Genomic DNA, 144,179 nt, shown 5'->3' with positions numbered 1-144,179 from the left:
TCTCACGAACAGCCATGCAGTTACCCACACCGCTGATTTTTCGGAAGAGTCTCCGATATGGTTTTGGTCTGGATCAACCAGAAATCTTCTAAATTATTTTCAGGAGTGGTTGGGGTGTTATCACAGGCTGAGGGATGCTACCAAACAGCAGCTTGCATGCACTCACAGTGCTTTGGAGAGAGCAGAAATTATGGGCAGGGGCTGCTCTGTGCTGGTTGGCTTCAGTGCTGGAATGTGGTCCCAGCATCTTTAATTGAGTTGTGGTGGGGCAGGGCAGAAAGCACTATCATGTAACACCACTAACTTACTTAATTTTAAAAAGTAGCATGCTTACTGAGATGTTTCCTGTAGGGAGTTATATCTAAATTGTTGTTTCCCAAATAAGCAAGGAGGTAAAAAAAATGCTGCATTACAGTGGTCATACTCATCAGGCAGCCACAGCACTGGAGAGAGACTGTGTAGATCCCACCTGAACTGGCAAGAACAGGCCAGCTCCCATGGGCACCACCGCAGGAAACTCAGACTAAACTCAGACTAGATTTAAAAGCGAACACAGTGGCTGGCGGCCCCGGCCGCTTCGCCCCACCGCTCTCAGCCCCAGAGGGCTCTGACAGGACCGGGCACCTCTGAGAAGGAAAAGAAGGGCACAAGGTGCGGGCGAGCTGCAGCGGGAAAGTAACGTCATACAAGAAAGAGAAAGGGAGGGATTTTGAGGAGCACGGAAGGAGCAGGAGTTTTCCCTCCCAGTTGAGAAGCTGCTGGATCAGGCCCTAAGTGTCCTCCAGAAGGAGACGCAAACCAGCTGGCAGGCCTGATGGAGCTCAGGAGCAAAGCCAGCCGTCCCCTAACATCAGTGCTTGAGCACCTTGTTATGCTCTAACTTTCCTAATTTTCAATACGCAATTATTTCACCACTGAAATGGAAGGACTAAATGCAAAAAAAAAAAACCAACAACAAACAACCAAAATTGAAGGCTATAATTTTCCAGCTAGTAGGAATACATCGTGTCTCCAGCGTGAAAAGTGCCCGTCTGGTGCAAAACGCCTTGGTTTATATTTAAACCAGCCGTGGTATTTAGTGACATCTAGGGACTATCTCCGAGTATTACATTTTCTGAAAACTACATGTATCTCCATGTGTCTCCGAACAGCAACCGGAGGTTTGAACTCTAAACCATTACTTCCAGCCGCGATGGTAAATACTGAAGTCTGCGGATAGACATTTCCATCTTTACAGTGTCTGAGAAATGCAGTAGGTCATGCTCTGTGGAAATAGATAAATGCTGAGGCACTATTTTAGATTTTAAATGAGACATTTTGAGTTACTTAAATATTGCAGGTTTTGACCAGAATAGAAAATTTTTGCCATAACTCTGTTTACACCCTTTTTCTCCCATGAAACTACATGCCATTCACCATTTGTGGTTTATTTTCAAGAAAGTGCCATGATAGTCTTAGAGCATTCTGACAAAGGCTGCACTGGCAATTTTTTCATTGGGATGAACATAAAAATAAATCACTTCTCATAAAATGCTAAAACTCTCTGGCTGATGAATTTTTTTATTTTTTTTTCCTAAAGCTAAAACTGCTACCAGAATTTGGAACTGCACAGGCATGCTGTTGGGCTAAAAATTCATGTCCAAGTATTTGCTTACGGTGCATCCCTGTGGAGAGTTGCTATTGCCTTACCTTTCAGTTCAGAAACCAAGAGTGCTAAACGTAATGGTCTTGAGACATTACATTTACATTTATTCCTGTAGTAAATAATAGCTGTTATTTATTTTGTTATATGAATTAAATGTTACTAACTTGGAAACCGTTGCCACGTTAGATACTGCTGGTGCAAGATCGTAAGGACTAATCAGTATTCAATCTATATTAAACCTACACAACAGTTATTTTAAAATTCACAGTATTTTTAAGAGTGGCAGTCTGTTTCTATGGGCAAAATAAAGACCAGTAACCCTTAGATTTAAGCCCAGTGCTACTGATGACTTTGCTACATGACTGCGAGGGTGTCATTGAGCCTTTTTTTGCCTAACGCTGCTCTCATCGACACCGGTGTCAGGAAGCAGGAGCCAGCCAAGTGCAGCTCAGAGGAGAACAGGACGGCTAACTGCTCAAATCCCGCAGTCCTGCAAGCTGGAGCAGCATGTCCCTGGGGGGGTGTCGGTGGTGGCGTCTCACCCGCGGTGGCCAGGCAGCCCCCGCGAGCTGTGTCCCAGTATGGCTGCGTGCGATGGGCCAGCCTCCGGCCGGTTTGCCCTGGGCTGTGCTCGCCCCTCCGCAAGGCACCGTGGGCGGGGGGAGACTTATTTACTCAATACAGAGTAAATATAGGGGGGGTGCAGGCAGAGTGTGGTTGATCGCACTTTAGAGTACCTGAGTTATGAAATAACTTAAAGCATTATTGGTTAAGAAGCAAGATTCTTGTTGATGCATTTCTCATTTGCGTGTGTTCAACAACTGTAAGTGAATAAACGTCGGTTTCCTCTTAACCACCATTTCTCCTCTTTCAGTCCACTTTGGAGAGTTGGGGAAGCTGCTTTTAATTCAGTTTTGAGTCCCCTGCCTTTGGTATTTCTAGGCGTCAGCCACTTGGGAAGCAACTGCTGAGCTGGAGGACCAGGTCTGACCCTCACATAACCTATCGTACCGCACCGCCGGCTCCTCCTGACGGCACGGGAGGAGTGACATTGGGTAATTCAGAGCAAGAGGGAAGGGCTGGCACCATTCTGCCTACCCTGAGCGGTGGGGGGCTCCCGGGGGGTCCCAGCTCTGCTTGTCACGGGTGTGCAGCAGCAGCAGGGCACGGGCAGCACAGTGTCGGGGGCCGACAGACCATGGCGGGGGCCGACGTGAACAGGGCAAGGTATGTCCCCCCAAACTAGAATCATAGAATCATGGAATCATAGAATGGTTTAGGTTGGAAAAGACCTTTAAGATCATCAAGTCCGACCGTCGACCCAACACTACCATGCCCACGAAACCACGTCCTGAAACTAGAACACTTCTACTAAAAGTCCTGAACAGCAAGATGAGCCGTAGTGGCATCGCGGGACCTTGCACTGTCACAGTAGTTGTGTTGCCAGCACCTGCAATCCCCGGTAACTGTACCAGGGGCTGTTCCTGCTAGGAAGCCTACTAGTTAAATAGAATGAAGGGCAAGAAGAGGCACAAAAGGATTTGTAGTCTGAGGTCCCAGAGTAGGCTCTACATAAGAGCACTAGAGCCCATATCTATCCCCCTTCCTAAATTTAGTGAGGGATGTCAGAGCATTTCAGCGGTTCTCAGCTATCTCAGCTGTGGAAGAGTCTCCTCCGAAACATGATTTGGATATGTAGTGGGCAGCCTTTCCTCTGGCTATTGAAGGAGCTCAGCTGGGATGATGTGTAACTCTGGTACCTTGATCTCCAAAGAAATGGCTTGAATTTTGACCTACATCTCTGGTGTGGCAATCTCAGTAACCAGCTCTGCTGACAGTTCATTTCTCAGTAAGAGATTATGTACCGAGGAGTGGTGGAGGGTGACATGCTTACTTCTTTATTTGCTTTATTTTTAAACTCAGATGTGTTTTTTGAATGTTGCCTGTAACACTACACTGCTGGGAGTGATCCCAGTGCCTTTCATTCCTTGAAGTTTTCGGGTCCCGTGGTTACTCTGCTGGTCTCTGGAAAACATTTACTGCACATGCTTATGACCGGGGAGCCATTCATGGCATTACAAACATATTGCTGCTTAAATAACCCCTCTCCACTTTGAATTTCATGTTGCACACCTTCAGAGGGATAGCCCGGCACACCGGGCGGACCACGGCGATGCTGCCCGCTCCTGGACCGCTCAGCTGCTGGACGGCTCAGCTACGCAGCACTTCCACCACGGGTCCAGGCGGCTCCGCACCCCTTTTGTTCTCCTGCTGCCCCCCTGACAGCCCCACCAAGAGAGCGGCTGCGTCACGCCGGCCCCGGCTCCGCACGGACGCGGCTCCCGTCCCTTCCCGAGCAAAGCAGCCCGTGCCCGGTTGACCTTGGACGGAGGCGGAGAGGGCGTGAGGCTGCCGGCACCGGTCCACGTCCCCTTGCCCTGCTGTTGGGCGGCCACTTGAGGTTCCAGTTCTTCTCCCTTCTGCCATCTGCTTCATATAGGCTTTTCTCATGTTAATTACTGACCTACTTATTTGCTTATGAATAGGTTAAATTACGTTTCTCCCTGGAGAAATCAAGTGCTCCCAATCTGAGGTTCCTTCAGAGAGAAACCTGTGCCCAGGCTCGACAGAAATAATTGCCTTTGCCCCAGCGTAATGACAAAGAGATAAGCAATCTCCGCGGCCCAGCGGTTTAGTGAATCTATCTTCTCTTCCTAACGGCTGGATTAGAGGCTTTGTGCTCCCAGGCTCTGGAATAGTTTCCATCTCTCAGAGAATACAAATAATTGCTAAGAACAAACCATGCTATCACAGTTGTCATATATTTCTTGGTTGAGTTATCAGCAATAACTTATCTATTATCCAAGGTTTATTGTTTTGGCACCTTTGGGAAACATACGTGAAGCACAATGAATATAAATCACGTTGCCTTTTGACAGTATTTTAAGATTTATGGAGAAACTAAAGAGAAAACAGAACCATTTTGTGTGTGGAAAGGATGGGAAAATTATTGATTCAAAAAACACTTATAATGGTCTTGGTCTGGTAAGACAATGTGAGCGTAAGTTTAACTTCAGATCCATGGAATAATGCCAGCGACTTGAAAATAGTACGGGATTTTTAAGCGGCTTCACTGAAGTCAGTGGGGGGCAGGGAGGGAAGTGGTTTTGATTTCCAAAGTCACAGGTAGACTGACAGAGAATGCTTTTGAAAAGCCTGCCTGCAATTCGTATTGTTCATAATAAGTTAACAGTCACAAGGAAGTATTTTCTATTTGGTTTTCAAGGAAAAATGTTTGCCACCAGAACAGAGGGAACAGCTAAACTACAGGGAAGCCTGATTACACCCATGAATCTGTGTTTGACCCAGAGACCCTGAAGCTATAACGCCACTGTCATTTTCCCTGAAAAATGGGGTTTTTTCAGCCTCTTTTGTACAGGCTCTTTATTTCCTCCCGAGTCCTGTAATACACCTCTAATCATTAAGGTGATTCCCAGAGCATGGAAGTGAGTGACCTAATTCCTTATAAACTTTATTCAACCCACCTGAGTCCTAGGCAAAGATTGCAGCTTTGAATCAGATGGAAGATACCTTGTGGCAGAAGTAGCTGCTTCTGTCGCCCCAGCACAACAAGGACAAGGTGGTGGTCACTCCGGCCCCCGGCCGCCCGCCCGGCTGAAGGCATTGCTCTCATGACATCCATCTCTGATGGCAGCACAGATCTGCGCCCTGAAAAAGGCACGTCTTATCCTTACGGTGTTGCTTCCAGTAAGATGTCACCTAGAATACCATGTTGGTGCATTTTGATGAATTAAAATTTGATTCCAACTGAAAAATGCCATTGTGATAAAACCTGGATAGTTTGAAAGAAATTAAATTGATCTGGGTTGGATTACTGCTTCATTTGAGCAAAAGTGTTTTTAAAAAAAATATGCCAGTATTAGTATTTCCACCTCCAAATTAGTAAATATATTAGGCTGGCCATAAACTTTCATCAGCCCATATTTTAGAGGTCAGCCACTGAACCAAGTTATTCATTATGCACATAGACATAATTCTTAGTATCTAAAATAGTGACAAAGTAGTTAGAATTAAAAAAAAAAGAAGCAAAATTAAGAGAGCTTGATTAGGAAATTCCTAGAAAAACTAAATCAGAAGAAACAAATGTCTTAACCAGGTGATTATCACAGAAAAACGTAGTGAAAAATGACAAGTCCAAAAGTGAGAAAGGATACAAATTGTGAAAAATATCTGTATTAACAGATAGCAGGCATGAAGGATTCTTGTGCTAATAAAGCTTTAAACGAATATACTTCTATTTTCTGTCCTCTTCAAAAATACTGATGATCAGCAACAGAAAAAGTGACATTATGGATTTCCGACTGAACATGCACAGAAGCACATGCATTACCAAGATGGGACATCAAGTCCCAGGATAACAACTTGTCCAAAGGCTTTTGTGCTGCATGAAACCAGCAGTTCAGAAACACAAGACCAATGCTCCTTTGAAAAGAGATGATGATTGATGGTTCATTTAATGCACTATGCGACCAGATCTTTGATCATCAGTGACAGAAGGTGCAAAAGTTTTCATTGCCTATAAAGGACAGTCTTAAACATCAAACATCACTTTGCCTACTCAGTGGCAGTTCTGTTTACAAGATTATTCCCATTATTTCCACTATTTTATAATTCTTAGGTATTATAGGAACTAACATCTCGGCTTATCTAAGCTCCCTTTCTCACAGAAGATTGGACCAGATGATCTTTCAAGGTCTCTTCCAACCCAGGCTGTTCTGTGATTCTATGATTCTATGAAAACATTGTTTATTCATTTTTTTCTTATACTTTAAGAGGTCCAGTTTATATGTACTATTAAAATAATGAAATTCCTCAAACAAATGAAAAGATCCTGGTTGTGTGGCAGTCTGCAAACCTCTACACAGGTGAAACAAAGAAGCAGCGCTTGGGATAAATAACCCTTCTTCGGGTCTGAGGTGGAAGAAGCAAATCTGAAGTTAAGAAAGGTCAAGAACAGATTGAGAAAGGCTGAGAACAGAGGACAACTGCTCTGAGTTTAATTTAATTATTTCAATGAATTAGACAATTTGAACAAAAAGAAGTAGAGTGGTAGAGGATTTTTGAAGAGGACAGATGATATGGTCATTTGTCCCAGGGGAATAAAAAGAGAGAAAGACACTTGTGGAAGAGAAAGCTTAATAGGAAGAAGTTTTTCTATTGTCTATAAAACAAATGGAATTATGAATTTTAATTTTCAAGTTCAGCTTTTGAAGGGAAACGGAGCTGAGAGCTCAAAGTCGAAGCGTCTGCTTTATGAAAAATATTCTCACACTGCTAACCTGATGTTTATGTACATTAGTGAGGGTGTGTTCACAGCTTGGTGTCCTCATAGCAGCATTCTCTACTTCATAGCTGGATGAAGCAGATCACATTCAGAAAAGGACCAGTGAACTGACTGTACATTTCTTTAGCTCTGTTGGCAAGGAACACTTACTGTGATGGCTGCAGAGTGGTGTTGACTGGTTTTAGCACTTAACAGGCATCACCTGGCATATCAGAAGATAGCATCTCTTCCTACAGAACTTGCCTTTCCTCTTTCTTCAGACTGCTAGGGCAGTAACAATATGAAAAAAAAACCAAAATGAGAATAAGATATTTAGTGTTTTATCTTAAAGAGAGCAAAGCCCAATATTTTCAGATACGACAACCAACTTTTGGTCCTTCTGCCTCACACAGGCAAAATGAAATGTAATTTCACCTGTGTAGACTTCTTTAGCTTTTGGCATAGTTACACCAGACTGTGGGAGCTTTCTGACCTGCTTTACAGCTTGATAGGCAGTTACAGGACTTTCTCCTCATGCACAAGTTACATTGTTAGCAGCAGAAACAGCCCAGCTGGGAAACTTGCTCTAAGAGGCTGCCACACTTTGCTGGTGGTCACTAAAGCTCAGAAAGATGCTTCAGGGGTGGTACAGTGGGGAAAAAACTGCTTATTGCCCTGCGCGATACCTTCTGAAAAATGTCTCGGCTGTTTAGATCAAACTGACAGTCTTGTCTACTGGAATCCTTTCTGCACTGAAGTCAGAGGTAGGCATTAATATTTGAACGGTGCCTGTGTTTGTTAAGTGCCTGTCATAGTCAGCCCCTACATCTTAAACTGAAGTCATTAGATAATTCAACCCACACAGAGTGCTCACATCTAGCTCCAGCCGTATGTGCTCCCTGCACCTCAGCTCCTTCCTGTATAGAGAGCTCGGGTACGTGTAGCAAAGCTGCAGTGGCTGACACCCACCGATGTTACACTACACCTTGTTTCTGTCCCAGAGGGTTTGTTACAGGTGCCATGTCGTGCCATCTCCAACCACTCAATCCCTTCTTTTCTTCCCCCAAGCCACCGGGACCTTGGAAAAAAGAAAACGGATCACATTAGGCTGCCTTTGCCAGGTGTTGTCAGCACCATCAGCATCTCACTGTGTCGTCAAGGAATTGCGAAGGGGATACAGGAGGAGCCAGGATCTGTCCTTACAAGTTTGGTTTGTTTTCAGAGAATACGGTAATTAAGGTAATCAAAAAGCAAACCTTAATCTAAGACAACCCCATGCACCGTCTCATTGTTTTAGGGGAAAAAATGTATTTGTAACCCTTTTCATCAATAATTGTAGCTATAACTACTGCACAGCTATTCACTAAACCCCACAAAATCTCTGCGTCCCATAGAGACTGGGGGCCTGTTTCAATAACCAAATCTTTCTCTTTTTCCACTAAATAGCATGAGGGACCTATGACAAATTTGAGATAAATGAAAACGAGGATATAGAAGACAATTAGACTTTTCTTATATTTAAGAAAAAAGAGTTTCTCAGAGGGGAAAAACCCCAACCAAACATAAGTAGCATTGTTTCAGGGTAGGCTGTGCACTTGTGTCACAAACACTGCCTGTTTGCTTGTTAATCTTATCAGAAAATCCTCCTTGTGATGCAAACACCATAGTTTTTAAGTAGTTGAAGCCTTTTATTTACCTACGCCCACACCACACATTTTTTTCAGTCTTTTTTGCACCTCTACTTCCATTAAACTGTGGTCTCAATTAATTCTCCTTAATTTTAGGCTATCAACTGAATTAAGAACCTAATGGCTTGAGAGGCTGTGAGGCCACTAAAACTGCCCTCTAGACATGTCCATTTCCCTGTGAGGCCGTGGAGGGGACTCGGATGCCTCAGACACAAGACCAAGCAAAGCTGGCTGACTCTGGTTTAGTGTTGAAGTTACAGGGGAGGAAGGGATAGGGGTTGGGGTTTTTTTCCCTCTTGTACAACAAAACCTTTCCTTTGAGACTCTTGATTAACTCTGTAGTTGATAGCAGACGGTGTTTTCCTTCTTTAGACAATTAAAGGAAACAGTTTCACCTTCTAGTGGAAGGTGTCCCTGCCCATGGCAGGGGGGTTGGAACTAGATGATCTTTAAGGTCCCTTCCAACCCAAACCGTTCCATGATTCTATGATGATTCATGTGGCCGCAGAGGAAAAACTGATAGGTAACTATTTGTTTTCCTTCATTACCTCTCTAAAATATGGACTCCTGATCCCTGCTGGAAAGGAACAGGGAGGAAGGGGGGAAATTTAAGTGGACAGGGAATTCTAAAGACTTTTTATGTTCATTGTAACTTGACTCTCTTCAGATTAAAAAAAAAGAGCTGGTAAGGCTACAATCTCGTGTTGAACGTGTCTGCATTCCAGCCTGCAAACTTGCAACCTTGATTCAGGCTATGAATCAGATTGAGAAAGCTGATGTTCACATAACTAAACATTCTCCAAGCCAAATGCCATCTGTGGCTGCTGCCTGCCTCAGCTTGCTGTGCTGGAGGGGATATTCATAGCACTGACCCCAGGAGGGGCTTGGGGGGAAGATACTCCCCAGCAGCTGAGGAATAGCAATAAGAGAATTTCATGGCATGAAATGCCATGTTGGTGCCTCAGCCCTCTGAAAGGGGGGAATGACGGGGAATTTCTGTAATATTGGGTCCATTACCTTCTTTCTCTGTGGCCTGCATTTCCTCCCACTTATAAAAATGATCTGAGAATGGAATAGCAGTAGAGCATTACCATAGCTCGCCTTCTGGGATGGGAAGATTTGGGTCTCCTTGCCCAGAATGTCTGGGTGCATGTAAGCAGTGCCTACAGTGCCCTCTGCACTCAGGAGCTCTTGGCAAAGCATCACCAGAAATACGTGGGCTTCAAGCATGTGATACCAGCTCTCAGACGTGGTGCTGATGCTTTGCTGCTCCTCTGTGTCTGTTCCTGCGTACTCCCAAGTGTCCGGATGCTCTTTGTTCACATTCCTTGCTCTTGTCGAGGATGCAGGATGCAGGAACTCAGGGTGCAGCTGAATGCCTGAGCTATGCTTTAAACAGAGGTCATTTGAGTTAGAGCTAGGTAAATAAACTGGCTGAGGCTGCTAACACGTGCTTTAAATGTTTGTTTATTTACCGCATTCCAGTGGTGTGGCTTACACACTATCAAATCTACTTTTGTCAAACGCAGGAAGAAAAGAAAACCATTCTCTGCACCAAGAGTCTGGAAGCCAAGTTTCTGTCTGGAATGATCTTGAGGGGCTGATTTATAGACATCCAGAAATACAGGTTTATAAAGAAGAGGCAGGGTGTCCCAACACCATACATAAAAGTGGGGTTTGCTACACTGCCTTAAAAAACAGAAACACAACACAAACCAAAATCCTCTAGAAGATGTTAATAATAAGTTTTTAGTCTGTTTCCTTTGAAGTAGTTCTTTTCCTTAAATGAAAAGGAGTGAGGGACTTCCAGTATCTTATCAGGTATCAGGCTTACCTGTCTGAAAACTATTTTCATAAAACTTGTGTTAGGGTTTACATATCCGTACAAGTGTAACTATTTTTCTCCCAAAAGCGCAATCTTTGGGTAGCAATCACACACAATTCCATGAGATGCTGTACGTGGACATAAATTCGGAATTTAATTTTCCCATGTTGAGAACCTTCTACTCCTAAAATGAAGTGGCTCATCCCTTTTCAATGGGAAGATTTGATAGAAAATGGAGAGAGCTGACTTACGGATATGAACATTACCTTATACAAGATGGCAGACAGTCTTAAATAGTGCACCACAGTTCAGCTGGAGGGATCAGATGATCCCAGAACACTGAGAGAACTGGCACACGGAGCTGGAAGTCTGGTAGAAACCGTTATAAATACACCCATCACACTGACTATGGTAGTTTTGACTAGAGAATAATAAACTTACTAGCTATATTTAATGAAAGAAAAACACAAACTAGGCATCTACTGATCCATTTGTCAGTATTCATGATTATAGAACAAGTTTGAAGAAAAGCATAAGTAAAGACATGGAAGAAATGCAACAATACTTACCAAATATGGATTATGCAAGGCTTATCTGGCAGCTTTTGTGATAAGCTATTCCTGGGTAAGGGTGATGAACCAGAGCCAAACTATCTGGACTTGTCTAAACCACTTGCTGTAGCCTTTGATCATGTCCTACATGAGAACTGAACTGGGATGGAGAAGATGAGGAAAATGGAAAGTGATCATCAGGACGGAAATACTTGATAGGGAGAAAGTGAGGTGTTGCTTCGAGCGGGTATCTATGGAGCTGAAAAGGGCTTTTTTTGACAGAGATTGGTCATGAGATGGGGCTGATTTAATATTTTAATTGGTGGTCTTGCCAGACAAAATGGATACCTACAAACTTTGCTAAAAAAGCAGAACACCGAGAAGCATTACAAGCACAGAGTGGGGTCAAGTTCTGGACAATCTTGAGACCTGAATTTATAGACTAGGGTGAGAGTGAACAGCGCAGAGGGGAAGTTAGAGCACCAGGGGACTATGAATTAGCTTCAGAAGTAATGTCTTTTAAAGAATAAGCAGTGGAAGGTCCCCAGTGTTCTGATGACAAAGTATATACTGACTTTAAAGTCCAAAGGCGTGTTTTCTTTCTTGCCAAACTGTTCTCAAAAATGTCGTTTCGCTGAATGAGCTTGGATTTCATGATACATTTACCCGCTATTCTGCCTTCCTTCTTCAGCAGTATATTTTTCTGTTTCTCAGTTTCTGAGTGTTTTGAAGCTATTCTTATGACTATCACTGGGAAGGAAAATGAAAACCATAAAGAAATAAGAGGAAGAGCTTTTGTGTTGCCAGATAGTAGCAAAAATGAGTAACCTGCTCACCGAATTTTCCTTTGCCTTTTGGCAGGATTATGCAAAAGGCAGAAGAGAAGGACTTTTTTAAGAGGTAAGGCAGATGTTTGCAAGAAGAGGTAGCTCCTACACAGGGTGTCAGACAGCTCGACAGGGTCGTGCATATTCACTGATGCACTAAAAGAAAACCTCGACATGTATCAGTAGTAGAGTTACCGAAGGATAAGGCCGCCAATGAGCATGGCTGCATACATTCAACTTGCGCATGGGCTTTTCGCAGCTTGTGCGGGGTGAGATTGAGGCGGGGGGGGATGATCTTGCCACATGGTCCAGCTCTCGTGTAACACAGCTCCTGGACCTCACTTGTGGGAAAGCTAGATTTTGGGGGTACCCACAGGCAGTCAGGAGGATTACACTAATCAGTGCAGGTGCAGGGGACAAGGTCCGAGCAGCTTATTGAAGAACATGCTTGGGAAGAATCAAGGGGGTGTGTTTTCTTCTGGTGAGGATTTTTTAAGGGCAACCTGCCAAGCATTTCAGCAGCTAATTATATCGGGAGTTTATTTTTTGAAGTGTTTATAAGTGATCCAAAAAGAGGGAGGTTTGATTCTTCCACTTGACATGTGCCAAACATAATTGGAATGATCACACACTGGTCAATCTGTGAACAAATTGGATTTGCAATTTTGGCAATCACCCGGCTTTTGAAAGGCCCTCTGGAAATCAGGACGGTTTGTTTCATGCAACGCTGACAGTTTGCGCACAAAAAAAGAATAGAAAAATAAGCACTTTCTTGCTAGACAAATAAGATCTAGGATGAAATCTTACTCTTTTGAAGTTGATGGCAAAATTCCCATTGGCCATGATTTCACCCCAAATCTCTCAGCAGTGAACCTAGTAGTTCCTAGTAGATCTGCAGAAAAAACACTACGAAAAGTAATCTGATAAAGTTACCTTTTCTCCTTGCAAACATTCCCAACTGTAAATACTGTGTATGATCAAGCCGACACTGTCCTACCTGTAAAAATCCCATCATTTATAGAGATTAGGAAGCAAGGGAAGTAACTGCTTTCTTTGGGTCAATAACATAATGGCAGGGAAAGCTCTAAAAGTGCTTAAAACGAAGGCTGAGGACTTTTTCAGTCCTATCTTCAATATTCTTTTCTTGTCCATCTAGTCCCTTAACTTTATCAACCTGTCATTCTGAAAGAGTGGCTCAAGGTCAGTTGTTTCTAGTAATTTCTTTGCTTGTACTCCTTGTGTACTCTTCTGAATTGTTTTCATCCTTCCTGTTTTCAAAGTCTGTGGGGCTTACTTTTTAAAAACCTAGAAAGAGAAATGGGAAATAAGTAACAATTTCTTGCTCTGAATTTTGCCATTTCATCTGTTCTCTCTATTACTCTTTTAATTTTTTATTTCATTTTATTTTAGGACTTCCCCAATATTTTAATTAGAGATGAAAAAACTACAAGACTAGAAAAATCTATTTTTTAATTTTTAGAATTACTTCATTTAGGCCCTAATTCAGCAAAGAAACTTAATTCCCTGTTAAATTTAAGCATTTATTAAAGTCCAGTGTGACTTAAGCACGTTAAATGTATTTCTCAAGAGAAATGGAATATATCTATATATCTTTCACTTATGCAGCATCAGACTGTGCATTTTAGATTGCCACTGCCACTATCCAGTAACATTCACTCTAGGCTTTCCTACTATCAGCTCGGCTCTTTTGACGTCAGTGGGAGCAAGATATATTTCTTTAGTTATTTCTCTCTGTGTCGGGTGTTAGTTGTTAGAACTCAGGATGAAATCCAAACTTCAAGAGAGGTTATTGACTCGTAAACCCTTCTCATTGATACATATTTGCATTTGTGACAAAGAGCAAAAACTCAACAATTACTTAGTCTTCCTGTAAAATGTCATTTATACATGGTATGTTCAAAATCAAAGAAAAGTTACAAGAGTTTGTTCAAAGAAAAGAAAAGGAATCCAAACCAAAACACACTGTTGTAAATGCAATGTATGAATACAGACACGAGGACGCAAGATTCCTTTCTAATTCAGGCTTTCAGTTTCAATGATCGTAAGTTTTTGTCAATGCAACAGTGGATAAAAAAATGCTTTCAAAACTGTTTATTAACCCAACTGGCTAGCAAGAAGCTCTATCTATCAAAAGCCAATTTAGCTCTTGCTCTGCACTCGCTGCCACAAAGTTTAGACTGTCTGAGAGCAAGACTCCCACTGAAATGAACTGAGCCATCAGAATTCTGCATTTTTGAATGGCAGCCAAACTCTACTCAAAATTTGCTTCTTTCATGAAGACTTTATCCCTTCTGTATATTATTTCCTTGGTAAATTTTATTCCATGATGTGAAGTACAGATACTCAGTTAATGACCAGGTAAACATAAAAATTTAAAAGCATATTAAAATTTATGGAGCTCATACTAATGTTAACATTTTAACATCACATAAATTTGCAGAAAGGACTATTAGGTCATGTAAATAAATGAATTGTGTCAATTTTCTGTAGTTACAGAATTACCTGAGATGTCAAGATATTCTTTGTGCTTCACTTTCCCAAAAAATATCTGGGTAGCTAGCTGTGGCCCCTGTAATCATAGTAGTGATGTGCCACAGAAGTATCTAAGAAGAAAAGTAACAATAACTGTCTTTTTCCCTCTCTCGCCTGTGTGCTAAATTTTGTATCGAGCTTAAAAGCGTATTTTTCTTTCATTCTGCAAGGAACTGAGTTGATATACCAGTAGCAAAGGGGTGGGGTGGGGAGGAATTCCAGGACAGTGAATGTGAAGAAATCAGTTTTTTACTTAGTTCTGGCGGGTTTTGGAAATCACACATGTTAAGGATAGATGTGCGAAGGCCAAAAGGAGAACTGCTCCATTGAGATTTGCACGGTCCATTGCTTACACGTTTGCTCACAGCTGAATGCTTTCTACTTACTGCTCATGCCATTATCGCTGTAAACTCACCCTGACCAGCGCTTGGGGCGGCTATTAATAATCCACAGGAGGGAAAGTTTTGCTATCAAAAATTACAAACAGCTTTGCTTGAGACATCAGTTTTCTTGAGCGGGCTTCCACGTTTTAACCGTATTTCTGGCTTCACAGAACACTTCACAGATTTCTGTGTAATCCTTGCGGCGGGGTGGGGGTGGGGCGGGGCTTGCTGATGTTTGTGTTGTGCCAGGTTTATGCTTTTGGCTTTATGGGAAGAGGATAAGGACAAATAAAAGGATGTTTAATATCATTGGGAACTCGATACAACAACAGACATCTCTTCCATTTATCCTTAATTTATGGGAGCAAATGGACTGTTCAGTTCTTCTGCTATCTTCCTCCTAGAGCCTTAAACACAACTCCCAAAATAAAATGAGGCTGACAAACCAACCACAAAACATTTGGCTGAATTAATTGGTGGTGCAACTCTTCTGATACAATCCTTTTTCACTCTTTCTATTCTACAGCTTCTTCCCAAGTTCATGCCTTCCCTTCCTATCTTGCCCAACCTCTCCTTTTCTCATAAATTCCAGTGTTGTCTGGCAGTGCTATTGCAGCTCCTCTTTACTGAAGCAGACTGATAAGACCACGTTAGCCAGTTAGATACTTATTTATCCTCTCTATTTATCTGGAATCACAAGATCTTCTTCCAGGAGTGACACAACCCTTGCTCCTTTCCCTTTGTCCCACACGACTTGGGCTTTGACTCTTCCTGCTCCATGTGCATGAGGAAACTGGTATCTGGGCAGTAGTGTCTTGTATTTCTCACAAAAAGTTATCAAAAAGCCTTGATCACCTTCTCATATTGTCCCAATGATATTAATTTAATTTAGAACATTTAAAGTATTAGGAAAAAAAAAAAACCACAAAGATAAGAGGATGGTAAACATGAGTACTCTTGAGATAATATAGAGCCCACCACCGTGCTTGCTGACATTGATGGTACCTTTTAACCTGTGATTTGCCTGGGGCTGTGACGGCTGTAACTCTATGGATGTTGACACATTAGTCAACACCTCTGTAAATTAAATGCCCTTTTCTTTACCCCAAACACTCCAAATATCTTCAGTGAGGCAGCTCATTTCTTAAAAGAAGAATGTCCTTAGGCATTCAATATAAAACTCTTTAAAGTTAATTCCTAATGAGATTTCAAGAGCAATTGGATCAAACCTTTTTAGCATATAAGCTATTTTAATCTAGTTTCCTATGGGTTTTTTTTGTTTGTTTGTTTGGGGTTTTTTGCATTTTGGCATTTACTAACGGACTTATAGGATCGTGATGGAAAAGCAGCAAAAAGGAGCCTTTTCTTTCTTGCATTCTTTTTTTTTTTGCAATGAGAACCTCCTATTCTGTATTCATCATTCATGTGATACTTCTACTTTCCACAGATGTTTCAAGTTAGATAGGATATGTAGCATCTGTATACTCCCACCAGCAAACAGGCAGCACCCAAACTTGCCAAACTAGAAGGTGCATTTGCTTGGCCTAGACTCCTGTTGGCTTTGGACCTAGTAAGCACAAACTATGGCCATTTTTAGCATCTCTAAGCCAGACCTATTTGCTGTCTGTTTGCTTTAGGGTAAGCCAGGCAGGTGCTCAGGCGACAGTGCCTTTCTAAACAAAATGGGCATGTACGCAACAGAACCTTGCACAGACTTCTACTCCGCTGCGAAGGAGAGCTGCTGCCTTCACCGCTCTTCCCCCACCGTGTTCCCACAGTACAGATGCTTATTTTAAACTTTCTTTTTTCCTTTCCCACGTCCTTGCTTCTTTTTGATAACATACATATAATTGTGAAAATATAAAGGGGCCAGAGGTTTGCTATTGGAGTGATGGATGCCCAGGATAGCCAGGGTTTACCCAAGATGGCAAGTCTTCTTTAGCATACAGCTTTGATTACTTTGTGGGCGCGTAGCAATATTACAACTAATTTGCTTTCACTTTCTTTAATATCATGGAGACCACAGGGAGCTCAGCATGTTACCGTGCTGTCCCCTAAAATAAGTAACTAGTCCAAAATGACTGCACATAAGCAGTAAGCTGAACAGTGCTGACAAGGTACCAACATGGACAATCTAACAGGAGTGCTGCGGTAATACACTTCCATCTTTCAAGCATGCCTGTGTTCAGTTCCTCTCACAAAGTAGTCCCTGAAGTGTTTTAAACTCAGGATGTTCCTCACGTTGCTGGGTGGACACAGCTGCCCAGCTTTTCTCTCTCTGCCTGCTGCTTTGCCGTTGTCCCAGCCTGGCAGCCCGGTCCTTGATCAGTTCTGTTTGCAAAACCAGGTGTGACCCAAACTTCATCTTCTGGTTTAAGGAGATGATGCTTTATCTCATGCCACTACCTCTGATGTGAAAGCTGCATATAACACCTGAATTGAGGAGTATAAAAGACAAGGTTGACAGACTTTGAGAACAACCTTACCTGCGTCTGCCCAGAGAAGACGTAATTTTAACAGGGGTTACTTACATTTCTACACTGACCCTAGAAAATCACTTTATTCTTACTTAAAGGGAGAATTTTTCTGTGCCAGTTCGCTCCTTGGCCTCCTTGCTGAGTACACTAACCTGGAAGTTTGTTTCATCTATGGGGACAAAATATACTTCTTATAATAGAAAGCAACATCATTTGGTTTGATTCTGTTCTGGATTCATGGGGTAACATCGGTGAAGGAATTACACCCAGGCACTCAAAATCAGGCCTACATCATATCTGCACCCTGAGTTATATTTGGCAATGTAAAAGTATTTTGAAAGTCATGGGAAGTGAGCAGACCTTGAAAAAATATGGATACTCCAAATGTTGATATCATTGCTGTAAACTTTTTCATTGCTCTGGTATTTGGAGTACTCTACACTGTTTAATTTGGGCTATTAACATTCCAAATGAAAGTAGCAAGAACTCCACCATAAGTTTATCTTTCTTTGACTAATCTTAACATGCACCCAAATCTCTGTCTAGCCTTCCAAGAACCACATGGTACGGTTATATTTCAGAAGCACATTATCTACGCTGTCTGCTTTAGCCATTTTACTGACACTGCCTAAGTGGCTCCCCTGGAAGCACTTACCTCTCTCCAGTGACTATGTAGGGAGTTCGCTCTTCTAATTTTTCTCTTCTGAATCAGAGCAAAATTAGATCTTACAGTAGACTAACCCAAACGATGCCAATACGTCCACCAGTGTCAAGTTAGAGTTTTGATCCTTTAAATCCTATTCATGCAAGTAAATCAGTGGTGCTGCTTGTGGAGTGGAAGAGCAGCGAAGCTATGTTATTAAAGGTCACGGGACCAGGGCTTCAGAATATCTATGGCTTTTTCTCCACTCAGCCTTAAAATTCCCATGCCCAGCCCCCTCCCTCCATTGCTGTATTTTAGCCAATTTCTAAGTAATATTCCCAGCACAATATAATCCTGAACTTCAAAGCAGGCTCTTATTTTTTTACAGATGTAGTAAAAGCACAGTTATGAAAATAAACATCAGCTAACAATATAATAATGATGGAAAGGGCAAGACACAATATAATCCAATCAAAGAGGTTCAGTCCAGCATTACTTCTTCACCAAATACTACATATAGATACACAAACACGCAGAGGCACTCATACAAACTGCTGCACAGAACCTACCCTTAGCTTACCCAGTCCCTCCACTTTATTACCTACTGATGCAGTAAAGCCTTTTGGCAATAATTTATTAAATGCAATGGTTACTTATAAAAAGATACTGAAGAACAGGATTTGAAAGAATCTTCTTTCTCTGCAACCACAGTTTCAGCTGGCTTCAGTGTATTTTCCTTTAACATTCAAATCTGACTCATCAGTGCAGAGGGGAAAGTTTGCATTTTCTTTGCTACAGACAATTACTAGACTGTTGTACTGTTAGTGCAAGAAAAATAGTGCCAGGTGAAGAAAAAAGGAAGGAAAGGACTATAATTTTAAACCACACATTTACAGCTTTCTGTATCTCTGATGCACACGTTCTCCTGCAGGGATTTCAGTCCCTTTTTATTTCAGTAGTTAAGATTCTTTGGTCTGAAAGGCCGTGAAATGCATAAACACAAACCTAACAGCAATATGTATGAAAATTACTGAAACACTGTAGGATGACAAAAATACTGGGAACAGCAGAAGAAAAGTGTCAGGGGGCTGGAACACATGAAACACACTTGAAGAAAATTTTATTTTTTCCTGATTTTTATTGAAATTATGCATCAACAGTTTTTTCACGTTTTTGGGAAAAAAACAGTAAATCTAAACAGTTTTGACTTTAAAGAGTTTAAAAAATGGACAATTCTTGTGAAAGGGAGGATTTTGTGGAAAATTCCGTTCTGTTGAAAAAATGACTTTTGTCAAAACCAAAAACCACAGCTGTGATTCAAAGAATCGGAGAAGACCACACACCAAGACGAGCACGTTCCCTTTTCAGGACCCAGAAACTGGGACACTGGCCTCCATACACTGCCCAAGACTTAGGCAAGGATAGTCCCTTGCTGTCATCGTTTCAGTTATGGAGGCCTGCACATGGTATGCAGATAGCTCTATGTCTGAGGTGGAGCTCCAGCAAAATGCAATGCAGGGAAAAAAAATTGTGGATGGTTAGCTGAAGTGCTTATAGCGTGCTGAATTTGTAATTGTACAGTCTTTATTCTGAGGGAACTGAAATTCACAAGCTGGAAAAAATAGATTTGGATAAACACCAATTAACACATTCACTTTTCCCACATAAACAGTGGAAATTCATACAAACATATGTTGACTCGTTTTGCAAAGCATAGATACCATTGCCATCCTTGTGTGTGCGATACTTCAGTTAAGGTTATCTTGTTCCAGTACTAAGTCCCACAATAGATTCCTCGCAGTCTTCTTATTCATATTTGGCCATCATTTCAGCGGTACTTGGGCAGGTTTCATCTCGTTTCAGTAAAGGCTAGTTGTTTTGTATCTCATGAAGCATGTATGGGACAAAGGCAGCTTCCTTGCACTCACAGTATCTGCTGATCTCACCTGCTGAACTAAAGAATTGTTTAAAATATATTGTCATCTGGATTAAAGTTAATTTTGACACAAAAGAAAAAAATGCAATAGACCTGTACTATTTTAGGCATATCTAATTCATTGATCTTATTAGGAGTTGGCCATCGAGTTCCTTTTAGCAGTAGAAAGTAGGGGGATGCTGTGGTGGTCCAAACCACTCCATTTCGCGACAAATACACACGGTATTATTTTACGCAGTTATGCAAATGGAGAGGTTTTGTAGTGAGAAAAAGATAAAGACAACTATAGACAACTTAAGAGAGTTAAGTACAAGTGCTAGATTTAAAAGGGAAGATGCTGTTTCAGGATGCCAGCCATGTTATACAGCTGTTTTTCCAAGAGAGGAACGCAAGAGTCGAAGGGACCATCCAAAATCCCTCGGGGAAAGAAAGGTGAAGTGAATACTTGGTGGCTGCCCGAGAGGAAATGGGGAGCACACTGAAAGAGGGGGGAAAGGAAAAAGAAAAAATGTAGCTAGGCAATCTGACAAGCACAAAGGCAACACTACACAGACTTTGCAGAACATACAAGCAGAGAATAAAGATTCAGGTAAGAGAGAGGAATAAAGATTTCTTGACTTTTTAATGCTTTCCTGCGTGTATCTCTGAATGAGTAAGAGACTGTTTGAAGAAAGCCAATTCCGCATCACTGGTCATAGGTTCTTAGATGAAGGGGTATTTTTTGCAGTGTCAAATACAGCTGAGTTTATCTTGTCGTGCCATCTGGAAGCAAAGAAGTGCAATCATGGGATTCAGTTTAAGATTAAAAGAACTGTGATGATATTCCTGGCTACAAAAGGATGAGAGTGCAGATTCACCCTGGAGCCCTGACAATTTTCAAAAGCTTGCCACCATTTTCATTTATCACATTAAAACGTACATTGTTTCCTTAGACTTTCAGGTTTCAGGTCATACTCCAGAGGAAGAATTCCCTTTTTCTTCCTTATTCCAAAAATTACTAAGGGATGTAACATATCTTCAGGAGCCAAGGCACCAGGAGGGATTAACCACATTGTTAATGCTTTCAGTTGACTCTACTTACCTTTCACTGCACCATGTAAGTAAGTACAAATGCACGTTGCAAACGATGACTCTATCATGGAAGGCAGAATCTATATTCAGTTCGTCAGGCACAAAGAAAATCCCTGCATAGGAACAAGACATATTTGTGGTTCAGTAAAGCGTGAAGTTCTCTAGTTTTTGAGCAGCGCACAGGACAATTACAGAAAGGAAGTATAGACCCCTGATGACACATTTCCAGGAGGAAATGTGAAAAAGGTCTTGAGGAGAACCTGAAAATTTTATTTTCGTCCAGGAAATCAGTTGGAAAAGTCTTCAACAATTTTTGAAATAAACTTTGATGTGTTCCACTGCCCAAAATCATGTTTCCACCGAAGCCGATGGCAATGCTCCTGCAGATTTCAGTGGCTATAAAATCAAGAGGTGACTGTTGATACAGAAGATAGTGCTACAGAATTCATTTTGTGCTTGGAGACGTCAGACTAGATTTATTAAAATGTTTTAATTGCTCAGCTGCCATTGGACTAAGTAGAGGCAGGCAGTGTAGTCATAGTCTTCTGTAATATCTGAATCAGATTAGAGGACTTAAATCTTAGAGCCATTGTATAAGTCCCTATGATCAACTAATACTTCAGATCACTTAAACTGATCATGTTCATATTTTTAATTGAAGGAGTAGCCTCAAATGTACAATGATTTTTTCATCCAAGGTTATATGTTTGTTATCTATTGGTATCTATTTTCTTGGTTTAGCTTTTGCTACCTGCAGAAAACTTTGAAGAACAAACACAGCCAATCTATGGAAATAATGCATTTATTTAGACATGTCAGAATTTTAAGGCTTATTACTCTGCTAATTCCATTAACCTTTACTTATCTCCTACTCTACATTTTTCAGACACCTATTCTGGTTTTCATGGCAGCTTATAAAATACTTTCATTAAAATAGAGAAAGGAACTCTCCATCTATCATAGAGGTGTATGACTTTCTCTAAAAAATACAGCCTAGGCTTTGCTAGGGAAGAAGGACTTTTTATCTTTGTGACAGAAATCCCAGCTGACAGCCCTGTTTATGCTACAGAAAATAATGACTGCTGACAGTCTCAAGGACCACCCGGTGGGTTATTTACATTTGAAACATTTGAAATCAACTCTGTTTAGATAATGTTTCAGTTTTGCATCTGGCTTGCCTGCACATGTTGCTTGTACGCTGTATTAAAGTAAGTACATCTCATTGGAACTGTAATCAATAATGTCCAAGTTTCATACTGTCAGCCAGGATCTATTAACGTGAAACTGCTGAGTTTCATGTTAAACATTTTGTTCATTTGGATTTTGGAGCCCAGTTGTTAACAGAAAACTCTTCATGTTTAAGAAAACTGGCACTTTTAAAATGTAAGTGAATAACATTTAGGCTTTTTATTCTGACATCACCCTCAGGAGAAGAATATAAATATAATTTTTTAATATTATGTGAAAGAAAGATATTCCAGGCTACCTGAGTTCCCTTAGGTTTGGTATGTTAGATATCATCAACAATTAATATTGTTAAATTAAGAGTCGTAGATTAAGATAATCCATTTAGCAACTTACAATTTGAACAATTTTAAGAGATAACAACTTTTCATGAGATCTGTATTTTCTTCAGTTCAGGAAGTTCTCTTTTCAGCTCACTATTTTCCATCTCTTTCTTTTGCCAAGAATATTTCTAAACTGATCAAAAGAAGAATAACTTGAAGGGTGTTGTATTAATCTAAAACAATCCTCTGAATATGAAGTTAGATAGATACATATTTTTATCCAGCATCTGTCTTAGTACCAAAAAAGGCAATGATGAAATAAGCAGATAGCTTGAGTGTGTCAAAACTAGCAACTAAGATTAATATCCTGTATTAATGCTCATTACCAAAGTAGATATGAACTTATAGTGCTGTTAATTATATCTTTCCCTTTCTTAGATTTTCCATTCTTCATTCACAGTGGCAGTGATCCATAGTTTCAGTTCATGTTCCAGTTTGGAAACTTTTGTTAATAGGATTTGAAATTGTGTCTCCTTGCTTAATTTAGTGGGTCACAGAGAAAAAATAATACTTATTTCTGCAATGCAAGTATAAAGCATTTATATCCAGAGATCACCCTGAAGGATTGCCAACAAAATGCCATTAGGAAGACAGTTTCAAGGAACAAGTTAATCTCTACTACAGGCTCCAGAAAGCACTCTAGAAGGCATTTCATGTAAGTTATCTCTCTCGACTGACTGCTTCAGAAAAACAGATATCTAACTTGGGACAACTTCTAAACCTACCCGAACAGGTACCTGAAAGTAGGTGGCACAAATCTAGGCATATTTTCAAAAATAAAAATGCCCTTTGGATGATACGTTGGTTGGTGCTGAATATCCTTCCCCTTCACTTTTTTTTGTTTTCTTAACATTTATTAGCAGTGCAGCAATGAGTGCTACTCTACAGAAGGGGACCTTTGAGTATCAGAAGAAAAAGCCTTGCTACAAGAGGAAAATTCTTGACATCATGAAATACTCTAACTTAGGCTAAGGTAATGTTCCAAACCTTGAGAAGGCAAAACAAGGAAATGGCTATAGGATTTTACTTTTTATATAGCAAATTCTTTTTTATGCTATCCAAAGAGCAGTTGTCATCAGGAATCTTCAAAAAGAAAGTCTGTTTCCTTTGGCTGCCAGGTTCGTGACCAGACTCCAAGGGTTCTGTAGGAAAACATGCTGGCAGCCTGCACAGGAATCTGCAAAGAAGGTCAGGGCTGCTTCAGGGCTTCAGTCATAATTGGCTTCAAACATGTGAGATGTATGGGATGGCTTCTTAAATGACAGAAGTAACTGACTGGAAGAACACACAGGTGGTAATACAGGAAAAAAAATACTTAGCATGGACCGATGCAAAGTCAGTATCCTTTCTGCTAGGAATGTGAGCTACTGGAAAGCTACACTGAGAGCATGTATTGCTTGAGAGTGTGATGGCCATGGAGAAAATACTGATTGGATTGTTTTCAGAGGCATATAAATACATCGATAATCTCTGTCTCACACTGTAATTTGATCAGCAGCCTGGCTCCTAGTAAAGTCAGCAGAGTAATGTAGATTTTAAGTAAATGTAGTACCATTTAATGTTTAAAGTCTACCTCAAAGCTACCAAAAGAATCCCACTGATGCAAAATCAGCTGGAACAGGCCCAAGCATTTTCAGCATTGCCAGAAGGAAACAAGGGGTTAGTCTGAAAAGCATGAAATCAGATATGCAGAAGAAGTGATCCACAACACATCAAATACAACCTTCGGCTGCGAAATCTTAAAGCAGCTTGTCCCGGTTCGCATTTGTAAGAATCTGATGGCTGACAAGAAACCAATTAGACTAAGAGACTGATGTTTTGAATTTCTGCCTTAACTGTGGCCTTAATTTTGACATCAAATATGACAGAAGGAAATTGGGAACATTAAAATACAAGACACACTGAAGGGAATACCAGGCTGAGAGCAAGTAATAGCCTGAGACAGATTTTAAAAGGTAATGGGCAGATCTAGTTTCCACAAAAAATGACCACCACAGAATCTATAACTCAAATTAAAACCAGTACTTTAACAGACATCACCTCTGCTTAAAAAAAGTTCATTTTGGCCCAAATTTCTGCAGTTGATAAAATCTTACAGAATGGCACCTATTTAAGTGACTTGATACTTCAGTAATCAAAAATGTCTCCCAAGCAGCTGGAACTGTCAATCTGTGACAATACTTTTGCATCCAGGTGCTTTATTTATTTCCCTCAACAGCATTATCTAAATTTATTGTGAGGCAAAACTCACATCTAATTGCGTGAAAATTAGAGTCTAAACCAATTTAAAACCCTTGGAGAAAAAGAATTGACTAACATTTGCATTTGGAAAATAAAATTAAAATGTCTGAAAGCATAAAAGGCACTGCAAATATTGTGAAAACAGGATGTTCAGAAACTCAGAATGCTAGTAATGTTTGTTGTGAGACCATATATCTGATCTGACAGAACAACAACTTTCATTTACAGGAATGATGTGAGAATTTAGGCTCCCAAAGCCAGTTAACTAGTCTCTTCTTCCCTCCCTCCCCGACTAACTAACTATTTGGTACAGTGGTTAGCATTATTTAGATGTTTAGAAGGAGGCCACAGGAAGGTTAGGTTTAATTGCCCTGGACACTGTCAAACCTAGTCCTTGAGCATTCAGCAAGTCAGATAGTAAAAGGCCATGCATAGCACGGGAACAGTACAAGACTGGAGAAGGATACACAGGTGGAAAAGAAGAAGAGAGGAGGGGAAATTCTTTGCCTCAAAATTTCTTAAGCAATAAAATTACTTTAACTATGATTATTGCTTTTGTGAATGGAATTAATTGTATCCAAGTAGTTTATGGAAACTCTTCATATACTTAAAATGATCTTCAGGCTCATATTACCACTACAGACAATGTTCTCAGGTTCAACAAGCAAGCAGCTCCTGGTTCTTCAGCTAGGCAGGTCTTCCCTGTGGTAGACGGCTATGTTTAGCTCCTCTAGGCACTGCCCGGCTTGCTTTCTCTGCCTCGTACACACTTTTGTATAAAACAAATTCTCAAGCTGAAGGCTAGAAATATGCATAGGGGTGCTAGGAATATTTGCTTTTTCCATAATGTTAAACGGAACGTGAACTTTGCCAGGAAAAAGGTTCAAGAACCATCGAAGAGTACTCCAAAGTCGGTACTACCTGTAAGCTTTATAAAGGCAGAGGCAAAGGCTTAGCAATGCAGATGGCAGAATTCTTCTGCAGTCTACAGTTACTGGAATTTCTATTTCTACTGTTAAAAAAAAAAATGTAGGTAAAGAATTACAGAATGGATTGCAGATATAGAAGAACACGTGGATATCAATCTAGCATAAGGGTTAGCATGCATTAGTTCATACACTCCTGACATTTAAGGAACTATTTGCACTTAATTTTAGATGAAATTAACTAAAACCTTTTCCAGAGAATGAAGCTTGCTATTTCTTTTTATTTATTTTTCTTACATTAGTTATGGCATGGGAAAAGCCCAAAAGGTTTTCTTTGCAATATTTCTAATTCAATTAAGATCAAGAACCAATTAAAAACTCACAAATGCTTTCCCACGAACTTTTAGACTGAAGTGTTGGATAAATTTAGATTCTCAATACAACCTAATTTGATTTCAAAATGTTCTGGCCAAGGTTTTTAGAAACAGATGCCTATAGGTAGGATGTTGCATCTATATTTAGATAACACAGAAGAAAGGTCTACATTTCAAAAGTTCTTTGCATCTAAGTACCCACAATAAATCAACATAAAAAGCTGCAGTTCAGCTCCCTTTAGATCAGACAATTCTTTTAAAGATCTACTGCAAAGGCTACGTAAATGACTAGTTTTGGCTTCCTTATGATCCTGTAGGCATAAGCTATGTATAGAATTAGTAGAAATGTACGCAATATGGATTTAAGACCATAAAGTCTGAGACAGTTTGTAAAAACCTGGTTTCAAAATTTGTGCAAGCATGATTAGAGCTAATGTAGAAATTTATTGAGCTTTTAAAGGAGAAACTCAGTCATTTTTCAAGGAGATGCCAGTACTCAATCCTGAGGAATTTCCGCCTGCCATCCTACTCCCAATTTATTAAGGCAAACAGAACAGAACATCGAGGAAGATGTTCAGTTGGACTGAGCTGGTCCTTACCCAAACATGGATCCAAAATAACCACCCAGTGAGTGTATGTGTGTGTGTATGCACACAGACAGAAAGACTGAAACAGAACAGTTAATCAGGAAAGACCGGCCTGAGATATTTTTGTGGAAGGTTCAATAAATGGGAATGTTTGGCCTGATATGAGAACGGAGAGTGGGATTACGTGTCTCCTTGTTGCTGAAGAACTGGAGATATTAACCACGATGGAAATTTACACCTACACCTAACAGAAATATTTTTTGTCAGCAATGGCCTGCAAGGAAAAAAAGAACGGAGGAAAATGTCAGATCAAAAGTTTTGCAGTTATACTTGTTACCAAAGTTATTTTTAAAATTACAAGTTAAAGTTAAATTACTAGTAAATTAACATATTTTTGCAAAACAGATATTACAAAGAATAGAATCTGAACACACTCTAGTTATGGTTTTGGTCACGTACTTAAAAGTATTGCAAACAAACATAAATGGACAAAATTATGTAAGCTGTCAAAGAGATGTTAGGAATAAACTGAATAAGGTTTACAAAACATTTTAAAATTTCTGAAAGCATAGATACCATTTTAAATAGTCAATTAAAGCAGATGCATTAATTAAAATGGATGTAGAAGAAATATCTGTTGAGAACAGTTGTACACTGTTTCTATCTTAACAACTAGTTGATGAAATGCCTGTAAGAGAGAAAAAACCCCTTCTTTTTCAGTTTTTCCCTCTGCATTTTGTATCTTTGGCTGGTATCAGGATAAAATAAGTACTTTATTTTTTAAGCTAATCTTAATGCTTTAAAGACAAACTTTAAAATGTACCATCCTCTCCCATTACCAAAAGCTGAATACTTTTCTTACTTACGTAATTTGTTGACAGATGGTTGCCTAAATACTCTGAATATCAAAAATTTTGGAAGCATGGAACTGTCAGATATTATTGTTTCACCACTACTAACATGAATTAAAACTTGGTGCATTTAATAATTATGGTTTTTTTTCTGAGTTTTTTCAATGGATTCTCCTGGCAAAACTAACAGACTCTGTAGTCAGCCAATGTAAATTATGCTAAATACCAACATAAACCAGGTATTAAGTCTTTTGAAGTTTTATTCTCTGGAAAGGGCAGATTTGAAGAAAATAAGCTGTCATATGACTTGAACCCACATAAAACACAGAAGAAGGAGAGTGAGTCTTGATCCAAAAGCCGACGAGGAGATTGTATGCACTAGGATCTTCCTGTGAGTTGAACTCTTGCTGGACAGACTTGGTAGATAGTCTTGTTACCATCATTATATATTCTCCAGTAAGGTTTTATTGTGGAAAAATAGAATTTTCTTGATGACAGTGGATTGGACAGTGAACAGTCTCACGAGGAAAAACTTGCACGCACTGAACAAACTCAAGACCGGCAGAGAAGCTACATCACCTTAACATGCCTAAGGCTCCTGAAGTGCCTTCCTACAGGTGATAGAGGGAGTTTAGGAGCTAATTCAAACTCAGGTTTGAAATTATGGCTGGGGGGAAAATACAGCTTAGGAGACTATGGAAACTGTTAAAAGAGGAACAAGACTAACTTCCCTTTATCCTTCTCCAGTGGTAAGCAATGAAAGCTATCACAAATGGATATAGATGGTAAGGCTTTAATCATGGTAGACTTACCTCAAAAAAACCTTGTTTAGTCCTCTGAACTATTACGAGGAAAATCTTTGAGTCCACTAGAAACCAAGACACAAATTCATGTTGAGGGTGAGAAAAAACTAAGTTTTCATTCTTTCTGTCCTTCAACTGTGACATTTATGCAAGCATCTCAGTTTCAGAAAGGATGAACAGATACAGATAGCAGGGAAGATGCATCCAAATGCTTGTAGCAGACAAATCATTTGATATTTTATAAAAGGCCAGAGTTGGTGAAAACTTTCTTGCAAACCTGCCATCAGTATGTGTAAATGTGTCAGTGAATACACACCAGCTAGACATGTCAGAAGGAAGATTTTTTGTAGCACACCTTGCAATACTGATCTGCCGGTCCAGTGACCCATCAGTAATCACATCCTGAGAAAAATGCTTAGAGGTACAACAGAAAAAATTATTTCTGGGCACCATGAAATTCAAAATTTGAAGCCTATAATATCGTAAGCCATAAGATTTCCTCCAGGAAAGAATTCTACTTTGACAATTTAGGATGGTGAAACACTTAAAGTTAAGATGAATTATGATTAAGTTACCTGATGATGTTGAACACAGAGCATACAGTCCTACTAACCTTCGGGAATTACCTTGCTCATAGCCTACGAAGACTGACAGGAAGTCGGGCTGCCATATACAAAATATAGTCACAAAATAAATATGGAAAGTACCTGTATTTTATACAGAGAAATTACTATTGTCTGATTAACTGCGCTTCAGGAATAAAAATAGTTGGTTTATATGCTGAAGATCACTGCTTATAAAAGCAAGATGATGAATTGAACCTGCTCAACACCACAGCAGAAGTACTTTGCCCGTAATCTCTGTACCTTTTATTAAGTATCCCCTTGAGGGAACTCCATGGCTCCGTAACTCATTTTTTCTCTTCTAGTACAGATACCTCCTGATTTGGTCCTACAGACATATATCCTCCATTGAAAACCAGATGCTAGGCACCTCATAACTGGTCTACAAACACATTTAATACTTTGTGCTAGAGGCACCGTCTTCTTCAGTATCTTCTCTTTCTTCTGGATCTGGGTGAGGCATCCTGTAGTGAAGGAACACATACATGGACTTTCTTTCATGGAAAAGCTCTCTTACCAGAACATAAGTGTCTCTTGGGTGATTCTGTTTATCTCTAGGTTTTTGTTCCTAGACCTACTGCAGAGAACCTGCTATATAACTACCTGTTCCTTACAGATCTCTTAGTTTACCAAATCATGCAGACTGCCTTTTACTGTAAACCATTTTTACTGTTTTTACAAAACCACTTTTGGAATTAGCCTAAGCCCACTGACATGGGTTGATCCAGCCCATGTCAAAGGCATGTAGAATCAGGCCGTAGAGTTCTGTAATGCTTCAAGAAGGTTTGTTTTTTGACAACCAATGGCTTTTCTTTCATTAGGCTAATCCACTGAATCTTCTCTTTCCTGTATTATATTTAGATGAAGAAAGAAATGTTCCAGGTATGAGATACGCTTCCCATTTAATATTTCCCCCTGAAAATGCAGCTTGGATTTAGTAATTAATCAGTGCTATCCTGCAGAGTCTACAGACTATCATGAACACTTAGATTAGACAACTCTCATTTTTCCCCGAACTCAGCTAAGGCAATCCAAGAAACTGAATTTACATAAACAATAAAAAGATTTTAATGTGCAAGTTCATAAATTCTGACAGTTTCATGGAAGAAGACACTTGAGATGAGTTAAGAAGTTTTAATGACCCTACACAAAGGCAACTACACTGGCTGAAAAAGCAGCCAGCATTCTGGAAATGACTAATGAAGTACCACAGCACAATTCTGCTAGTGGATGCTTCAGCTTGTACTGCATAATTAACATGCAGCAACAGGGTATAATAAATGCAGGAGTGGTTCTTTGTGAATATGTGGAATATCTAGATGCTGGGTCTATGATATTATTATTAATCTTGTTTACTAAGTTTTGATATTGGATGATTCAGTGTTTTCTTGCTTAATAAGCAATAGATGCAGTCCATCTATCTGAAAGATAGGTAAACACAGAATTTGCTTTCTCACCTCAAACTGGCAGATGCTACAACAGTCCTTCTAAAGGCATATAACATATAAGGCATATAACATATGCCATATAGCATATAAGGCATGTTAGATGCCTTGATCAAGAATCTAAAGGCATATAACAACACTTCCACTGCAGCTGTGTAAGATTATGTAACTCTTTCCAACTGTTTGGAAAATACTTTCTAAAAAAATACCTGCAAGCAGTACGGATCCATTTGGTGATGGCATCTATCTGAAGACAGATGCCATACATCTGTCTTGCCTATTAGGCAAAGCATATGAAGGATTTTCATTGAAAGGTAGCAAACGCATTTGACTATGGTTTCAGTCTCTTCTGTCTTATTTTGAGTTTGTTTATCAAAAACATGTGGCCCAGGCTGAAAGAAATCCAGAAACTTTTGCCAATAAGTGGAATGGAATTATTTTCTTATGATGGTAAGTCTTCCTCTATACTAGGCTTAACCTTGCCATTCAGATGGGATAACTTAAAGCTAAACAGCACTTGATAGATTAGTAGATCATAACAGCAGACCAACTGCAACTTGGTTGCTGGAAAGATCGCACATACTAATTTTCCATCTGATACTCTCGGCACTGTTGGAAGAAACAAAGACTTAACAAAATACATTTTCAAGTGGGGAAAAGCTGAGACTGAAGAAGCATAATTATCATCTTGGCATTAACTCCATGTAAGAGGAAAATTTAGCATATCCAGCAATGAGAAGGAAACTAAACTGGTTCTCAAAAACTCCAACACTCATTCTCACCTCTGCTCTGATTTGTCACATCAACTTTCAAGTTGTAAAATGAAGTTGATTTACAAAAATACTCAAAATTAAGTTGAAATCTGAGAATAATAGTGCTATACATTACTACTATATATATGCCACAGAAATATTTTCCCTATCTTACTGTTAATAATTTACTCTATTTACGCTGTAATTTACTCTATGTTGCTCTTTCCTTACAGATTAAACATTAAAAAAATCTTAAATGGGAAGAAGCAGGAAGAGTTGTGCAAGCTCACTTGTGAACCAGGCAGAGATTTCTCTATCTTGCTTTCCATTTGTGGAACAAGTTCCTATAGGAATCAAGGGATATCATAAGCCTATATATTTTCTGGGAGGGACTATTCATGCATTTTATTAAACAAACTTTCAGAAGTGCTTAAATTCTTCAAAGATGAGAGCAACATAAGACAAACTATCAGAGAAGCTGAACTGAGTTGTTTAAAAAAAAGGTCTTTGTATGCCTAACAAGGACAAACATTGGGGACCAGACCTAAAGTAGTTACTAACAAAAATTGTAATGCCTGAAGTGATTTTTAAAACTAAGTATAAAGGTAATTTCTTCTGCCATACCTGCAAAAAAAATCTGTGTTTAGTAAAAGTAAAGAACTCCAACTCAGAGATGGTTTGAAGCAAATTTGAGAGCATTTATTATAGAAAGAGACCATAAATTATAATTTAATAGAAATCAGTATTTTTTCAGCATGCTTACTTTTAAATTGTAATTTTTCCCTCATGTAAAAAATAAATCCATATAGCAAGACAGAACTGAAACTAGACACAAACTGGAGTACTTTTTATGTTGCAAACTGCTCAAAAATAATACTTCATTGCCTACTGTTTATTTAAGAAATAAGTTTAGGGGAAAGTTAATTTAATGTATTTCAATTTTGTGTTAGAATAGTCTTGATCAAGAATCTCATTTTACTAAAATGTGAAAAGTTAAAATATATTTTTCAGTGTAAATATATTACTGCTTCAACATTTTCTCCTATACAAATTTAGTTGTTACTTATGGCAACATAATTGGCCGGAAAGATGCCAGTTTGTCCTCCTATTCTTCCTTCCCACCAGTCAAACTGGGAATCTGTTTTGGTTGTGACTGTGATTTTGTCTCCAGCTTTAAAAGTCAAGTCACCTGGCTGTTGTCCTTCGAATGAATAAAGTGCTGTCACTTCTACTGGATTACTCCAAGAGTTACCTGAAGTGAAAGAAATCAAATAAAAAGGAAATTACCGAACTGCACATACAGTAAGTCCTTAAATACAATATTCTTAAATGACAGTAGAAAACAGTGACAAAGACACCAAAATAATTTATCTGAGCATATAAAACACTGACAAAAAAACCCCTCCATACACAAAATAAAGATCAGCAACTATTTCTATATGCCTCATACGGTCAAACAGAGACAGTGTTGACACTTTTTTAGCCAATATCTCAATGTTTATGACTATTGAACTTCCAATCCAAGCGAATAACTTCAGTTTGCTAATAATTATGTTTGCTCTCAATTCCTTTAACTGTCTGAACTATACAAGGTAGTTGCATTTGTTTAATGTTGATTTAGAAAACAGTTAAATCTCTCACATGAATGCACCTAAAAGTGAAAAATGGAAGATGCAATGGAAGACTAGTTAAGAGGAAATAATGAAGACGTTTACACAGTCAGGTGGAGAGATTTCAGGGTGTATTGCTCATATGGACATGATGGCTGCACAAATGCTCAAGCATGCAAGATTAAAGGCTTTTAGCATTAGCTGCACCTGCTTGCTGCCAAAACTGTTGCAAAAGGGGAAACCCAAGCTCTTTGTAGTCTACGCACTGCAAGTACAGAGCTAGAAAGGATGGTCAGAGAAGCACTGATACAACTTTTTTTTTGGCAGTCTGTTGTCAGCAACTGATACCCACAGAACTTTTCTTCTAGTTGCTTTTATCACTTCAAAAGCAAGAGGAAAACTCCTCTTCCCCCAAGCCTCCCAAATACAAACTGTAGCCAAAACAGGACAGACAGAGAAGAATAATGAACTACAAATGTATGCATAAACAGCATAGAATTTTTCCCCAGCATCTGTCAATATATATCTTCATTCCATAGGCCAGTTCTTTCCCTTCATGATCTGTATTTGTAGCAATCATCAAAGATTAATACAAAATTATTTGGCCATGAGCTGGGAGAGTGTTGGTTGCAGAGAAGTCAAATGCTGTCTTCCTTGATCACACAGTCTCTCTCCCCTGACATCTATATTCATGATCTGAAGTCACACACCACTATTTCTTTTGATGTGAAAACAAAACCAGACAAGAATACCCATGTTTATCAGGTCCTCATCTCCACCAGTTACTCCTACCAAAAAAAGGCAGCAATACAACTTTTCTAAATACCTTTTTTTACTTTCACACTTGAAACCCTGACAGACTGAGTATTCAGCAATTACGTGATCTTTCTCCAAGAATTCAAGCATTTGATGCAGTCAGAATGATATGCTGTGTTCCCATACAAAGTGTGATTTGAAGCTAGATATTTTGATTGAGGATATCACAGCAAAACCCACAAAAATAAGAGACACTTGAACTTTTTACTCCTAGTTTTAATAGAATAACAGTAAGAAAATACTGTAGCTCAGGACTCTTTAGGTGCTAAGGCATGAATGCAGTTATGACTCAGTTGCATATAAAAAGGAAGAGGGGGTGTGTTTTACCCGTGCCACATTCTGGTAGCACGCATGGGTGCATTTTATGTTACGATGAAGACTACAAATTCTTATACTTTGAGTTCTTAACCATATGTGTTTCCATCACCTAAATGTTCAAATGGATAATCACTCAAGGAGAATTAGAGTTACTATGTATTTATAACTGTCCAAACTATGTTAATATACTTGGAAAAATTAGATAATTGACAGCACAAAAGAAGAGACTGAAAGTGTTGAAAGTGATGGTGAAAGCTTCTTTTCATTACATTCAAGAAGAACGTACACAGAAGAACTGTCACCACCACTTTAATATGCTGGACTTGTAGCAAAGGCAGCAAGTAATAGTTACCTCCTCCATGGCCAAACTTGCGTTAAGAGTAAGACTATAATTCCTCTTACAGAAAACTATTGAGTATACTGAAATTGGCTCAGTAAAAGTAGGAAGAAAACCAAAGGGAATCTAGACACAAATTAAAGCATGAAAAGGTGAAACAAAAGAAGTGCGTGTGAGATATTAAAGTGTAGGAGTGCATTCAATGCACCACAATCATGCCTCCAATAATTGTTTGCTCTGTCATATGAACAAGATTGTTTCATGCATTTCCCTTCCCACTTTTTGCCCCCGTGCATGTGTAACTTTCCAAACACACAGAAACCGCAAAGCACTACAGCTGATTATGAACACTGAGTTCTGTGTCCCTGCCCCATGTGCTACCTGCTATAATTTAAAAGCATTTTCCAGCTTTATTCATCAGCTATTTCATAACAACTCCTACTTAATTCTCCCTAGCAGCTCTTTCCCATACTATAGTTTCATTTTATTTCTCACAAAAATTCTAATCTCTGTCCTTTAATTCTGTATTTTTGTAGCATAAAACAGATAAAATGTGTATTTATTGCCTCCAGATTGCAGCATCCCATGCCTCATATTTATTTGGATCATCCTAGCAAATAGGTATCTTAAAAGAATACGCTGTTATGAAATCTACCACATATTATAAGGGGGAGCTATTTCAAATTCTTGTTTCCCGATTTCAGTTTTACATAAAAGGGTTTTAAATAAAATTGTTATAGTTAACATGAAGATGGCTGAATGCATATATTGAAACCACATTTGCAGCTCACACAAGATGGTGCTACAGTGCTACATACAGCATATGATACTGAAATAATTGAGATTTATGAGTATGCACACTGGAATAAAAACAAATTACACCGTGGAAAATCCTTAATTAATGGTATCTGAATACACACAGCACACTTCTACAAACACAGTGGTCACAACAGAAATATAGAAATTTTGGCTGAAGATCAATTAGTGCAGCAGCCAGCATACATATTTAATGCTCTAGCATACATGGGTATGGCGTATGCTTGGTAACAAACTGCTCTGACCACAACATCCTTTCATTTTTATTCATCTTTACATGCCATAATGACTTGAACTTTTTGCTAAGGACTACTGCTATGGATTAAGGACTCAATGAGGTATAAACTAGAATGAATTTATGGCCTCTTGGGTGCGCTGCAGTACCAGCCCCAGAGTGAATGAGAAAGTGATAAAACTATCTTTAATTACAGCACATTTACTGCAGAATGAAAGCATTCTTTAGAAAATTGCTATAGAACAGATACAGTGGCTACATTTCTATTAATGGCTGAAGAGTGCCAGAGCCTTTCTTTGACTTTGAGGCCAACTGGCATAGACTGGCGACATATATACTAGTAAACACTCACCATCCAGAGAGGAGAGCCACAGCCAAACTACCTACTGGTTTCTATACTGGAATAACTCCTAAACCGCATCTATGGATTAATTATCTGGGAAAGTGCTAGGTGAGATTAACACCAAGGAACTTTCTAGAAACTCAATCACATAGGTAACTGAGTTATAGCGCTTGGGCCCATGCCTTCACACTGTTTAATTTACTAGCACAGGTAGCCAACGTATAAAATGTCAGTAAACCCATAGGCTGATTCTAAGACCGGTTTTTAGAGAAGAAAAGGCATTTTACATCATTTTGGGTTCGGCTTATTATGCTTTCAAAAACTAAATCTGAGTTGGAAGACAGAATAGTACAGTCCAGCTGTGGGTCCCAAATTTAATTTTACTGGCATAGATGTGTATATCGCCTAGCCACTGAATGTCTGATGCTAAAGAGCTTGCAGAAGAATTATATAAAAACTGTGAAGTGCTGGTTTTGGCCATTGACACAGCAATAAAACTGAAATAAGTTTCATGCGCTTGAGGTTAGTGGTGAGATTGCTAAAAATCCACTTTGCAAAATTTGCTAATTGTCAGCAATTAAAGAGCTAGGATCATTTTGTGGGTCACGTGTGCACCTATATGGTAGATACTATAAGTGAACTAACAGAAACTATTACTGCTGGTTTGGGGTTCATCTAAACCATATTAAAAAGCTTGTGAAAAAGGACCCTGTGACTCAATTGTCACTGCCAACGAGCCATCTGATCAAGGGTACTGATGACTGACAGGGTAATCCTGTTGTTAACTGCCCATATATTATGCACTTTCAGCTAAATCTCTACTTTGGTAAATGGACTGTGGGTCTGGCTTCTTTTGAAGTTGAAAGGTTACAACATTGCTTCTATTGGGTTGCAACATACCATATGAAAATGTGATTGTCTAGGTAGATATATTTTTCCTTGAAACTGAATAGTCTCTCTATCTTAGTAAATTTTTTTTGTGCAACCTTTAGAATGCATGGCTATAGTTTTTGTTATTTAAAAAGCAATCTGAATGAGCAACACATTTAACATACAAACTTCTACTTTCTCTGTATTTTGTAAAGAAGTAGAGAGAAGTGACTGGAACTATCACACAAAATGTTAAAAAGTCAGATGAGTCTCCAGCATCAGAGAGGACAGAAGTTGTATAGTGCTGGCATAAAAGCCCCACCAAAAAGCGTCATCTTACAGAAAAGCTGTAATAGAGTTCTCATTGTTTAAACAGAGACCTAGAAAACTAAGCAACCACATGAATCTTGTTTGTACAGCAGAAGTAAGAGAAAACCAACAAACAGACCAAACGATGGAAAACAACTAATGGATCTAGGCAGATGCAAACATCTATGCTTTCAAAAACAAATATATCAAATATCAAAAAGGTTTATTATCACTAGTACAGTGTTCAGAGGTACTGAAAGCCTTGGGTATTGCTCGTAGGTTTAGGATGAGAGCTGTAACTGACAGTAAACAGACAGAAATCTTAGTTCTTTATCTGTTATGGGACACTGGGCTTTTCTTTGGAAAGGATTAGTATTGAGTTTATAATTAAGAGTTCAGGAAAGAATCCAAAGTAGGCTGAAGAACTAGGTTAATTACTGGGTCTTGCAAATCTCTGAGTAAAAAATGATAGTTGGTGCCAGCAACAATAAAGAGTTTATAGAAGATTTTAATGGCCACCCTTAGCAGGTGTGGACAACACCACCTGCTCAGATACGACTGTGAGTGTAAATACTGTGTGTGTACATATATTGATTATACTAAACTGCCTGAAGGATGTTTGCCCCAAATTATCGTATTAAAAAGGAAGACTATTATCAGGCCCCAAATGGACATGTTAAAGAGGAAGACAACCATTAGCTTGATTCAACAGCTTTACACGAGCCAGCAACATGCCATTCTAGCAAAGAAGGCAAACAGTATGCTGGGTTGCATTAGGCAAAGTATTGCCAGCAGGCCAAGGGAGGTGATCCTTCCCCTTTACTCAGCGCTGGTGAGGCCACACCTTGAGTGCTGGGTCCAGCTCTGAGCTCCTCAGCACAAAAGAGACATGGACATGCTGGAGAGAGTCCAGCAAAGGGCCATGGGGATGACAAAGGGACTGGAGCATCTCTCCTATGAGGAAAGGCTGAGAGAGCTGGGACTGTTCAGCCTAGGGAAGAAAAGGCTCATCAATGTCTATAAATACCTGAAGGGAGGGTGCAAAGAGGATGGAGCCAGGCTCTTTCCAGTGGTGCCCAATAACAGGACCAGAGGCAGTGGGCACAAACTGAAACACAGGAGGTGCCGTCTGAACATCAGGAAACACTTTTTTACTGTGAGGGTGACCCAGCACTGGCACAGGTTGCCCAGAGAGGTTGTGGAGCCTCCATCCTTGGAGGTATTCAAAAGCCATCTGGACATGGTCCTGGGCAACTGGCTCTCGGTGGCCCTGCTTGAGCATGGGGGTTGGACCAGATGATCTCTAAAGGCCCTTTCCAACCTCAATCATTCTGTGATTTGATGAAAAACTTCAAAAGAGACTTTTGAAACAAAGTTACCTTGAAGTATAAAAGCAGCATGAAAATTTGTAATTGGCAGGGAGAGAGTTTGGACTGGAACAGCAGTAATCTGTGGTGGTGCATTTCTTTCCCCCTCTCTCAGCTGATCTACAAACACGGGGAGTCTCATTAGGCCTTAGCATAAGTGTAGTGAGTCGGGCGGTTAAGTGTCGCTTGACCGTACCAGCGACTCTCACACAGCTAAGACAGGGAGTCGTGCGGACCATCTCAAGGACTCCTGCTGTTGGGTGACAACAAAAAAACCCGAAAGTAAAGAAAACTATTTCTCTCATAAGAACCTTGCGATATCCCAGCCCTCCTCGGACAACCTTGGAGCACCCCGTATCTGAATCTTAAGTCATTCTCCAACAGCCCCAGAGTATTCCTCATCTGAATCATAACTCAGGTGAAATGGTACCAGCGCAGCTGGAATCCCAGTATTTTGTTGATGACTAAAGTCAATCATCTCCCGAATCTATAAGGAGTGGTACTAAGTGAGGCCCTTTGAGCTCTCTCAGACCACAGTGGGCTGCAACCAGCATCTCCCTCCGAGTGGGACGCCTCTCAGAGCTCGCAGACTTTCCTGTTTGCGAAGATCGGAGGTCTGTGGCTGAAAGCTGACGGGACCTGGGCTGATACTCTCCACTCCTTGAGACTCGACCCTTCACCCATTGAGAAAGATGCCAAAGCATTCAGTATGAATATTTTCACTGAACTCGAGTGGAATTTTTAACAGGTGTACCGCTCTTGCTTGCTTTTATGTATATCTCTTAGTTCCTTTATGCATGAGTGTGTACTAACCTGAATATTCTATAGCAAGTATATCACAAGTTATTACTTTTCAAATCTACACTTAAATTACTGTCGTGAACTTTATTCGACTCTGAATGAATGTCAGGCTGTTATTATACTCATAATCCCTTAGAAACAAACTGTTGACCAAGTCGGGGACTAGGAGTTTATCCAGCCGCACCTAGACTCCAGCAGGAGTTTAGAAAGCAAGGGGGTCTTCTCTGAACCTCATGACTCAAGGGGAGGGTCTCCTTTACCCTTTTTACATTCCCCATCTCTGTACAAATCATTGGAAATCAATTCTAACTTGATTTTTCATTGTATATTTATCTTTTTTAACTTACTGCATTTTTAGTCTCTGTATAACTAATTTTAGTCTGATTCTAACTTAGTTTTCCTGTGTGCATTTCATCCATGTGTTAAGTAATAGAGTGAACCTTGCCATCGAATTCTGTGAAGTCGCGCTTTTATTTAAATTCCTATTAAATCATTTTTCTTTTGCTTGTACCATTGGAAGTGATTTTTAAGTGGTCCAAACCACTCCCTTTCGCGACAATTTGATACAAATGGAAGTCACCTTGCCAGCATCATCTCTGTCTATGCCAAACAGAGCAGCCTCCCTGTCAGACACTGTGACTAGCCTGTGCCCAGCAAGGGGAGTGCCAGCATGGGGTGCACCTAGTAGGCACTCACATCTTTTTGCGCATATGTGACCTCGTGGTGGGGTTTTCTTGTCAACATATGGATCAGTGGGTTGTAGGGAGCTGCACAAGCACACATAGAGCTGCAATATGCACATCTCCAACAAAAGGTTTGTGCGAGTGGGAGAACCTGCACTGCCAGAATAGACTGTGTGTACTCATAACCCATACTACCTGTGAGAGGGGATGTGCATGAATGTAAAGCTTTGTACACATAACACTCAATATGCATGCATACCTGGAAGTGCAATTGAAACTCTGGAGGTTGCATTTAGAAACCTCAGGTGTTTATTAACTTTTTGCAGTTGTCTAATACTGTGATTTATTTGCTGTAATGCTCAAATTGATCCTGAATGTATACTTCACAGATTACTAGCTAATTATCTGTCATTAGTGAATTAATAAAGCACTTTGATCCTGATTTTTGTTTAAGCTACATGAACTAAGTAGTCTTACCCTGTGACAGTTCTTGCAAAAGTGTCTTCTCCCACAGTAAAGATTAGGGTTCAGGCTGAATGGTGCATGGCCATTACTGAGTTTTAACTAATAATTATAATGAAAGAACTTATTTAACTGCTGGTCTAGTAAGGACATGTGGTGGTGCATTTCTTTCCACCTCTCCAGGTAAATTTACAAACTCGGGAAGGCTTGCTAGGCCTTAGCATAAGTGCAATAAGTCAGGCAGTTAAGCGACCCTCGACTGTGCCAGGAACTCTTACACAGCTAAGACAGGGAGATATGCTGTGCGTCTCAAGGACTCCCGCTGCCTGGTGAAGGCAGCAGGACGGGAGTAGAGATTGCAGCCAGTTCTTTCTCATAACAACCTTGAGACATTACAATCCTCCCCTGACAATCCTGGAGCATCCCATATCTTATGTTTTGAATTATTCTCCAACAGTCTCGGAATTTTCCAGTGCAGCTGGGATTCTAGAAATTTGTTAATGACAAAAGTCAATCATCTCCCGAACCTATAAACAGTGGTACTAAGTGAGGCCCTTTGAGCTCTCCTGGACTGCAGCAGGCTGCAACTAGCATCTCCCTCTGAGTGGGACACTTCTCGGAGCTCGCAAACTTTCCTGTTTGCAAAAATCAGAGGTCTGCTGCTGAAAGCTGACATGACCTGGGCTGATTCTCTCTGCTCCTTGAGGCTTGACCTTTCGCCCTTTGAGACAAATGCCAAAGCATTTGATGTGAATATTTTCACTGACCTTGAGGGGAATTTTTAACAGGTATACCTCTTTTCTCTCTCTTTTACTCTCTTTTATTCTCTTATAGGTATTTCTCTTAGTGTCTTTATGCATGCATGTGTACTAAGCTGAAGAGTCTATAGTAAGTAAGTTACAGCAAGTATATTATAAGTTATTTAAAATTTATACTTAAATTACTGTCATGATTTTTATTCAACTGTTAATGAATTTTAGGCTGCTATTATACTTGTAATCCCTTTAGATATAAACCATTGACCAAGTCTGGGACTAGGAGTCGATCCAGTCACACCTAGACTCCGACAGGAGTTTAGAAAGCAAGGGGGTCTTCTCTGAACCTCGTGACTCAACAGGACGGCATGCCTTACCCTTTCCCACATTTCCTTTTACCCTATTATGTTTTCAGTTCCTATATACATAAGTTTAGGTTGATTCTGATTTAATTTTCCTGTGTGCATTCTATCCACGTACTAAGTAATAGAGCAAACCTTGCCAACGAATCCTGTGAAGTCGCACTTTTATACAAATTTCTATTAAATGATTTTACTATTACTAATACAATTGGAGGTGATTCTTTAAGCAATCTGAACCCCTCTCTCATTTTTTAATTCCCCCCCATGACAGGAGGGCAACTATGCATTGTGATGATAAAGCTAGGCCGAGAGCAGGAATTCAAATACGTAATAGAAAGCTAAGCTCACTAGCAGTCCCATGAGAAGCTAGGATGGCTGTTCTTTTTTGCAAAAACAAATCAGTTTAGCCTAGGACTGACATAGCAACTGGGCTACTGTTAGGGTTAAGACGAGGATCAGAGTTTAATGAAGTAAGGGGCTGAAGAGAAAGATTCATTGGTGGACAAGCAATATCAGCAATGACATGAGGCATTAAGTGGCAAGAGTAAATATCTTACAGGTATTTCTGGTTTTGCTGTGCTCCTCAACCAATGAAGAGTTTTATCTGGAAACTAAAAGATAACATTAGATCCTTGCAGGACAGGTGAACCATAGAATAAGAGCAACAAATGTTAATTCTGAGGTGGATGCGAGTTACTGCATTACAGTCAAAGTCAGATTTAAGAGTGGAACTAGGAGAACGAGATCCAGTCAGCAACAGTTATGCAGCTTCTGCACTCACTGTTAATAGGGGTTTGAACCAGTCCAGTTCCTACAGTGATTACTGCTGCCTGCTTCTCCTCCTCCATATATTCAGGCATTCAGACTTCAGGCTCATTGAGCTATATTTTGGGTAGGATTTGGGTACGAACTGCAAGCACCACAGAGATACATTTTCTGCTGGATCCAGCAAACTGTGCATTAGAATGTGGAAGGCAAGGGGTGGGCAAAGGAAATAGCACGTAGTAAATTCTGAAGGCACCAGGGTAACTACTAATGACAGGGATAGCTTCTGAATTCATGCTAGGGTTCATGATAGTAAGAACTAAAGACCTAAAATTTTGACTTGAGGAACGCAGCAGCATTGGGCCACAATGATGCCTAAAGGCAGGCAGAGAAATGGCTTTGAAGTACATAGGTGAATCACTAAGTTCAATCTGTAATACTCACAAGAATGGGACGAAAGCTGGATCTGGCAGGGAGTGCTTTTGGTTCTGTTTGAACTCAAAGACATACTTAACCTGAGAGTCAGTGGAGGAATGTAAAGGATAGGCAAAGTGATAGGGCAGGAAATTAAGTTTGAAGCAAGAACTGAATCTAGATGAGAGTAAAGGAATATTGAATTTGCAAAGGTCAGAGAGAAGGATGTTGCAACAATTGAATCATAACAGGACCAAAGCCTGGACAAAAGTGGAGATGGAAAGAAAAGGCTACATCTTTGAAATGGTATTCAGAAAACAATCTATTGGACTCCTTGCTCAGAAAGTGAGAACTTCTAAAGAAATTCAACTTGAAGTTCATACATACTCTGCAGTGGTCAGCAACAGGCAGTTTCAGATTCTGTTTGATCATTTTTAGCTTGAATTCATAATTGGTTAACAAAGGAGTACCAGGGTAAGGCGGGAAGAGATGGATCTGGAACAAAGGTAGTTATGAGTTGTCTGCAGAAAATGTTATCTAGCAAATGAAAAGGGACAAAGGATAGCTAGCTGGGAAATCTCAACAGAAAAACAGAGGGCTGATAAGGACACCTTCGCAGTGACACACTGGAAACATAGATGTAAAGGCAATTACAGAGAGAGCCCAGCAATGGAATTCAGGGAGCACAAGTATTACCAAAGAAAACAGAAGATGACAATTAATCTATTACCACGTTAAGGGAGGATGTAATGGGATTTCTAATACGTGGTTATAAAGAGGTCACCAGAGACATGGAAGTAACTGTAACATTTACATCAGTGAATGGAGCAGTACCAAGGCCAACTGCCAGTCTGGCCCTGTGCATGCTATTAAACTCCACGCCTCCAAATCAGAGTAGTTTCATTCATATTGACTACTGGGACAGTCTCTGGCACATGCTAACTTCCAAACTACAACTACTTCCAAAGGACAGCCCGCTACCTTTCCCAGATCAAAATCATACCAGGAACCTGCTAAAAATATAATGAAATAAATTATAAAGTTTCAGTGCCCAAGCACATTCCCTGGCAACGTTTAATTTATCAGCATAATAGAGCCAATGGCTTGAACTGGGTGCAAGAGAAACTGCTTTAAAGAGGGTCCAGCACAGTACTGAAGAACTCCAAAACAACAACATAAAAGAAGATTAGGTATCAGCAATATGATCAACTATGGGCTTTATAAGACGAAAGAGGATGAGATGCTAACACTGGGAAGAGATATTGCTGGATGAGATTGAGAGTTTAAGGGTCAAAAAGAAGTGACAAGATAAGATGGATACTGGGACAAATAGAGAAACGGGATAAAACAATGAGAATCTTTTGCATCTGTGAAAGCTATAAAGTTGAGAAGATATGAACTGAGGATGAGTAGAACCATCATATCTGTATCAGTATCCTCCTGAAAGATATCCAGTATGGACTGGTGAGAGCGGACAGACACTGGCTAGGACCTGAAGAATGGTCTAGTAATAGAAGACCTCCATCCAGGTGAGACTGGGAGCATGTAACTAAATAAAGCACATTCTCTGAGCCTTAAGTTGGAGTCTGGTGTGTTGCCAGACATTAAACCATCTTTTTGGCCACTCCTCTTTTTGCCCCCATTAGTCATCTGGGGAGGCTGTTTCAGAGTCATACTCCCCCAGGTGGTAAGACAGCTTTTTTAATGTCCAGTTTCAAGTAATTCACTACTAGTTTACATCTAATTTTTTGTCAACATTGGCCTTTGGCTGAAACCTTTCTTTCTTGGCATTTACCTTCCTTATGCTTTTATAGTAAAAAAAATATTTTTTAAACCTTCAGACTGTTACACTAAAAATAACTTAGCTACCTCATATCAGTGACTCCTTGCTCCACTCATTGTACTTAATTCTTCTCCACATCTATTCAATTTAACCTAATTTTTCTTGAAAATAAGTAAACAGAATATTAACATCAGGTAAGAGGCCTGTAAGTAACTGACTTCTCACACTCTACCATTAAGTGCAGAGCTGTTTAAATAGAAGGGTGACAGAACCGAAGGAACAGAGAGCTCATTTTGTGGAGATCATGGATTTATTTCTGCATGTGAAAATAAGAAAAAAATATTTGGGATGAATCAGCACAGGAGACTGTCAGAACAGATTTTTTGATGAAGACATAGCCATGAATGAAGAAATTGGCAAAGAAAAAATGGAAGGGGAAGGAGAGCAGAGAACACTGGAGGAACTGGAAGCCACAGAAAGCTGAGGTACAAGAACGGGAGAGGTATTAGTGACGTAGTGGAGCCACCCTTTTAGCTGAAGGCTAAGCTGAACCGAAGCTGCAGAATAGGTGATAAAGTTAGACAACACAGAGCTAGGGGTCAAATGCATTTGGAAGAATGATAATGAAGTTAGAAAAACTAACAATGAAGATTGAGAGAAATCAAAATAAAGGGGATGTGTACATAATTTAAAGAAACTTCAATATAAAAAGATATAGATTTTGAATATGAATGGATGTATTCCAAATCCCAGAACTCTAAACCCAGAGCCATATTAGAATTCAACATAATACAATACTGAACACAGAAGTTACTTATTAGATTGACAAACATTAATCCAAAAAGAAGTCATGAGTTTTTATAAACTGTTTTAGTATTAGTAGGTTTTGAAAGGAGAGAAGTCTCTGTGTACAATAATGGAACCTGCTCCAAGGTTACCGAAGACAAAAAAAAAAAGAAGCTAGCAAACAGAAGACTAGAGGTATGGAAAGTTAGGAGGGAAAATAAAGATGTCTTTGTGATTAGCACCTCTATCTGTTCCCTGACCATAAGAAGAAATACCAGTATGTGAATTAAATGGTGCAGCTATTTCAAAGAGACTACATAAACAGGCCTAAAACTGACCTGTTGATATTAATTTAGAAAACAGTTGAGAACAGCATTAATTAGGTTGAAGTCAAAGCACTAATTGTGTGCTGTACGACCAATATGAAGAGAGAAACTGGATGGCATGTTGTCTGATGTAATGCTAATTCTTCAGCTCTCTTCTCCAAAGAATTATGAAGCTGAAACTACTAATAGTCTCAGTGATACAGCACCTTTTTCAAGAACAAGGCAAATCCGATGTCTTGGTTATATGTGATCAATCATACTGGGAAGTATCTACCTTTTACTACATCTAAACTTATCCTCTTGGCTTCCATTATATTTTACGTCTATTTCTGAACTATTATGTAAAACAGTAGCTATGAAAATAACTTATGAACAGAAAGTTATGCCCCACAGAGATTTTATTTCTTAGGTGAATTGTGTCAAGGACAGTCAAAGCAGCACTGGAAGGGAACTGAGAGGGAGTGTGTGGAAGAAAGATGTAAGGCTCAGTGCTGGATTTTTGAGGAAACCACTAATTATTCCTACATGCCAGTTTCCTGCAAGCTGTTCAGCCCTTTAATTTTAAGGATCTCATGCCTTACATCACTACTACATTTTGTAATTGCTTTTAAGTAGGAGTTTTAAAACAAGAATGAGTACTAGTTTTAAATTCAAGATATGTGAATTAACAGTGGTTTTGATCATAATAATTCTAATGAGTCATACTTTAATGAGTTAGAACAAAGAAACAATTGAAGACACACTCAGTTGATATTCTAAGACAATCTTAGAAATAGTTCCGTTGTCTGAAAGCATGTATGTATCTGACTAAACTTGTCTCCTTAGAAACAAAACAATGGAAACTATTTCATTTATGTTATGATAACAGTAAAAAATGCAGAGATTACCTCTGAAAACACAGAAAAAGATACTCTAGGATGTAAAGAAATAAAGCTACAAAAGTACATAATTGTGCGTTTATTACTACCTACATGCACACATACAACAAAAAATTTTTTTGTTACAACTAATTTTTCAAATCAGAGTTTAGAAAGCAATCAAAATGATGAAAACTGCAACAAAAAACAGTATTCTGTTATCGAAATAGAAAATATATGGCTTGCAAAGGATATGACTACCACTCTGAGTATTTCTTCAAATTTAAAAACCTCTTGCATACATGATGTAATTCCTTTATTAAAAAGGACTGGCTGATTTACTTTCTAGAATGTAAATAAAGAAAAAAATATTTCCAGAGTGATGTTATAAAATATTGAAACAACATTGCCTCGAAATATCCACTTTCTGACCACATGCAATAATAAAAACATGAAGGATACTGTATCTTATTCCATGTGACTTTTGGAAAACTGGCATCTTGGAGATTAAGACCTCATTAGGTATAGTTCACTGGATACTTATACTTTGTAATGTTTTACGGATGTAGAAGTTTAATGCAATTAATAGTCCATGCTTTGATGGTATTTGAATTCTGAAGCTTTACTACTCGTCAGTAGTTTCTAACAAATATTGTTTAGGTAATGTGAACTTTGGCTCAAAGTTGGGGCTCAGACCCAAAAAGGTGATGTTGTGTTCATGTTCGCAGGTAGGTTGCACAAAAGTTAAGGCAGATTACCAAATTACCTAGGTTACGATGTCATGATAAGCAGAAACAACATACCTTATAAAGTTAAGATTCACTTACTGGGTACTTATTGGGCAACGCCTGTTCTCAGGCTTTATCATTCACTATGCCAGGCGATAGGCCTAAAGCAGCACCATCTTTGGAAAGTGACAACTGGTCCGTGTTTAAAGACTTAAGATGGAAGTGAAGTAAGGGAAGTCAGAGAAAGGATGAAAGAAAGTGCCATATGAGTTATTACACAGAGAAAAAGAGGGCAGTAAACTAAAAGATGTCATGGCTTTCTTCTCTCAAGACAACATAAAACATCAGCCAGTGGGGACTGGCGAAAAGGGATTAAAGCACAAGCATATTGTAGTAAGTTACACACTGGGACTCTCTGAAGAAATTAACTTTTCAGGTCCTGTATGGCAACAAAATATTACATGTGCTGCTAATGCCCACATAGAAAAAAAGTCTCCGAGCAACTCTCATTCAGAAAGAAAAATAGTAGCCCAACTGTATCCTAAATACTATAAGTCATGAAAATAATTTCACTTCTTGAATCACACCAGCATACAGATCAGTTCTTTTTTCAACCTAATGTACTTCATTTTGCATATTCTTAGATCACACCTCTCAGCCTTTAACCTAAGAAGAAAGGGTTTTATCTCAGCTTCTAGAGCAGAACAGACATATACCTACTTACAAATTTCATTTTAGTTGCTTCTGGACAAATTACAAACCAAGTATTTGTTCAATCTTACTAGTGAAATCTCAAATGTCCTATCAACATTAAACTACTAATTTCCTTAATGGCCTTTTTAATTTTGTTTTTTAAATGTAGACTCACCTCAAAAACCCTCAGCATACACAAAACAACAACCTCAGATCTCACTGAACAGATGTTTGGGAAGGCCTAAATATGCACGGCAGATTTGACATTTTATACCTACAGGTACTAATCTGCTATAATCAGATATAAGCATAAATCTTTCTGTACAGATACTTGAAGTATGTCATATGCCACCATTGATCCAATTAATCTCCAATAATGCTCATCTGATCAAAGGTCAGGAGACATGATATTCAGCAAATCACGCTCAGAACAAATAATCTCTTGCCTTAGCTGTTTTTTTGCCACTAGCTACGGCTTGTTTGGGGTAAGTAAACAAAACCACTTGTCTTTGTCTACTTTCTGAAAAAAAGCGTCTTAAGATTCTCTAAGTATTGAAATTAAGCATTGAAATCTGAAAACAATTCCTTCTTCATAACTGAAAAAATGAGGATGGACTTTCTGGGGTAACTGAGCTTCACTGACACTGCAGTAAAGCAGTACCCTTTAAATGCCCACACAAATGCCTACTTGTGCTATCAGTTACACAAACCTGCTCTGAAGAGGGAGGGTGGGCACCAGTTTGTTTGTTCCATTCTACAATCACTTGCAGGCAAAGAAGCATCCTATATCCAGAAGACCTGATGTCTGTTTTGTTACAGCAGATGTAGACTTAAGGCAATTTCAAAACATTCAAGGTACCTTGGATAATATCAAGGAAGGCCTGTATCATTCCAGGAACTACACTCTTTAATACCTCTCGGTGCTAAATGTACACCCCAGTCCTGGAAAGGAGTGCAAAACCAAATGTAAAGCCCTCTTCCACTTCCATGGGAACTGTCTCAGCAAACCCTATTTTCTGAATTAGTTGCAGAGCTAGACGTTATGTATTACTTCAACTAGGTACTTTGTCCAGGTTTCCAGTGTTACAAAGTCCTCCCTCCAGCTGATTTCCAGAATAACTTAATAACTGTGTTCTGCATTAACAAAGAAATGGTGGCTGGAAAAAAACTATTCCATGTTTAATACCTGTTGTTAAAGACAGTACAAAGCAAAGTCAGCCACAGGTGTTCCATACAAGGTATGCTACTCTCAGTTTTGCTCCAGAGCCTCAACAGATAAGAAATTCATCATCAGCTGCAAATCTGTATGCATGGAATGGAGGTATTATATACACTTTTATAACAGACTCATAAAACCCAGAAAAAGTATTTTTGACCCCTTCCACATAAGCTGGAAATGGACCATTTAAAAGCAGCTTCCATGTCACCAACTTGTGTCACTACTGAACAGTGTCACATCTAGCAAACAAAACCAGTGGTTTTATTGGTGGTTGAAACAGACCTGACTATATTTGAAGTTTAAGTTACTGTGCAAATTAAGCTCATTCAGTATGAAATATTTCACTGTTTTTCAGTTTCTGGCCTACTAGGGAACATGCTGGCTCATCATCTTCATCTGCTGATGGAATGCTTTCTATCTTTGTTTCAGCACACTCAGCTTTTGCATTAAAGAAGTGCCTTTTTTGTCAAGCATCTGTGGATGTATTTGATATTTAGGATATAAAAAACCCACCTCCTGCTTGCAAGAGTCAATTCCGTAACAGTACTTTTGCTGATTACTTTTTAGATTTTTCTGCCTTTTCAAAAAACATTTAAATTTTCATTCAAACTGAAATGGTCAAATAAACTATATCAGTGTCAAGGGCTTTATTATGTTCAAGACTACATTAATGCAAATAATGCCTGTGCTAAAATCATACTGCAAAAGCTGAGATGCAAAAGCTGAGATGCAATGCTAAGCATAACCTTCATATTCTGAAAAGTACAGTACAGTAACGAGAACTGAGCACTGTTTTATTCAGGTCAAACTTACAGTTTAGGAATGATTTGCAGATCTTTTATTATGTTGACAAGCTTCTCCATGTTTCCTCTACACATACTGAGTTAACATCTCAACCTGAATACCCTGTCTCTGCATTTTGCTTCTCAAATCTCTGTACTGTCAGATTCAAAAGTTCTGCTAATGTGTTATTGGCACATAAGCTAGTTCACTTAATATAAGTCTTAGCCTCTACCCCAGTCTGGGAAGCAACCTACAGTCAGAAAAAAAAAAAATAATAGTAGTTAATCCAACTTCATTCTATATAGTTTCTGCCAGTTTCTTAGGGAAATGTTTTGTGAAATACTGATTGAAGATTTTTTCAGCCTTGCATGGAGAAAAACTTCTCTGCACTAGTTAGAAAAAATGGTTAAAAATAATAAAATTATATGAGACAAAGAGGTATCTCATATGGAAACATACAAAATAATATTATTGTATAAGGCCTCATTTGAAGTGCTGTTGACAATACTCATCACCAATGTTTAAAACTGGACGAGGAACAGGATGACCAGGAACAGAAAGCCTGTTTTCAAGAAAAAATGAAAATGAGCTTCACAGAATAAAACTCAGATGAGAGAGGTTACTACTACCAGGCAAAGGAGTAAGGCAGAAAAGTATTTTAGCTGAAGAACAGGAAAGCATGAGACAAAACCGATTTAATCTTGCTAAGAATAAATTTAGATGAAAAGCAGAAAGAAATTTCAAGTCATTAAAAAGAGAAAGATTCAGAAACTGCTTTCTGTAAAAAAAGCTGACAAGTATCTCCTAACTATTTTAATACAAAGTCTACCATTTTCATGATAACATATTTATATTATGTGAACACCTGCAATATATAGAAAACTCTTGTTAACTTTAGTTGGGTTAAGGGGCTCAGGAGCTGTTGAAATCTATGCTAGGGTTTATTCTTGCCACAATTACTTATTCTCATTGCTGTTATGTTACTCTACCACCAGTACAGCCATTATTAACTCTATCTATACCATGGGCTTCATCAGCTTATAACTTCAAAAGGTATTCAACAGACGTTCCCTTCCTCTGCCAAATGGTGACCCAAGCAATTGTACTTCCACTTACAGTATCCCATGACACAACCCTGTATCATTTGATTAGTGTAAACTGGTAGGAGAAAGGTAGATACCCCTATTTCATCACAGAATAGCTTCAATAAGAGCTAGAAACAGCACAGACCCATGAACTGGAGTCTAAACTGATCAGTGCAAACTCTGCAACTTGCAACATCCACCTTCATGAGGATGAAGCACCTTGGACTGCCACCATCACCCAACCTGTGTTCACATTATGCTTCCCAGGCTAGCACAGCCAACCTTTGCTGAATGCTCATTACATCAGCCAGCTCAAAATGCACACAGTTATGATAAAGTTCATGAAATGAAACAGCAAACAGTTCTTCAATTTTCAGTTAAAATTTAAGAGTGGTATTGATGGTATTCTTCATAATTTTATGAACAAGATGCAATGCTACGTATGCTTTTAGGTCAAGTGAAATATTGGATGTGTAGGTGCTCCTTCAAAAGAAAAAGCTTATAGTAACTACATTTGTGAAAAAAACGTCCCTTAGTTCAAATATGAGGAAATTCTGGCTTGCAGATGGGATTCAGCCACTAATTCCAATTTGTCCAATGTGCAACAAACATGAAGGCAGATTTTTCCCCCAACAGAACCTCCAAACTTTCTCTGCTGTCCCATATCTAGCTGTACCACTAATCTCAAATTCTTCCTCATCCTTCTGTAATAGTTGACAAACGGCCAAACTGGTGGCAGGAGTAGGGAAGAGACAGTCTGAACCTTATGGCAGGGACCAATACATGAAATTGTGTACCAGAGCAAGTTTCTCCCTTCTATTTTTCCTTAATAGAAGAGTTTTCTATTTTCTTATTTTTTATTTTCTTTTGACACCTTCCTTACTAAATAGCAAAGGATCTGCTAAGAACACAAACATGCACAACTGAGAGGCAAGGGGGAAGAGGGGTGCAAGTCTCACAGTGTATGAACAAATTAATAATACCTCACTTCCTTTCCACAATTCCACACTTCCTACAAGAGTAGAGGTTGTTTCCAGCTGAGCTTCTTAAAGAAAAAAACAACTGGAAAAAGAGTATGTAAAGGTTGCCTAATATGGCAATAAAATTGTTAATGAGAAAGAGAAACCCAATGGATTTATAACCAGAGAAGCCTCAATGAAATCCTTGCCAGATCTCCCCATGAACAGGTAAGAAGTTTCTTGAAACTATATCTTTTTGTAAAAGTGAGAAGCATTACTACACCACTTCTAGAACAGTTATTTGTCATACTAATTCAGTTTATATCAGTGTTTGCCTTACTGATTTATTTTTGCAAGGCCTCCCATTTCTTATTCAGGAACTGACAGTTTTTCCACAAAACGTGGATGACCTTCTTAGGTCAATCAGCTGGCTGATCTGCATGATGTAATGCTGAACCAGCACAGCCAAGGTAGGTGCAGGACCTGAGGTCCCTCCATGACAAAGAACACATCACTTTTTGGGGAACCATGGCACTTAATTTTACTGCTGATGGAAAAATATATTTAAAGTGGTTGTTCCATCAGGGTAAAAACTAATGAAATCCCAAAGAAAGGAAAGTATTATCAGAGTCTTCCCTTAGCACTTAGTATAAAGTAGATGTTCAGTATCCTTCCAGGAATAGATATGCAGCATTTCCTCCCATCTCCTTCCTGCCTCTTCACCAAAGACAAGGGGAGTGTTGGGAACTATGTGGAAGTCAGGATGTTCTCAAACATGCAGTTTTAAGATGTAATGAAGTTTCTTGTCCCTGCTGTCAAGATGGATCCGTAAAGCGTCGCCCTACCGTTACTGCAAAACAATCTCCATTTCTTAGGTCAGTGTTATCTTTCACCTCAAGCCAATCAAGTACAGGGCATTCTGCCGCAGTCTGGATAGAAATCCTGTATATCTATCACTTCCTTGAGGTACTTAAAAGTCCTGTTTGGCTTCTATTAGTATTAATGAAGCAGAAGGTCCCACATTCCCAAAGGCTCTTCTAGATAGATTGATAGGAAAGCAATTTAAACTTGCCTTTGTCCTTCTACTTGAACAATATAGAAAGAAAATATTATCTAATGCAGTACACAACTTTGAAACAACTTTCTAAACATTTCTTTCATAAATATGCTAAAAAATTAAGCTGCATGCTTTACAAGGACCTCAGATAAAAGACTTTAACCTATACCATTTAATGTTTGTATGTTCACATGAACATTTCCACATTTTAACTGATATGAATCAGAATTATCACCTTAGTGGTGCTCTACACTTAAAAAATAAGCGTAGATTGCACTGGGATTTTCCTATGATTTAGCTCTAATTTCCCAATTTTTTTCCAAGCCATTAAAAAATGCCAAGAAAAAAAATATTGTTCCCCATGCCAGTATATCTGGTTCTTATTTAGCATAACAGCTCTCTACCAACGCATACACACATCAGAAAGACCCCAATTTCATCCTAGCACGTCTGACCTCAATCTCTCTGTGCCTTGTTGTATTTTGAGTTAGCTGATAATACGCAGCAAGTTATTTGTTTCGGTATAACCAGTGAAGTCCTGCATGCTACATATTTTCCTCTCAGCTTGCCACAACATAAGCCATAAGCAGCTTGATTATCTGACTTATTACATTCATGATAGTAATAGTGTGATCCTAGTAAAAGTGAATCAGGGATAAAAATAGTCTCAAAAATAATTTCCTGGGATTTCCTGGGTTTGGTTAGTATTAAGAAAGAGCTCATAATAGCCAGAAAATTAATACTGTGGGGGACCACCAGATGGATGTTTTATTTTTCCGGTAACTAAATATAAACATGTCACAAGCCTTGCCACGAAAAACATAAAAATAGACAAAGCTTAGCTAAAACTCTTAAAAACACACACACAAAAAAGGTACTTTAGTTACTTTCCAGGGGGTTAACTTCTTCATGTTTACTAAATTAGTAGACAATGTCATGAAGGATTATGACAGATACATCATCTATCTCACCTTGTAAAAATTTTCTAAAACAAATATCTATTAGTCACACTGAGCTGTCTTATTGATTTTACAGTTTATAATCTGCTAGAGTTCCTCCTCAAATTATAGTATAGAAAGAAGAGATTACTGCACAGCTTGCCGAGGGTTCTTGCTTACAATGTGAAATAGTTCTACTTGATCCTACAGCAAATCTCTGCCTTTCTTGGAAAAGGAGTAATTCATGAACTGAAGAATGAAAAGTAGCTTTTTTTTTCAGTTCCAAATATACGGCACACATCCACAGCACCTAAAGATATATGCATATCTCTGATTTTATCTGAGTTTATTTTAATTAATTTATCCAGTTTTCAGTTAATTATTGAAATCAGTATCTTTTATTCACCATAAAAAATTCCTACTCCACTTCCCCATGAAGACACAGAATGGGAGAACAATTTCATTAACCAGTTAACTTCCTTACCTACAAGGAGTGAGTAACAGCACAGAAATATCATAGGAAAATATGGGAAATTCAACTGAAAGAATGGCTTCCATTATCAGCACTCCATCAGGTGGAGCAGATTATTTACCTCCAAGTTCTCATACCCTCATTAATGAATAGACTTTTAAAAGTGTACAGTCTAATGCCTATGTAAATGACTTGGGGCCAACATTTCTGAAATATCAGCCAGTCTGAGTGACACAAATAAATCATGTTTCTGTGGATGATTTAATTTCCAGTTCAAAAGCAAAATGTATTTTTCCCCTCATTGTGAACCAGAGAGTCTTCCTCCATCCTTAAAAACAACAGGTTTTGGATTCCTTCTCCCTTCCAGGTCTATGCAGATAGCATGGTACAAAAAACATTTTATAACCTTACTTAACTAAAAATTAAAAGCTTTTGATTCATTTTTACTACAATTCAAGTTGGCAAATGACTCTTCAGAATGAAGACACCATTTTAAATCATCTTGATTGAGAACAGACAGAAAGAAGCAAAAATTGCAATATTGACAATATTCTAGAAAGACAGACTTTAAGCATATGCTTTCTGACAACAAAGGAAAAGCAAAAATTACAATAAAAATGCCCAAGTCAGAAGTCGCTCATCAAGAAGAGATTTGGGCACACTTACATTTCTCTTATAGTGTAGTTGTCAGAATTTTTTGTCAGTGGGTATTTCTAAATGTGGAACTGCATAGCTGATATAAATAGCTGTATGTTAGATTTCCAGTTAAATTTGAGTTGTTCTAAAATAGTACTAGTTTTGTTAAAACTAAGTTAAAAGAAGCGTATCAGAAAAATGAAGTGATTGCTTCAACACATATTTAGCAAAGCAAACCTATTTTAAAGTGGCAAGCACATAAAGTGACGCTCTCTTCCAGCAGCTCTAACTAAAAATTCCATTGTTTCACTACACTGTGTTTAAACAAGCTCAGCAGTACACATAATTAGAGGTATGAATTAATGCAGAGCGAGCTAGAATGGTGTCCACATTCCAGGCTATATTTTGTCTTTTCCCTGAATTTGATCAATATTATCCTACAGGGTAGCAGCTCTAAAAATAACAAGATCATAGAAGTCAGATGGAAACTGAACTGCCGAACAGACATGCAAGTGAAATAAGTGAAACAGGAGGTGAAGCCACAGTAAAAATAATGCTATTGCCTCAGAGAGATGCAAAGGAGATTTTTTTTTTTAAAGCTTTTTATCTAAGCAGCAGTCTATGAACTCTTAGTCCATATAATTGTGTTGTCTTAATTAACATTTACATTTTTAACTGGCCACAAAAAAACCCATAATGTACTAACAAAAAGAAATTCACATACAGACCGTCAAGTTTCCTTGACAAAATACATTTCAGGAGGCATGAAAATCTGTCTTTGAATTCTCACAGCAAACAGATTTTCATAGATCTACTGAACCATCTGGCATTCATAGATTACAGAAAGAAACATTGAGATCATCTCCAAAATTATAGAGAATTGGGCCAGACCTGATTCCTGGAGAACCGTAACCATGAAAAGCAGCATCTCTGAGAGGGATTTAGTTAACACAGAGTTTACCACAACTTCATGGTACCACCTAATCAAAAAAGGTTGATATTGTCTCAACTGTTTTAACATAGAGTAGCAATATCTAAGAAGGTTAAAATAAATAAATGAATAAGTAATAAAGAAAGGTAAGGACTGGAGTTTAGTCCAAATTCATTATGGCTTTTAGGAGCCCAAATCTTATTGATCTCAATGAGCTCACATCTTAGAATATGCTATTTGTAGCACTGTTTAAAATTTGAGAGGAAAGAGAAAATGACTTATGACAAAGAGCTCATCAATCTGTTTAGCAATCAAAAGAAAGATCAAGGAAGATCAAAAGGCGATTTGATTACAGCACAAGTGTCTCAAAGGGAACAAGAGTGGAACAAAAAAACCCCTCTGGGTAGGAAAGGGCTCTTTAATATAGTGAAGAAAGCCACAACAAACATCATTGTCTAAAAGCTGCAGACAAATTCATATGGGAAGGCATGAATTTTTAATAATGAGGTTGACAAATCACTCAAACCATCATTGAAGGAAGGAGGGTTTTTTTAGCTTCTTAAAAAGGGTGACAAATTTCTCATCTGCCTCTGTGTCTTCATCAGGCTTGACATAGCACTTCTTTCAGTACGGAAGAATACAAATATATGCCTAATGAGGTAGTAACAATCTGTTAATATTTTCATATTATTTTCAAAGTGAAAAGTTTCTGCTGAAAAAACTAGTTACAATTCATATTTTGTTTTTTTTTTAAAGTTCTACTGTAATTGAGTTTGGGTGTGATGATTTTATGAACAATAGTCTTAAGCGTTCAATGTCTGCAGATAGATAATTTATTCAGTTCAAAAATCAGAAGATGGCACACATTTTTCCCACGATAAAATTAAATTAAAAAATATTTAGTTCCAGTACTTGTGGAAGGTAAGAAAGCCAGTGTTTCTGAGAGAAATCGAAAAAAAAACCTTGAACACTTAGGCTTTACAGGCACAAGTTCTTCTGAGTTTCTTAAGCAAATCATGACTGCTAAAAAGATGCAAACAGCATCATTACTTTCTCCAAATTATGACAAAATACTTGCAATGTTACAAAAAGAACTGCTTTTGTGTTTACAATGAACATTTTGTCTTACAGTATTGTAGCCATAGACCCACCCTCTTGTTCATAAACATTCCTGAAAGGAAACACATTACTGAGCAGAGGCAGAATGAAACACTAAGCAAGTATGCATTTTCAAGGCCAGAGCACTCAAGCCCATGATGATTTTCAACAATTGTGAATGAACAGTGAAAGAATAATGTTTGGAAGGAAGAAAGTTTTTTGCATTTTCATCCCAATTCCTGCCTCAAGTCTGTTCCCTGATTGTTTCAGCATCTTGGCAATTTTAAGTGATTCTTTTGCAAACATGTGAACCGGTCCTTTTCTGATTAGCTGAGCTGAAGTAAAAAAATAACTGACTTCTGATTCTGAAGAAATTGCCTGTTAATGATTCAGTTCTCACCAACATTCACTTTAACCCAGCTCCTGCTTCTACTAGCAGATTGCTACTCCTGCTGTTACCAGTTCAGTTGGGAAACCACACCGCTGCAACATTTACAGAATTGTATAGTATTCAGCAAACTGTTAGGAAGATAGACAGGCAAGTCAAGTAACCATTTATCTACATTTTCGGTTACTTGCTGCTCCATGGCAGAATCCCAATCAGAAACAACTAGAAATCATAACACAAATGAAAAACTATCATCTAGGATTAGATATTCTAGTGTGACAAACTATCAACGTAATGTATCTAAAAAAAACCATCCTAATAAAATAAACTTCTCCTGAGTCTACAATGCCCAAGTAGCCTACTAAAGAACCACGGGTCATTTATATTACAGATGTGGTACAGAACTCTGCAGAAACCTTCTATCCAGATAAAGTAAAGCTAGATTGTGGCAATAAAGCTTGGAAAGACAGTCAGCCCTTTTATTAGATTATACAACATAGAGGGGACAAGTAGAAAAATGAAGATGCAAATCCCTAATTCTAGTAAGGGAGAAGGCATGAACTTTCATACTCATAAGCAGATCTAATTTCTTTATCTGAACAGTCTCTAGAAAAACCTCTACCACTGTAGAGACTTCATACTTCACTGAATCATAATAACTGTATCAGCTATGGGTTGGTTTTGGTTTTTTTTGTTTTTTTTTTCCAGAATTGTAAAAGGTCTCTGCAAATCACTTTTTTTTTTTTTTTTTAAATAAAATCTGTGGTATTCCCAAGTTTCTGGAAACATTTTAAAGCATTACTGAACCTCATTTTACAACTAAATGCATTACCTTAAGTATTATTCAGTTACATGAAAACAATCTACTTGCATCTGAGTTCAAGTATCACATTATCAGTTTAGAAAAACACGTTTTCCATTTAACATTCTTCTTGCATTTGAAATAGGTAATGTAATACAACCTATCTAGATAATTCAGGTCTACATAAAATAATTAAAATGCTTCATCCACAAGTCTAGCTCTTCTTCCATCTAATGAGAAGAATTAATGTTTCAATCTTTCTACTACTTTTGTAATTGTTGCAAAACCAAAACCTCATAACACAATACCAACCTCCTCCCTCCCTGCCCAAAAGCAAGTCCTTACTACTGGCAACACAGACAAGCTTGTTGCTCAACATCAAAACCTACTCCTGCACCAGCCATTATACACAAAATGTAGCTTCCTATAGATTAGTTTCATGCACTCTTCTATTAGTTATCTAAGCCCTTTTTTTTAAAAAAAGCTAGAGAGATGTAAAAAACGTTGAACCTTTTTTTTTGAGATCACTGTAGAACATCCGTTGCAGCAACTAATCCTGCAATAAAGATTGGCTAGTACGAGCTATAGCTGCTAGGCAGCTCTGCTGAAATCATCTGGACTATATATAAACAGGCAGGAAGAGATTATTGACAGGAGGTATGGCCTTAAGGGGGTCCTTCTATTTCATCACCCAGCATTAATATACCCTTTGTTACTGTTGTGAAAGGGACTGCAACTCTTTCCCGGCCTCCCATCAACATGCATGTAGGCTACAGTATTGAGACACTCAGGGGAACTGACTTCAACCTTGATTTTTCCCTGTGATAAGAACAATTCTTTAGCCTTTAGAAACATACAGTACTTCTGTGGATTCAGATAGCATTTCAACTGCTACCTATGGAAATAAAATCCACAACAGAAAGCAAAATATACCATGCCAAGCTTGTAAGGTGAACAAAAATTTACCATGAGATAACATTTCTTGCAGGAAGTGTCATTTACACAAGATCCTACTGCCTCTTGCACTTCTCAAAGATAAGCTCGTGTATTTCTAGAAATCGTTAGGAATCCTCAGTAGTAGACTGATTGAGTACATTTTGATTTCAAAGAATCTTGAAAGCCATCAACAGATGGCTCTGGAAAATTTTTACCTTGTCACTTGCACCTGAATGGAAGAACACTCCCTTTAATATAGCAATCGTGTGTGCAAGCTTTCCCTACTGCTTTAGAAACCTCTTCTCAGTTGGTCAGAGTTTTTTTTTTTAAGACTGGGAAAGGTTAGTTTTAATGGCCAGAAAACCAATTTTTCTTTCTTTTTGGATGACAGCTACTGAGTACAGATCACTAGAGTAATCATTCTTTTCCTGGTAAAAGTCCTACAGCATAACAGCAAATTTTGATTCTCAGGAAGTCTGATCTGCAGAAGTCACATCAACAGCTCAGCTTAAGATCCTCCTATGTTGGTGCCCTCAACAGACACACACATCAACAGACTGTATGGAGAGAACATATGAAGGAGAATGTAAAGACAATGACACATATAGTTTATCTTAATTTTTAGTGAAAATCTCCAACTACGTGAACCAAGAAATGAAAAATACAATCATGATTTTGGCCTTCAGAGTTTAAATACTGTGTTAAATCACAGTACTCTGCCTGAAATACACTTTTTGCTGTGCTCTATTATCAAGCTTGATTTTAGCTCCGTTTTCAAAAGCAAAAAAGAGATCTTTTGTTTCATTTTTTTTTCAAGCAGTGCATGCAATATGTGAAAATGCATGTACATATTCACATATATATAAACATATATATATATGTAATATGGAATGCCTTGGTCTTTGTTTTGATCCTAGCAGAGACCACTAAAACGTTTATTTATCAAATGGACAATATATTTCATGGGAGAAATAATTTATTTCACTGACTTTGAAACAGCTACCAGTCTTTTACCTGTGAAAGACAGGACTCCTGGTGGAAGAGAACACTACAGCAGCCAAATGAATATAACCAGTTTTATAACAAAATTTCTTCCTATCAGATCACAACTTTCCAGATGATGGCCCCCACAGTTCAAGAGTTACACTGCAAATACTACAGGTAAGAGTCTCCCGTTAGAGCTGAAACGGCTTTAAACTTAAGAGAAATGGAATAGAACAACAAACAAGTAGTATCTTTGTAGTATAATGCAGAGTTATCTCAACTCAATACAAAAACCTCAAGGAGTATAACTGCAATGGAAACTTGTGTTTATGCCAGCATAATCAGATATGACCTGTGGAAGCACTTTTTAATTAAAACAGGAGTTATAGTACCTTGCATAAGGACTTGGACACAAGCTTGTTATATCAGCTTTCTTTTTCACTTCAATTAGGTGGTAACATAAAACAGTTTTACTACTTTCAGTGTGTTTTTCAGGCTCACTGAATAAAGCAAAAGATCTTTTGCTGTTCAGAAAAAGAACATGATTGTTGGAATGTAAAGCCAGGGAATAAGATTCACTTTTATGAAATATTTTCAGGAGAGCATACAAGAGCTGAATCTCATTTTGACACGTGGACAATAAAGAAAAATATGTATGGCCAGATACTGTTAGATGTCTTCCAAACAACTTCTAGGACTTCTCAGAATCCACGCTGTGTTAATAAAATACATGTAAGCTTAGTACTTACCCACAGAGGCATAATCATTTGGAAGTTCAGGATAAAGTTTGTTTGTATTCTTTTTAGCTGAAAGAGAAAATAAAGTAGCAAGTTATATGATATACTAACATATATTGTTATATTTCATTACTGCTTTTCTAATCCATGTTCAATAGTTATAAAACGATCACAGATATCTAAGGAACAGTACAGAAGAAAGAAATAAGGACTTCGCCTTATATCCTTGTCCAGGGAAATAAATCAAGTTAACAACAGGAGCTGCACAGTAAAGTCTCACTTTCAATACAAGCACTTTGTTAGACAAACTGTTACAGAGCCAAAACTCTGCCTCCTCTGCTCTACTGTAAGACCTCTACCTATTAAAAGATAATGACAACCTAAACCAGAAACCAAGTTTTCTAGAAACCAGAAGTTTCTAGCAGTAGGACTAGCAGTTTCTAGTAGGACTGTTCTTTTTACTAAGAAGTTTCATCGTACCATGGGGCTTCTACGTATCCAATAAACATGAATGCTTCCTTTGAACTATTACATGCTTCTGTAACTATACAAACACTTTTTCTATAGCAAATTTGTCAGAGAGAAAAGCTTTGTTAATATAAAACAAACAAAACCTTTACCCTTTATTGCTCATGGCACTATCCCAACATGCTTTTAGTGTTCGCCCAAGGAAGAGCATTAACAAAATATTTTTAGAGACAGCTGCTACTATAATAATTACAAAACATTCATTAGCTTTAATACTCAAATTTTATATAGAGAATAAATTAATCATTATCAAAATGTTTTTAACCTGGTGGTGTTGGTCTAACAGTGGGTTTAGGTGGCTCTGGTCTCGATGATGGTCTAGCAGGCGGGTCATTTACCTAAAATGTATAAATTTTTATAAAAAATTGCATCACACCTGGAAGTAGATTGTAACTTCAGAACCCAGAGGTGTGTCAAGTTATACTGAAAAAAAAAAATAAAAAACACTCTTTCTCCACTGAAATTGTATGAACTTGAAAAGCACACTAAAGAACTAGTGACATACACATGACTGAAGTAATTCACCATGGGTTTAACAAACATGAAAGTAAATGACTGTCTATCAGTAACATCAACACGGACAAGAAAACAACTTCTACAGTCTTAGTATTATACTGTAAATGTTATTGAATGGAAGACAGAAAAAGTAGAAAAATGAGGAGTATCCACATCAAACCTGGTATGCTCATTATCTGCAGATTAACTTGATTAGGAATAGTTGAACAAACTTTTGTAAGCATTGCCTCAGATTTGATTATGCACTATTATAAAAACAAAGATATACTTTTTTGTTCTGGAGGATGCAAAGCAAAACCAGCAACATTCTTGTCCAGAAGAGCCTACCACGGCAATGCGTGAATGAATGTATTACTCACATGCAGTATCTGCAATGTGTTACGCCTTCAAGCATCCAATATAGAAGTTAAGAATGCCACATGAACATCAACATTACCACTGACTAGGAACAGTTGAGGAACAGAAAAAGCCTATGTGAAAAAGAGGTGCACAAACCCTTCTTTGTTCTCTTACAGCTTTTCCTGGATTATTTTTTTGCTCTTCGTTTTCATATACTTCAGTGAAAGATGCTAGAGTTTCATAAAGATCTTCTGCTTGAGCAGGAAAAGGCACATCACCAAGCAAGATGGCACTAGCACGAATATCCTGCCCATAAAACCTGATACAAAAGAAAATATGCCAGGTATTTGATCATCATTACATTTCAATGTCTAGATAAATTCATCTTGTGCAAATGTTCCCCATCCCTGGCCCTGCATTTCTCCTACTGATCATCTATTGAGAAATGACAGAAATAGTTCAGTGCTGTAAATTTGCAATGATAAGTAATTGTAGCAGACTTAAATGCCTTCCTACTACCTTATTTCAAAATATTATTCACCAGTAGTATTTTGTTCCTGGTCAGGTGGTATGCATCAGCTAGACCACTTGAAAGCCAATCACACAGCAAACTGAAGAAACACACACCACTTCTGCAAAACATTGTAACAGATTCCTTAATGATGCAGTAAAATTCCTTAATGAAAACACTGGAACCTCAATTTTACGAATGGAGATATCTAAAAGTTACTGACATGCTGTCATTAAAATCAGTGTTATTCTTTGCTGATATTAGCAGAACCAAAGTTTTCATAAACACAGAACATGTAACTTCAAGACACTCAGAGGTTCCTTTCCTTGGATTTTAAAATTAACAGGCTGCACAAAGGAAGCAGCATTCCGTAAGCTGGGTATTTTCTCAAACTCAGTGATGCTCTAAACCAGATTGTTTCGAGTAGCCTAAAAGAATATTTCTCATTATGCAGTAAATTCCTCAACACCCATCTTCTACAATATCGTGCTGGGTTTAGATGGCAAGGTTTTGGTAAGGGGTGGGACTGCAGGGGTGGCTTCTGTGAGAAGCTGCTAGAAGCTTCACCCATGTCCAATAGAGCCAATGCCAGCCGGCTCTAAGAAGGACCCGCCGCTGGCCAAGGCCGAGCCCATCAGTGACGGTGGTAGCGCCTCTGAGAGAACAAATTTAAGAAGATGAAAAAAGTTGCACAACAGCAACTGGGAGAGAGGAGTGAGAATATGTGAGAGAAACAGCCCTGCAGACCCCCAGGTCAGTGCAGAAGGAGGGGAGGAGGTGCTCCAGGCGCCGGAGCAGAGATTCCCCTGCAGCCCGTGGGGAAGACCATGGTGAGGCAGGCTGTCCCCCTGCAGCCCAGGGAGGTCCACGGGGGAGCAGATCTCCACCTGCAGCCCGGGGAGGACCCCACGCCGGAGCAGGGGGATGCCCGAAGGAGGCTGTGAACCCGTGGGAAGCCCGTGCTGGAGCAGGCTCCTGGCAGGACCTGTGGCCCTGTGGAGAGAGAAGCCCACGCTGAAGCAGGTTTGCTGGCAGGACTTGTGACCCCACGGGGGACCCATGCTGGAGCAGTCGGTGCCTGAAGGACTGCAGCCCTTGGAAGGGACCCACACTGGAGCAGTTCACGAAGGACCATCTCCCACAGGAGGGACCCCACGCTGGAGCAGGGGAAGAGTGTGAGGAGGAAGGAGCGGCAGAAACAACGTGTGATGAACTGACCTTAACCCCCATTCCTCGTCCCCTTGTGCTGCTTGCGGGGAGGAGGTAGAGAAGTTGGGAGGGAAGTTGAACCCAAGAAGATGGGAAGGGTGGGGTGAAGGTGGTTTTTTTAGACTTGTTCTTATTTCTCATTACCCTACTCTCTTTTTAACTGGCAATAAATTAAACTAATTTCCCCAAGTCCAGAGTTTTTCTGCCTGAGACAGTCATTGGTAAGTAATCTCCCTGCCTTTATCTCAACCCACAAGCTCGTTGTCATATTTTTTTCTCCTCCCATCCTGTTGAGGGGGGGGAATGAGAGAGCAGCTTGGTTGGCATCTGGTGGCTAGCCAAGGTCAACCCGCTACAGATATATAATCTCTAAATATTCAGCATCATCTCAATACCCATTGCAAGATGTCTAAATTGAAGAAACCTTTGCCCCTCAAGAAACTCTAAACTCAGCACAGTATGTTCTCACAAAAAACTTTTTCCAAATTGAATGCGTCCTAGTTCATTTTGTCACTATGCCTACACTGAATCTTCTAGATTTGAAGAGAACTTACTTGCGATTTGTTTCTTTCCTTTCAATTAAACAGGTTCCTTCCAGAGATACACCTGCAAACAGTCCTCGAGATTTGCAGTATGTATAGACAGCAGCAGAGCTTCTCAGGGCAACATCCCCTTCTAAGTTTCTAGAAGGAAAAAAGTTTTGGTTGACATTTTTCAATATGGCTTTGCAACATGAACAGCAATTGTCTTTTTATTTTAATCCTACCAAAAGTCAGCAAGAGTTTCACTTCCCTCTGTTTTTACAAACTCTATTGAATATATCCAAGTGGGTCAGACTTGAAATCCATTTTCAGTTCTTATTTCAGACAAGACCCAGTACAAAGTAATGAAGTTGTTTGATGAGGTTTCCTCTGAACCACAGAACAATGTTGCCTTATGTGAATGCTCCACATTCAGAAGTCTGAAAATCATTAACCCATGTTTTAATCACATTTTAAAACAATCTGATTATGTTTGTGGTGACTTGGAATTCCAATCAATATATCCAAATCCTCCTTGATTTTATGGTGCCCAAACCAGCACAAAATATTTCAAGTAAGGCCTTATCAGACCTCAATAAAATTGGAAGATTACAATTTTTGCCCTACATGGGATCACATAATATTTTAGGTTTGAAGATACCTCAGGCAGTCAGCTAGTCCAACCTCCTGCTCAAAATGGATACAACACCAAACTCAGATCAGGTTGCTCTGGGCTTTGTCTAGCCAGTTTTTGAAGACTTCCAAGGATATAGATTCCACACCACAGACACTCTGAGCAACCGGTGTCAGTGCTCAATTATACTCATGTTGAAAATTTTTTTCTCATATCCAGTCAAAACCTTCCTTGTTTCAATTTATAACTACCATCTCCCACTGTCTTGCCATGGACCTCAGTAAAGAACTGGGGTCTGTCTTCTTTGTGAACCCCTGTTGGGAATGCAGTCTGTCAGAAGACCTCAAGATCTTCTCTCCACCAGGTTAAATAAGCTGAGCTCCCCCAGCCTCATTGTTCACGTGCTACGTGTCCCTGGTCATCTTGGTAGCCGTTCACTGCGTGCACTCAAGTTTATAAACATCTTTCTTGTACTGCAGGACCGAAACTGGACACAATATTCTAGCCATAGCCTATGAAGTGCCAAGTAAAGGGGAACAATCGCTTCCCTTATCTACTGGTTACAGCTCTGTTGATGCACCCCCCCGCACTGTTCGCTGCCTTTTCTGTCAGGATGCACTGCTGGCTCAGCTTACTGTCCACCAGGACCCCGGCACCTTCTCAGTAGGGCAGCTACCCAGCCTGGCAGGCTCTGCCTACATAACTGCAGAGAGTTCATCCAACCAAGGGTGCAGAACTTAGCATTTGTCCTTGTTTAATTTCATGATTCTTGTTGGATCTTTCCTCTACACTGTCTAGGTCCATTGCTCTGAATGGTGGCCCTACCCTGAAGTATATTGGCTGCATCCCCTGATTTGGTGTCATCCACAAACTTGCATCTGTTCCTCCAGGTCACTGATAAAAATATCAAGCAGGAGAGGTCCCAGAAGAGTCTCCTGAGGAATTCCACAGAAACCTGGCTTCTGAGTACAACATGAATCATTTACCACTATTCTTCAAGCCTGATGATCTGGCTTTTCACCTATTTGCTAGTCTTCCCCACCCTGACACCTAGGCCACAATGTCCCAGCTTGGACACAGAGATGTCGCAGGACAGCATACTGAACGCCTTTGCAAGGCAGATGACATTCACTGCCCTCCCCTGATCCACAGATCTCTCTCATCTGTGGAATAGCTATCATCTTATGCTTTTATTTCATCAGAAAAGATGAAAAACCGTCAGTATAAACTTCATCATAAAAAAAAAAAAGGCATAAGGAGGCATACATCCCATGAGCAAAGTCTGAGGCAACTGGGCTTGGTAAGGCTGGAGAAGACTTAGGGGGAACCTAACAGCAGCCTTCAAGTATCTATGAAGAGGCAATCAAGAATATGAAGCCAGGCTCTTTATAGCAGTGTATGGTGGAAGGATAAAAAGCTATGGACATAAATTGAAACAAGAACAATTTTGACTGGATGTAAGGCAAAACTTTTCACCATGAGGGCAGTTGAACAGTAGAGCAGGTTGCCACAGAGACCTAAGCAGTCTCCATCTTTGGAGGTTTTCAAGACCCAACTGGAATAAAGGCCCAAGCAACCTGATCTGAAGTCATAACAGACCTTGCTTTGGGCAGGAAGTTGGAGTAGAGATCTTGTAAGGTCCCTTCCAAGTTAAATTATTCTGTGATTATATCATCCTTCAAAGTAAGCTGGCTTAACCACTTGAGGTTTAAAAGTAATTATTTGGTGTATTATTTATTTACTGCCAGGCAGATCTGGGGTGACAGAAAGCACCGACCCATAGGTTAATGAAAATAATAGTTCAGTCAGGCACAGTAGCACCTGTGCTCTTTATTGAGCCTAGCCAAGCAGTCTCCTGCAAAAAGAGAATAAACTTCAGAACACTTTCCTTCTACCAATAAATGCCTTTAACAGGAAAGAAAAAAAAGAAAAAAACCCCAAAGCAACAAGTGACTGAAAAGGCATAATGCTACAAGAAAAATATGGTCCAGTCAACACACAGGTTGCCCAGGTTGTTTTGTAACGTATTAAAAAAAGCCACGTCAGTGTTTATATATAGTTAGTTAAAAATTACATAAAGATAGTTAAAAAATTATCTTCCAAATTTAATTCTACCCCATATTAAAAGCTACCCCATATTAGTAAAGTATTTTACTCACCTCCCCAGAGGTCCAATTGCCACAGTAAGATTTCCTCCAAGTGTAAGATTCCCTCCTTTGGCAAAAGCTTCTACTGCTCTTTCATGATTCAATATTATCACTAAGTCTGAAACCTATAAAATATCAAATAAAAGTACTATGCTTTTTAAGAAGAAAGTTAGATCAGCACGGGAGAAGTGTCTTCCATTTTGCAGGAAAACAGGTGGGAGTGTCGAAGATATTCCCTTCTGCAAATGAAAACTAGCTCCAGATTTATCAAGGTTTTAATTCAAGTGAGAATCTCTCGTTCTCTCAGAGAATTATTTCCTTTCTTGTAAAGGATTCTTTTGAAACAGTTTTCGTAATGAAGTTGATTCTTTTTCTGGAAGGTATTTTGAAACTAAAAATCCTTTCACCTGCTTTTTAATCAAATTTGACTGATTTTTTTTTTTTTTTTTTCCAACTGCTGATATGGTCAGTATGTGACAAACAACAGCTGTAACAGAAACCCTATTTTAATTCAAAATTTCCTAAGTAACAAATTTTTATTTTCTATAGCTTTTGCAAACAATTGTGAAGGCGTTTTCCGACGTGAAGAGAGATCAGATTCAGAAAACCATTTTGATCCTTCCATAACTGAATTAATAACAGCAAGACAGAACTTTGTAAACAAAAATTACTGTCCAAAGAATAAACTCCAAAAAGGATACAGGTTTTCCTGTTATTGACAAAATTTTATTTTCTTGACAAAAAATTAGGAGTCTAATATATATACACATATAAAGTGTGGATACATTTATATTTTTATTTATTTATATATTAATATTTAATTTTTAAAAACTTGAATATATGAGATGTAGCCACTTTCTTCAAGAAACTAATAAACCAAATAACTGAAGAATTAATAAAGCATTTTTGAAAGATTCAAATGCACAATGGAAAAAAAAGAAAATCACTATTTTTTAGAAGACTTTATTTGCCTGGCTTGTGACACAGAATGGATGTATCAAAGAACTTCTACTACTTTTTAAGGTGATGCCTATTACCATCAGTACTGTAAAACTGTAACTCTCATCGACTGGAACAAATTTCAATAAAAATCTCCTACAACTCTCTTCCCAAAGTAGGTAGCATTTTAAAGAAGGAAAAAGTCTTTCAAACACAAGCATGATCCTATAAAGATTACTCTATCTTACCTGAAAGCTCAGTAAACACACTAGATGTATTAAAAAAACCCCAAAACACACTGCAGCAGTACCAGCCTGTTAAACAGAGTAGATTACACTTTTGTAGCTTACTGTGACGGATTATCTTTTTAACAGATAATCTTGACTACCCAAGGACTACTGTGCCTGATCTTTCATCTGAGGAACTTGACGGAAAGCCAGGTTCAGAAAAAACTTCCAACTTACCCCAAATTCCAAACAGTGACAGCAGGGAATACAAGAGGAAATACCAGATTATTTGCAAAACAAGGCTGGCCCAGAAGTATTACACACAGCATAAGAGAGGCCTTTGTTATTAGCCCCCTGGTAACCTCCACCCCATCCCAAACAAAAGATGGCTGACATGAGTAGTTTCTGAATCATCCAGGGATGGAGAGAGAATGTCTTTCAGGATGCTGCTACCTCCTCTTACCCATTAAGAGGATGAATCCACAGCTAAAGCTAAATGAATCCATAGTGAGAAAACCTTCAAGGAAAGCATTTAGATGAATTTTAAAATTGGTCTTTAATTTGAGGTACCAAGTTGTTCACTATGACTTCTGAAGGCTGTGATTTCCTTCTTCCACCCATAAGTACCGACTACAACTATGCCAACTATATAGTGTCTCCTACAGTAATAAAATTCAACCAATTTCTACAGGGTTTAAGTTTATATATGACTAAAAGAATGCTGAAATTGGACTCTGGGCTCCTAAGCTACTTAGGTATTTCTGAAAAGCATCTCTTCTCTAGAAGAATAAGATTGTGTTATAATAATGCCAGAAAGGAAACAGTATTTTGTAAGCTGACTAAAATTTCAAACGAAGGGCACAATATTGCTCAGAAAAAACACGCTCTCAGAAATAGCTCCTATTGAAATTATTTGAGTAAGTATCAATAGTAAATGGTTACATTATCTATAATATCAGATGATTAAAGAAAAAGTTTCATAGATTAATCAAAGCACGTGAAGAGTGTTTCATTGTCATAAAAGAAAAAAAAAAAACCAACACTGGACCTCAAACTCAATGTTTTGTAATGCATTTAGATCCTGTAGTTATGAAACCCAAAGAAAAATCCTTACAAAAATTAATAACTGTGTATTCACATCATTCTTTAAAAAGTGCACAGCAATAATGCCTGAGATCACACAGTGAACAATGAGGATACAATGAAATATTGATCCATTGCTCATTACGTGAGTGCTGGCTGACTGGCTGTCAGGACAGGGATAGCTGGTTAGTTGTAGAAGACGCACTGGGGGCTGGTGTGGACCACCCAGATCAGCTATGCACGGATTCTTCTGAAGAGCAGAACGCCCATAGCAAGAGATCTTGTTGGCAGCATACTGTTACTTTGATTTTCTTTGGGAATCAGCAGAATGAAGCTAAACCGAAAGAAAAGAGACGGACAGAACTGGAGGCTAGGGTAGGAAAGAGGAGGAATGATGGAAACAAACAAGGGTGAAGGAACTGTGAGGAAGAGGAGACGGGAAGCAGAAGCAGAGCGCTGTCAGGGCTCCGAATAACAGATTTCTCTGAACACATTGAGAGTCCCTTACTCAACCATTTCTGCTGTCTGAGAACTGGCTTGTTTTCTGTTGCATTCCTTCAGAGAAGGCACCATCAGTTTTGGTGCTCCCAAACTGAAAGGTGAAGTCAGTAATCACAAGTTAGTTTGAGTGGGAAATGCATGAAGTACCATAACATTAGCCAGGCTCCATTTTACTTCACCTTCAATTCCTTTCACTGTTTCTTGCCAGATGGAGTCCTTGGGCTCTTTAACAAAGCATTTGATACAGCATTAAGTATGGGTTACTTTTAACTAACTCCAATTGGCTTATATGTGAACACTGACAGGAAGCTTTCCGTAACTAAATTCCGAAAAATTCAGTCTGCTAGAAGTGAGAAATTGAGGAAATAGCTGTTATGGCACTTTTTTTCATTTAATCTCTCCAAGCAATTAGACCAATAGGATCAAACCCCTATTTTGTTTGTCTTGTATAAATGAATTTTATAATAGCTTTTTTACACAGAAAATTAGATTCTACTCTCTCACCAACATTTAGATCTTGTCAATGCATTTTAATTTCTTGCAAAAAAGTTACCAACAAGTATTTCAAATCCAAAATTATACCTCAATTCCAATTTCAAATCCACCACCAACGCCAGCAATTCCTATTGCAGAAGGAGCAGACCAGGCTGTCATGCAAAACAAGACAAGTTTACAGAATTTTTACCACATGTTACAATAAATACTCATTTTATTATTACAGTTAAAAAACGCTAACAAACTCTTTATTTAAAACCATGTTCAAAACCACTACAATGGAATCGCATAACTATACTGGTTTAACCCACAGGAAGGAATTTAAGAAATACAAACCCTTGTGATCTAAACAAATCTTTGTTACAAATTATTTATCATACAGTTGTCCATAATTGGATATAATTAATTCTTCCAATGAGTTTTAAACTATACGCTTTCATATTTCATCCTTTTCTACAAGCATTTACATCCAGTCAAAAGTAGGTACAAAGTTTTGAAAACAGCTTTCAAACCAAACATTGTCACCTACTGGCTTGACTCCTCACACATCTCACATTTTGTGCTATGAAAAGAAATAATGAAGAAAAAAATTTTTTTTTTCTTTTAATTCTTCCATGAAGTACAAAAGGAAAATATCCACTTACTTCCATTAGGAAGACGAGCTAATACAATTCCACTTCCGCCTCGAGCGGTCACCAAAAATCCAGCTTTTATAACGGACAAAACTGCAAGGCCTTTGGCTTTAGCTATTACATGAGCTGAAATGGCAAAATTATTTATTTAAGATCTTGTAAGAGAAGTTCCAAGAGAAGGGGAAAATAAAACTTCACATTTAACAATTTTGAACACATATGAGTCAAATAATCGAAGCAAAAGCTTGAAGAAAATAGCAAAAAAGCTGAACTGATAATGACACCTCCACTCCACAGTCAACCACAAAGCTAGTTACAGGTCACATTAGCCTGTGCCAATCTCTATACTGTCACAACTGCTTCACCTATCCCAGTTAGCTTGTACAGAATTAGTTTGCTTATTGCCACGAACATTGTGTGTGAGTACCCTTAGCAAGTTAAAGAGGTGGTGAATAGTTGATATCCACGTCTCTACAGATTTTTGGAGGACAGGAGTCTGAATTTAGATCAGAGTGACACACAGCAGCCTAATCGGCTTATATCATTAGGCAGTGTTTGTGGCAAATAAAGTGTCATCATCCTGCAAGTCTTATTACAGACCTTCTGGAACATAATAGTTATAAATTCAAAGCCCCAACCAGCAACACCAGATGAAGGAAGACACTAGGAGAAACACAGAATAACAATTGCAAAAATAAAGAGGACAGCAGCAAATAAGAGTGCTTAATCAGTATCAAAGGAGAAATGCACCCTGATCTCTTCCTTCAACTTATTTTCATGTAGCTAATTCTAATTAAACACAGATATTCAAGAACTAGAGCTACTATTCCAGGTTCTCCCTTAAGAACTGACATTCACAGGGTGAGCATGAGACAGTCCATCCACCCCAGAGGGAAGCTGCCTTGTGCAGATACCCTGTGGTTGCAAACATGCAAAAGAGCTCTCCCAGTAAGTAATGTCTGCCTAGGATACAAACTGAACCCCTTTACTTCCAAACCGTTTTCACAAAAGTTATGGCACCCCAGATCTTCATTCCTCTCTAAGTTATGGTCAGTGAAAACAGAGGGAATTGGTAAAGAGAGCATGACTGCAACACAGGGGAGTGTTGGAGGTTTTAGCTGAATCAAAACATTTTCTTTACTCACGAGGTATGATTTTATCAGGTCCATTTCTGGAAGTTATTTCTGTAAATTCCCGTAATATTTTAGCTGCCTTTTTAGCTTCTGACTTCAGGTTGGAAGGTATGGGGTTATTCACTGTAAAACATGAAAGAAATAAGAAATTATATCTATGGACAGTTCAGGATAGCTCATATAAAAATCAAACAGTGATTTGTATGGGAAAAGTGATTCTTTACAAATAAAGAGTAAACCAAACAAACCGGAAACAACAAATATAAGAAATTATCTTCTGCATCGAACCCACATTTTGTCTCTGATGGCTGTAACAGAAGACACCACTTAGGAAGAACACACAAGCCTGGTTCTTCTCCACAATCTGTTCGCCTTGTACTTCCTCAGAATCCACACTGGTAACAGCAAGGATGTTGGAGATACATCCTCAGTTATTCCTGTCACTATGTATTTATGGGCTTGTTGCATATGAATTTGTCTAATACCTTTTCAAACCTGCTGATACTCTTTGCCTCCAGAACTCCTGCAGCAGCAGTTCACTACCTGCTACTAAAATAGATCAAGTATTTCTTTAAAAGTAATCTACTAGTTACAGTGAATGCCTGCTAGTTCAAGTCGTATGAATTCTGGTGAACAACTACTGCATTCAACTTATCCACTACCTTCATGCTTTTATAAATAGCCAGAGCCCCCCAGCCTTCTCCACTTCTTCAGGAGTCCCAGCCTTCTTAGGCTCTCCTCAAGGTAATCGCTCCATCACTCTGATCACTCTAATTGCTCTTCTCTGTACCACCATCAAGTCTGCTGTCCTTCAAACCGGCAACTGTTGACCAATGAACACTAAAAGCATAACATTTCTTCAGGAGATTTCTCTTACAGAGCTAAATTTGCAGCATGTTCTGAAAGTGAACAAAATTCTGTTTCAGACCAAGAAATTTCCCTTAGAAATCTACTTCCTGTTGAAGGGCTTATCAATATTTTCTCTGCAATGCGATTCAACATACGCACCTCCGTAGATTTCAACTGAGGACAAAAGCAGGCATTAGGGATAGATTATGTTTGCTTTATAAAGGTGTAGACTACAGTAGCAAACACAAAAAATCTTGAAATTTACCCCCCAAATCCACGAGATCATAAATTCTACAGAATAGTGATGATTCCATTTAGATCTACCTGATCTGCTGTCATTAATCACTACTGAACAGAATCAAGTATCTTGTTAAGATTCTGCAACACTATACATACCACTTTATGTATGAATACTAATGTTTCACCTGTAGATTTGCAAAAAGAGGCCCTAGTGCAGATAGAAAGATATGAGTTAGTCTTAATTCTTACAGCTACTAAAACCCCTCAAAGCTATCACTTAAATTATTCTTGTTTTCCTGCCTGGATATATCAACACCTACCATTTCCAATCTTACCAGCAACAAATTGTCCCAGTAATACATGAATATGTTGTCAGGCCAAAGACGCATTCAGCCTCGCGTCTTGTCTCTGAAAAGAACTAATAACAGTATTTCCATAAAATTCCACTGTTCTTAAATTCACAAAAGCATAGAAAGGACCGTGCACGGAGAAACAACTTTCAGTCAAAAGTGGCCTAGTTTTTTAACTGGTGTTCCCTGAACATTCATTTACATCTTCACTCTGAACAACATTCCCACCCAAAAGCATGAAGGTGAGGACTAAATACATTTTGAGATTAAATCAATGAAGCTTGGAAAGCAATTGAGCTCAGACTAAGTGAAATGCCTAGTGGCAAGTCAGCCAAGTTTCTGTCCAGCCTCCATTGACTAGAATAAGAATTACATCTCTACTTTTCAAAGTTAAGTATATTCCTCTAGTACGTTCTCCAAGCGAGAAGGAAGATTCCCAGAAAAACAGAAATTTTGACAGCTGAGTCTCTGAACTATCTTCCCCATGTGAAAGCTTGTAGCCACATTTGGCTTTGGTGAAAATGCAGCAGGTATAACTTTGGAGAGTTTGAAGTGACAGCAGACATCATAAGGTTCTTCAGAAATATTGGCCTCTCTGGGAACAGAAGGAAATAGATGCATAGAATGCAACAGACTCTAAACCGCATTGCGGTAACAGAGAGAAGACATACTAATTCTCTCTCCTAATCATCTCTTCTGTTTTCAGAAAGTTAAGATGATGGCCAAGTCCCCATGTGTGAAAGGACAGGGAAAGGTGAAGCTCTAAACTCTTAAGAGCTCAGGACCTTCAGAAAAAGCTATTGGCATGTGCAATTTTCTCTGACTGTTATGGCACTAAAATTGTAAGCCAGCTTGCAGGAGTTTTGAACACAGGTTTCTTCCTTGGTTGACCAGGCTGGAACCTAGCTACACGGACAGAGCGCAAAGAGAGGCCAGTGTAGCCCAAACAAAACATTAACAGACAATTGCTTTTGGTAGATTAACAAACTTGGCTGGAGCAAATGTCTCCATTACTTCTGTTGTTTGTACTTGACATTGCATTTTCAAGGTCAAAGGGGAAACACTATGAGCATGTTGTAAGAGAAAAACAGGAAGATTTTTGCTTTTGTATGGAGATACATTGAGGCAGTCACAAAAAGCATATTGCATCACTGTTCTTCTGAAGAAGGCATGAATAATACACACTTTCAGATTGTATAACTTATAATTAATAATTAATATTGTAACACACAGTGCATGTCCATTTGCATAACCAGGTGAACACTTTTATATGTAAGATTTCACTTAAGATATTTTATAAGTCTAGAGACCTAGAAGTCTACAAACAGGAAGAGATGAGTGAAAAAAAAAAAAAAAAAAAAACAACCAAAAAACCCCCACCACTTTATAGTTTTCATACACATTTTCAGATTCAGAATTGCTTCAGAAAGATTCGATGGTTACCAGAAAACAGGGTGTGCATGTTTATGTGCACGTAGGAGTTACTATTTAATTGAAGACAATCCAAAGCTGAACTTCATGAGCCAGCAAAAGTAATACTGTTACTGCGTCACTGTCCCTTTAACTCTTAGTACATAATTGGTTTCAAAATCAGGTTTTGGTCACACCTTGGGGCAAGAGGGAAGATGTCAAAGTAACCCTTTTCAGTGGTTACTTTGAAAGTTTCACAAGATACCTAGGATGACTCCATGATTTTCCTACCTGGCTTATTTTTATCCTGGTGTTGCTATTTAGGAAGAAATTAGGAAGAAATTTTTTATGATGACGATGGTGTTTTTACAAACAGGTTGTCCACAGAGGTGATAGATGTCCCATCCCTGGAAACATTCAAGGTGAGGCTGTACAGAGCTCTGAGCAACCTGATCTAGTTGAAGATGTCCCTGGTCATTGCAGGGAGGTTGGACTAGATGACCTTTAAAGGTCCCTTCCAACCCAAACTATTCTATGGTTCTGTGATTCATCTGTACTATGATTCTAAACATATATTCCAAAAAGCAAACTTTGCACAGAAAAACAGCATTACTTGAGCAAACCAAAAATTACGTATTTCCAGTCCAGCCCCTCTAAAAGGGTAATTTTTGTGCCACATGGTGTGGGATTCCTTTATTACCAGGGAATAGGGGAGATGGAGAGAGATTACTCATCTAGCTGTACATTGCAACAATAAGCAGGAGAATAACCTAACTTCCCATCCTCAAAATAACAGCAGAAACTTCACTTTCTCCCTGTATTATTTGTTTCCTACCTCAACATTGCTTCTGCATTCTGCATCCCCTGGGTATCTGCAGGAATTCACACTTCCATTGTCCCTTGCTTTTTCCCTTCCTGCCACAGACTGAAGCAGTGGAGGATTTTTCTGGACTAAGAAACAGCAGGAGGATTTGACAACAACATTCTGCCAGTTACTGTGCATGGAGCCAGATTTGTGTGCTTTCAGAAGTGGACTAAGAAATGGGTGATATTTCTAAAGCACAGTAGAGATACAGAACGGGGCAGAGGGAATTAAAAAAGGAAGAGGTTAAACGCACTGCCAACTGAAGAGCTCAAAGCTACATCTTGTAGAGAAGGGTTGCAAGTTAAGATGACTTACATCCAGATTTTAATTTAGTCAGCAGCAGGTATGAAAATTAAAGTGACTTTAATTGGCAAGTGAACATGGCACAGAAAGGTTTTAGTAACAATGGACAGGATCAACAAGCCAACTGATCAAACACTTCCATTGCTGCAAACCAACACAGTTACTCGAAGTGGCTATCACATGATTCTTTCCATTGTGGCTCATTTTGAGTTCCTTTATTTAGTTCCATAATGTTACACAGATACTAAGGAACTGGGCAGGATGCCTACAGGGGTCTTGAGGAACTGATGACTTGTTTAAAAAAAACCCAAACAACAAGCCTACACCCTAACCTTAATTATATATAATATGATGCTTGATAACGCCTGGCTGGACTCCCATTCTGCTAAAATTGCTAGAGCCATGGCAAGGAAATCTAATAGTTTTATCACTGAGGAAAGGGGGAGGTTTGGCTCTCCCTCTTAGGCTATGCCACACTCAAGATTTTATTGACAGTATTCAATTAAACAGGGACACAGACAACGATCAACACTAAAAAGGCAAAGTTTAATGGTTAGCTATATAGCACGGGTGAGGCCTCACTCTTACTATTAAATTTTCGATCGGTTTTGTAAAACTTTGTCCAAAGGCAAAGAACATAATGCTTTTTCAGTAAAAAAACTAGTAAGTGGAAAATTGCACAAATATGTCAAAGACAATTCAAAACTAGTTATTTACTTTTTTTTTTTTAAAGAAAAAGACGTACATGGATGTTTGCACTATGAAATGGTGGTATCTGTCCCAAAATACGATACAAATAAAATGACTAAAAATTGTAGTGAAGGTTAGGGACAAAATCCTGTTTCTACTTATTTTAATCACTGTATAAACAGACAAAACCATAAGTGGGATTTCCGTGACATCAAAAATGGTTTAAACCTCTGTTCACCTATCAAATTGTCCTCCTCCCTCTCAAGCTTACCTTAGGATTTGAACTGAAAAATTATTTTCTTAAAAACTGATTTAATATTGGAAGTCTATTGAACAGATGTTATAGAAATATCTGTGTTTTAATAAAAATACTGCATGAAATATTTAGAAATAAGCAGAAGTTCCATGTTCACTTTACTCCTTCAGTAACATAAGGAATAATCCTGTAGCACTGTCTTCACTATTAGCTTTTAAGTATGCATATATAATTGTCTGTTTTGTATTCAAGTAATGCTCAGGGAAGAGGTAACCAGGAGCAATAAGACAATAATATCTATCAGGAGGATATACTGACTGATGGATTTGGAATGCCATGACCAGCGAATGCCCAGCTGGGAGCAAGCTTCATTTGCACTCCTGCTTGTTGTTGAAAGAAGAAGATATTGAGCATATGTGAGTCAGCAACACAAACCCCATGGGGGAATATCACACCAAAATTGATTAACTGCTTAATTTGTAAGCTGATGAGGCAAGTGCGTCAGCCTTTAATTTACATTCTGACTAACAGTAATAATGTGTTGGCTGAACATTTGGTGAAATTATCTAAGCAAGGTGTAATAAAGAATAAATAAAGCCTTTTTACTTAAAAGCTGTAAGTAATTCTGATATAATCAAAATTCTGCTGAATATGAACACATGAAATAAAGCACGGTGGTGTTATGAGAACCTGAACATCAAAAGTACAGTTTCAAAGAAGATTGCTGCTAAAGTGGAGACAAAGTCTCACATGCAGATTTCATACATATGCTGTCCGTGTATGTATGAGCTTTGAAGTATTTGGTAGAAGGTGGTTTTGGGGTTTTTCTGGTTACAAAAAGAAGAAAAAACAACGGCAAACACATTCTACCAGCCTCAGACAGTAATTCAGTCTTCACTTACACTTCACTAAAAAGTTCAGAAACAGCACAAGAATACATTAAAGCATAGCTGATTTGCAAATACCCATGGTTATAGCAGCAACACCAATGCTAAAAAGCTTGTATGAACAGAGAACATTCAAAATTATGATTGAGAACTTTCATAAACATGAGAACTAGCATAGTCAAGAAAGGTTAAAGAAGAGCATCTAATGGGAAAGAGAAACCTGAAAAGCAAGACAGTGCAGTGTTGGAAAAGAGCCTAAACAAGAGATTTCAATTCAGCATTACAATTAAAGAGATGAATGTAATTTTGGTTTCACAAATGTGTAACATTGTGGTACTGTGGTAGCCAGCTCCAGCCTTCGGATTCATCTGGTATTTGAAATTCCTAGAACAGCGTGCAAGACGTGCATCGTAAGCATTTTGCCTAATCCAAGAAAAAGCGAAGCGATACAGAGCAGCGGATGACAAGCAGCAGACTATGTTAAACATGTCTCCATCAGTCTCCCTCCATTTACTACTTCCAACACTTGAAGCCAATGGCAGACAGCAAAGCAGTCAGGTCAATGAGATGTCAGGAAAAGATCTGTGGAGTCCAAGGAAACAGTGGCAGAAGTTGAAAAGGAACCTGGAGGAAAAGGATGGAATAAAATAAAGGCAATAACCATGCCCTTTAGTTGAAACCCAGCAGACTTCTGCTGTCAGAGCCTGAGCTCCTTACTCCTGGTTTTGGAGCCCATAGCAACAAGTAGATATTTTTTCCTTGAGACTCCAAGGAGCATGAAAGAGGCAAGCCTCAGAATGCAACACTTTGATCATCCTGAAAGCACTAATGGCATGGCAAAAAGAAGTCTAGGAAAGTAGTAGCAGGGAATGACAAAGTAGCAATTATTGACAGGGAGGTTCATGCCAATTATCTATGTTGTACAATTCTGCCATAGGCACCTGGAGAACAGCAAGGGAGACAGAAGACAACAGAAAATACATCAGCGTAAGGCAATGGAAGCAAAGTTGAAAAGGAGAAAACAGGGTCTCTCTGTATACTGAAGCCTTATACTAATCTCATCTATTTCTACCATGTTCCTCATCACTTGGATTCCTGAAATTTTACCAACTTTCACGCAGTACTGTTCCTCAACAAGCTTGGTGCGAGTAGTTAGTGCTATGTCAGAGATAGTAAGAGTTATGTCAGGGTACAAGTACTGCAGCAGGAAATACATGGCCTTGCAGAGTGGCAGCTGAGCTGCACTGGAATACTCAAACGTGTGCTTTCACAACCCTAAAGGTTTTTGTACTGTGAATTAATATAACTACTCTTTCCTTCTTCCCCACCCTGGATAACAAGAAGTTTACTGGATGGTACTGTATTAAGCTGGTGCTGGTAGTGGTGGGGGAGGGAAAACAGAGCAGAAAGGTCCGCAGAACCTGTAGCCTTCAGCATACAGAAGACAAGGAGTTGGAAGTATTTTAAGGTTTACCTAGGACAGATGGAAATATAAGAACAATCAGATTTTTCCTCCCAAACACTGCATTGGAAGGAAGTGAAATGGTGCTTAAAAATAAAGCTGAAAATTACCTCCCCTCCCCTTATCCATATTAAAACCAGCCTGTTTCTTCTTGTTTCACCTGCAATAACCTGCTAAAGCCAGCTGCCAATGACAGCCTGTGCACAGGAAAAAACTCGTGAGCATACTCAAGTTACAACTAAATGCAGCCTTCAAGAACTCAAATATGAAAAAAGAATGTCACATAACAGAAGACAGCACCTTCTCTAAAAGGAAAATAGCCCAACAGTTATATTTCTCAAAGAGGAAAAATCTCACAGACATTTCTATCATTACATAAAGCTAAGATATTTACAGTATTTTGAAGATTTTTTTTTTTAACTGAATTGGGGAGAGGGCTATAATAAGAAATCATTCTTGAATTTATGAAGCTTACATTTCCAAAATTACATATATATATTTATATATTTAAACCACAGTAATTTGGGGGGGGGGGGGGGGGGGTGGGAATGACAAATGCCATTTTAAAGATTAGTGCTTCTGAAAACCTGTTTGGAATCTTGCATTGTATCTGTATCTTTATTCCAAGACAGCTAGGAAGTCAGACAACAACAATGAGAAACCCAGCCATCTACATTTGGATTTTGGTATGCAAATACACAGCATGAAGTCAAACCAAAACCTACAGAATCACAAGTCTTTATTCAAAAAAGAACCACTTTGAACATAGAAGCCCTTCCATTGACAGAAATGAACTAATGGAGATAGAGCGCAAATTTCCTTGTTTGTTCTCATCTCTGTAAGCCTGTGTTTTTTGGTTTGGGGTTTTTTTAAAATATATTACTATGAGTTATGGAAATTAAAATACCTCTGAAGATAAATCAAAGCAAGCCAGGATTACTGGAAGCATGTAATTGTGGTAACTCTGAACCTGGAGAGGGATACTGCCTCACTCCCAACCTGGACATATACTACTTTTACTACTAGCCCATATTCCAAGGCAAATTGCTCTTTGCACCTAACTTTGGTTTAGGGCTTTCTGCTGTGACTTATTTAAAGTAGAAAACTTCTCCTTCCTTGTCAAGTTTTTAGGCTGTTGTCCCCTAAGCAGAGGGATTTTGTAAACTCAAGCTTACAGAGATACAAACCGAGATGTTAGCCAATGACCCTTCTGAAAGCAAAGCAAAATTTATTTGATATGCAGTAAGTACGTAAAATAACACATCCAAAAATAAGCTTAGCCTCTGCACGTCAGAATTATTTAATCTGAATAAACTGAATTATATGAAATGTGGTAAAAGTATTTATGCCTGTTAGCTATGTCAGTGTGAATATTGCCATGTATAGTGTCCAAAAACATACAACGTTTTGGGTCAGCTGCTAGTGTTGACAAGCTGCCTTTTCAGATTTTACTACTGATTATGCATGCACTTCTAGACCATGGGAGCTCAATATTTTTCGTATGGAATATCCATTTTGTTAATGCTAAAAAAACTCCACAACATGCAAAAGCCCCCATGCCCACAGTTACATTGTGTGCACATTTTTTTATTACTTTTCTCAACAAAGAGGAAAGGACTTAACTAATCCAAATGCAAAGTGTATCGCTTGGTAACTTAATGGGATATCAGTCCTCAATCCCACTTGGAATTAACTATTTCCTTGAGAAAAGTCAAGGAATTAAAAAAAACCAAACACCTGTAACACACAGAGCCACCCACATTATCAAAAGCATTTGATGAGTTGGGTTCCCAGCAGTTTTTGTACGGAAGTCAGCTTGGAGGAAATTCTAATTTGAGATGCTGAATTTTCTCTCATCTCCTAGAAAGATGAACTTTCTGATGAAAGCTGGAATACATGAGGGTAAAATGATACTGACATAGGTGAACAACGCACTTTGAAGAAAAATGTGTTCCCTTTGTATATGCAAGACGTTTCAACTAGGTGATGCCTCCTTATTTCTAAGGAACTGTGGCATGTGAAGACAGTCGCTAACTGCCTGAGGCACAGCTGAATCAGAGGATTTGTTCCAAAAAGCATATCAGACATCTGTTCAACTGCACTGGAGGCAGAGCAATGGAACATCTGTAGCTAAAAGTCTTCAAAAATCCTTGTAACTTTTAGCAATTACAAGTATGCTTAAATCCCGAGTCCACAGTTCTACAACTGAGTTGTAGCCTTTGCACTAGGAGAGAGAATAAACACAAGGTGCATGGGAAAGAAATCACTCAGTTTGTACAAAGATAGTCAGAAAACAGTATTTTCAAGCCTATAGAGACAGTGGTATGCTCTACAACAAGCACCAAAGGCACAGTTACCCTGGGGGTTGTCTGAGGCTAACCAGTGAACTCTTCCAAGAATTTGTACTACGAGAATTGCAGGCTCTTGCTCAAAACACCACCCCACCTATCCACCCTGCCACCCAAGCCCTGGGAAACTGTCTATCTGAAACCCTTTTAGCAAGTCTTTCATATACACTTATTGTAATATGTTTGATGTGTAAACAGTTGGTACCAAAGGGGTTGGGTGCTGCCCACCAAGCAAGATAAGCAGTGTGACCGAAGCTAAATCAGAGCTAGGAATTCAGTTCTGCCTGTCTCTCCTCATGTTAATACCACAGTTGGTACGATACGTGAAATTTAGACATGGGAGGTAAGGGGAAAATCTCAAAGGGAAACCCAACTTTGGCTTGCTAACTCTATTTTAATTGCAAAAATACACTTCAAGGCAATCCAAGCAGGTAGACAAGTACATTAACCTTTGCACAAGAAAGCTTTAACTAAAACAAAGCTGTGCTTTTCAGAAAAAAATCCTAAAAAACATCTTGTTTATCTTCTCGACAGGGACAGAAGCATAGAGAGAGCAAAAAATGTAACAGACTACAACCCCAATGTGCACTATACAATAGCCCCGTAGGCTACAATGACACATGAAAAAAATATTTGAGTACCTTAACAAAATAGGCTACAGCCATTTCTTGCAGAAAATATTTAACACCTCTATCAGTAAAGCTGTCACTATCATTCTGACCCTCTCATTTCCCCATTTCATAGATGTTCCAATTCCCTATGTGCATGCATCTAATCTAAGTTACTAATTTCCACAATGAATTAATTTCTACAATTAATCACACAAGAAACATTTCTTCAAACTAAAGGGAATAAACATTTTAAAAAAGAAGTGTAAGTACTTGATATTTATTAATCAAGAGTTTGAAGAGCCCTAGTTGTACCTAAGCTCTTAGATTGTCTTGTTCACAACAGTGTTTCTCTACCACTAAGCCGTACAGCCTACTCTTCATAGCAGCCTTGCATTACAGACTTTTACAACAATGTAATGGATGTTTAAAAAAACCCCAAAACATAGAACTTTCACATCAGAAATAGTAATTCTTAGTGGTGAGAAACCACGATACAAGACAAACAACAGTGAATTCCGTTAGAGTTCATTTCAAAGGTATGAAGTTGACATTAACTGAAAAAGGTACAGACTGTAATTCTCCTCCACTACTGAGGGCTGAGAACATAGAACAACCCTTAAGACAACAACCCTTCCCACTCCGCTCCCCAAGACAGGGAAACATGAAATACTTCCATCTCAAAGTTAGAGCTAGGCATGTACCTACATGTAACACAGACACACACAAATACCAACTCCAGAATGGTCTTTCAAACCACCCACTTCTATGCACAGCCTCACTTTCCCGACCACAAATGCATATAAAGGTGGCGGTGAATCTACTTCCTATACTGACACCTCAAGGCACTCCACTTGATAGAAAACAGGAGTAAAGGCACTCTACACTGCTCAGGTTATATAACATGGCAGAGCTACAGGCAAGAATTAAACAACTGACTCATCTCGCCCTTCTCTCCTTCGCCGAGGCCACGTTTGGTAACTGAGCAGTGCCATGGCCCCTTTCTGGCTTCACCACCTTGCACTCCTGACACCTGCAAGCAGACCTGTGCGACAGCAGAGTGCTGCAGTGCACAAGGAGGGGAACGCTGGAGAGAGAATCAATCCTTCTGAGTACCAACCATTTCCATTGCAAAGTAAAATAAATAGATATTAAAAAATGCAATTGCACAACTGCATTTATAAAAACAGTGACATACGCAGACCAGCATATGAAGCTGCATAAAAGGCTGCACGCTATTTGTTCCATTCCGCAGAAAATATGTTGTATAAGCTTTTCAGGTTATAACAGTTAGTCAGTCACTACTTTCATTTGAAAGTCACAGATCTGGCACAAAATTTAGAAACTGGCATTTTTATTTAACCTCCAAAGTGCTGCGTTTTGACTGAAAGACAAGACAAACAAGTCTTAAAAGCAACAGAGGAATCCAGTCCTGGCCACACCCGGCCACCTCGGGCCGGCGGCCAGCGTTACAAAACCCAGCCAGGTACATGGCACGTCCCAGCAGGTGAAGCCAGATACATTTAAAAAAAAAAAAAAAAGAAATAGTTAAGCCTTTCTGGAAAACGAAGAGTGCGTGTGCTTAACCTCACCAGCAGCCCGGTGAGGCCAACACCACATTCAACGCTTCTTAAGTTTCCCCTTGGAGGATGCACCACGCGCCGCAACATCGGGCGAGAAGGGAAACTAATGGGGAAACTAAGCGCCGCTCGCAGTGTCAGAGCACGCTCGCTTAGTTCGCGGTGACCGGCCCCGGGCGCCAGACCCACGGGGCAGCAGCGGCCCGAGCGGCCCGCCCGGGGCTGACGGGCCTCGCAGCGCCCCGCGCCCTCCCGGGGGGGTTCTGCACCGACGGGGGACCCGGGGACTCCCCCCGCGCCATGCCCGGACAGCCGTCCGTCTGTCCGCCCACCCGGGACGAGGAGGAGGAGAAGGAGGCGGCGGGCAGGACGGAGCGGGCCGCCGCCGCCGCCTCAGCGGGGGAAGCCCCGGCGGTTCCCCCGCTAAGGAGCCCACCTGCCCTCCCGCGGGGATACTCACTCCTGCCCGGGCCGGGGCACCCCCGCTTCGCCTCGCCTCGCCTCGCCTCGCTTCTCCTCACGGCCGCCGCCGCACTGGGCCGCGCCGGGGCGGCCCCGCCGAGCCGCGCACCTGCCGCAGGTGAGGCGGGCGGGGCCGAGGCGGCCGCCAACCGCCTGCCCGCCTGCCGCCCCCGCGCACGCGTGCGGCGCCGCGCCGCGCCGCGCCGTCCCGTCCGTCCCCCCCAGCGCAAACACTTGCGCTTGGCAGAGTTTCACAGTTCGCCCTTTTTTCTCAAGTCAGGCAAAAACCGCAGCCGGCTGTAACGGCCGGTGCCGTAAAGCGAGGCGCAGGCGGCGCGACAGGCGGGAAGGTCCCCTTCCCGCGTGCCTGGCCGGCCGGCCCCGAGCGAAGATGGCGGCGGGGGAGGTGAAGTCGGTGCTCTTCGTGTGCCTGGGTGAGCGGGACCGGGGGAGACGCGGGTCCTTCTCCCGCCGCTCTTCGGCCAGGGGTGCCGGGAGGGCGGCGAGGCGAGGGCCGCTGCCGGGGGAGCGGTCCCGCCCGGCGGGGTTGCGGGTGGGCCCGTCCCGGCGGCCGCAGGCGTCCCGGCCGAGGGCGGCTCTGCGGGTGTCTGCCTTCCCGGGCAGGGCGGGAGTCGCGGCCGGGAGGGGAGGCAGGCGGCGGCCTCCCTCTCCTTCCCGCTCGCCTTTGTGGCGGCTCGGGGCAACCGGTCGGCAGTAACACGTGAAACCCAGCATGGGTAGAGGCGGCAGGCAGCCGCGCATAAACCAGCGTGGGCGCTGGGTCCGGGACCGCTGCTCCAGAGCAGCGCGGAGCGGTGGCTGTGAGTAGCCTTCCGAAACGGGCTGCGCGGGGCCTAGCTTCTCGACCGGCGGGGAGGGAATGGAGAAACCCCCCGCCAGCCTCCCCGGCGGCACGGCGGCAGCCCGACCTCCGGGAGGCGGGTTGCGGTTCACGTTAAAAAGGGAGGGAAAGCGGTGACAAGCGTGACTGAAGTTAACGGAGCAGGCTCTGTAAGAAGAGGAAAAATATGTTAGGCCTTGAAGTAAGAAAAAGAACTTGGTGGAAGGTGGAGATGGTGTTGGTCTACGAAATCGTGGCCATCATGAAAAGGCCGTGACCTTTTTGAAGGGCTACCTAAATGAAGAGCTAGGAAACAATTTTTATTTTATTTTATTTTTTAAAAGGTATTCTATGTGCTTAAGTTGTGCATCTCATGTCATGAGAACTCATGGAAACCAGAAGTGTAAATGAGATCAGAAAGAGTTTGGATGCTTTCCTGAAGCTTAGGACAATTGATTACTGATAAGCAAGATGATCTTCTGCATCTTCACAACCAACGAATTGCTAACCTGACTACACGGATTACAGGGTTGTGCCCCGTTTTGTACATGCTTTCTCTAAACATCTGCTTCTGATCCCTTTGGGGGATAACAAGCTAGATGGCTCTTTTCTCTGATCTAGGAGGGCTTTTAACATTATCTGCTTCCTAGCCCTTATAATCTTACCTATGTGCTGAGAGTTGATCCCTGCCAATCCTTGGCATTTTGCCAGTTTGGTTACAAAACCATTGATTAATGTGAGGGTTTTTTGCTATCTGCTTTTCTGTTGTAATAGGAGAAATGCAAATTAATTGAATAGCAAAACAAGAGTTTTATTTTGTGAAATATGTTCTGATGTTTACCTTACAGTAAAATCAGCTCCTAATCATAATTTAGGGAAAACATCCTTCAGTAAGGGATTATCAGTTGCTGTATGTTTGGGAGCCAGTGGCCTAGACAAATGTTTTTGTATTAAAACATCTAATTAATATGCATCCTTCTTTCCAAACACTGTGTTCTAGAGGAAGTAGTAATCTTCACGAAACGATTCATATGTATTTACGGATGATAGGTAAGCCTGTGATGGTGATTTGCACTGTAACAAGTTCCTAATCCAGTTGAGTCTCTGAGGAACTGTTATTAGTAGATGATAATGTAATAATTTAGGTATGGAGTGAAATTACTAAGTTTGAGGAAAGGGTGAACAAGTCGGGACTGATGTTTAATGGGATGGATTTTTTTAAACAAATGTTGTAAATACCTTTTACATTTCCTTTTCTATGTTACTGGGTTATAAAGAAATAACCATAATGGTATGTGGCGCGTGACATAAAATCTAATTGACATGACAAGCACTTCTTTTTTTCAGTCAGATATGTACTCTTCTCAGTTAAATTTTGAAGGCAGCTTGTTTCTTCTTCCTGCTTTAAGGTTGCTTAATTTTATTAGTCTTGAAGAGTGATGCTTATGCCTTAATAGATTTTTCCTCCTAAATTTTATTAGAAATAATACCTATGGTTATTGCTGAAAAGAGCACTAAGCATATTTCTAGAACTGCATTTATCTGTAGTATTCTGTGCTGGTTAACAAAGCACATTAGTTCTGAAGTTTGCCACTTTCAGTGAGAGATGATCGCTGAAAGTACAAGCCTTGATGAAAAAGATTTCTTTCTACAGTATTTTGAAAGAAACCTATTACTGAAATATCTGTTGACTGTGTTCTTTGTTTGTAATGAGATAAGAAGATACTCATTACACAACAAAATCAATCTAGTTAATGTACATAACTACATTAACGATAAGGGTTCCTCATTGCTGAGAAATAAATGAAGCACCCAGCAACATATGTAATTACAGTATATGAAAAGGCACCAGGCAAGATTTTTTTTTCATTTAAGGCAAAGAAACAATTAAAACTGGAGGTGAACCAAAATGCAGTTTGCTCTTTTTACACCTACGTAGTTCATCTAATTAATGGCTGAGCTCCAGAAATGAGCTTAATATGATACTGTGTTACATAAGTCAGCCTCTTTCTTTCTGATGACTTGTCCACTGTAAGATAACAAGGTGCATGGGCATCTTAGACTAGGCATTGGCTTACTGATCTCCATGTATGGAGGAACAGTTGTAAGACAGGTGAACAATAAGCAAAGTGGTTTTGGCTGGGTCCTCAGAAAATTGATGCTTGTTATGAAGCCCTGACTATGAGTATTGCCATCAGAGATTTAGACTGCATAAAATAATTTCTAAAATGACAATTAATTATTGGGTATGAGGAAATTAGTTTACAGAGAGATTTGAGTTTCCTAGTTCAGTTGTCACAATCCATTATATGTGTTTAGATATAGCCAAATACAAGGTTTCATGGGGCAAAATGCCATTTATAGCAGCAGAATCAGAAAGCAATAGGTTTGATAAGGCATTGAAGAAGTCATGGAAAACTTCTGTAATGAGGGTTCTTAGCAAGATGACAAAAAGAAATGCCATTTTTTGGATAAAGAAGAGAATGTTAGATAAATGTAGAGGAAAGTACCTTTATTCTGTGCAGCATTGGTAAGCTAGCTGTAAGAATACAATGCCTTATTTAATCTGTGTTTCAGAATGATGCAGAAGTACTAAAGAGTTGAAAGCATGGTTGTAAAAGTGAAAGTAAAAAAAAATGGAAAATAAGATCTATGCTTAAAAAATGTTAAGAGATCTTGAGCCAAAATTGAGTTCTGCTTAGATATATATATACACACACATATGCTAATATTTGACTTCTGAGAGAAATCCCACTGTGTGTTGGTAGTGGGGGGATGTATGGAAGTTAGATGATATCATTTAGGTAGCTATATACTTAGGTTTTTCAGATAAAGAGTGTTAAGTATTCAATGAAATTGACTGTGAAGTGAAAGGCCAGGGAATCTGGACTAAGATCAGAGCCTTGAATGGTTCCTTACAAAGCTACCTGAATGCTGAGTGTGACAAGATAGACTTAACTGGAAAGATCTAGGACTCATGATGAAGTTCAGACAGGAATTTGGGTACGGAATGGAATACAGCGATTAGTGAGTTTTAAACACTCACTTATGAAGGGGACCTGATGGATGATGCTGTATTGGGTTTGTGTGGCAACGTTTTGGTAGTGGGAGGGTTACAGGGGTGGCTTCTGTGAGAAGCTGCTAGAAGCTTCCCCCATGTCTGATGGAGCCAATGCCAGCTGGCCAAGGCTGAGCCCATCAGCGATGGTGGTAGTGCTTCTGGGAGAACAGATTTAAGAAGGGAAAAAACATTGCTGCACAACAGAAACTGCAGCCGGAGAGAAGACTGAGAATATGTGAGAGAAACAATCCTGCAGACACCAAGGTCAGTGCAGAAGGAGGGGAGGAGGTGCTCCAGGCGCCGGAGCAGAGATTCCCCTGCAGCCCGTGGGGAAGACCACGGTGAGGCAGGCTGTCCCCCTGCAGCCCAGGGAGGTCCACGGGGGAGCAGATCTCCACCTGCAGCCCGGGGAGGACCCCACACCAGAGCAGGTGGGTGCCCAAAGGAGGCTGTGACCCTGAGGGAAGCCCGTGCTGGAGCAGGCTCCTGGCAGGACCTGTGGATCTGTGGAGAGAGGAGCCCACGCTGGAGCAGGTTTGCGGGCAGGACTTGTGACCCCACGGGGGACCCATGCTGGAGCGGTTCATGAAGAACTGCAGCCTGTGGAAAGCACTCACATTGGAGAAGTTCATGGAGGACTGTCTCCCGTGGGAGGGACCCCCTGGTGGAGCAGGGGACGAGTGAGGAGTCCTCCCCCTGAGGAGGAAGGAGCGGCAGAGACAATGTGTGAGGAACCGACCCCAACCCCCATTCCCCGTCCCTCTGCGCCGCTGGGGGGAGTAGGTACAGAATTCAGGAGTGAAGCTGTGCCTGGGAAGAAGGGAGGGGTGGAGGAAAGGTGTTTTAAGATTTGGTTTTATTTCTAATTACCCTACTCTGGTTTGATTGGCAATAAATTAAGTTAATTTTCCCCAAGTTGAGTCTGTTTTGCCCATGATGGTAATTGGTTGAGTGATCTCTCCTTGTCCTTATCTCGACCCACGAGCCTTTTGTTGCATTTTCTCTCCCCTGTCCAGTTGAGGAGGGGGAGTGAATGAGCGGCTTTGGTGGGCACCTGGCGTCCAGCCGGGGTCAACCCACCACAAATGCAAATGATACTGGGAAGCATTATTACAGTGACTCAGATGAACTCCCCATGCAGGGAAAGATAAGTAGAGGTAAAAGCAGGTTTTTAAATGTGAGAGGATGAAAGCTAGTAAAACTTCTGTGTATTCGGTCTGTGTGGCAAGGTCTTGGTAGCGGGGGGGGACTGCAGGGGTGGCTTCTGTGAGAAGCTGCTGGAAGCTTCCCCTATGTCCGATGGAGCCAATGCCAGCCAGCTCTGAGATGGACCCGCCACTGGCCAAGGCCAAGCCCAACAGCGATAGTGGTAGCGCCTCTGTGATAACAGATTTAAGAAGGGAAAACAGTTGCAGTGGGCACAGAAACGGCAGCCGGAGAGAGGAGTGAGAACATGTGAGAGAAACAATCCTGCAGACCCCCAGGTCAGTGCAGAAGGAGGGGAGGAGGTGCTCCAGGCGCCGGAGCAGAGATTCCCCTGCAGCCCGTGGGGAAGACCATGGTGAGGCAGGCTGTCCCCCTGCAGCCCAGGGAGGTCCACGGGGGAGCAGATCTCCACCTGCAGCCCGGGGAGGACCCCGCGCCGGAGCAGGGGGATGCCCCAAGGAGGCTGTGACCCTGAGGGAACCCCGCACTGGAGCAGGCTCCTGGCAGGACCTGTGGCCCCGTGGGGAGAGGAGCCCACGCTGGAGCAGGTTTGCGGGCAGGACTTGTGACCCCGTGGGGGACCCACGCTGGAGCAGTTCATGACGAACTGCAGGCCGTGGGAAGGACTCCACGCTGGAACAGGGGAAGAGTGTGATGAGTCCTCCCCCTGTGGAGGATGAAGTGGCGGAGACAGCGTGTGATGAACTGACCATAACCCCCATTCACCATCCCCCTGTGCTGCTGGAGGCGGGGGTAGGTAGAGAATCCGGGAGTGAAGCTGTGCCTGGGAAGAAGGGAGGGGTGGAGGAAAGGTGTTTTAAGATTTGGTTTTATTTCTTATTACCCTACTTTGGTTTGATTGGCAATAAATTAAGTTAATTTTCCCCAAGTTGAGTCTATTTTGCCCGTGATGGTAATTGGTTGAGTGATCTCTTCCTGTCATTATCTTGACCCACGATCCCTTTGTTATGTTTTCTCTCCCCTGTCCAGTTGAGGAGGGGGAGTGAAAGAGCGGCTTTGGTGGGCACCTGGCGTCCAGCCAGGGTCAACCTACCACATTCTGTTACAAGCAGACAGAAAAACAAAGGAAGAAGATAAAAGCATTTGTCTGCATTTGGGGAAGGTCTGAAAGAGTGAGAGAGCTGAATAAGGAACAATGAAGATACAAAAATGATTGAGAGAATAGATGATTAGATCAGTATTACCTAGAGATGAGCTATTGACCTGAGCATGAAATGGATTCAAGTTGTCTTTCCTGTCAGTAGAAGCAATGCTTCCATTTCTGTATGGGAATGGGTCAAAGATTAATGCAGAGACTGGAGTAAGAACTCAAAAAATTAAGCATTGGCTTGGATAACCATCAGTGGAGTCCTTGTTTATAGAAAATGAGTGAGAAAACATGATTCCATAAAAGTGATCAGCAAATGGTTCCTGTACTGATTCGGTGATTGAAATTTAAGTCTCTTATCCTTGAATCATCATATTTCGAGATGTTTGTAGGATTTATTTCGATGGACGGACTGTGTCTGGGTACCTTGGGTACTAGTTTTTTATGTTTGAAAATGTTACTACAACTTTAAGAGCTTGAAATTTAAAAAAGAAGGGAGAAGGTGGAGATTCAGAGAACTTTAGTACTGTTATCTTCTACATAAAAAGAGCATGATCAGATCAGTCAGAAATACAACAAAGCAGAAAGGAACACCAGAGGAGGATAGGTAGCAAAGATAAAGTGTTGGTAACATTTAAGGAAAATATGGTTCAAGTCCAAGGGGGAAGGTAATCTCCCTACTAATCTTTTTGTGAGATTTCCCCCTTCATTCCCCAATTGTGGCTGTCAATCCATAACTTAGGAAATACTGTGCATCTGTTAGGAACCTCAACAAAGCCTGGAAAGACAGATGTGGGATGTAAAACTGGATATGAAATGGATAGAAATTATCATGGGAAAGGGACGATGACTGGAAAACAAGGATGGAAGTTTGCCTATGTCAGTGAGATGAGATCAGGCTTTACATTAATGATGAGATGAATGATGACAGTTGCAAGGAGTAGCATGGGTAAACAGAGTTGGTTAGGATGAAAATAATATTGCAGAGTATGTGGAGAAAAGAGTTTCTATTAAGTCAGTTCTGGGATTCTGTACATAGTCCCCAAGAATAGATTTGAATGGTGATTGCAGTTCCGTAATACCGTTAATACCTCCGGTAATATCTGGAATGTGTCATCGTGGAAGACATTAATTTTTAAGTCAGAGCAACAGAAAAAGAGAGGGAATGGACAAATTAGAAGTGGGGGATTATGGTCACAAATTTGATACTCATGAAGGAGTCAAATGTGATTGTAGAAGTTATTTCAGGTTATTTTCAAAAGAGCTAAGTAAGTATTTCAGACTTGTTTTATAAAAGAAAAAAAAAAAAAGTTGGTAAAATCTTTTCCTGTGGTGTGGTCTGTGGTTTTATTTGTCAGTATTCAAGAAAAATAAATTCAAATTAGAACAAGTGCAGAGCTGGCTTAACTGGAGTCATTAGATAAGGGTCAGTTCATTTCATGAGCAGACTGAGAGCTTGGTTTGTTTAGCTTAGCACAGCTATGCTTGACAAGGGTTCTGTATCTGTTGAAGGAAAGAAAGGTTTTTAAGATAGAGAGTGATGTTAACCAAGATCAGATGAGCATAGACTTCCAAGAATAAAGTGGGAACTGGAAGGTTTCAAGCTGCCACAGGAAATGAGTATCTGGAATAGCCTTTTAAGATAGATGATGCTTTTTAAAAGAGAGCTGGATGTGTTTTTAAGAGAAGTGATGCTGTATATGCCTGCAGTATCAAAGGATTGGGCTCACTGATTATGAAGGTTCTTTTCTGTCTTATGCTGTATGTTATCATGTTCCTTCTGTTTCCTATTAAAATTACATTGTTTATTGCCCAACTGGCTTACTCAATTAAAGAAGTGAGATTTATTTTTTTAATTTATTACCATATTCTTTAACATTTTTATAATTAATAAGCCCTAACCTGTTTTCTCACTTACTTTATAAATAAACCCAACTTTTTCGTGCTTTATTTTTCTTCCAAGACCAATTTAGTTTCTCTGCTTGGAATAAACTAGTTCAAACAAAGGAAATGTATGCTTTCTCCTGGGAGAAGATCTACTGCTATCAAAATTCACTTAACGTTTCAGCAACATGAATTTCTCAATGGTTAGCTATGTCCTTTAGTGATTTGATGTTCTCTCAAACTTTGACAGCAAATTTGTATTACTTCAGTGGTTCACTTCCCACTTTGGTTTTTTTTTTAGAGTTAGTATGATTGACAGGAAGTTACTAAATGCCCAGATCATAGTAGCTTCTTTCTCTTTAGCAGTGAAGTATCTACCTTGATATTTTGTTTGAAAATATAGGCATGAAAATGAGGCTAAGTGCTTCATCTGAAAATTTCTTTTTGCTGCTGGAAACTTAGCTTTGTTCATGGGCATTTCATTTTTTTTTCTGTTTGAGATTTGGAAATAATTTAATCAGTAGTAGAAGAGTGATTTATTTAAAGGTATAGAAATGAGTGTTGCCATTTGTGATATTTTATACTTACCTGCTCAAAAGTCAGAGATAGCAAAGTCATACGTTCTCTTTGATGGGAAGTGAAGATTTGTTTGTATGATTTATTGTGCATCTGAGTGACATATCAAATACTGTGAATATCCATCTAGTTACTCAGAATTTCTGAAGGATGAAAAGGTAGAAAGAATTAAAATAATAGTTGAATAGACTTTTTATTGTTGTTGAGACATTTCATTCTTTTTCAAAGAATATGTATTTTTGCATGTATGTTTGAGAGGTCTACCTTAGATGGTTACCTTAGTTACATCTTCAGCAGTGGAGCAAAAATGCTGTAGATCCGTTATTTCTAGTTTTTAACAGGGCACTATTTCATTGTTGAAATAGGTTCGTATTGAAAATAAGGTCAGATCAAGTGGCTAGAGCAATTGGAGGCCACTGGAAGGGAAGACAGATTACATATTTATATAATTAAGTACCTTAACTGTTGGCTGATTGGCAGCACTTCAGCTTTGCATTCAGTTATGTTTTGTTCCTAATCCTCCGTATTTTGGACCAAAAAAAAATTGGCAAATTTATTTTCCTGAGGTCTTTTTAGAGCTTGTGTAATTGATTTCTCTTGGGGGGGTTGGAATTGATATCTGGAAGCTGCTCTTGAGGAGCGCTCAGTTTGACCTGCAGTGATTTCACTTCAGTGGTCAGGAGCTTTTCTACTACAGGTTGTTCAGCCATTTCACTACATGGATTCCACAGTGGTGGTGGCTGTGTTTTGGAATTGTCCAAAAGTTTTTGTTAACATGTAGGTAGTAATGTAAATACTGCAGGCAAATATTCATGATTCTCCAGTAAAGCGTTAGTTGAAATTTGCCGGTGTGTAGGAAGATTTGAAGATAAAGATGATTTGCTGCCATATAAATTCTGTAATTTTGCCTGATCTTTTGTAATCATGGATTCTTTGTGGAGTGGAAGAAAAGAGCAATGTGCTTACACAATATTCCTCTTATTTATTTTAATAAGTTATATTTTCATATAATGATATGCATTTCAAGAGACTGATGCATAGTATAGAATCATAGAGTGATTTGGGTGGGAAAGGACCTTCAAAGACCATCTAGTCCAACCCCCCTGCCACGGGCAGGGACACCTTCCACTAGACCAGGTTGCTCCAAGCCCCATCCAGCCTGACCTTGAACACTTCCAGGGATAGGGCATCCACAACATCTCTGGGCAACCTGTTCCAGTGCCTCACCACCCTCATTGTAATAAAATTTCTTCCTTATGTCCAATATAAATGTAACCTCTTTCAGTTTAAAACCGTTGCCCCTTGTCCTGTCACTACAGCCCCCTTTATATATAGAAGGGCCACAATAAGATTTCCCCAGTCCTTCTCTTCTCCAGGCTGTGCAACTCCAATTCCCAGTCAGAGGTGTTCCAGCCCTCTGACCATTTTTGTGGCCCTCCTCTGGACCCACTCTAACAGGTCCATGTCTTTCTTGTGCTGGGGACCCCAGAGCTGGATGCAGTACTCTGGGTGGGCTCTCACCTGAGCGGAGTAGAGGGGCAGAATCACCTCCCTTGACCTGCTGGTCATGCGTCTTTTGATGCAGCCCAAGATACAATTGGTTTTCTGGGCTGCAAGTGCATGCTGCCAGCTCATATCCAATTGTTGACCCACCGATATCCCCAAGTCCTTCTCTGCAGGGCTGCTCTCAATCCCTTCATCCCCCAGCCTGTATTGATACTGGAGATTGCCTCAACCCAGGTGCAGGAATCTGGGTTTCCACCCTTGCAGAATCTCTCGGGTTGTAATAACATAAGCAATCTGCGTTCTACCTAAGTAAATAAAAATCTTTAATCTGGTCTGTGCTGACAAATCCACACAATTACTGATTTTTTGTTTTAAATCATTTGAAATTTCACTTTAATCTCCTGTTTCTATAGGAAACATTTGTCGCTCTCCAATAGCTGAAGCAGTTTTTAGAAAACTTGTAACTGATGAAAAAGTTGAAAATAAGGTAAGCTATTTATTTCTGTTCCTGCCTAAGAAGTAACTGTCTCATAGCCAGTTAGTAGAAATATAAGCAGTGAGAAAGGAAACATAAAAATATAAATTTGTTTTTCTGTAGTGGAGGATAGACAGTGCAGCGACATCTGCCTATGAAATAGGAAGCCCTCCTGACTATCGAGGACAGACTTGCATGAAGAAGCATGGCATTACCATGAATCATATTGCGAGGCAGGTACTGTACTTTAATTTCCTTTAAATGTGTGTATGTATTTGTTTTGTTGTTACAGTGGATGACAGACAGTGCTGCTGTTTCAGACTGGAACGTGGGGCGCTCCCCAGATGCAAGGGCTTTAAGCTGTCTAAGAAATCATGGCATTGAGACAGCACACAAAGCACGGCAGGTAGAAGAGAGTATATTTTTCTTTCATATTCATACCCATGCTTTGTTTAGCCCTAACCATTACAGTCACAGAAGTCATTTGACTAATGCATGTTAAGCGGCAAGTAATAAATACTATGTGCAGTTTTTCAAAGGACTCCAAAGTGGCCTAACTCTTCTAGTTGAGGGCAGTGAGTTTCTTGTTACTAAGCTTCATTGGAAGTATAACTAGGAAGCATTGGAGCAGTTTCTGCATTACAGAAAAATCCTACTTTCAAATGTTTAGTATTTTGGGCAGTTTTCTGAAACATTTTTTTAATGCTTTTTAAAAATGGACTTACTCTAGTAATCTGTGATGCTTCTTTCAGCAAGGAATTGCATTTTTACTTAGCAGGTCCAAAAAGAAGTAGAATACCTGTTCATCTATCACAAAAAGCTTCTACTCTTGCATGAAGATCTTTTAAAAAAATTTAGAGTGCTAAATTAGAATGAAAGCACTCAAACCCAAGATTAGTAGCACAGTTACTTCAAAGGAAAACGTACCCTTGAAACATTCTTAAGTCAAAGACAGGTTTGTCACTTTGTGAAATCCTCTAAGTTTTACCAAAACTCATCTCAGTTTTCATTAACAAAAGAATGTGTATTTCCATCTTGTGTTCCAGAGAGATCGGAAATAAATGTGTCTGCATCTATTAAAATCATTCAGACACTCAAATAAATGCACATAACTTACTTCAGTTAGCTATTCTCTGGACATAAGATATTCCTTTAGGGCTTGACCTTTACTTAGCTTGAGTTTATGCTACTAGTTCTTGTACTGACAAAAAGATCAGGTAGTCTTGTTACTATCTTCCATTTCTGTTCCCTTCAGAATTTTACTAGACCTTGCTGAGGTCATATTTACTTTCTTCACTTTCAAAGACTACATGTTTAGTTTTTTAACTTTTTAAAATAAATTCCCTCAATTAGTCAGTTGCCCTCTGCCAACCTCTCCTGATGCTAATCTCCATTATATAATAAAACAGGATTGAGCACAACATTGTTTTAGATTTTTCAATGTTTTACTATTAGAATAATTACTAGAAAAGGTCTGTTGTGATCTTTTCCTGTTACAAGTTCTGGATTTACTATTCATCAGTGCTTACAAACAGCATTATTTATCATTGTACAAGCTAAATGGTACTGAAACTAATCAGTCAGTGTTTCAGTCGCAGTAGTGTAACATGTTGGTATTCTTAAAAAGATAAGCCTTGGAAACTTGAGAACTGTTCTTGGGTATTTACTGGAGTGGTTTATGAGCAGCTAAACTAAAGCAAAGCATCCAAAACCAGTTGTTCCTCTGCCTTGAAACAAATCTATATAGCCTTCTTTGGCAGAGGGAGAATGAAAACACTTTAATGAAGACATTTGCTTATACATTCTGACAAATTAAGAGATTTTTAAAGCAGAAGAGCCTAAAATGATACATATACAGGGAGAGAAAATTAACAAGAATGAGACAATAAAACGGAAGACTAACAGGATGAAAATTTGTGTAAAACATCCCAGTACAAGCAGTTTCTTTTATAAAGAAAATTTTCAAATCCTTGAACTACAGGTAACTGTTCATTTTGCACTGAATGTTAACTATGTAACTCCAATTTTTTTCAGACTTTGTCAAATGGTCTCTGCTGATTCTCTAAACTGTGGACCTGATAGGGTCTCGTAGTACTTCTGGAAAGAGAGGGACTGAACAGTGTAGAATAGGACTTTTCAGAGTAGTCACATTAGTACAAGTAGAAGTGTATTTGTTTCACTATTAGAGACAAACTCAAGGATAGAATTTTGTGTGTGACTTGTTTCAGAACAGATTAAGGAAGATTTAATGCAGAAGCTGCAGAAATAGAGAGAAGGGATTTATCTTCTGTTGCCTTCGAAATGCTGTCATAAGATGACTACCTCATGCAATTATCCTCTTCACTCCTGTGGAAAACTGTTACCCACCCAGTGAAAGGCACTTTCTTTCATGTAATTTTGTGCATAATTATGATAATCATGGATTGTACCTTTTTTTATTCAAAACTGACATAAATGCTACAAGAATGATTTATGTAAGAGAGAATGTTAAATTGGTTACATCCTACCATCGTATACAGTTATCGTTTAAGTGAATTTTATGTGAAAACTGAAGTATAAAAATAAGTGTATATCTTTATATATAAAATAAAGAGTTTGTTAACATTTTGGTTGATGGTTGCTGTATGTTTATGCACCTGCTGAAATTCTCTAAGCTCTTAGTCTTCATGCACAAAACAGATAGGTATTAATCAGTTTCACTTTTATTCATGCTGAGTTGATTGATTTCTATGACTCATACCGTGCATTTGCCTTAAATGTGAAATTGAGATTAGAGGAAGGTTGTATTAAAACACTGTTTCACAACTGAATAAATTTGAGGACTACTGCCTGTCTTTGGTTTTTAGACACAGAAAAGGAGATTTCCCTTCTGTAAACAAAGGGAAATGTTTAACAAATAAATTTGAGTGATCATGTGTTTCTCCATTGATGGTCTTTAATAATGGTTATATGCTATTTTTTTAATGTAAAGTTATTGTTGTCTGTGTAGTTCCATCCAAAGATGACTTCTTGAGCTCTCCACTACTCTTCTCAAAATGTACATAAATTTTTATGTCCTCAGTTTGTTCCCCCCAAATAGTAGTTTTCATAGTTTTGAGGAATATCTTCAGTTCACTAGAGTTTGCTCAATTAAGCTTGTATCTGATGTTACAGTAGGGCTTAAGACCACAAGCTTCTGGTTCATAGGGTAATAACTGTCAAGTTGTCAAGTATACAGAGAGTGTGGGAAGTGTGGCAGGTGTGTTTTTCCTTTTCACTGGTTTTTATTCTTACATATGTCTGTACTACAAAGAAATCTATGCCCACGTATTTTCACAGGGGCCAGTGTTTAGCTGTGTAGAGCAGTCAGAAGCAGCTTGTAGAGGTACTGCTTAGAGTTGCCAGGAAAACAGAGCTATTTCCACTGCAGAAATATTTTCGTAGGTCAAAGGCACTGCATGAATACAGCAAATATTTTTACAGTGAAAATAAACAAGTCTGCATTAGTTTTCACTGTTAACCCTTTCTTTTCAAATGCTCCCCCCACATATCTCACCCCTTCAGTTCTCCTTGTGTGGAATATTTCATTTATGACTTTAGTCTGGTGATAATTTCTGTAGGTCTTTTCTTACTCCCTGTTACAGGAGCTTAATCAGTATCTATTTGGTGTTTGAACAAAAAGAAGTGGTGTTTTTTGCCATCTAAACCTTTTTTTTTTTAAATGTGTAAATAATTTTTACAATTTAAAACTCTGACTTGAAGGATAATGTATTTTGCCTTTTTGTCCGTTCACTTGCTTACTCACTTCTTTAGCCCATCCTTCCAAGAGTCGCCTGCCAGAAAAACCTGTACTGAACAAACTTTGCAAGTTTCTTGGTTGTGATACTACACATAGGACTATGCATGAGATGCAGTCTTAATGTGAACTCATTATAGATTTTATTCCCTTTATTCATCCTCATTATGGTCACTTGGTTCAGATATCTTCTACTAGCATCCTGTGCATTGTGGACGTGGTCTGGGAAGATTTTACCTGAAGCCAAGTCTTAAATGTAAACTAAAATATAATTATACTTGTAAAAACCTGCAGCCATCCTTATTCCCATACAGATAGCATTAGTACTTAAGATAGTGGTTTATCTGCAATGTTTGCCTACCTGACTCTGAACTCGGATCTCTGAATGTAGTTTATGTTCATGTTTAGGAGTCAGTAAGCTACAGGAAAGACAAAGAACAGATGGTATGATGGTAGGAAGATGTACAATAGATCCCAGGTTTTTTCACATCATACCATAAATTTTCTGAACTTACATGGCCTAAAAGACTGTGAATGCATTTGTTTTTAAGAGATTGTAACTCATACCGTCATATTTCAGCTTTGAATTTCACTTGGTATCTTTTGCTATGTAGTGACAAATTTCTAGCTTGGAAGTATTGCAACTGATTCCAGGGTACATACATTTTTGTCTTCCTATCAAGAAAGTAATTTGTCTACATTTTTATTGCCTGGTTTCCATGACGGGAAACCTGCTTTAGTTTTAGTAATTGGAAAGCATTAGAAATGTCACTTGTAATGATGTTCTAAGTTGATGCATGAGATATTTAAAAAAAAAAAAAATAATTGGTAAAATAGCTAACTTGGTTTTTTTTGCGGAAAACTTGCAGAAATGGATAAATAATTATGGCAGAGTATATTTAAAATGCCTTAAGTTATTGTAAAAGTTGATGAAGGTACATGGTTTTATTCTTTCCACCTGCGTCTCTTTAAATTTTGTGGTTCTGATTTATTAAAAAATACTTTTTTCCCCCTTTTTATAAATCAAACACAGTTTGTGGGCTAAAGCACATATTTTTAATTCTAGGTTACTAAAGATGATTTCCAGACCTTTGATTATATACTTTGTATGGATGAGAGCAATCTAAGGTAATGTATGAAGAAATGGAACAAATTCATATGGATTACTTGTAGTGATGTCTCTTAAGTCACTTTGAAGACAGATGTCACATTTTACTGCTTGGCTTGTCTTGGGTTGTTTTTTTTTGTGGGTTGGTTTTTTTTGTGTGTGTGTGAATGATATCCTAATAGATAGATTCTTCACTTCTACTAAGTTTAATGAGCTAGAACTGAACGGTTTATTTCTGTGATACATGCCACTCAAGGATTAAGGACATGGAAATTTAGTATACTTTGTGCTATAGATGTGCAGCTGATGCCTGTATAGTTAAGAATGAGGACATATTGTGTTGATCGAAGCAATCTGTTTTTCTGATTGCATGGGATCTAAAAGACACTGTAGAAACTTGGAAGGGATTAAATATGGTGTGGGTTTTTTTCTTTTTCAATAGAAATAGAGTGATCTCTGAAATAAGTAATGTTGTTAGCTGGCGCAAATCTTGTTTGTTACTGTTAGCATTGTTCTAATTAAGTGCGTCTTTGAGACAATTCATGCTTTAGGAGGATTTGGTGAAGTAGCTGCCTAGTGTGAAAATTTGGGTATCATTAGCAAAATTTCTACTTAATTACATACATCTTGATGATTGGGGTTAAGGGGCTGAGCTTTAATAAACTGCAAGTGTCAATGTGCTTGTAAGGACTATTACTTGTAAAGGTATTTAGGAAAAAAAAAAAAACAAAACAAAACCAAAACACCACAACCAACAACAAACCAAAACCCAAGTAAAACCCTATTAGTAGCACGTAGAGACTTTTAGAAGCAGTACCACTTAACTGATATAATTTTGTTGAATTTTCTAGAATGAGTTGCATGACCTCTCTTACACAGCCTGGATGAATGAAGGGTATATAACACTTGGCTTGATTGCAGTGCGTCAGGCAAAGACGTGACTAGACTTCTATTTTCACTTGAATTCTTAAATGGAAACTTACTTCTGTATTAACAATTTATATGATATGAGCTGCAGAGCAGAAGAAACATCACGACTACAATAGGGATGTTGCTACTGCTACACTTAAGTTTCACCTTAAACTTGCACCCAGTTCAGCCATTTTCCCTGGGAACACCTATTTGTAGAACTAGGAGGACAAGCTGATTCCAGGTATTGATGGAGTGCCTGTCATATCAGAAAAGGAAGATTTGGGACATCTCTTTTCCTTAGTACCAGAGCAGCTTGGCCCTCTCCTGTTCATTAAGCGGTATGCCAAAAGCCTCGAAGAAAATGGTTAGATGTTTTTTTTAATAATAAAAGGCTAGAGAATTTATTGAAAATCAGTAAATTCAAGCAGTAACTTCTTAGTTGATAGAGGGGTCCTGATATTTGTTCAAGGAAAAACAGTATTGTGGTCTCACTGCTATTTCTAAACTGTCTGAAATTAATTTCATAACCAGAATTAATTGATAATTAGAATTTAAGTTCTTAAAACTGATTATGCTTATGACTAAGTATTTACAGGTTTTTTTGTCTTTTTTTTTTAAATGCTGGGTAAGTAAAATGATTTGGTATGGAGATGTGTAATATTAAAAGAATTGAATATGTTCTGGCTGTTCAGCATTGTGAAAATCACAGTACTGAGCTACTTTTAATCTGAAGATGATGCGAGGTACATTTTAACTGCATTTGGGATAATGGACGGCCATTTGTAAGTAGATGGAGAAAATACCATCCCAAAACCAGTATGTTTTATCAATGGGAGGCAATGTAGAAGAAAGAGGATATGACAACTGATGAAATGTTACAGTATGTCAAAGGGAAGACAGATCTTGCTCACCAATTTACCATCTTCTGTTAACTGAATGTAGCAGGGCTTCACATGAGTTAGAGTCAGTATTGAAAGAATTTGCAGCATACCAATTTAAAACACCAGGTTTGGACAGATGGGAGAAGCTGACTCAAACTTCTGGCAAAATATCTAGATAATTTTCATTATTTTTGTTCAATACAAGCTAGAGGTGGATATTGAAAGTCGTAATGATCGATTTGAGAAAGAATTTGATGAACTTACTGTTAAAAAGTTCTGTTAAGCCTTAGGCCAAGTGCCTGACGGCTTGTTTATGCTCTGAATTAAGTTTATGTATATGTCCTCTATACTCAATTAAAAAAAAAAACAACCATACAACAAGAAACAAATGAAAACAAGCAGCACCATAGAGAGTCCACAGAATTGACTGAGTCCAGATGCATATTGTTTCCCTGTGTTCTCTAGAAACAGTCATGAGCATCTCATGCTGATGCCAAAAACGTTCTGAAGAAAAACTTAGGGGAAAATTTTATTCTCTTTTACAGAGATCTGAAAAGGAAAAGCAATCAAGTTAAAGACTGCAAGGCCAAAATTGAACTACTTGGAGCTTATGATCCACAGAAACAACTTATCATTGAAGATCCATACTATGTATGTGTAAGAAATTCTTTGGGTGGCTTGATTAAAAGTTGTGTATGTCCAGTATATAAACTTTCCAGATCCCACAGTTGACATGTGACATATAATCTGATGTTATACAAAGCCAAGTGTAAACATATTTTTTTTTAATGACTTAACAAAACAATATAAATTATTGGGACAGGAAAAGAAAACATGTCTTTATGCTTATAATAGTTATTTAAATTTAAATAATGCAATGCACCTATATTTTCAATACTGGGTGAAGCCCTGGTTGGTCAGCCTCCTTGCAAAGAGGATGTAATCAGGAAAGATAGAGACAAAGACATGGACTGAGATGGTCAAAGCAGTTCAATAATACCAGCCAAGAGCAACCAATTACTTTAAGATTCTTCAATTTAGGAAAGATAAGTGGATGAAGATGCAGTAGTGTTCTATAAAATCTTGATATCATGGGAAAAGGTGAATAAGGAATTTCTGTTCATTATCTGAAAAGTAGAGAATATCAAATGGTATTAGTGGGAAGCGGGTTCAAAACAAGAAGAGGTTGTAGGGGGTTTTTTCTCCACATAGTGCTTCATTAAACTGTGAAACTCAGCATGACAGGTTACTGTGAATGTAAAGAAAAAAATAAATGGCTTATAAGGGCTCAAAAAGTGAAGGGAAGAAATATGTGAAGGAAAGTTCATCCAGGACTGTTGAGTACAAAGTCACAATGTTTGGCTTTGGAAGTTCCTGAGCTGCAAGTAGTTCAAATCAGGGACAAATATGCAAAAACTATCACCAAGTATTTGTACTGTTCTTATTCTATCCTAATGTCAGTTATTTGCCATTTCTGACAGCAGGAAACTAGTTTGCAAAAATTTTTTGTTTGAGCCAGTATTGCTATTCTTACGTTCTTTTTCCTTTGTTCTTTTCTAGGGGAATGAAAAGGACTTTGAAACTGTTTACGAGCAGTGTGTTAGATGCTGTAAAGCATTTTTGGAGAAGTCTCATTAATGCTTCATCATTTTATTTCTAAAAGAAAATAATTAGCTTCTCCTGAAAAATGTAAAGTTTACTTGATTGATGTATTTAAATTGTAAAATTACGTCTCAGTAGGTTCAAAACTTTTTCAGTTTAATTCTATATTTTAGCTTTTCTGTCATCTAATTTAAAAATATAGCAAAGTTTTAATTGGATTAGATGATCAACCATTTTGTCACACATCAGTGTAATAATGAAGTATATCACTCCGAATAAATTTATCTGTAAACTCTTCCAGTGCTTTCTCACAAGCACTGCAAAAGTAACATCTTGCTTCTTCATGTGCTATACTAACTAAACTGAGGTCTTCTTACTGTGCCCTTAGTGCCCTTAGTGAGTTCATTTAAATCAACTTTCAATGGGAGTCTGCGAGGTAATAGTTCATGTATGATAAGTTAGGCCTGTCATCCTAGTATATCATTAGACAGCCTTTGGGCTCAAGCTGTTTCACACTGAGCCTACTAGACTAAAAAACTGCCTGCCCCCAGAGAGACATTGCTCGTAGCACACTATTTCAAAGCTTAAGCAAGCAGAACCTCTGTGTGTGTCATCAGGATCCTGTGAAAATGTTTTTTTATATCAGTTTAAATGCTCAGTTATTCAAAGAAGAAATAATTTTTGTTCTATTACATTTTTATACTAATTAAGATGAACTCAGTTCAGAAATAGCAATTGATGTTAATAGGACTTCTTTGGCTAGTCTTCCTTTGGTCTTGTGGTCAATTCCTAGCACACTGATACAAGTATGTGTAACAGTATTTACTTTGAGGACAAAAAAGGTCATCTTAAAAGCCTAAATGTGAAATGTACATTTTGTATCTCATAGTAGTAAAATACTCAAATCAATGCAATATAATCAATGAGAAATTTGCTATAATCCCAGTTCCTGTGTGGGTGTCAGACAATATTTTCAGATTTACTCAGGAGAATGGATAGTCTGTCAGCAGTGTTCTCTGAGTGTATAGTTCAACCTGAAGACAGTCCATCTGTAACATAACAAAGTTAACAGAAGGCCAGTAAGTAGAAAGTTCTGCTCTTGGACAAAAATTGAATGCTTTGTAAAAATCCATACCTGTTTGTCCGAACATCACCTTTCATTTCTGCCTTAGAAATGTAAACGTACTGAGATCAGTAATGTAACTGATATTCTTATTTTGAATAATACCAACATTGGTATGAATTAGCATTACCACATTATTTGTAAAACTGGATCTGTAAAACTTTCTTTCTCATTTATTTAGCCTTGTTTTTCCCTGTCTGCCTTCCAAACTAGTAGAGTAGTCTCTATATTTGTCACCTACTCTCCCTTCTGGGAGAGGGATGCATTTCAATAGAGGACCCTGTCATTCCTGGGGAGGGGAGGAATCCTGGTGTCACTCTGCCTGTGCTGCAGCCTGCACAATGGGGATTAAGTTTCCTGGGACTCTTGCTGTAGAACAGCTGTGTTTGTGTTAATGAGGTTTCTGTTTTGTGCTAAAATTTCAGACATAAAACTGAAGAACCTACTTACAAAAAGGCAAGGGGTAGATGGAACACTTAAATACAGAAATCGGGTTCTCTGTGCATTATTGCATTACCAATAGTTTTGATTTTTAAAGAACAAGCTAGGACTTTGCAAGTTAATAGCTGTTTTACTTCAGGGACGAACAGTAATATATATAATATTTCAGGTTAGATCAAGCGCTGACTCTGGAAAAAATTATTTTCCACTTATGAATGCTTTGACAAAATAAATGAGGGAAAATGATGGGCAGTTAGGGACAAACAATCTTAAATGTGGGTTTTATGCACTAACCTCAGAAGTGGAAGTATTTAGGCGTAATCTAATGTTACTCTCTGCCAGAATGACCATTTAAGATATTCCACTGAAAGTAAAATAACTCCGAAGATTGAGAACATGAGGGTTGGTGCTTTCCCATTCATGGCTGAGTAGGAATTGAACCTATAGTTCCCTACATATTAAAGCTAAGATTTAAAAGTCTTAAATCTTTACCTTTGAGCTGCTGGGGTAACAGAAAAGGAGATAAAAGGGTATGGTTGTTTACCTTCACTAGGCTTAGGAATCTTCCTGTAAAGTGATACTAAGTCAAAACTATTTGTGTTAAATTCAGTTCAGATGTAAAAGTTTCAGCCTTGAGGTATATTTTCAGCAAGTAATCTATTGGCTAAATAATTCACTAGCTGTATTAGGAGGAAAAAGCTGATTGATTGATTTGATTTTATCCTTAGTGGGTTTCTTTTGGAGGAAGAGAAGGAGAGCACAGTGGTATTTTAGAAGAATTTGTAGAATACAAGAATACAGAACAGGAATTGCTTTCAGGAAGGACAGTTGTACAGTACCATTATTTGGGTTCCAACAGAAACAGTGAACATAAGATTAATACACAAATTGTGGATTGTACAGATGACTAAGCTCTTACGGGTTTAAAATACCACTCATGAAAAATGTAATGTTGAATGAAAAAATACAGACCTGATTCCTCCTCTTTCCCCCTCTCCCCCACCACGGCTTGTTTTAATTTAGGTAGTAAGCATATACCTAAGACTAAATAAAAAAAAATCTTCTATAGTATAGTTGTATCTTGTGTCAAAGCATGCTGACTTCTGCTAAATCTAGGGAAAACTTATATGGGATTAAATTATTAATATTCATTTATCAAGCCATTAAATAAATTACTTTTTTCCTTTTACAAGGAATTTTTCTGGAAAGTTTTTATTTAACCAGATTTCAGGTGTTCTACTACAAAAAGAAAGATTTATGCTAATTTAAACTCCCGTGTTAAGTAATATGCTGTGATCTGATTTCAGCCAGTGGAACCACAGAGAAGCAGAGTTCCATGCACATGTTTACTACAGATAAGCAGCTAAGTGAATCCTGTAGCAGTAGATCCCTTTAACTACCAGATTTTCGGTATGCATGTATTACTTCTATTGAGAAATGAAACTTTAGCATTTAGTGATCACTGAAAGCAAATAAAAACATATGTACTTCTCCCTTACTAAATACAGCCATGTTCTAGGATGGGATTTTGTACTTCTGCCATTTTTTTTATTTTTTCTTCTAAAGAGGTAGATGCTGATGGCTCTTAAGTGTATTTCAAGAATCCCAGCTCCTAGCTATTTCTCAGGGTAGGGAGGGGTGTGTTTGGTTTTGTTTTTACATTTTGTGGTTTGAATTGAGGATAAAATGGAAGCTAAATGCCCGTATTAAGATAAAAGTACCTGAGGTTCATCTATAAATGACACATAAAAATTTTCTTCCTGTTTGAGCCATTGTATTATGACAACTGGATTTAATATCTGATTTAAGGAAGAAAGGGAGATGTGTATCAAGGCTTCTTGAGTAAGTGTTCACCGACTCCTTAAAAATTTTACATTACTAAAATGATTTATTGGACATATACTGATTATATTGCCTTGCAGTATCATGAATAGACTGGAGATTTAAAACAAACAAACAAACAAACAAAACCCCAAAACCCAACCAAACAAAACTCAAACAAAAAAATCAAAACAACTGTTTGTCATAAAAAAAGATTCAAATTTATAATGCTATAGAGAATTGGAGCAGCCTTGTGGTCTGGGCATTTTGCGGGACTGGCACACACAGATCTGTCCGTCCTCACAAATCCATAGAGAGTGTCCAAATTACTGGACTTCTCTGAGGTGGGTGTACCTTTCTTTCTTACTCTAGTGAAGTCTTACTGGAAAGAGGCTTAAGTGTGGATAAGTGATAGTAGCTACTGGAAGATAGCTTGTTTATCTGTATCCAGTGAACAGAAAGCAAACTGAGAACAACTTAATACCAAACACTTTATTACTTATGCTTGTTATTTACAGTATTTACATATTGCACGTTCGCTGGAATGTTTTATACATTTATTATATAAAGTAAATTAATGGCAGCTTGTGTTTGTGTACAAAATCCATGCTCCACAGTCCCAAAAAATATGTCTACTTGGAATTACGTTCCTGTTTGTCATGCAATTTGTACTCCTAGGGTACAATGTGACCCCAATGCAAGTCTGTTTTAACCAAACTTTTAAAAAATTGCATAAGCATGAAGGATATCAAGTGACCACAACTACTGTGGAGCAGATCTTTAGTAGTTCTAGATATACAAACAAACATTCCTTAAAATTGTAGAATTAAGCAATAGAACATCAATTTTCTTGGTGAAATATTTGTGTATACATAATTTTTGGCAGCATTACACATCAGTTGTAAAGTGTGTTTTTAAGTATGGAGCATTAAGTACTACTGGCAGTTATGCTACTGTAAAGAATGTCAATCTGCAAACTGTTGACGACATACAAAACGCATGTTAAAAGAATTATGGGAAGTAGTCTGTCAATCTGCAAAAATAAATCTCTTGTTCACAATGGAATATGTTATAAAGGTAGTAAGTTCTATTTCCCTGTTGGTTTCCAAGGCACTTCTCTTGGTTCTTGGTGTTTCTTTTCATGGTAATAATCTGGTGGATTAAAAGAAAGAAGAAGATTGCCTTTCATCATTTTTATACTCACATACATGTGTTTAAGAATGTATTTGTCATATTGAAAATAGTAAATAAAACCAGAGAATTCAGTAATAACTTTGGAAAGATCCAGTAGTGCATTTCTGATTTAGCTCATTTTATTTAATATCAGCCTGACTGCTAAATTACTGTTTTGTTTGTTAATCAAGGCTGAAATTGGGAAAGCGTCCCTTTTTGTGCTCGTTCATTTTAGGTAGACAGATTTGGAAAATACAGTTCTACCTATTCAAAACGTGCTCATAATTACGTTTAGCCTGTTCCTATGAGTGCACCTGTGAAGTCAAAAAATGAGTAAACCTCAAGGATAGTATGAACAGATTGCAAATTTCTGTCTTAATGTCTTGGTGTCAGGAAGCTGTTGATATGATGCCCAGTAATACGTATCTGTCAAGGTAAGGTTTGAAGGATCTGGGAAGGATATGATGTTTCACTGGGGCCCACTAGTGAAGAAATTTGGACTCATATAAACAAGAAACAAACAGAAGTAACTTTCTGAGATGCGGTCATATAAATATAGCCCCTGGGACGTGCAAGCACTGAGGCAACACAGACTGAGTAGGAGCTGCAGTGGTTCAATTTTCTGCCCATTCTATTAACTCTTCCCAGAATAGTATCTTGGAATGAAATCAAAACCATTTCTATGATACTGGTATCAAAATCACTGATATGAAATTACAGGTTTCCATATTGCTTATGTACGGATATTGTCTATACTCTACAAATGTTAATTCAAAGGTTGGGCAGTGAAGGTTTCCATGACCCTTTTCCCCTACACCTTTAAGCCTTCTGAGAAAATGTAATGTGACCATCTCTGTGTATACATATCTAGAAATCCATCCTCTCTCCAGTAACTTCTGAGTTTGTTTTCTGCAACTGCATTTTCTATACAGGTGACCACTGAATGCTGCAAGTCTCTACCCAGTTTCATGTGTTTCTAAGACAAGCTGTTAATGCCCTTTTTTTGAAGTAAAAAATGCACTATGTCTTATTAGTCAACAGGAACTGCAGAGGTGAAAGGCACTGCTCTTGCACGCAAACAGATTGAGCTGAAGCTTGTGTGTCTCACAGACACCAAAAGTCCACGTGGGAGATAAAAAACAGTGGTTCTCTGATACTAGACTTCTGCCGATGTCATTTTTCACAGTTAAAATTTTCATATTGTCTGTCTGAACATACGTAACTGTCTTTCCCATGATCAGTGTGAATTCTCTGATGTTTTGAGTTTCTCTACATTTTCTACTGCTTAAGTATAATTTGTAATAGAATCATTTGAATGCAAAGTCAGTCAGACTTGACATAATCCATTGGAAATCAAGCTATTGGTGCATACAGAAGTACTTGTTAGTAGTATTTAAACATTTAGTTTTGCAATTTTTTTAAAGCTATTAGGAAATGTAATAATGTTACAGAAAAGCTTAATGTAATTTAGTTTTTTTCTGGCTTTGCAGATAGGACAAATACTTTTTTTTTTTTTTTTTTTAAATATCCTTCCTTAGAGGGGAAACTGACATAAATTTTCCTTGTCTTGCATTTTCATCTAGCTTACTTTCTGTATGTATGCCCCCGCTGTATCCTATTTAAGCTGTGATGTTTAAAAACAAATTAACATGCTTTTGGTTTCATCAGTGTGTGGTACAACTGACAAGTTAAACACTGAGAATTTAATAAATAGTTTTTTCATTACTAATACTACTGGGAATATGTAGCTCACTGAGGGTGAAAAACTGGAAGTGGATAGGAAGGTCATTTGTCATCTCAGCTATACCTGGTTTTGTATGGATATCTGATCAAAAGCTGTGGGTCTTAGATTCCCAGTGCTCAGCTAAATTGCAGTTTCCTAAATCCCTGGCATTTTCAGAAACCCTTGAAAAGGCCCCAGATTTTTAGCACTGATCAATCTGTTGTAATTTTTTTTATTTATTTATTTTATTTCACGTAGTCTATGTTATATGCATCAGCGGAGGAAAATTGGACTGGAATTTAGCTGAAGGATGGCAGGTAGTCTTGGTGGAGATCCTGAATACGATTTGACTAGTCTCTGTTGAGAACATAGGTAGCTATACAACTCCTTTCTCCTCTCTCATTTGATTCTTAGTTCTCCTTTGCTAATAAAAAGAAAAAAACCAAACCAAAACACAAACCCAACCAGCAACAGTAGCTGAAACCAACCAAACCATACAATTGTTCCAATTTTAAAAAGCACAAATGAAATCTCTTGTAAAGGCATATTACAGCTTTCCAAATTTGATTCTAGTTATTATCTATGCATGATGACAGAGAGAAACTCTGTAACAGCTCATCTATATAAGAGAAGAATTTAGTGGTTTGAATATCAATATAAACTTTAAGATATTGTGTCAGTAAGATTTTGTAGCAGAACTTCCATGTGCTAAGATCAAAAAATTCCTTCCCCAAGTGTGAACACACAGGTGGAAGTCTGCTCTGTGAGCATCACGTCACAGAGATCCATGCATTGAAGATGTTAAAGCTCTTAATGTTTCAGCTGGTGCTAGCCACAGAGATCCCATAGTAAGGAAAACTCAGAATTGCCTCTCAATAAAGTTGGGCTATGCCACACGAGTAACTATGTACGCTGGCTGCCTCTTTAATCCAAAGCAAGAGTTCTGATGAAAAGTCTTAAATTAGTTAGTTACCTTGGGAACTACTTCCTGTCACCAAGCAGAGGTGATTGAACATGTCATGGGAAGTTGAATATGATGGATCAAGCTATGCTTTCTAGAAAAAAAAAGAGTCTGCCTTCACTGAATAATATGCAAAACCCACATCTTAATTCCACCTTCGCTTCTTTTATGACATGAAAGTGTCTGACATTTCTTGATTGCACTGGATGTTAGTCAATAAGAAATTGTAAGAGAGAAAGCAATTAAGGGCTGTTGTTTCCATTGTTACAAAACACTTGAAGCAAAATTTAAGAGCCCAAATATTATTTTGGTTTAAGAATAGTTTGCAATAATGGATATATGATACAGTGTACAGGAATGGGATATTTCGTGTGGTATTTCAGTTTTCTCTTTATGTATTTAAATTTTCCAGGTTTATCTTTTATTTTCAGCTTTTTTAAGATATATTGCTAGTATGGTCAATATGTCTTGAGGTGTTTACACAGATTTTTCTGTGTTCTAAAGGAAATTTCAGTTATCAGTGTGCTTTAGCTTATTAGGAATTTTATACAGAATCTTTGACCTTCCTATGTAAATATACTTATTCTTACTCTGTCATGTACTTCAAGCAAGAAATACTGTTTCTATTGCTTTTCCTTTAAATATTATTAATTATATCTGCTTCTCTAGGAAACAAGCAACTGGTAAATTTTTTTCATAGGCTTTTTATAGTGTATAAAGCTCGTTTTTTCTGCTTAGCCTGAGATTCCTACTACTTGTACTAGTCTTGTATTTATTAGTGTAGAACTGTTTGTGTCACTAGTTTTATTTTGTTCATTGGAAATAACTGTAGAAACTTTAAAAAAGTTGAAAATACATAAATATTGTCAGTACAGTAATTAGAAGAAATCTTCAAAACGGAAGTATGTAATCATACATAACAATGCAGTCCTTGGTCCTTGAACTACTCCTTATGATACAAGGAGCTTTTAAGCATACATTATGCGATCAGTGTTGGTCTCTAGCAAACACTTAAAGAAAAGGTAATGGAAAAGGGAGGGCACCAACAGTAGCACCTGCAGTTTTCAAACAAAAGCCGTAAAATCTGAATGACTATAGCAAAAGTGATTGTAACAAATGCTGTCAAAGGGGCCAGATTTTCTTTTCTGCATTCATCACCATCTGTCACAGGAAATCTGCAAGATCTGAATCGGGAACTTTAGGTGAAGACTTCAGGAATCTTGTCCCTGACGTTTCTTACCTGCTGCAGATATGGACAACATAATGGTTGTTGGATGTATCTGCATGGGGTGGAGCAAAGCAAGCATGGACTATGGGAACTATTAGGAAACTGGGAGAAGAATGAGGCTGAAGAACAGAACAAAAAAGAGCATCAAGGACAGGACATAGCTGTGTTGAACACAAGAAGGAGAAAGTGTTACAGAATAAAACTAGTTAGAGACGGTGCTGGTGACAACCAGGGAACACAGCCTGGGTTGCTGATAGGAAAAAAAAAACCCAAAGGGACTACAAAGGACTACTGCGTGGTGTGGTAATACAAATATATGCTGCTCTGGCTTCACTTGTGCAATCTCAACAAGTAAAAGGGCTTTTACTGGGCCCCTGCATTGCTTGTATCTGTGGGACAGGCAAAATGTGAACATACGCTCTAAAAAAAGAGACAGAAGATGGAGCCCAATGAGAAAAAGTGAAGACTCCACAAGACACATGGTATCACACACACACCCTTAGGTATGTACTGTGACAGTCATAGATGCCTAATTCCTGTTTTTGCATCTTATTTTCTTGTTTGATCTTAGCACTGAGTTTCAGCATCTTGTGTGCTTTAAAGCTATGATAGTCCAAAATGCATTTTAAGTACAAACAAAACCCAAATCTATCTTTTTTTTTCTTTCTTTCTTCCCACCCAAATTGATCTCTAAACATGGACAGATGTCCATGGATCTGAAAAATGCACCAAAAATACTAGTTTTCCAAAGTATCAAAAAGCAATAATTCACCTATAGCCCAGCCCACTCCTAAGCCTCCATTAAAACAAAAATCAGCTACTGAGCAAAACAGGAAATCTAATTTGTTGGGGGAAAAAAAATGTAGGTGTGGATAATTAAGCATATGTTATTTTACTAGTTTATAATATAGGCGTTTAAAAAGATTCTTTTAAATGTATTTGTGATTACAATTAATATAAACAGTCAAATTCTACTTGTGAATTTAGACCTTTGTGGAGTAGTACCATGAAAGAAAATTTCGTTATCTTAATATTCAGGAGTTACTCTGAGCTTTAGAACTACTCACTAGTAGCCTTATGGCAGCAGCCAGAAGTGTGTACTTACTGCCAGACTGTAAATAAACCCTTCTTACACGAGAGTGCCACCTTAAATAAGAAATGGCTTTGAAATCGTCTTGCTACGTGTCAGTGGTACTATGTTCAAAACTTTGAAGCTTCTTAAAACACCTTGGACTAATGGTAACTGTGCACTTTGTGGAGAAGAAGGATGGTTTGGTAAGTAGAAAAATGTAAAAAGAACCCATTTTTCTACAGCTCAGTCCATGAAATGATGAAAATAAACCAAGCCTTACATTATACTTTTCTGTGAGAGAGGATCTTACCCCCACGAATTGAACTGATGCAGTGGAAAAGCTTTGAGGAGACAGGATGCTTAATTTTATGGAGACACCTGTGGATCTCAAGGCATAAGAGGTAAAGAACAGCCTTCCTTTCTACTAATAGAGGTTGCTTAAGAGTGCTGATACTATTAATGATTTGTCTCTGTGTGGAGAATAACAGAAGTGGAGGCTTGTTACTCACCTTGAAACATGCCTGCTGGTTGAGCAAAGGAGTTGTTTGGCAAAATGAGATGGACTTTTTTTTAAATTGACTCCGCACTTGAGATGTGGACTAATTTAGTTACCGTTCCTTCATGTTATGAGTTTGTGTTTGCATGATAGGATGTAAAGATACAGATAAAAATTTATAAGGAAAGGGAGAAAAGAATTCCCTACTCTGATGTATCTGCTTATTAGTATTGGTAATAACGTTATTCACCTATCTTTCCCAGGTGAATATCATTATATAATAGCTAATTTTTTCCTTGCTTTCCGGATTTTACAATTGAAAGGTTGAATCCCTGGCATTTCTCCTAATTAGATCAAAGGATTTACCTATTTGCTAACTTTTATGTGTCCTAATACCATTGTATTAATTGTACTATTAATTAATTGTTTCCACGATGCCATCCCTGAACACACGATGTATGGATAAGAGATTCCTCTCCAAGGCTGCATGTTTCAAATTAAGACAACAAGTAATGTAACAGTTATTGGATATTAGAAACATTCTGCATTGAAGTTGGGCTAGTTTAGGTTTATTTTAGGAAGTCAAGCAGAAAATACTTAAATGTTGAGGAGTTTAGCGTAAAGTCAGGATGCTGACTTACATCAAATGATTTAATATATTACCTCTGCCCTTGCCATTAGAAAAGTCTTTTCTAATGTCTAGCTAGAATCCTCTCTTGTTGCAAAGTAAAACAAATGATGTCTTATCCACACTGGGTAGAGAAGATGGCTTGTAGCCACTTTTTATGAAATGGAATAGCTCCATCATATTTCCTGCAGTCGTCTTTTCTTTAGATTAAATAATCCCAGTTCCTTTTATCTGTTCTTGTAAACTGAGTTTTCTAGGTCTTTGGTCATCCATGTTGCTCTTCTTTGGACTCTTACAAGAAGCACCCATATGTCTTCATGGTGTCCTTAATTAAATACAGTATTCCAGCAACAGTGATTATTTCAGGTATTTTATAAACAATGTTCCTATTTATAAATTCCAGTATGTTGTCTTTTTTCAAGTGTGACATGGTTGACATGCTTAGTTTGTGATCCACTACAACCCCTACATTTTCTACAAATCTGTCCAGCTATTCACAACTTGCCGTGTGTTTCGGCAGTTGATTACTCCTGCATGACTTCATAATTCTGCTCTTTCCTTTAAATTTTGTCCTGTTTTTAGACTATTCAGCTAATTTTCCAAGATTATTTTCAATTTCAAGATTGTACTCTATCATGGTTGCTTCTCCTACACTACTGTCATCCATAAATATGCTGTCTTCTATCACCCAAGTTATTTATAAAAATATTGAATAATACCGTACCGATAATGAAGCTGTGTGACTCTGCTCAATACTTTTTTCCAGTTTGACAGTGAACCACTAATAACTTATTCGGGTTTTTTTTCCAGCCATTCTTACATTTATCTTGCTCACATTTCCCTAGCTTGCTTGTGAGAATGTCATGCAAAACAGTGCCAATGCTTTAAAAAAATAAACTAAGATGCTTAACATGTATTGCTTTTTCTCACTGACTTTCTCCACAAGATGTCTGTTTTGTTAGAGAGTTTAAATATCTTGGTTTGACAGTATTGTTACTGACAAATCCATACGGGTTATTACGTATGCCTTTGTCAGAAGTCACATTTTTGTCTCAGGTAAAGGTTGAGGACAGAATGTAAATTAGTCCTTCTGTAGTCTTACGTGTTAGTTTTCTAGAAATACAGATAATTTGGATGTACTTTTTTGTTTGTTTGGTTGGCTTTTTTTTTTTTTTTTTTTAACTTTGGTGCATGGTGAAATTCCCACGCAATGAAAATCCCAAGAAATCCGAGTACCTTAAAGTTAGTTTATCAGTGTTACTAATAATACATTTTAATTGAATTACTATAAAAGCACCTGCAACCTATCTGCATTTATAAAGCTTTCATGTATATAGCTTTGTATATATTAACTCATACTAAAATGTACACCATAGATCCACAGCTGCACACATAAAAGGGCTGCTGCTGCCAATGCAGGCAATTGTGTACTGAGTCAACTTGAAAAATAAGCTACAGCTGTTGTGTTTTGTTCTGTAACAACAAATTCACTATCTCCTAACTGTATGCTGCTATGAATAATTCACAGCTAATGCACGTGGACTTTTATATGATGACTTTCTGTAGGGTGTACCCTTTATTTATTGCCAATATTTGCCAGATTGAGCCAGTTTCTTCAGGTACTCTGAAAGAGGAATACCTTAGCCAAAGGACAATTGTTATTATACTCCTATGAATTTTCATGTATGAAACACAAAATCCACTGCTTTGCTATGCAGTAGAATGTCATTACTGTTACGAAAAAGCTTACCTTTATCCTTCCATGCACATTGGGCTTACTGCCAACCGAGTAAGAAGCCTGGCACATCTTTTATAGTCTGTCATGAAAAAAGAGCATAAATAGATTACTAAAGTAGCCAATTTTGCCTTTAAAAATCAAAATTGATAGCGGCTTGCAAATTATTGTTGTAATAAAGTTCAACGAACACCTTAGTTTGCAGCAGTATAGAAATTGGCTCCCTGGACTTAGAAATGGAGTGTGTAAAAATTGCGTAACTGAAAGCCATGTCTAATGGCACATGTAACTATGCAACTGACTTCTGCGTATGTACTATCTATAAACAAATAGCATGAATGTGGTTGGAGGCTCTCCAAGTGTATATATGTATGAAAATTTATACATCTGTGTTTGTGCTTAAATGTGGGATCTAAACGTGACTGCAGTATTTTCATACTAGAGGAAGAGTAAGTAGTGCTCATACATCTTTGAAATCCAACCCTCAGTGAGCAAGTTTATCAACTTAGTATTAAGTAATGCACCTCTCCAGTAAATTTTCTTCCTGGAAAAACTGTTAAATTAGGCTATATCTCCTAGTCATGGGAAGGTTAAGTCCAGCCCGAGCAGGTGACCACATCATACAGATTCACTCATAACTGTATGGGGTTTAATCTTAAAACTAGTAAAATTGTTTTCTCCACAGTAGTCCTATTGTTAGTAGTTCTTATTTTAGGTACCTTCTGCTTTTTGATGCATTCATAATAAGGGGCAGAAGCAATGCAAAACTAAAAAATTGATCAAGATTTATTTTTTTTTCTTTAACGTGGCAAACTGAAAGCAAATATGGTGAAAGTTGGTTATGGACAGACAGCAGAGTAAATTACTTTTTAGGTGTCAATGCTACTATGCTGTACAAAGTACTAGAAAGTATGCCAACACAATGCTTTTGTACTGGCTACCACTGTGTTGCAGCATCATAGAAATTTTTAATTTCTTTGTTGTTTGGCCCTTGAATTTCTACATAGAATGATCAGTATTACCGGAAATCAGGGTGTGATCAAAAAGAAACATCATACTGTGCATGAAGAATTAAAGCTGGTTGTTTACCTCATTTTCCTAGAAGAAAGTTACTTTAAGGAGATGCTAGTCAGTCCAGTCTGGTGACTGATGTTGATTTTCGTTAGGCATTATTTCATTAATGAGTAACTACATCTAATGTTTCCTAGAGATGCAATGTTAACAATCCCTAACTCACAGCATAGATATGCTGTAATTGCCATTCATACAAATTACCCTCCATTATCCGGACATTATGTTGGTGGTTATGTCACCTGTCAGGAGGAAAAGGCGAATTCAGACTTTAAGACCAACTAGTTTTTAGCTTCACAGCTTGGAGTACTCATTAGTGCTGAGTCAAATGATGTTTGTGTTGCGATCCTTATGAAGAAGGTAATACGACCATTCGTTTGTTCAAAACAGACTAGTTAGGAACAACTTCCATCTCCATCCATGTAAATGGAACGTGATCCGGTTAGCCATTATCTATAAATCCTTATCTTTCAAAGGTATTCCTAATCTAAAACCTTACAAATAGGGAAAAAGTCTGAAGTTCTTACCAAATATGCCTTTAAAATACATTGGGCTGAAATATTTATTAATACTTGAAACTTGGAATCTGTAACTCTTGTTTCTATTCCCAGCTCTGCTACTGACCCAACTGGTTGACCTCAGACAAGTAAAATAAAATGTGCTTCCATTCTGAAGAGGCTGTACTAAAATAGCATCTGCTTACTTAACAGGCCCACCTCAGTATGAATCTGGAGTCACATCTACTGACTGATAAATATCAATGTTGATTATTTATTTTAATTCTCTGTGCTGCCAACACTGATGAGGTATCATAAGCTGCATTTGCTTATTTGTCCATCAGCACTTTTTTTTGTTTGTTTTTACTAAGCCTTAGAACTTATACTTTTGTAATTCACTGAAGACAAGGGTTGCAAAGATTCACTGTCAGCATCACTGGTAGATTGATAGCTGAACAGTCAAAATATAAAATGTCTATAAAATATGTTCTACATACATAATCAATGAAAAGGAAATAGCCCCACCTGGATTTCTGAACCTATCTTGAATTTGCAGCACTAAAAATAAAATATGAGAGGTTTGCGAGAGGAATCATGTGTTCTTATGAAAAGCAAACACCCTTGGTTTGGAATGAGAGAGGCGGATACATCAGTACCTAAGGAAGCAGTGTTTACAGCCATTCTATGCAGTTTATTTGCAGTGAAAAAATTGTGTTTCTATTTTCCCCAGCATAATGCTGATGCTGTTCTAGCAACACTGTAAAGCGTACTTAGTATATTTTAGAGCACTTTAAATTCTTCACTGCAACGATTGTATTCTAACATAGTGCCACTACTGGTACCTCATAGAGCTACTAAATTTTAGAGTTTTCTGTAGTTTTATGAAAGTCTCTGGTTTGGGCACTTACATGCTGGGATGGTGCAGTCCCTTGTATTGTGATAAAGCCGATGAAAGTGTTTACTACATTTTGGGCTGAAGTAGAGTGGACCTGAAATATAAAGAAAAAATAAGTTATGAGTCAGCACAGCTCACGGGAATAGTAGTGCAGCTTATGGTACGTATGTGAAGTGATGGATACCAACGCAGAATTAAAACTTACCTGTTAAATGCTTTAAGAACTTGTCTTTCATCCTCAGATCTCTGGGAACTATTTCTGTTGGACAGAAAAAAAGAATAGTCAGTCTGCTGTACTGGAACTATGCTTGCCAAGCATAGTATGAGGACAGGGAATAAACTCTGTCCAGCAAATATCACCACTACGTCTTGACAGATGCACAGAGGTCAAAAGTCCTTTGCATACAGTAGGCAAAGTGGCAAGCATTTGTTTTACGTAAGAAGCCACTGTGAAACACACTGTGATGATGAAACAGGTAATGTCTGTGAGGTGTGCAGTCATTAACGATGATGACAATTAACTAAGAGTCAGATTTTAGCTCTCTACGAATTACATTATCAAGTTCGTCTAGATTTAAATTCTTCCATAAATTTTAGTTCATGGTTGCTCAGAAATAGCATGTTCTGCTAGCAGTAAAGACCCAAAGATACATTCAAGTTTGGGTTTGTATCTTCTAATTCTCTTAGGCAAATGTATCCACTCTTCTGTCACAGGTACGTTTATACAAGCACTGTCCTGCTGTAAACGTGAAACGGGATTGATCTACTTACAGGAATCTTTTTTCCCCCCTGCCTTTAGCAGTAAATAAAATTCACAGGAAATGATCCCAAGCAAATTGCTCTCTTCTGGCTCCCTATGTTTGTGGTTTACCGCCTTGCGTTTTGTGTTCAGCAGATGGCAAAATGAAACTGGTTTACTGAAATCCATTTTAGCCCTGACCCTTGCTTGTGTCTTCCTGATTTACAGCTATCTTTGATTGCTTTCCGTTACGAACTCTATGCTGATAGCTTAGTGCTGATTGTGTATGATACACTACATGGTGCTTTATTTATTTGACCATAAATGCCTGAGCAGCCTTTTTCATTCCCCTGGCACCTCTTATCAGATATAAAGCAGAGAGCATTTCCATCCAGATCTGATTCACTTGTGAGGTTAGACACTTCTCGAAAGTCATTCTTCATTTACTTCTAACTTTAGTCGGTGTAAGTAAAATTGACCTTATCATATTTGACCTAATTATGTCATGAAGAGCATTAAAAACACACATGCTTCACTCAGAAATTTCCCATGGGACAGGCTCACTGGGAAAGTGATGCCAAAGCTGAAATGAAAGACTCTTAAGCAGTAGTTCCTTTACGGAGTTGCTGGGAATAACTCCATTATAATAACAGAATGCAAAATCCTGCTTAGGAGTCAGTGACACTGCTACTAACTAATCTGCTCTGAAGTAGATTTATTATTTACATAGATAACTGTTCAGCACAAATCAGATGCTTCACACCAATACGCTGATGTAGGTTGGCCAAAAACTATGCCCACGTTCCATGCTGAGATTTAGAGTTGCGCAGATCAGGACTCCCTGCTTAGTCTAGCCTCTTTAACTTTTCAACATTTATAAAACAAAATGTTCTCGCTATGCTCATCTTAAGTGGAACAAAATTGTCTTCCTTTGTGTATTCATTAATGATCCAGATGGAGAAGTAACACTTTCGTGACAACCACCAACAAATGCAAATCATGAGGATACTTGAATAAGAATGAAGAAAAGGTACAGTGAAGCTTTGTGAGATCAATAAAGGCAAAATAAATAGCGTGCTAGCAAAACGAAAGCCAGTTTGGAAAAAGGTGAGTAGAGATCTGCTGGAAAATATTCAGAAAGTCACTTTCAGCAGGAGAGGTAAGATGAGCAGCAGTAATGCTGTAGGGGTTTGGGAGTGACAGCGAGCAGTAAATTAGATATGGCAGCAGGAGAAGCCAAATCAACTTTCAACTGGATGCACAGAAGTACATCACGAAACTGAGCGGTAACTATCCATCGCTACGTGGCTCGGTACGACTGCTTCCGGAGTGCTCTATACAACCCTGAACGTCTTGCAAACAAACCTGGGCTTTTCACTGGGAGGTTAGGGAAGAGCCCATTCAAATGAGTAGAAGGATGACTGCAGGAGTGTCCCAAATTGGTCAGAGCTTGTACAGTGACAGAGGAGTACTCTGTTTCAGTCCCCTAGTATTTCAGAGGTGCTACCTCTGGACTACAAAAGGGACTAAGAAATGGGGCAAAAAGTTTAATGAAGCTGAGCTGGAGGCAAGACTTCTAGATGTGAGATCTACAAGGACATACTATAGTCCTGCAGGGGAACTCTTGCTAGGGTCATTTCCAAGAAACACTTAAACCAAGCACATTTTAAAAAGTGGTAAACTTCCAGGAAAAAGAGCGTTTTCATCCCTTATTTCTTTGATCTCAGCCCATTTCAGTCTTTTCCCTTATTAAAAGGTTTCATTCAAAGCCAACACACAGGAAGTCGGACGTTCAGTTAAGCACATTATCCAGAGAGTAAGAGACTCTAGATGTGAATGGAGTTTTTCTATTCCAAATCTGCCGTCTGTGTCTGATACCAAAGGGAATCTGCAGGTATTTTGAGCGGTGAATTCTTGGCATAAAATTAGTAACCTGATGTGATGTCTCAGGCACCGAGGCTCCCTAGATAAAAAAAAGATCTCCTAAGTCATGGACTGTGACTTACCGACTCTCTGCTCGTCCTGGTATCCTCCGTAGTCAGCCACTTCCCTTCGATCTAAGTTATAGTCGTGCTTGGAGAAGTACTGCACCCCCCTGTCCTTCTCCAGGTGGTACCTCTTCAGTTCCTGAATGATCTCCATGATCAGATTTAAGAGACTCTGCCTGTCCTTCAGATCTGCGGGAGTCAGTTTTCTCTTTGCAGTACCCTGCCGAGAGCATTAAGAGCACCAGCCCCAGCAGCCCAGGAGACCTCAGTCCACTCATGGCAGTCTGCCCTGACGGGTGCACCAGCAGGCGAAGGGGCAGGATCCGCTGCCGTGGGAGGCCTCCCGTTTCGCTGGAAGAGAAAACCGGGGGCGGCTCGGAGGTGGGGAGACTCACGGGGGTGAAGTCGGAAACGTGCCGGGAGGGAAGCGCGGAGACCGCTTCGCGGGTTACATGCGGGGGACCGCGCCGCCGGGGGAGCGCCCCGCTCAGCCCCCGCGACCCGCCTGCGCCCACGGGGGGCCCTCGCGGAGCGGCGAGGGGGTGCCTCGGCGGGACCCCCCCCCCCCCCCCCGTGCGCCCCGGCGGACGGAGCAGATCCCCGCTCGCCGGGGGCTAGCGGCGCGCCCCGCCCGCGGGGCGACAACTTTCCCCGAAGTTCTTTGCCGGAGAGCCGCGGCAGCTGCGCACCGAGCGAGGCGTCCCGTCCCGTCCCGTCCCCTCCCGTCCCGTTCCCCCCGCCACTCGCTGCGGGGCTCCGCGCCGGGGGCTGCGGGCAGGAGCGGCGGGACGGGCGGCGGGGGGGGGGGCCGCAGGCAACGCCAGCCTTGCCCGTCTCCGTCCGTCTTCCCTCCCAGCTCGGGGAAGGGGCGCGGGCGGCCGCGGCCACCTCCACGGGGAGCGGCAGCCGGCGGCGGCGGGGGACGCTGCCTCACCCCCGGAGCCGCTCGCCTCCGGGCGGCTGCCGGCCCCCCTCCGCTGCCCCGCCGGGGGGGGAGCGGCTGCCCCGCGGCGGGTCTCCCCCGGCAACTTCGGCGGGCGCCCGCCTCCCGCCACCCGGCGCGGCCCCGCAGTGCCGCCGGCCCCCGCCGCAGGCAGCGCTCCGGCCCCGCGGGGCGGGAGGGGCGGGGGCGTGGGGCGGCAGCCGGGGAGGAAGGGAGGGAGGGCTGCTGGCCCGGGCCGGCCGCTTTACCTGTCTGTCCGTCCCAGAAGCCGAGGCGTCTTCCCCCCCGGGAGCCGCTCCCCGGCTCTCCCCGGACGGCAGCAGCCCGCGAGCGGCGGGGACTCCGAGTTTTCCGCGGCTGGCTGGCCCGCCCGCCCCCCTCCCGTCCCTGCGCTCCCGCCGTAGCCACAAACTACTCCATCGCCGCCAGCCCCAGCGCAGCCGCTTATATAGGCTATAGGATGGACATGAGACGGCAGATAGTATCGACTTGGAAGTGGGTGGAAAACAATAAAAGTCCACTTGGCAACCTCGGGAGCGTCGCTGCTTGCACAAGCCCCCCCCTTCCCGCCCTCCCTCCCTTCCCTCCCGCCCCGTCGCCGTCCCTCCCCCTCGCTCGGCTCTCCCGGGCAGGGCTCAGTCACTCCTTCGCCTCTCTCCGACGTAACGCGACGGTCCCCAGCGTGTGTGTGTGTGTGTAGTGGGAGGGGGCGGCAGCGGGGGGGGGACGACGACCCGAGCCTTTAATTAGAAGCACGCTGAGGAGCCTCTGAAATATTCATGGCCTCGGCGCGGCTCCCCGTCAGGCGGGTCCCCGGCCCCGCGGCCGCAGCCGCCGCGCTCCCCGCCGTCCCCCGCGGGGGGCCGCCTGGCGGGGGCGGGCGGGGAAGCCGCCTGTTTACCGGGAACTCCGGGCCCGGCTGCGGCGGGGAAGGGGAGGTGTTGGGGCGGGGGGGGGGGGGAAGCTGCCGGGGGAAGGGGAAGGCTATTTTCTGCTCCCGCCGGCCGGGAAGCCCGCGGAGAGGTGGCCGGAGCGGGGTGTGCGTGGAAGAGGCGGGCGTGTCGCCTTCCTCGCCGATTCTGGGCAGGGGCAGTCCCGGGTGGCCAGGGCGGCTTCCTGGGCTCTCGGTGCGGCGCTGCCTGGAAGCGCTCCCGGCGGGGCCGGGGGGGGAGGAGGAGGACGAGGAGGAGGAGGAGGGCGGCGAAGGCAGCGCCACCGGCAGCAGAGCCCTGCCCGCTCCCTCAGCCGCCGGCGCCCTCACAAGAGGCTGACGGCCCGAGGCAACGGGAGGTGGGCGGCGGCGGCGGCGGGCTGGAAGCGTTGCGCTTCCCTGGAAAAGCCAGACCCGCTCCTGCGGGAGGTACCGCCGTGCCCCCCCCCCCCCCCCAGTGGATAAACGCGGCCCAAATCCGCCGCGGAAGGTGCGGGGCGCGGGGGGGGGGGTGAACCACGATCCGGCTGAACGTTCCTGTTTACTCGGATACACCCTCGGCAGCGAGGAGGGGAGAAGAGAGAAGCAGGGCGAAGGCCCAAGAGAGCCGAAGAAGGAGGCGGGGGGAAGAGGGGAGGGGAGGGGCGCGGGCAGGGAGGGCCGCCCGCCCCGCGCTGCTGCCCCGACGGCCGCCGCGGGCAGGTAGCGCGCGCCGCCTCCGGCAGCGGCGGCAGCGACCCCGGCGGCCGCTGCCAGGGGGGGCCCGGCGCTGCCGCCGCCCGCCGCCAGGCGGCGCTGAGGGGCGCGGCGCGCGCGGCGGGCGGGAGGCCGTTAACGGTCGTCGCCGCCGCCCCGCCCCGCCGTGAGGAGCCGCCGGTGGCCGGCGGGCGGAGAACGGGCGGGGGGAGCTGCCGGACGGGCTGCGGAGAACGGGGAGGGGAGGGCGGCTCCACAGCCTCTGCGTCTCTTACCTTACGGCACTGTGGTCCCGAACTGTGTTATTTTTACCCAGGTTAGCCGGTCTCTCCTTTCTAAACAGCATTTAAGTGGCATGCGCGGCTCTTGGTACAAAAACCTTGGCCCGTGCTCTCACAATGAAGTTACTAAAAGAAAAGAAGGGGGAGAAATACACCACATGATGAAGAAAGACATCCGGAGGCAAGACTGAGCAAGAAGGCTTTGTCAGGAGTCCAGAAACCTACCTCCTCTTTGGCTCCATGGTTTGTTTCCAGTCACTGTAGGATTCGGGGGGGGAAATAAATTGAGCGAGCAGTTCAACAGTGGGAAGGAATGGCCCTTTGCATGACATAACTTGGTATGGCTGTGTTTGCAAGTTAGTCATACCAAATATTGACACATGAGGGTCACCTCATGGAGATAGGGAAGGTGGAAAGCAAGCCAGGTAGTATACAGCCTGCTGTTTTGTTTCTACGATTACATTTCAAGCAGTCCTTCATCCAAAGTAATCTCTTCGGAAAAAGGTAGCTACAGCTGCAGAACTGAAAGAGGTGTTTGGGAAGTCAGCTAAGCACCTGGATGGATTCTCCCCTAGCTTACAATTTCCGTGTCGGTTTTGGTCACCATCCCGTAAGGAGGGAACAGCCTGTGTTTGGAGTGCACACCAGTTCAACTCAGGAATGTCGGGCTGCGTCTTTCCTAGTAAGTTAGATGTACCCAGACATGTCTCTCATGTCTGGCACGGAGACCAGCTGGCATGGAACAACCTGCGCGTTGTTGAATGATGCGGCTAATGCAGCTTTCTTCCTTTTGAAGAGACTGGACATTATCAGAAGCTGCGTTAATCCCTCTTATGATGTAACTCCACCGTGAATCTGGGAATGGGATAGCTGGCCTGGGCCAAAGACACACCAAGCAAGGACAAATTAACATCGTAGACAATTTCTTTCCAGTGCTCAGGAATATTCCCTTTAAATATACTAATGTAGACGTAGACTCAAAGTACAATGGAGATACTAACTGAGATATGAGGTAGATGAACAGTCTGTTGCCTTTTTATGCATGCAGAAGCTGAGGCAAGGGTCTGTTCTGATGTGTTTACACTGAATTATACAAAGATATGTGAGAGCTCCCATACCTTCAGTGGAGTTAACTGAAATTCACACTGATAGATGTAGGATGATAATCTAATGTTCCAACAGGTTACATTTTCTTAAGTACATTTTCTTAGGGCTCTATCTAAGCTAGCCACCTAGATGCTAACCACCTAAATGCTACCGAGCTCCTACTCTGCATATGTATTGCCAAAACTGTGATTCCGGAGACTTCCACCCACCCCCAGTCTGACTCCTGAGGCTTCTAAAGTGAGTAGGTGCACTGTTTGCCATGACCACTCACAGGTTCTTGGACTTCATCCCTGGATACCAGGAAGCACCTGACTCTTGTCAACACTAAGCATCCAGGATGGTGAAGAAAGCATTCTTCTGGGATTTACAAGATGTAAATTTTAATCCCTTCAGGCAGAGATGAAAGATGAACACACCTTCCCAGCCAGGACAAAAACCTGCTTGCTTTCCTTGAAAGAAGACAGAGAGGGAGATAATGAAACCCAGTCTCAAAAAGCAACATGAACCTGGGAAAGCAGATCGTAGAGGTAATGCTGTACAATGAGTATTGTGGCTTGTCCTGGAGGGGTAGGTTTCATTTTAAAATGGTGTGATTTTTTTGGCTTGTTTTTACAGGACATCAAGTTAGTGAACTCTTCTGCAATCAAAATCTATGAATAGATCAATCTACAATGGTGTAAAAAAATGCCCTATCTTTAAAGTAAACATCGTGATCCTCAGAATAAGGACCCTGTGAAATAAGCATACACGAATGAGAAGATCAAACGCAGTATTTGGTGGATAGTTTTTAACTGGTGTGCTGTTCCATGTTCCCTTGGTGGTTATGAAACAGAGGCACTACATTTTGGGATTCGGAACAAATGCCAGGCAGAATTCTAGCTTTGTTAAATAACACACATTAGTCACTGTTTTCACCAATTCCATTCTATTATGACGTGCTAAGACAGTAAAGGAAAGATATCTTGACTTCTTTTACTTACATGGGGTATGTGAAAACAAGAAAATGTGTTGTCTCTGGTTCTGTCATCTAAGACTGGTGAAATTTTCATGCTAAGAGCCCTACAGTTTCAAGCATGCTCTTGTTTCAGCTGATTATAACAGACATAAGGGTTCCTATCTATATTTAATAAAAGCAAGTGCAACATTTTCTGAAGTGATTGCAGAGCAGAGCTGATGGTCTAAATCAGGCTCATAACCAATACATGAACTGAGTGTATGCTTAGGAGAAAATTCCAGTGGACATTAATAATAAGACTAGACTATAAAAACGCTTCTTGCATTGCTCTTTATTGACCTCAGAACCTCAAAACAATATTCTGAAATACATTTTTTCCATAAACATCACATCGACTTACAAAAATCTTAAAAAGTCAAGTCACACTGTTGCTTTAAAACCCAGACTTTTCACTCCTCACGAAAGAAAAGCGGCATTTAATCTTCAGGTTACATGTCAGTCCCGCTAGAGATAAATACGATGGAATGGGATGGGGCTGGTAATTCTGTTGTGTTAATTGAGTGGGTATCAGTTGGTTGACAGGGCAACTGGGCTTCCAAAATACTGACCACACACATGGAATCTACCTGTGTAATAGTTACTTTTTAAATCTGGATAGAAAAATACATACATGGCATCCAACAGACAATACTTTCCAAAATCTCTGCTCCAAGTTATGAAAACGCAGAATATGTTTTCAATATAATGCATTGTACATAAGTATAAAATAATATTTATGCACCTGGCTCAGTCATCTCTGTGAGCCTCCAACTCTCAGAGGCAATGCCCAATGACAGCTGCTGGGGAGAGTAAAGATGAGGCATTAAGAATTCCTATAGCACTGAAATCAGCCAGAGAACATATATAACTGGAATAAAAACTTCAACAGATGTTAAGGGTATTAAAGCCAATTGAGCATTTTAAGGGCTTTCCCCACTTCCTACCTGATGCAAATGCCAACAGGATTAAAATCCCATCAATCATTGCTGCAACCAAAACTGAAGAACTTTGATATAGTTCCCAAATGTTTTATCAGTAATACAGACAGGGCCAGCTTGATGTTTGGTAGAAAGTTTAAATAAAAAAAAAAAAAAACACAACAGAAAACCCAAACCAGATTTCTGGCAATAACTTTTCTCTGCATGTAAATTCAAGGCTAAAGACAGCTCTGAGTTGGCCAGTGCATCAGTTATTGGGCCAGTTTCAAAATTATCTTCAATCAGCTTTGCAGTGCTGCACCAGTGCAAAGGTACTGCGGAAATGCTACTGAACCGGCCATAGGAAATTTAAGTCTTATGACAATAGTCTCACTTTTTTTAGTTGCCTTTCGTGGTCTTCAAAGTATCCCCCGAAATCTCCAGAGACCACCCCTCTGAATTATTCTGTATTTAGGTTTTCAGAGATACTTTATTTTGCACAGTAAAGATAAATGCCCCAGAGAAGCAAGTCAAACCTCTCTTGACTGTGGACTATTGCCTACAGGAGGACACTAACATAGACCAGACCCCTAACTTTAAGCAGCTAAGAGAGGGTTGGGGGGTTAATCCCATTCTAAGAAACTATCTTTCAGGCCATAAGCAGTTCTATAGCTACTGTGCAGCAGTGAGCCTACTCTGTGTGTGTTCACTGTTGACTCCTCTCTGTTCACTTAGAGTTATATAGCTGCAGCTGCAGCAACTGCCTTTCCACATCAAATTAAGACTACGAGTAAAAGCCCTAGCTGATGTCTCATTAGCTGATAGAGTGCATTACATTTTCTGGCCTGCTTTGATCTCTCTGTGCCAAAGGAAGGAGGACGGCTTCAGTGTACGTAAGAACTCGGTAGTTTTAGAGGCAGAGGAGCTTCCTCTTTCATTCCCAACCATGGTTCTTAGCTCGAGGAGACAAGTGGCTCACACGTGTTTTTTAGAGCCATTGCTGATAAATGATAACATGTTTTGATAGTATAGCCTAAACTTGAGGATGTTCTCTCACTGTGTGTTTGCACCACTTCTTAAAAAATGGATGCTGAAAAACAAATGCCATCTCAGGCAACATAAGGATATCCCATATTATTCACTATCAGCATCTGAATGCTGAGCACAAGCATCGGAAACTTTAAAAAGCAGAGGTACTTTTTTCCTTCTGTGGGTCATCAGTAGGCAAGCATGCTGCTCACTCAGTGAGCAGGCCCTATGACTATCTGGTGGACAGCTGGGTGACTTTACAGATCAGATGTAGAGCAGGCCTATCGGCAAGGTTATGGTCTAGAGACCGCTTGTAGGCAAGCGTACTCTTTGGAAGATCATGTGCCTACAAAGGCAGCTAAGGGAGGGTGGGAGGTCAGTCCCATGCTAAGAAACCATCTTTCAGGCCATCAGCAGCTCTGTAGCTACTGTGCAGCAGTGAGCCTACTATATGTGTGTTGACTGTTGACCAGTGGTTCGTTCCCTCCTTCCAGAAACCAGCACTGCAGTCCCGACTGTACCCAGGCAGCCTCCTTGTGACCAACTTCATAATGAAATAAGCTGCCTTCCAGGGTAAAGGCAGAAAGGTTATTCAACAGCAGCAGAAGACTATAAAGAGCAGTCTATAGGTTTAAGATTCCAACTCCTAGTCTTTCTTGATTCTGCACTTGAAGTATAGGAAGATAGGAAAATGCAGAATATGTTTTCAATGTAATGTATTGTACATCCACTAGCGCAGGGCTGCGAATGTTGTCTCTTCTTGTCTGGAAGTCTGCTGTCCTTTAGAGGAGAGAAGACATCCTGAGTCAGCCAAACTGCGGGAAGTCCAGGACCTGGCATACAGAGACTACATCTGCAGGAGTAAATATAATGTGCTCAAGAGCATTGATAAAGTCTGTGGCACTTAAGCCAGCTGGCAGAGGATAGGCCACATCCATTCTGTCCATCCTTCTTAGTGCCTGTGAGAGGACAGCCTTATGCAAACTACTCATTAGGAAGACTTCCTGGGCTGCCTAGCTTCCCAACAGTACCCAGGAATCGATCAGGAGAGTTGTCACAGACAAACCACATGCCGTGGACTGCTCTAGCAATTTAACAGTATCGATGCCTGGGTGCCAGTGCCAGGAAGCCTCCCTGGCAGTGTTCGGTTTTCTCGTCTGGTATAGGCACAACCTGTGGGTCCCACCCATGTTGCATGGGATAGAGGCAGCTGCAAACTGGCCATCTCTTTGGGAACTCTTACCAGTTGGTAGAACTGAGAGGAGCTTTTTTGCATCATGGCCTAAATTGGAATAACCTAAGCATCGGAATCTGGGAACAGTAGCAGCTTCGAAAAGCAGCTTCAAAACTTGAAAGCAGTTTAAAAAAACAGTTCCATGTCTTCATGGTCAGGCAGCTGTACACAGCTTCCACTGGAGGCAGCAAAGAATCAATGTAAATTGGGCAGAATCACAGTGAAATCAACTTAGTTACAGAACAGAATGAAAAGATTTCCCCCCCCCCCCCCATGTGCATTGTCTGTATAAATGCAAGATCTTTTAGATCTTGTATGGCAATGGACCAAAATTGTCAATATCTTTAGTTTTAGCCCAAAGGAAAAGAAAAGGTTAAAAAATAATTTTATACAACCTTTAGAAGGTGGTCTTTCTCCTAAGACAGAAAATTACTTTGCCTCACATTAGATTATTTTTAACAAGCTATAACATACCTACTGAATATTTCGCTACTGTGATTGCTCTCTTCAGCCTCTTTCCTGACCTGATTTTCCCCCCAAAATTACTAGTCTGTTTTTTAATGGAGAAATTTTCACACATAATAGGATAATACCATTTTAAGACCAGTGAAAATGTTCTATTAATTTGAGGGTTGTTTATTATTATTCATTTTTTTGTCTTACTCTAAGCTAAAATGCCAGGTTTGTCCAAGTTTGTCTCACAGAACATTAATGACAAATGGTTCTGAAACTGGAAACTGGCTTAGACTTGACATTCACCCCAAAGTGGGACCAATCTTCAATTTTTATGGGTTGTTTTATTGTTGGTGTTGAAGTGTCATATTCAAAAAATCACATTATAAAAGTCATTTCTACAATTTTCACTCTAACTTGTTTCTATTTAGGAAACACAGTTAAATGGAAAAAAAAAACCAAACCAGGTATAGCTATGAGAAGACCTTCTGTTGCTGAATTAGTGCCTATTTGCTATCATAAAAGATAAAAATCTAATTGACGATTCACTATTTGTGTTATTCATATAGATTTTTTTCATTGAGCTCAGCCTGAATAACAGAAGCAGTGCAATTGTTTTCACCTTTTCCGGTTGGCGTAGTCATCTGGGGAAGTCTTCATGCATTTTTATAATGATTTAGTGACAAATACCACAAGGGAAAGGTTTCTGTCTTAAAATGTTAATTTCCAATTAAAATATTCAACCAAGAGGTTATTTCTCTTGTATGCAAATTTTAGAAAATGTTGTTCTGATATTCCAAGGAATTTGTCTCTGTAATTAAAGGAATGCAGATGGACTTCTATCACTGCCATCAGGTACTGCACATATATACGGTTATTTACATCCATCTTCTTACTTATTTTTGCAGTGCTAGTTTAGTGGAAATATCACTTTGGTAGTTTCCATTAAGTCAGGAATTGCAGTCAGATGTTTCTGTTGGAGGCTGTCATAGAGTGAGAATGTTCCCTGGTCAGTGTTGCCCAATGCAGCTGTGACCTCTGCAATTACTCTATTTGAAAACACAGGATTCAGAGTAAAAAAAACCCCTCTTGTTTCAGACGGAGCTATTTGTCTCCTTTTCTTTGTCCATTCCTCACTTGTTAGAGGAGCAAGAGGACAATACTCAAAGGAAAAGGGTTTTGACCATAGTAACAGTGATTAGGAGCTAGATAAAATCTGGAACTTCCTTTCTCTGAAAAAGTCCAACATTTCAAAACAGCTTTCTTTTGATTTGAGATAGTCTCACAAACAAATAAAAAACCGTCAGAAATATTCATGGTGGAAAATAGATATTCAAAGAATTTCAGGGAATCAGAATATCCTATGATTTTTCCAAAATTAAATGGTGCTCCCAGCTAATACGGAAGTGGGAGCACTCTTGGGAGTGCCCCAGAGTTAGAATTAGCACAAGGAACATGTAGAACAGGATGTCTAACAAATCAAGTCTTGAAGGGCCTTCCAGGGTCTTTAAAGCTTGAATCTAACTAGGTTTCCCAAAGCTACTATGTTCTTGGCTCCATGATGTCCTGCAACTCCTGACTGTGCCAAGAAACTTGATCTTGAGATTGGCTGTTCGGTCTGTTAAGTCCCCAGTTGCCTGACTCTGAAGCAATCTGTTTGATGCAACCTACCAGGGAGCTGCCTTTGTAATTTGTCAGCGGTTGATAGAAAGTAAAATATTGCTGCAGGACTTTGTTTTTAACAAAGGAGTGCTCCTCTAATGAAATACTGCCATGTTTGAAAACATCTTACTAGCTCTCTTCATGTAGTAGGAAGTTCTCAGTCTAAGAAACTGGGTGAAGGAATAGAAATTCAAGGAACATGATCCATTTAGGGTATTTCTTAGTAGCAAAATGCTAAATATTGCTGCTTTTTTTTTTTTTTTTTTCCTACAGACAAGGTAAAACTCACCGTGTTCAATAAGCAAGTCCTTGTGTAGGCAAGAAGTTATCTACTGAACAGTGAGGCACAAACGAACATCAGAAAGAGTTCTGGTTTTTATGTTCATGGCAAAAATAAGTATTTTCATCTTATTCATCTTAATCTATATTCAGGGTGAGATGGCCCTGACAGCAGAACAGTTATCTGTCAGCAGTGTATCCCAGGAGAATAGCAAATGAATCTGGCAATTTTCTGTAGCATACTGTAGGAAAGAAACGTTATTCCAGTATTGATCATCTATGTGTCCAGAGTAATTGGATGCTCTGATTAGTTGCTCCAGGTAATGTGGAAAACACGTACATTTTTGTTGCCATGAAAGGGGTATCGCATGGTTCTCTCTTATCTTACCCAAAGGAATACATATAGAAGATCAAAGTCAGGTGATATTTAACTCAGCAGAACCACATTAACCTTGGTCCTAGTTCTCTCAGTTGATGAAATATCCATATACTTTATGTCTCTAGAAAAGGTCTTGATGAAGCCAGCCCCAATTAACTATTCCGACATCAGTGGATTAATTATAGGTTAATGGAAGATGGCAGAGATAAGTTACTGTGTTTACTTGCCCCTTTTAACAGATTTTCATGTTATTCAAGGCAAGAACAACTGACTTTTGTTCCAGTTTATATTGGAATGCTTCTTTTGACACTTTCTACAGCACTTAAATTATTTTTTTTGTGGTCCTTCCACTTTTTTTCCGTACATCCTTTTGTAAAAGGAAATACCAAAAGAGTTCATAGCATGCCAGTCTCACCACTGCTGTATCTGGATTTACAGCTGCATACCTTTTATTAGTATACTCCAGTGCCAATTCATTCTGTCATTTTTGCTACAGGATGGCATTGGGTTATTGTATTAGTAGCATATACTTAACTCCTTAACAAGATGATATTTGGGCGGTTACTTTTGTCAACAAAAATCTATTGTCTAAAAAAAAAAAATCCATCCCATCTTGTTTGACAAAACCTATTTTTTTTGTAAAATACATGGCGACTGATATTAACTAGATTCCCATCTTTTATTTATTTATTTATTTATTTGTCAATATTTTTCTATTAATTTACCTCTGACTGGAATCAGACTAATCAATTATCATCCACATCACTCCATTTCCTCTTCCTGAATGGTGACAAAAAAAATAATCAGTGTTTTCAGTCTACTACAGTTTCATTGTAACTGTAATAAATAAATAAAATTAAAATCAAGAGGCCAGATATTTCCTCAGCAAACTATTAAGTGTTACTGGAAGCATCTTATGCGCCTGTAAGATGCTTATCTGTTTTTGATGTTGTCTAATATCTTTCTCAGTTACTAGTGAATTAAGAATCTTTCCTTTATTCCTATGTGATCCATGTATCTTATCTGGCTTTCTTCTAAAGACAGAACAAAAGTATTAATTGAAGAAATGTTCCTTTTCTGCACAATTAATAATTTAACAATTCATGTCTAGTTAAAAGGCCCGTTTCATTGCTATGATTCATTTCTTTTTCAGTGCATTAGAATTCCTCACTCTTAGCCATGCCACAAATGGATTTTTTTTTTCATTCTTGTTAGCTTTCCTATAGTTCAGGTGGTTTTAGCTACCTATCATTGTGTTTCAATATTATTAACACAAGTTTTGTAAAGGAAAGTCATGTATTACAAATCTATTGTGCTTTTTTGGAGGAATCAACATGCATTAGGGAAATCTGGCTGATACTGTCAACAAACTCTCTCAAAAGGCCTCTACATAAATAAAGCATCCACTGAATAAGAACGAAAGTTGTTACATAGGTAAATAATTGCCTAGAATACAGAAAATGGAGATTGGAGTAAGGAGTAAATTCTCACAGGGCAAGAAGGTTATCAGTAAAGCCCTTCAGGGACCTGTGCTAAGATTGATAATTTCCAGCATATTCATAAATGAGGCATTCCTTGGAAATTGTGATAGTGTTTACTGATATTAAGTTATTCAGGAAAGCCTGACCATGAAAAATGAGAAAAGAGCCTTATAAGGCTGAATGGTCACTGTAATGGCAGGTGAAACTCAGTATAGATACAGCCAATGTTAAGCAAAATATATGGGGAAAATAATCTAAATTTTACACAGAAAGTAGATTGATTTCTGAGCTGATTACTATTCTTCTGGAATGATGTCTTGGAATTAGAATAGATCTGTTAAAAATGTCATCCTGGTGCTCAAAATCAAGTCAATATTAAGAACTATTTAAAAAAGAACAGAGAACACAGTGGAAACGACTCCTTCATTCTCCACGGAGCAAGGTGGTCTGTCTGCAGCTGCGTTCCTCCTCCCCACTGCAGAAATACATACTAGTACGGGAGGAAGTTCTGAAAAGTTTAACAAAGGTGATCAGGTGCATGAAATAGCTTCTATACAGGGAACAGCCAAGTGGATGAGGGCTTTCAACAAGGAAATTACATGAGTGAAGGGTACATGGTAGAGGTCTATGAAATCAAGAGTGTCATGGGTAGAGTAGTAAATAGGGAGTGATCGTGTCTTCCAATGCATAGTCTGGGGGCCTTAGAATCAAAACGGGTGAGAAGAAGTGGTTCTTAACACAACGTGTGGTTTATCTGCAAAACACCCTGACACAGGATGCCTTAGATGGTGAGTGTGTTCAGAAGTGCTGGAAAAAATTATGGAAGAAAAAACTAAAATAAAAGGCTACTAAATTTGAAAAACACTGACACCTTTGTCCTCTGAAGTTTGTGAATGAGCTCCTGGGGATTCCAAGAGTAATCTTTTCTGATAAACATATCATTAAATGCATGCTATTTCCTATGTGTCCTCTTGGCAGAGTCTGGATGCTGGTCTACGTGGAATCTTGGTTTCAACAGGTATGGTCACTCTTCAGAAATTTTATGGGTAAGAGCAAATAGTTCAGCCTAGGACATTATGAAATTTAAAATACATTGCAGTCCGGATCTGTCAGAATCAAAATTTGCAGTTGTGATTGTAATTTGGTGCTACATTTTAAGCCTATCCAGAGCCTATTTGCCTTCAATTACCTCAAGATCAACTACAAACTGGCTTCAAAGTGTTCACCAGTTCAAAGCATTCACATATTTTTTGTTCTTGTCACCTTTTAAAAAAATTTTCCATTTCTTTGAGGCTGGTAATGTCTCCACTCTCAGTGGTTGCTGTTTCTGCACTGACTGTAATATTCTTTTATTCCTCTTTCCAAGGACAATTCCTCAGACTTTCCATATCTTATTCTGTTATTGTGTGTCAGGAGTATTAAACTACATAACAGCAGCTACTCTACTCATTTATGGGGGAAGGGGGAGAAATGCAGTCACAGGTTGTTTACGCTGTTACTCATGACAGCAACAAGTTACTTTATATTTAGAAGTTAATTCAGAAAATGTTAACCATAAACCATGCTTGTTAACTCCAGCCTTCACCCTATTCAACCAAAGATTTGAGTTGTACAGCACTTGTCCCTCTTCTTTGCAGTCCTGAACCCCAGCCCATCTCCAGACCAAACTATTTTCTTAATGGTAGCCTGGGATCCCATCCCATGCGTTATAACCTATTTTGAGTTGCTGAAAACCAACTGTATTTCTTACATGATATGATGATCATACTTGCTTCAGAAATAAACATCAGTTTCGTGGCTCCAGACCTCCAGCTATTGCTGAAGGTCTTGTAAAATCTATATTAAAAAAAAAGATTTTCAGCAGTTTCTATTGAGAAACCCTAATTGGAAGCAGAATTAACTCTACTGTAGGTCAAATACTCATGACAGTTATGATCTCTGACCCTCATTATAATTATATAGGTGACTATGCTTTGCTCTTCAGCTCTGTTACCCTTATAAACCACCTATCAATACTTGCTAGAAAATAAAATAAAAGCCATTATATGCCTGCTGGTTCCTGGTTTTATCCTAGATGTGCGAGCTTTGCAGGGTTCAAGTTTAAAGCTAATTAATCTATTCTTCCTGTTCTGAATACTTTCACTTTACCAGCAATGCAGTGATGACTCACAAGAACTAATTTTGTTAGCTCCCTCAAATAGAGTTCATGTGTCTTTTTCTGAATCTAGCAAATCGACTGTTTGTGTTCCGTAATAAAATGATACACACACGCTTGCAGTAAGCCCAGGAGGTTAATTCCTACCTTAGTGAATTAAGGTCCAGGCTAGAAGGAGTAGCCTAGCTTGCATACAAAGTTTTCAAATATTTGTGGATTTTAGAAGAGTGGGGCTGCCATTGTGTGTGTTCTGATTCTTCTATCACAGCTGAAAAAACTTCTTGTTTACTCGAGGAAGAAGGGTTTGTTGTTGTTTCCTGGGTAGAATTGCTACATTCGCTTTGCATTGAAGCAGTGACCAAGAGTTGTTCAGTGAAGTGACACCAGCAGTCCTCCTGCGATGACCGTAGGCAATGCCAGTCCATCTGAGATGGAGAATGTGTGCTGCAAGGCTGCTGCCAGTAGGAAACACCGATTCCGAGTTCCTTGCAAAGAAACAAGGAGCTAGCAGCACACAGCCAGCAACAGTTGCAGCAAATGTACCTGTAGCCACAGTTAACAAAGGCGGCAGCAGCAGTCCCGAGGGGAGCTTCAAGAAGAACCTGTGAGCAATTGCAAGAACTTTTGGCACAGTAAGAGCTGCAGTTACAGGAGCAACATTGAAAAGAAGAGGCTCCAGGACTACGGAAAAAGATTAAAAGCTGTTGTTCTGATCAGTAGACCACGATAAAAAGAAAACCAACACATAGGGCAAGTGCAATGATGGTGAAACTCACAGGGAATGATTGACTCCCAATAAAATCAGCCTGAGGGCAACCTAGAAGTGTTGCTAGAGCTTTCAAGGGCCTTACTGAGATCCAGACACCCTTGGGTTCTCAAACCATCCAATTTGTGGAAGGCAGCTTAGGAAATCCCAGACCTGCTGCAGGAATTCTTGCAGGCATGGAAGATCACAAGTCAAAACATGGTCTAGCATTCAGTAAAACTGAAGGCTGGATCTTACTAGTTACTTGATATGAACATGATATGAAAAACACTCTCAGGAGCTATTAGAGTATCCATGAACCAATACTGTATTTTAGTTCATTAAGAGAGAGCAAGTTGTTGATCATCATGGAATTCTGTGGCATGTTGCGAAGGATGACTATAATATACAGGGCCTGGAACTATTATGTTTACCAAGTCCTTGATGCTTTCAACTGGCTCCTGATTTTCAGGACTGAGGCACAGTAACAGATGTGGAGATTCTGTCCTCAGGATAATAGGGGAAGATAAGCAGCTGCCTGGGAAGTTTTCAGAGATGTTTGTTTTGATATTAAGGACATGAATTTATTTGGACACTTCTATACAGGTGGTTGCACAACTTCTAATTATAGAAAGCCTACAGCATACAATAAAAGAATAGCAGAAGATGGGTGTTAACAACATTGAAGAGTTAGATAGTGAATAGGATATCTCAGCCATATTAGTTACACACTGTGACAGAGATCTGAGTCTGTATTCACTGTGACACATCCAATGCCACAATTATCTTCTGTGGACACTTGAAGATTTTGATGTCGTTATCTCAGCTGAAGTATCAGCGGGCTAACCTGGGGTTTATCTTTTGTATGGGCTGCAACAATGTTAACAGGGAATAATACTGCAAGCGTAGCTGAGAAATGAGCTGAGAGGCTGATCAGCTTTCTGAGGTGCCTCTTTCCTGTTAGCACACTGAGCTGTGTGCTCATAATAATATTCAGCTCTCATGGTAGGAGTTTATGGCTAAAACGCTGGCGGGGTGTTCCCCACCCACCCTTGCTGTCAGGGCCCTGAGAGCACCACCGGCAGCCCCTGCGTTCTTCTCCCCTCTCCGGAGTGTTTGACCACCTGTGGTCAAAGCCAGCTCTGGTGCAATGCAGTCGTGTAACCTGGGGTCGGACTGCCGTGAAAGGAGTTGTGGCAGAGCTGCGAGAAGCTGTGTTGGAGTCCTCAGGTGGCTCAGGAGCGGAATTTCAGTTCAGGCCCTTATCCCTGGTCCATATCAAACCCTTACATTCACCCCAAACCCATCTTTACCATGCCAAAGGGTACCTGTAGTAGCTAGAGAAAGAGCTGTGAAACATTTACCTGTATCACATTCGGCACCCGTCTCATTTTGAATTTATGTCTGTTATGCTCCTAGGTGGAACCTTTACTACAACTGTAAACTTATAATTTTCAATAAATCAGTGATCCTGAGAATTCAATAGACTGGAACTATAGATTGGAAAGAGCTACATTGAACCCATACACCAGTTGAAGTCAGTTCAAGTTTTGCTTTTGCTGGCCTTTGAGAACTCAGGAAAAGTTAAGTTTTTACTGTGTCTTATGTAAGAATTTCACACCTTTTCCAAAAGCCTAGGTACTTAAACACGGCCAGGAGATTTATTCCTCCCAAAATCCTTAGGTAAGATAATAGTGCCCACCAGTTTCATAACATTACATAGTGTTATAAAGTGAGACCAAATAGCTGATAATACAGTATTGGAATAAAGGCTCATGCTATTGGAATAAAAGCTGGTGCCAACAGGAGTGGGGGAGTCATGGTTCATTCTGTGGCAGTTATGACTAATAGATGCAAATTGAGAGCAAAGATTAGGAACAGTGATGCAGTTAATGCTGGCAGAATACATACTGAAGAATTTGATCTTGGAGGCATCTTGCAAGCTATGCAGAGCTAAGATGAGTGTTGAGGGCAAACACTTTATTTTTGTTTCTCACTAAAGGTAGATGTATGCTTTGATATCGGGTTCAGGTTAAGGAGAAAAAGGTTACAGGCATTCCAGACCCAGCCTTCATCCAATTTCTGCATGTTTAGCAAGATCCAGCAATAACCTGAAGAAATCAGTCACTCCTATTCTTAAATTTAATCTCAAAATTGGGGGGGAGGGCAAGCATGAGGGGTGAGAGGAGGGGAGGTAAAAGCACCATGCATAATATGTCTATATCCCCAAATTTCTATAATGCCCTCTCCCCAGTAGTACTACCAACACCAAACTCACATCTTATTTCCAGGCTTATTATAAGCCTACCATAACCTAGGAATTAACTGTAAGATACTAGACCTTACCAGGTCCAGCCCAAGTCCCATTTTGCCAAGTAGCATGCCTTGACAATATAATGCAGTAAGCTTTTCATTTTGCCATAACCCCAACCTTTTCCTGTGTCTTAACTGCACACTGGCAGGCTGGAATAGCCACAGGGCTATCTCCTAGATGATGTGCATTAGAGACTCCTTCCTAAGGATCAGACTGCTGTTAACAAATTTAAAAATAAGAAGCAGGATTATGATAACAGGGACTACAGAGCTGCGATAATGGCTTTATCTTTCCCATGGGGTCTGTAGGACTAGAATTAAAGTTGATTTTGGTCTGAATGAGAAGTTAAGGTTAGTTCTGCAAGGGAAGGGATCATAGTTCTATGGAAAAGGTAAAGTCTGGTGCTAATTTTATGATATGGAGTAGTATTAAGAACAGCAGGGACTGAGGTCTTTTAAGATGTGTTTTGCAGAGGCAGAATGAGGATGAATGCTGTTAGAAAAAATTACTTCTTTTGAGTCTTTAGGTCTGATGGTTGCGTTGGAGAATTTACTGTTTTAATGAGGTTTAGGAATAGAAATAAGTGTAAGGTGAGGGAATCAGATGAAGAAATTAAAATTAGTGCTAAACTAAGCAGAGCATACAGAGCCAAGAAGTACTGTTAAGGAGTTTACAGGCCCTTAAAGCATAGCTGGGGGAAGGGCTAGAATTGAGGCCAGGGAAGGGTTAAATGTAGGTTCTGTACAAGAGGTGCTGAAAAATTTTGAGAATTTTGTGTTTTCTAATGCCTGCAGAATTAGGATGATCCCACAGCTGGCCTGGGTAAACGGTTTTATTTCTGGTTCGAATATGCTTCACATAAATCTAGGATGGGTGTTGTAATGATTGTAAGGGAGTATAACAGTTCGTCAGTGACTGAAAAAAGTTAATTGTTGCAGCCTGTGTAGACTAAAACAAAGACTGGTGTTTAAAGAAAAACTGTGGTTAAGAGAAAAGTAAGGGCTGATATCCCGGTTAGGGACTAGTACAGAAGATACCCAAAATCTATGTTTATACTGGAACTGGAACTACAAGTCTCACAGAGCTGGGGTAAGAGTTTAGCAACAGAGGCAAGCGTGTTTTCCATAGATTTAAGGCAGGTTTATGTTGTATATCTTATTTAAAGCTATATTTATGCTTGTTTTAAAGATTAGGTGCTATAAAGCGAGATCTCTAGAGCTAAGCTGGTTACAATGTAGTTCAGGATCTTCTGAGCCAAGATGAGGGATGGTCTTGGAAAGCCTAATGTCTAATATTGATGTGGGCATCAATTATTGGTAAAAGGAGGTTATTTATTACAGTTAGGTTTTTTTAAAGACAGGAGATCAGCTATAAGAGATTTGTTTCTACAATTTCCAGATCTTGTTTTCTGCCTTTTTTGCAGCTTCCAAAAATAGTCTTAGCCATTTAACACTTTCTGTCCCTGACTCTGTGAGTCTTATGGGTTACGTGTAGCCCACATCTTCAGTACTTCTTAATCCTAATCTTCAAACTGAAATGAAATATAGATTAAACTTTAACAATAGACTTGCTGGTCAGGTCCATCTCATTCTGACCTATTTGACCCTGCTAATCGCACCATTTTAGGCCTGCAAATCACACATAACGAACTGAAAAATTAAGTTCCTGCTTTGCAAAGCTGAACTGCCACCCAAAATAGATATTTTATTTGTATTCTACAGTTGTGGACTATACCATGCTGTGTATGTGACCCACTTCAATCGTCTGGTTCTGTGCATTCTAGAGTGCAGGGCTACAGGAATCTGAAAAGAAATCTTGTTCATCGCTTCTTTATATTCTCAAAGTTCAATCAAGCCCTCTTTAGGTATACTCTAATCCATACTTGTAGGTAACATTGCTGGGAAACCCTTCAGATTCTGGAGAATTCTGTTTATAGTGTCAGGACCAAACTTTATCCCTATTGATAGCTATACCCAGAACCCCGTAACATCTAGAAAACTAACCAGAACCAATTTGCTTCTCCAGCGCCAGGTTGTTCACAGCCCTTTGTGCTTTTCCAGTGCTAGCAATAACACTATGCTCCTTCATCCTTCCACCTGATCTTACACCTCTTCTTAAATGAGCGGTTCATATCTGCCTTCAAACTAAGCAGAAGCCATTGTCCCTGCCACTTATATGCCCCTGTATTAGCTCTCTAGGCACTGAAGGATGCAGAAATTAACCTAGATCTTCAGTCTTGTCTCAGACACTAAATCTATTTCTAATCCAGCCCTAGCCTTACCAATAGGCTGAATTCCCTTCCCTAACTCATTTGCTACCATTTTCTCATGTTCTCATGTGCGTAAGTATGTTCAGAATCCAAAAATAAAACTAGATCTTCAGTCCAACAGGCAAATATCTCAAAAAGATAAGGAACTAGCTGGAATTATTGTTGGCTTCTGCTGTTGTACCAACTCTGCAGGCCTTGCAAATGCAAATAAATTAACTTTTCAGATTCTTCTCTCTAGGACTTCGAAATATGTGATAGGAAAGCTTTTTTGTGTCTAATGAGGAATTTGTTTTAAATGTGGGTTAGGTTATCATTATTGATATTTAGGCTAGCATAAATCCCTGCTGGTGCCAAACCTGGCAGCAGTGTCAGGAATTTGCCAGTACGACTACAGGGAGTGCAGTGCTGGGCTAAGCCTCGTTTCTGTTCCCAGCCGCAGGACTTGCTTGATATGTGACCTGCAGTAAGTTTGCTTCTGAAGTGCATCATGAGGTTCCCTCCCACTCGGTGTCTATTTAAGAAAAAGCTGTATGAAGCAAGGGTTATCTTATAGATACATCTTTACTATATATGTATATCTCTCTTCATTGCAACATACATGACTCTCTTTTTCCTAATAATATGATTAAGTTTTAAGATATTCCATGGTCTGAAACTTTGTCAAAACTTCTCACGTGCATTAAACAATAGACTTTGCATGCCCAATTCACTGTGTAAACAAGGCTGCTGCCCACCTTCAGAATAAAATTTCAGTACTCAGCTGCCAAACTTAATTAAAATCATTCTATGTTTTCTGTATCAGAGTTAAGTTTTTATCTTTTCACAGATGCTTCCTTGTGTTTTCTATTCATGAGTGAGTTCTTAAATGACATAACATGCCCAGGAGACTTTGTAATTCAGAATTTACGCTTACTGAAAATACTTACATTCTTTTGCTTACTCATTAAAAAAAGCTACACAAATCTCAGAATTCATGGACAAAATCAAGGTGTGTTGGTTTTTCTTTTTTTTCTCTATAGGAACTCTGTCGAAATTGTTACTAGATAAAATGTCAACATAAGGTGCTACCTTTCACTTCACTATGGTAAAGTATACACAAATATCTATTTTGTGCTATGATAAAATACCAAGTTTTAAAATACTTCCTCCATTCCTCTACATTGTGTAATTAAACCAATTTTGGTTTTATTATCTGGCTGTTCAAAAAAAAAATTGATTTTTTTGAATAATTGAGAGTTAGAGCTTTAGATTCTGAGATGTTAATTTATGTTACCAATATATGTTACCATTTAAAATTATGTTATCATTTAAAGTTATCATTTAAAATGATGACTTAGTGGTCGGTTGAACTACAAGATTACTTGTAGACCATGTGAAAAATTGCAATGCTTTATTAGCATTTAATTTTTGTTCTCCTTTTTTGGTTTACAGTTATTTCAGTTATAGTGTTTCTCTACTTCCCTTCCCTAAAAATAATCCCAAACAACAGAACATAGTTGTAAGAATGATCTATTTAATATATAGGCTCAGTCCTAGAAATGGATGAAGCATACTAACAGGTGCTGAAAGGAAAGTCATCCCAAGACTGATATTCTACCCACAACTTCAGTGTCAACAAACAAGTAAAACAAAGTTACTACAAATATCCATTGATTCTGTACTTAATAATAATTGGATATATCATTGCATGCTTTGCTCACAAATGAATAAATTTAGGAAAAACAAATGATAATTTAATAAACATAAAGAAGTTAAACTGAGATAACACAGGAAACCTTAATGTAGGTATTTCCAAATTTTTGATTATATGACTTTGAAACCAAAATAAGGATATTTTTCTGTAGTTCTTTTTAGCTACCTGAAAGTAAATTATTCATTTGTATTAGATCTCCATGAATGTTTAAGTAGAACCAGGTTTTTATACAACAAGAGGATTCATCTTTGATTGATCTGAGTGCAGTTTTTACGTTTACCTTAGACCCCCTAAGACACAGTGGGTGCTTCTTTATGTCTTTTTGCCTCTGAGCATGATTGAGTTCAATTAGAGTTGGGGTCTCTTTAAGTGTCACTTACTGACATTCAGTCTCTGGTCTGGAGAGCATTTAATAAAACATACAGCCCTCTTAAGCTTAATAAAAATACCCTTTTCCTATCAAAGCCTATTAAAAAATTTCTTCCAACCGTCAAAAAGCCCCTAGACGTGGGAGTTCTTTAAAAATAAAAGCATGGAAATGCATCTTTTTAATATTTACCCCACACTAATGTCAATAAATACTTGTGCTTTTTCAGTTGTATTCAAATGAGATGAAGTTATTAACACTATTGCAGTCTAAATGTGCAAGGCCCTGTACTAAGAACAGTAACAACTATCGTAGTTAGTCCTCACTTGTAAAATAACTGTATTAGCTCTATCAACTGCTCTACCTCTATATAGCCAATTTCAACCCCACATTGACCCTATCAACTTTTTTGTATTTAAATTCACAGTTGCCCCCAGTTTTGCAGTCAGTAGCATGGTGCCAAAACTGCTTTTTCATATAAGCTTTTTCCACGTTATTGCATTTCTTCATTTAGGAAATACAGAATTTAATGGCCTAAATGCTAAAATAATATGCAGCCTCCCTTTTCCTACACTTTGCCTATTTTGTACATGTTTAAAGCACTTAGATGAGGTGTGGAGAACTCAGAACACGAATCTTTTGCTTCTGTTCCACCATGTGGCTGGGGTTGGTGCTGAGCTGGCACAAGGTGCCCTGTATAAACAGAAGCCTTTGCAAACGTGAGTACAATTTTGTGCCAAGCTCAACCAAGCTAGTCCAATCCTTCTTTCCCTCTGTATAGTAGCACATAGTTACAGCCTCCACCAAGAAAGCAGAGAACCTGAATTGCATGCCATGTGCAGCCCCAGCGGGATCATGCGCTCCAGGAGAATACATCTCCATGAGAATATTATTTTAAGGCTGCTTTGGGTGGTTTTGGCCAGGCATTTTGCATCTCTTCAGAAGTTGTGCTGCCATTGTAGAAAGAGTTCAATATTAAGAGAATAAGAGAAAGACAGAGAGAAAGCCCAGAGGATGGACTGTGACTTCATAGCCTAGTGACCAGGCATCTCTGCTGAGAAGGCAGCTCCGTTTTAATCCTGCTCCTTGTTTGCTTTCTACATTTTATACTAAACAGTTACTAGTTTGATAAACAACCCTCCTCTTTTCCAGAAGATTGTCCTAGCCACCTGATAACAATGTTATGTCTTTACTTCTTTGATGAAATCTTGATTTTTTGAAATCATGGATGATTCTTAAATCCTTCAGTGGAGAAAAAGTCTACGGGAGATACGAAGAGCGTCCTTTCTTCTTGCAAAGCAACAGCTCTTGGGGAACTACCTGAGTCACTCTAAGGTGTGTGTGTGTGTGTCTGTGTGTGCATGTGAGGCCCCCTTCAGACTGAAGAACAAAGCGAAGTCTTCCCACACTTCACAAGGGGTGTTT

The 144,179-nt window shown here is 39.6% G+C and overlaps 3 protein-coding genes and 1 long non-coding RNA gene across 5 annotated transcripts; 2 read left to right on the top strand and 2 right to left on the bottom strand.

Moving 5' to 3' along the window:
- Positions 1–31,787: 31,787 nt before the first annotated feature.
- SH3YL1 (SH3 and SYLF domain containing 1) lies at positions 31,788–84,424 on the bottom strand. Its single transcript, XM_030036844.1, has 10 exons — positions 84,298–84,424; positions 72,002–72,112; positions 70,869–70,982; positions 70,312–70,376; positions 66,992–67,104; positions 64,232–64,360; positions 62,114–62,276; positions 61,368–61,440; positions 60,587–60,643; positions 31,788–32,365 (listed from the first exon to the last, which is right to left on the bottom strand). Coding segments are annotated over exons 1-10 (1,026 nt in total). The 5' UTR covers positions 84,299–84,424; the 3' UTR covers positions 31,788–32,165.
- Positions 84,425–84,562: 138 nt separating this feature from the next.
- On the top strand, positions 84,563–107,891 carry ACP1 (acid phosphatase 1). Of its 2 annotated transcripts, none has more exons than XM_030036845.2 (6): positions 84,563–84,733; positions 94,895–94,968; positions 95,080–95,193; positions 99,798–99,859; positions 102,178–102,283; positions 103,193–103,563. In XM_030036845.2, exons 1-6 carry the CDS (start codon positions 84,691–84,693, stop codon positions 103,268–103,270), a joined length of 477 nt encoding a protein of 158 aa, XP_029892705.1. In that variant the 5' UTR covers positions 84,563–84,690; the 3' UTR covers positions 103,271–103,563. The 2 variants fall into 2 exon arrangements, with proteins under 2 accessions (XP_029892705.1, XP_029892706.1); XM_030036846.2 differs by lacking the exon at positions 95,080–95,193 and adding an exon at positions 95,249–95,362 and having other exon boundaries at positions 84,601–84,733; positions 103,193–107,891.
- ALKAL2 (ALK and LTK ligand 2) lies at positions 107,097–121,357 on the bottom strand. The gene is given in 6 exon segments (XM_030036848.2): positions 107,097–107,771; positions 115,651–115,717; positions 118,112–118,192; positions 118,304–118,357; positions 120,844–121,018; positions 121,020–121,357. Coding segments are annotated over 5 exon segments (459 nt in total). The 5' UTR covers positions 121,104–121,357; the 3' UTR covers positions 107,097–107,771; positions 115,651–115,652.
- A 2,355-nt stretch (positions 121,358–123,712) lies between these two features.
- On the top strand, positions 123,713–125,505 carry LOC115351183. Its single transcript, XR_003926732.2, has 3 exons — positions 123,713–124,014; positions 125,177–125,310; positions 125,399–125,505. It is a non-coding gene; the product is annotated as an uncharacterized LOC115351183 (long non-coding RNA).
- Positions 125,506–144,179: the final 18,674 nt, after the last annotated feature.

This window comes from Aquila chrysaetos, chromosome 15 (genome assembly GCF_900496995.4).
Source record: "Aquila chrysaetos chrysaetos chromosome 15, bAquChr1.4, whole genome shotgun sequence".
Classification (NCBI taxonomy): domain Eukaryota; kingdom Metazoa; phylum Chordata; class Aves; order Accipitriformes; family Accipitridae; genus Aquila; species Aquila chrysaetos.
This window is presented reverse-complemented; position numbering and strand designations above follow the sequence as displayed.

What these genes read in the sequence shown, in the direction of transcription:
- ACP1 (XM_030036846.2), top strand. Translation starts at nt 84,691, where the DNA reads ATGGCGGCGGGGGAGGTGAAGTCGGTGCTCTTCGTGTGCCTGG. An exon ending in ATGAAAAAGTTGAAAATAAG is followed by an intron (nt 94,969 to 95,248) that starts GTAAGCTATTTA and finishes TTGTTGTTACAG; the next exon opens with TGGATGACAGACAGTGCTGC. An exon ending in ATGGATGAGAGCAATCTAAG is followed by an intron (nt 99,860 to 102,177) that starts GTAATGTATGAA and finishes TCTCTTTTACAG; the next exon opens with AGATCTGAAAAGGAAAAGCA.
- SH3YL1 (XM_030036844.1), bottom strand. An exon ending in GCAATTGGACCTCTGGGGAG is followed by an intron (nt 64,361 to 66,991) that starts GTGAGTAAAATA and finishes TTTTCCTTCTAG; the next exon opens with AAACTTAGAAGGGGATGTTG. An exon ending in TGTTAGACCAACACCACCAG is followed by an intron (nt 60,644 to 61,367) that starts GTTAAAAACATT and finishes TTTCTCTTTCAG; the next exon opens with CTAAAAAGAATACAAACAAA.